General features: G+C 43.8%; 3 protein-coding genes and 1 long non-coding RNA gene across 15 annotated transcripts; 2 read left to right on the top strand and 2 right to left on the bottom strand.

The window, feature by feature from the left end:
- Nucleotides 1–8,196: 8,196 nt before the first annotated feature.
- On the bottom strand, nucleotides 8,197–24,674 carry IL4R (interleukin 4 receptor). 4 transcript variants are annotated; one of them, XM_075165644.1, is made up of 11 exons: nucleotides 24,444–24,673; nucleotides 23,771–23,959; nucleotides 19,304–19,412; nucleotides 15,392–15,533; nucleotides 14,352–14,506; nucleotides 13,154–13,308; nucleotides 12,381–12,537; nucleotides 11,491–11,590; nucleotides 10,801–10,870; nucleotides 10,585–10,661; nucleotides 8,197–10,484 (listed from the first exon to the last, which is right to left on the bottom strand). In XM_075165644.1, the coding sequence occupies exons 3-11, from the start codon at nucleotides 19,374–19,376 to the stop codon at nucleotides 8,258–8,260; spliced, it is 3,156 nt and encodes a 1,051-aa protein (XP_075021745.1). In that variant the 5' UTR covers nucleotides 19,377–19,412; nucleotides 23,771–23,959; nucleotides 24,444–24,673; the 3' UTR covers nucleotides 8,197–8,257. The 4 variants fall into 4 exon arrangements, with proteins under 4 accessions (XP_075021745.1, XP_075021746.1, XP_075021747.1 ...); XM_075165645.1 differs by having other exon boundaries at nucleotides 24,449–24,673; XM_075165646.1 differs by lacking the exon at nucleotides 23,771–23,959 and having other exon boundaries at nucleotides 24,444–24,674.
- Nucleotides 24,675–25,083: 409 nt separating this feature from the next.
- Nucleotides 25,084–39,775, top strand: NSMCE1 (NSE1 component of SMC5/6 complex). Of its 3 annotated transcripts, none has more exons than XM_075165639.1 (8): nucleotides 25,084–25,212; nucleotides 26,274–26,417; nucleotides 34,042–34,163; nucleotides 35,344–35,421; nucleotides 36,777–36,923; nucleotides 37,917–38,033; nucleotides 38,954–39,074; nucleotides 39,553–39,775. In XM_075165639.1, exons 1-8 carry the CDS (start codon nucleotides 25,146–25,148, stop codon nucleotides 39,633–39,635), a joined length of 879 nt encoding a protein of 292 aa, XP_075021740.1. In that variant the 5' UTR covers nucleotides 25,084–25,145; the 3' UTR covers nucleotides 39,636–39,775. The 3 variants fall into 3 exon arrangements, with proteins under 3 accessions (XP_075021740.1, XP_075021741.1, XP_075021742.1); XM_075165640.1 differs by lacking the exon at nucleotides 39,553–39,775 and adding an exon at nucleotides 39,212–39,280; XM_075165641.1 differs by lacking the exon at nucleotides 35,344–35,421.
- KDM8 (lysine demethylase 8) lies at nucleotides 32,312–48,461 on the bottom strand. 7 transcript variants are annotated; one of them, XM_075165635.1, is made up of 10 exons: nucleotides 47,918–48,461; nucleotides 47,404–47,570; nucleotides 45,918–46,050; nucleotides 44,969–45,010; nucleotides 44,046–44,195; nucleotides 41,263–41,355; nucleotides 39,772–41,164; nucleotides 38,994–39,086; nucleotides 38,081–38,361; nucleotides 32,312–37,501 (listed from the first exon to the last, which is right to left on the bottom strand). In XM_075165635.1, the coding sequence occupies exons 1-7, from the start codon at nucleotides 48,422–48,424 to the stop codon at nucleotides 41,000–41,002; spliced, it is 1,257 nt and encodes a 418-aa protein (XP_075021736.1). In that variant the 5' UTR covers nucleotides 48,425–48,461; the 3' UTR covers nucleotides 32,312–37,501; nucleotides 38,081–38,361; nucleotides 38,994–39,086; nucleotides 39,772–40,999. The 7 variants fall into 7 exon arrangements, with proteins under 7 accessions (XP_075021736.1, XP_075021732.1, XP_075021734.1 ...); XM_075165631.1 differs by having other exon boundaries at nucleotides 38,994–41,164; XM_075165633.1 differs by lacking the exon at nucleotides 38,081–38,361 and having other exon boundaries at nucleotides 32,312–37,504; nucleotides 38,994–41,164.
- LOC142089314 (uncharacterized) lies at nucleotides 48,007–89,959 on the top strand. The gene is made up of 4 exons (XR_012676160.1): nucleotides 48,007–48,317; nucleotides 77,830–77,961; nucleotides 83,124–83,271; nucleotides 89,882–89,959. It is a non-coding gene; the product is annotated as an uncharacterized LOC142089314 (long non-coding RNA).
- The last annotated feature ends 11,334 nt before the right edge of the window (nucleotides 89,960–101,293 follow it).

The raw sequence follows: 101,293 nt of genomic DNA, 5'->3' as shown, positions 1-101,293 counted from the left end.
ACACACATGCAGGATCTCCAGGAGCCCTGATACCTGTTGCCACCTAGAGCACAGTACATGGATGCAACTCCTGCATGGAACAAAGCAAGTCAGTGGGCTCAGTGTGCAGTGACCATCTCCAAGAGCACACAGCTCTAGAGCTACTCTGTGCTGTGTGGGCACTGACTCCTCTACATGTGAGGTTCCATGGCACTTCATGGCAGCTGAATCCAGCCTCCAAGGTAAAGCACTTGGCGACCTGAAGCAGTTCAATTGCCATGGATTTATGTTGATTCAAGATAAGAGGCAACTACTTTCATCCAGCTGTAATCTCAGCCCAGCCTGTAGTGGCAATATTCACCAAGAAGCAAGCATGAAGGGCACACCGGGAAAGGCTTGGTAGATTCTACTAAAGTTATTGATGACTCAAAAGCATTTTGCCATGACTGGAAGAAGGGCAACTTCTGTATGATTTATCAGCAGGAATAAATACACACAGAGGAAATAACAATCAAAGCTGACAATTCCTTTCTCTAGAAGAGAGAATTAGTGACACTTGCAATTATCAAATTCATGATGTGGGGAAAAACCCCCACACAAACAGTACTACCTCTGTATTTTCTTCCTGTCACAATGGAATTAAAACAATATCCTCAGCATCGTCAAACATACAGACCTGGTATAACTCTAGGGTCAAAGGCACCTTTACTTGCTAGCGACATTTAGGAGGAAGATAATCACACATTACGATAAGTAATGAGTAAAAAATGGCAGGAGAACAGCTGAGACATGAGTAACAGTGTTCTACTGGAAGGGAAAGCAATAGAAGAAACCACCTCAAAGCTCAGGAAATGGGGTAAAATATGAATGAGCCAGGCAGAAAGCGTAGGTGTTAGTCAGCAAAGCAGCAGGTTGAAAAACAACAAAGCCCCCCAGCTGGCAGCCTGTGAGCTGATGCAGGATGCTGCACAGAGGAGGGAGGAGTGCATTGCTTTCAGTCTGGGGAGTACTGAGTGCCACCTACAGAGACCCCAGCACCCTGCCCTCCTGCCTCCCTTTTGCCATTGCCAGTTGTCTCTTTGTAGCCACCAACATTGGGCTCAGCCTCTTGTTTTCCCCAATATACATCAAGTCTGAACCCATTCTGCATGAAGGCTGTAGTAGGAGGACATCACTTTGGCTCCTGCCAGAGGAAAAGGGCTTACCTTCACAGAGCTGTGACTGTGTACGTCTTGCTTACACAGAGGGGATCGCACAGAGACTTGTGTCTTCTCTTAGGAAATCACCAGACACATGCTGGTAAACAGAAACAGGAATGACTGCGCCTGTGAACTCACCCTGACCATCTGGAACAGAAACCTACAGTCTGCTCAGGCTCAAACCCACCACCCTTATCTGCACCATGCAAAAATGGGCCCAGAGCATCTCCCCAGATGCCTCACTGCACTGCATAGATTCAGCCCAGAGGAAAGCATACTCTCCCCAAGACAGCCTCCACACCACCATCATCTGAGAGCCTAGACTCCTTTGGATAGCCCACAGGCAGTACTCTCCCTCCATATATTTGTCAGAGCCCTATTCCACAGCTGGGTTCCTGCAGCTTCACAAACTAAGCATTAGCCTTTTCTTGTCTGTTCAGCTGATGTGTCCCATCTTATCCACCCTCCCCTATCACAGCCATTCTCAGACCGGTCCCAGGTCACACCTTCTGCGTTTGTGCTTCTAAAGAGCACCGACTCTGCATGAGGTCAGCAAGTCTGTCACACATTCCCACAGTACTAAACTGAGTCAGGAGTGCTGGCAGAACTCAGTGTTCCTTTCATGCAGGTTGGCAGAAACTGACCCATTTAGAGCCAACATCTATCAGCTTATCCCCAGATCTTTGCTCACAGGGGTGCACCAAGACCAGAACTCTGCTGCTGGCATACAGCTATTTATGGCAAGAGCTTCACCTGAGCCTCTTGGATCTTTGTTTTACCACAGCTGTCAAAAATCAACATGCCCCACCCATGCTGCCTGGCCACAAGCTTTTACAGCAGGCCTTCCACACCTGGTGCTGGGTACAGCAATTGAGTGTGCCTTGGACAGCTTCTGGCATCTCTAATAGGGTTTTGTTTTTTCAGCCTATTAGCTATTTCAACCTCTGACTGTGGAAGCACTTTCAAAGCAAAAGCTAATGGCTCACATTGCATGCTGCCTCCACGTGGCAAGGAGTGAGCTGCAGGGGATGATAGCATGGCAGACCACAGACTCCAGCAGCATTGCTGGCTCCATCCCAAACCCACAGAACATGCAGTCCTAACACAATTAGTGGCTTCTCATGTCACTGGCAGGGATGTACCGTGTCTTTGGGAGAAAAGGTGGGATGGGGATGGAGGATGGACAAACAGGCAGAGTTAAGAGAAGCACCTTGCAATACCTTGGGGCATATTAACAACATTGTAGATAAACAGGATTTTCACGGAAACAGATTGTTCCAAAGTAACCAATGTTTCCAAAAATTCAAAATACATTTCTGCACAGAGAAGCCAAAAAGCTTCATGAGACTTTCTTGGGGCAGTCCAAGTTTTGCAAAGCTGTGGCTTTGCTATGATGCTGGTAGGAGTTCATTGTAAGGTGGCAGAGGCAGGAGCTTGTTTTGTTTGAGGCTAAAAAGGCCAAAACATGGGGTTATTGGCTCCACTAGAGCACAAGGACTAATGCGATGAAATTGTGTCACATCAGTGTATCTGCATCCAAATCAGCAATAGTAAACATTTACAGTGCTCAGCAAGAAGAGGAGTCTGAAGGTTGTTCCTACAAAGTGTAGGCCTGGGGGGATTCCATGCTCCACAGTGGCTTTGGTTGTGGTGTGAGGCTCTTGCTCGAACAAGGAAGCTGCTTGGATCCCCTCGTTGCTGTCCTGTGACCAGCTCTGCATAGCCTAGTTTCCATACTCCTTAGCCTGCCATTGTGCATGTGCAGAAATTGGAAAGTGATGTGCTAGGAGCAGCAAGAAGCTAAAACAATGGCAGATAACATGCAAAATAGAGACAGTATGGACAGCAGTTGAATATGTTGGTCTTTCACACTGGGGAGCACAGCTGGAGGTTTTTAAGACAAGTCATAAGAACAGCAAAGGTGGCCTGACCAGAAGTGGGAAAAATCGCTGATGCTTCTGGACGACAGTGTGTGTTGCAGGGGCTCAGCACAGCTCAGAATGAGGCCATGGAATAGGTAGCACATGCTGAACTATGCTAAACATCCCAATTCCTGCCCCTGTGGAGGAAACAAGGCACTTGATGGCTCTGTTGCCTCCCTCATGTTGTGGAGGAGCATACTGTGTGCTTCTGGAGCCCCTCAGCTAGGCAGTGGGAGAGCAGACCACCCAGCAATGAACTGCCCTGCATAACCTTCAAGCCCAGAGCCTGTCAGACACATGCACTGGTTAGTGAATGCAGCACAGGATGAGCCTGCCAGCGCCAGCTCCTCAAGACCTCTGCTGGCTGCTCACCAAGGGCCAAGAGCGCTGACTTCAGGGCCAACCACGGCCAGTGCAGACCTGGTTCTCACAGCAACTCTCTAGACCATCAAGACAAGAACTGGGGACTGGTTACAGCCCTGAGCCAGATGTGGAAATTCTACCCCAGAACGCAGTCCAGTGCTTTCTCACCCTGTTAGAATTCTTGTTGCTGTGTGGGTGGCTCAAGTGAAACCAGCAGTGGCTGAGCTGGGGAGAAGCAGCCAACCTCAAGCTCTTCAGCTTATGGCAAATTCCCCCATGTCTAAGAGCTGGGGAAACAGCAGCAAGTAGGAAAGTCCCACTGATATGTTAGTCACCGACTCGGTAACCTTCAAGCAGAGGACAAACACCACACCACTGTGAATACCCTGCTCTTATACAATAGAGCACAGACAGGACCATGGAAGCGGCTGATCCATCACTGAACTGGAACAAGAGCTCCTGGGTCTAGTGCAGTCATCCTTCTATCAAAGACAGGCTGTGGGTCACAGGCTGGTACTATACCAACTCTTGCCATTAAAATTCCCTCTCTGCATTCAGAATACAGAATTTTCGGTCTCCTGCACAGATAGTCAGAGATTTACAGAAATTATTCTCGCTGAGAACAAAAAAAGAATAAAACAGCTGCTCCTCCCACCCTATGCAGCTAAATGTGCCACAGCAGTCAGTTCCCTACTCTGTTCACCTAGGGCTGCAGCCAGTTTTTCTTCTCTTTTATCTTGCGGTCTTGATGGAGGGGTAGAAGGTGGCTGTGTGGAAATTTCCGTGTTGTAGAAAGCCACAGAAGGAACAGGATGGAAGCACGACAGTACAAGGGACAGAGCAAAGCACCTTTAGCCGGCGTACAGCAGCTATGTAAAGTTCCTCTCAACGTTGCTTTCTCAGCTTGTCAAAGGAATAAGAATAGTCAGGACTTAGCGGTGCTGCTGATGGCTGTTATTAGGTACTCTGGGAAAACACACCAAGGTATGGCAATTTAGTAAACTTTACCTTTGATTAAGTGTGTTAGTGAGGTACCTGGAAAGTGCCCTCTTCCTCACTCAGCTGTTTTTTTTCCTTTGCTTTGGAGCAATCTGCCTTGAGAGACAATAGTCCTGCAGCTAAAAACCAGACCGGTTCATTGGTCTCATTGCTCTGATTGTCAGAAAGTTCATGCTGAGCTGTTGCTTGACTTCTGACCTCATCACCGCAGTTTAGTCAGAGGGGACCTTGAGGGCTGTGTGCCGTGGCTGCAACATCTGATGAAAAGTTGACGGCATGACATGCCTGCCTCAGGCATAGCAGCATGGTGAAAAAAATTAAAATTCCAGTAATGTGTAATCATGATACATCACCATGTGGGAGCCCGGGGCAGACCTTGTACTCAGCAATCTGCAGAGGGGGGGGCAAATGATCTGTGTGTGTGTCTCTGCATTGCACGGGCACAGTTCCCCTTAGTCAAAAACACCTATTCTTTGTGAAAGCAACTGTATGCAAAATCACACTCTTTGGAAGCACCTCTGTCAGAGTTGCAAGCTGCACAAATCATGCTCCCTAATGAGTTTTCTATGGAAAAAACAGGGCTAGGAGAAAGCAAACTGTCCTCCCAGTCTCTATTCACTAAGGAGTTTTGTCACATAATTCCACAGTCAGAGGTAAACATTAGGGAGCAGGGTTTTGGAAGTCACAACCCCCTCATTTGGTTTTCTTACCCTTTGTTCCTTTGGCCATGTCACTGCTAGAATGCAACACCTAAAAGAACTTGTTTTCTTCAACAAAGTTTGTAGCTCATGATGGATAAGCGCTTGGACATCCTTGCGCCCTGCCTGAACAATGCAAGATACAGAGACAAGTTTTTTAAAAAGCTGATCCCTCCCTCACCCTAAATTAACTTGTCCGTACACCCAAGAACTTGACCCCACATCCTCAAGCTCCTCCTCCATACTAGTCTCACCCTCGTCTTGTGGTTATTTTTAGTTTTCCACAGGCAATGGCAAACCTTGTGATTGACAGAAATTTACCAACAGCTCTTCTGTACAGGTGCATATTTCCAAGGAGCTAGCACTGTTCAGAAAGAAGAGAAAGACAAAAAGGCAGGGCTGTGGCATTCTCTGCAAAGGAAAAGCAGTGTATCAGAACCAGTTTCTCTTGAACTGGGAATACACCTGCTTTTCTCAGGAACTCATTTCACTCATGGTGAGTCAGGTTGCTAACACTTGGTAGGCAGCCAGGTGAGAATGACGTGGAGGTGGAGTGATTGTGAGCGAGTAATAAATGGCATTATAACTAGGCTAAAACTTGGCACAAGCCTCCACTTGCACTGCAGTCTTACAAAAAAACCTGAAAAACACTGAAAATACACTTACTATGATCAGTAATTCTCTATCCTGGTAGGAGCCCTCCACTAGCTAAAAAAGACATGCTTGGGCGGTCCCACCCTTCAGGAATGAAGTTCCTCTCTCGTGAGGGTAAGCTGCCTTTGCAAGCATAGGCTGGTCCCCGGGAGGTGTGGCTCAGGCCAGTAGACCTCGCTGGCAGTCCTGGGAGGCAGCCCGAAGTCAGAACTCCCACACACTCTGGGCAGATCATCATCTTAGGCCAGAAACCTGTCACTTGAAACCTACCTGCATTTTATAGCCCTGCAATAGCTCCGGATGGCAGAAGCAGAGGCAGTGGAGGATGGAACATGAACTTAGCTCCCACTACAGTCATGCACTGTGCCTATCACAGGACACGGGTTGAGCTGGCCAGCTGCCCGGCCAGCCCCGGTGTTTATCACCAGTTCTGGGTTATGCAAAGGCATAGGAATGGGGCTCCCCCTTCTCGAAGAGTTAGTTTGATTTCACCAAAGAAATACTGAAGGGAGAGAAGGGGAAGAATACCCATGCACAGAAAGCCATCCAACAGAAATGAGCAGACAGGAGGGCATAACTATGCAGAAGAAAAATCAACCCAGGGAAAGGCAGACAGAACGTGGGGCTCAGCAGAGAAGTGCTGCAGCAAACAGCTTTTCAACCCTGGCCTGAGCAGACTTCTCCTGGCTGCTCCAGCCCAGTGCAAGCCTTCCAGGAGGATTTCACAAAGAGGACAAGGGAGAGTGCAGGAGCAGAAGGGGAAGAAAACACCACTGCCCCTCCCTTAACAGCCCCGTGCTACTACAGTAAACAGTGAGTAACCCATTCCAGGTAGCTGCAACAACTAGCTGTGGGTTTTTGCTTAAACTTGATTTGCTTGGATTTAGGGAAGTGAGCCGGCTTGCTCAGGAGGCAGACCATGGCCTCTATGCATCTTCCTGTTCCACCATTTCAGTGCGGGTTTTGTTGATGGTCCTGGAAAGCCTCTTCATCTGTCTGCCTCACAGCCCTCCCACTTCACAGAATTTGTGCTGATGTTAACAGCAGTGACTGCCCTCATGCAAAGAAAGAGTATTTCGATAGAATTAAACCTGAGTGAAAATAAAATTCAACCTGGTATTTTCAGTAAAAACAAATAAATAACATGTTCATCAGCACCTTAGCTACAAGCAGCAAGATCTTTCACTAACCACCACCTTAGTGAAAGTGAGCTACAAACCAGTGCCTATACAAATATTAACTGTCATATCTAAATACAGACACTTCACTGCGAGTCTCCTTCTAGGGCTTACATACCCTTTTTTACCCCTGCAAAACTGATGCATGGATACCTCTGCTACTTGCCCAACCTGAACTTTGAAGAGAGATTTGCAGTACAAAAATCTTACTTACAGAACACATTAAACCAGTTTCTGTGCTTAGCATTAGTTTCCTTCCTTATGAATGGCAATGCAAATAGGGTTTTCTAAATAATGAGAATACACATATGTATTTTAATACACATAACAGTTCTTAACTATTTTGGGCCACTGCCAGCATATTAGGGTGGAATTTACCATACCAAAATACATGACAATGCCCTAAAAAAGTTCAGAGTGGTGAGTAAAACTTTTGGAACAATTATCCAAAAAGAAGTATATGCTGCCTTAAAGCTGCAGGCATAATTCTCATTCTGACTGGACAAGAACAAGAAGCCAAAAAAATGCTCCATCAATTTAGGGAGTATGACCAGAAACTGGGTAAACTTTCTGGGAAAACACTGCTTAGAAATGTTTGATTCCATTTACAGCTGTAGAAATAACTCTGCTTGCTTCTACAGAATAAGAAACTAATCACCGATAATAACATTGCTTAAGCCCAAATGACAGCAATCTTTATTTCAGGTCTTGATTGAGCAAGTACAGAAACATATACCTCATGCTGGGACTAGGCACACAGGACCTCCCTCCTCCCCCCCGCCTCCAATAAATAAATTTTGGAAGTTGTGTGATGCTGTCAGTGCAAGTCAGTCACTTCCCCTTTGACCTGCACCTATGTCCCACTTCCAGGTGGGTCAGCACCTTCCACATCAACTTTGTGTGCTTCCCAAGCAACATACAGAGCCAGGGCAATAACCACAGGAGCTGTACTAAGAACTCCTACTTTATGCAGCTGCTGCTCACTTTTAGAGAATAATCACGGCCAGAGAAACTTTAGCTCTGGCTTCGCCCCCTGAAAAAGCTGTAGCTGCAATTGTTGGGTGCTAACCCCTACTGTTTCCCGGGGGCCTGCATCACACACCGGTTGCCAGCCCTGCAGCAGGCATGAGTGTTACAACCCACTGAATTCATGTCTGAACTGTAGCAACCCTCACTTCAGGCAAGATTGGAAGAACAAGCAACATTTCAGTTTGCCATATAGTTTATTTCCAAAGACTGGTTTGGTTCAGTCTTGGCAAGAGTGGCTAGGCTACCTTCATGTAGCAGTTGTCCTCCTGTGCAAGGGCTTGTACAAGTTTCATTTTTTTCTCATTCTTCCTGTTGTTTTCCCTCAATAGTTCCACCGGTCTTTTTTTAACTGAAGGTGCCAGTCTGGAACCCCCACTATGAATGGTGTGAGAACCAGAAGGACGGGAATCATCCACAAAAAGAGAAGGTGACAACTTGTCTAAGACCAGGAGCTCCAGGGGCTCTGCAGTTTTTCTCTCTAAGTTTAGCCCAATGCTGTCCAGTGATTCTTCTGGTAAGGTAGCTGCTGAGCCACACCTCCTGCCTACCGCATGCTTTATCACCTCTTTATTTTCCTCTGTATTTCCAAATTTCCTCAGGTGGTTGTGTGTGTGGCAGTGAAAGTCAGTATTTAGTCTGTTACTGCTGCTCTCTTGCATTCCTCTACCAGTATAGTTAAAGCTGTTAGGTTTCGTCCCCGTTATAGTTTTTTCTCTGCTGTTAAAATCTTGACAGTTCAGCTCTAACAAATGCAACAGCTGTTTGTCTCTGCTGGTATTTTCATCTTTGCTATCACTAGACAGCTCATTAGAGTTGATGATCCAAAGGCTGCCATCACTGGTGTGTGTGACATTCTCACCTGGGACAATGCTGCAGTCAAAACCCTGGACAATCAAACATACATGGTCATCTGTCCTCCGGTCAGGTTCACAGATTATGGCATCTGGAGGTGTTTCTCTCAGATTGTTGTACAAAAGACGAATGAAGGGTTCATACAGTGACTTAGAGATAACGTCACTGTCATTGTCACAGTACGTACCATTACATTTAACTGCATTATCAAAAGGTTGATAACCAGACGGTCGAGGTCCAATGGGGCAAGAAATAATATTGGCTTTCTTTTGAACATTTTGATATGTTATTTGCTTATGTATTTCTTCCTCTGGTAGGAAAGCTGAAGCACTGTCATTTGCACGTGTGGAGAAAGATGGAAAATCAGTACGTTCTGAACAAGTGTTTTGAAAATCAAGCTCAGTGCAGGGAGATCCATAGTTGGTGTAACATGTCTGACTGCTAGGGGGTCGATAAATTTGATCTCTGCAGCTAGGTTCTGGTGTCTCTGAAAACTCTGTCAAAGGTGGTGAGGAGCACACATCTCCAAAACAGAGAATCAGGCTACTGTTAGCCATAGGCTGAGACATAAGGGTATCAAAGCTCTTACAGACAGAGCTACTTGGTTCCTTGAACGCAGACACAAGAATATCAAAGCTCTTGTATGCAGAACCACAGGGCTCCACAGACGGAGACATAAGGGTGTCACAGCTCTTGTAGGCAGAACCACAGGGCTCCACGGATGGAGACATGAGGGTGTCACAGCTCTTGTAGGCAGAACCACAGGACTCCATGGATGGAGAGATAAGGGTGTCAAAGCTCTTATATGCAGAGCTACACAGCCCCATGGATGGAGACACAAGGGTATCAAAACTCTGGTGTGCAGGGTTGCTTATTTTGTCTTTTTTGGTCCCAAAGGATGGTTTATTTGGAGATTCCTGGATCAGGATACACGAGTCATGCTGACTTTCAGAACTGCATGGAAAAAGGCTTTGATGAACCATACGTTGAAGATCTCTTGCATCCAGAGAAGCAGAATTTATGCTGGAGCTCTGATAGCCAGATTCAAATGATTCTTCTGATTGTTCTGACTTCTTGCTGGCTGTACTACAATTGTAGTCATCTTGAGAGGCTTTGGTGAAAAGGGAGACTGTATGAGAAATATCACATGGCTGCTGACTCTGGGCTGCGCTTTCTTTCGGATTTTGCTGTGATGGATTTCCTGACTCAAGTTTCTCAAAGGTTTTATTCTCACCTGTGATGATGTCTGGGTCTTTATTGTCTTGCATGTTGTTTTCATCTGCCAGGAGCTCAATAAACATACTAGCTAGTGCATCATTGTGTTCAGTGTGCTCTCTGAAAGCACTGACACTGCTCTCACAAGGCTCAAACATGGTGATCTGGTCACTAGTCCCTTCCTGGCTCTCAGCCTCAATGTCTGTTAAACATTCACAGATTTCTATAGACTCTTCAACCAGAATTGTCTCAGGGGTTAACACTGCACTGCTGCCTTTTGGAAACCACTCTCCAGACTTGCTGTGGCAACTGCAAGATTTCGCAACATTTCTGATGTTATCTTTTCCCTTGAAGTTTTGGCTTGACAAACTTTGAGCCAGGCAGTTCTTGCAACTTCTGTTTTCGGAAGTCAAAAGGAAAGGACAGTTAATGTTTATGTAATAGGAAACTATTTCATGCTGTAAAGCAGAGGGTTTTTTTCCTTTATCTTACTTACATTTGGTTTTCCATATGACTCTGCTTTAAGTCATGGAAAGGGAACTTAATTTCATCAATGTAGCACAAAACTGAAAACTAATAAAGATACAAATGAGATTTAGGACGCATGTGAATTGTATTTAGTATCCCCTGCACTAGCCAGACAATAGCACTTACTACATATTCTACTTCTGGTGATCAGGAAAAAGTATTTTTTGCAAAGCCTTTAAATTACCTTGACATTTTTTACGACCAAATGGCTCTTTGCTGGATTTGGGATTTGATCCCACCATTCTTTCTTCACTCTGCAAGGGAAAAATTAAAATTGTTTGCTTTGACTGCATTTTGGCTTCATCAGCATACATTTCCCTCTTCTGTTCTCTCCCTCTTAGCCATCTGCATTGCAGCAACAGGAAGTGCTTGTTCTGTGCATCTCCAAGTGCTGCTTTTCATTAAACTAGTGCAAAGTTGTTTATATGTTTGGTGCGTGAGTGCTCTGCACAACCACAGTCACATGTTCTTCTAATCATGTTTGAAACGATATGCGAAACAGATAGGATCCCACTTTCACATTACCACTACAAACATTTTAAAAGAAATACACATATTTAACCATCATTACTGGAACTCCAGCAAAGACTGGGGTCCAAAACTGACAGACCCCATAACTGCAGCCTGTGTTGGACGCTATAACAAGCCCATTCTAGTAAGATTAATAGAGAATATTCAGTTACCTATTCAGAAAATGACAGAGTGCAACTGATTCGTGTTTACAAAACATTTACTCATAGAGAGCAAGATAAAGGTGCTGAGGAAAAACAAAACATTAGATTCCTGTACTACTGGACATCCAGCTAATCAATAGCAATACTGGTATCTGTGCAAACTGCTGCTCTATAAAACCTGTGAACAGTATGATACATACTTCATAAAACAGAAGTAACAAATGACAGATACTGCCATGATCAGTATGCAGGATACGGGAACAGCCGTCTGCAGAATGTCTTCAGCTGTTACTTGGTAATCTGTTAAATAAACATATACATTTACATGTGTATGTGCATATAAATACAAGTACTGGCAATACCAAATTCATTGCTCTTCTTTTGCACCTTAAAAAAATTGCTCCTTTAGAGGATGTAAAATAAAAGCCTCCAGCAGATAAACAACAGAACATACAGAGCTACCAGTGGCAATGGTGTGTGGCATGTCTGATAGGTCAATGCAGGTACTGCAGTCAGTTACTGTGAGTGTTATGAGCTGGGAGAGCCAACATGTACTGTGAGACCATTTGTCATCTCTCAGGGACAAACCTGTCACACAGTCCCTAAAATGGCATTATCATCTCCATTGTAGTGCAGCTGTGCTTCTTGTCCTCTCTGTTGCTCTTCAGAGATTTTTGTAAGCCCTCAGCCCCCTGATGGTTAAAGTATTGCTTAATTTGCAGCCTAAATACCTCTTGTTCATTTATACCCACTTGCTCTTCCGTCAATGTTGTTCTTTAGTTTAAATATCTCTTCTCCTTCCCTGGTGTCTACTTCACGAAATATTTATAAACACATCCCCTTTCAGCCTTTTTTTCACAAGGCTAAACAATTCAACTTCCCTTGGTCTTCTCTTCCTTAGTCTCCCCAGCAGTTGCCTTTTTATATTTAGGCTCTTTGGAAGCCTTTACAGATGTATCCACAATACATTCAAAAGGAGGAAGATGATGATTCTATAACTCTCCTCAGAGGAGAGCAGCGGGGTATATATGACATGGTTTATAAAACTCTACTATACTTTTATCAAGCTGCTATTCGTTACAATACTTACCATAGTGAAATTCAACTTCTTCACTCCATTCACTCCAGTAGGCTGGGTAGTCTATATAGTTACATCTTACACTTGCAATGTAATCATAGCCTTTCCTCAATGAGCTTGCAGTAATTTCAAAGCTTTTTGCCTGGTAGTTAATTGCTTTTACAGAAACCTGGAAAGAAAGTGAGAAAGTTCACTTTGATTTCTTTATGAGGTGAAGGGTTAGTGACAGCAATTAAATACTTAACAATAGTGTTATGTGTTTCAGCGACCTTTCACAAATGAGCAAATGAATGACTGTATACCTAATCTGCTGTGTGTGATACTGCATTTTGTTGTCATGAGCAGGTGATATTTGTGACATGCCACCATGCATGTTCTTCCCCTACCAGAAGAAGCCCAGTCCTAAAGTGCTGGATTGTTCAGGAGGGCGTCTGAAATGCCTCAAGTGCGCCACAGAGTCACGAACAGCCTCCAGCTTCCTGATGTCTAAGGAGCAAATGAAGGTCAGTGAACAGAAGCACTGTATTTTCAATCTCTGCCCTGTCTACTGTGAGCAGCAGACCATTTTGGGGTGGCAGTCAGAAGAGTTCCAATCCTTTAAAGCCCAGCTGAACCACCTTGGGGCAATGTGACCTGTGGCAAGTATGTGATCAGGAACTTTGTGGGACTTGCCCTTGCTGGCCCTTACACCATTATTCATGAAATGGTTTCAAGACTTTTCAGAGGACTTTTTAAACCTGAAAGCTCCAGAGAGACAGAAAATGAAGAGACTGGCTATCTCTTACCTCTGTCGGGTGCTGCTTCCTCCAGTATTTCACTTCATAGATGACTGGCTGTCCAGAGAGCATGGATGGAGGAGAGTAGCTCTCCTCCCAGCTCAGATTGAAATTACCATTTTCAACTTTCTCAATGGCAAGATTTTTGGGGGCCCTTGGCTTAACTGTGTGTTAAAAAATACAATTAAGGAGAACATGGCAATGGGAAAGCACTGATGGAGAGAAGCAGAGAGACAAACATTCACCAGAGACCAGAATCTCATCGCAGTCAATGCATTTAGCCCTTTCACTATGCTGTAGCACAAGGTTATAGAGGCCAAAACACAGCAACTGCAAGGTATTCATTAACAAGCTGGCTGAACAAACTGCAAGTTCAAACCTGCACCGGGTGCAGCTTTCAGCCTGGAAAAATGGGAACAACCTGCACCCTCACAATAGCTGTGCCGTGCGGTAGGCACAGAGCTTCTGACAGCTTCGCAGCCAGGCTTGTCCTGGCTACCTGTCTCTCAGAAACTGATGCAGGTTCCTGCTTATTCTGCTGATAAACAGCAGCAACAATCAAGTATTCTGAAAAGAACCAGCTCATCGATGCAGCTGAATGCCTGCCTAATCTGAGTCTTTGAGGTGACAAGTGTTATGAACAAGCACACTGTTCTAAACAAACTAGGTACCTACAGAGATATAAACTATATCTACGCTCTATACTGTGAAAGAGCAGAGTCATTAACTTTTTATCACTGGTTGTTATAATCCAACAGCAATTACTGTAAAAATCTCTGTTCAGGGGGATGATTCAACTAGTATCAAAAATTAGAGTATGAGACAGGAATGGAAGAAATTTCAGAAGGGATAGCCTAATATCTTTCTAGAAAGTGGAAGGAGTACATTCCTCTTCATCCTTGAATTCTACAGCCACAAGTAAAATGCACTAAAGACACATCTAAGACCCCAAACTGCTGCTGGCTGGCAGCTGAGAGGGTACCGCTAGAGGAAGAATCACTCTCTGCTTGCCCCATTACTTATACTCTTTCCTCAAGAATCTATTCCAGAATCAGGTTTCTAAGCCAAATGGATTTTGCATTTAAGCCAGCATGGCACTTTTCACCTCTGATAAGGAAAAATTGTTCCAGTGACATGAATGAGGAGTTAGCTAGGATTGCAAAGCCTGAAACCAGATGTCCTGGTGACAAAGTAAACAGTTTCTTACCAACCAGGGCTGGTGTAACACTGTAATTCCACATATCAGTCCCATTGAACTGCAGAGCTAAAATATACGTGAGGCCTGATACAAAATAATCCGGACATATTGTGCAAGTGCACCTTAAACTGTCTTTTCCATTCTCAGGGACACACACACGATTTCTGAAAAACAGGCAGAAAATTATGTGATGTTTAGACAGTGTGGCACACTATTTCTTGAAAAGGTGAAATCAAGCTTCCCAATGTGTAGAGCTAATCAAATGTGAGACAAACGAGCTCAGTTCCTAGAAACATTTAGCCCAAACAAATCCAAACCAAAACTGAGCTCCCCCAGACTCCCAAACAACCCACCCTCCCTCAACACTCCTTGGATATCTGTATCGCACAAATGAAAAATTTGACAGAAAGGCTAAGGATTGATCCCAAGATGAAAAATTAACACCCTTCGTCACACTTCAACCTCTGAAGGAGCGGACTGACAGCTTGCTAGTATAGGAACAAGTTTACTGCAGTGTACAAAGTGAGGTTATTTGAATGTCTGTGTGGAGAAATCATATGGAGATGAACAGGAGAGCCCAGATGCATCTTCCTTTGTAGGACATGACGACTGGCCCTGCTGCAGAACAGGGACAACAGTCTGTGCTTGAACATGGAGTTAGACTGTACGCAGAGATAATTACCTGGGCTCCAGGGGAGAGTACCTTTCACAGAGGCTACAGACTGGTAAATCAGGTAAGATTTCTCCTGAACGAGGTAAAATTTCACATGAAATGAAGGTTGGGTAAACTTATGAGAGTCCTACCACTCCTACAAGTAGGACTTGATCACTCCTCTGTATTAAGAGTGCAGGGAGGTCTGCAGAAAGGTAGACCACTGAACAGAGCATGCTGTTAATTGCAGCAACCCATTTTCCTTCTGGCAAGAAGAATAATCTCGATTACATTTTTCCCAGACATCCATGGTAGAGGGAGGGAATCAAAGCTGATAGTAGCTATAGGATTTATGAAGTTCCAACAAAGATAATGTAACATCTTATTAAACACTTACGGCAGACAAAGAAATTCATTCCCGTAGTAGAGCAGGAATTCTTTGGAGCAATTCGTTTGTGCAGGCACCTTCCAGTGACAAACCAGCTCTTTGTCATAGTCGGTGAAGCATGCAAATTCCTGTACATGTCCTGCAGCCATAACTAGGGAGAAGCAGCACACAATGAGAAGCAAGAGAATCAAAAGAATAAATTGGACTAAGCAGAAACATTAACTTTTCCATCTAAAGAGAGCTACCAATCCCCTACAAATTAAGTGAAAGCATTGTTATTTTTCGTGTTCTGGGTAAGTGGAAAGGGATGCATGTCACCAAATGTCTCCACTTTTCTGGAGACAACGTCTACGGTCTTGGAGAGGAAGAAGGTCTGCAGTAGTAATACTGAAATAGAAAGGCACAACTCATCCAACACAGTCTTCCAAGCACAGAAAATCTGATTCCGATAGCTTGATCTAAAACACACCAACATTTAGTTATAAAACAGCATCATCCTATGTGTTAAAAACAAAAGATTCAAAAGCCAAAATGCAGATAATTAACAGAGTCAGACCAAGATCACTGCCTACAGGCATGTACTCGTGCTTTATCTATAATGGCTCTAAGCTTCCCAAATGCATGCCCTCTGCCTCCCCAGAGCAGTTCCCCATTGCCTAGAAGATCTTCCTGTCACAGGCTTTCTTCTAGTATACACCTTTTCTTAATTTCACTCAGTATTTCCTGTTCTGTCTTCTACTTTTCATTGTTATGATAGTGTTTGCAGACCTGGTGAGATTTAGTCACATTGTTCCGGGCATTGAGAGGGTACAGAAAAGCCCAAAGTCTCTGCACTCACAATGTTTGTGTTTACAATCTCTTTCACTGGCAGTATTTAAGAAAAAAATAGAAGACATTGGTCAAAATATCTTTGTTAGAACTGGAAAGGGAAATGGAATACACAATCCTCAGTATCCCTTCCAGCCTCATTTTCTGTCATTTCAATGCACTCCACATGTGACAATAAGGTCATGCTGTTATTAGGACTAACAGTGTGCCAAACGTGGTACTGGAATGTGATCATTTCTAAATGAAGCAGAGAATTCTTTGCTACCTTTGATGTTTGACTTCTCCATTATTGGTAAATATTAACAGTATCTCCCTTTTCTTGCACAAGTTGTACAGATCTAAATCCTTCTCTCCTGCGCTACATCTCAATTCCCCATAAAAATTTAGAATAGCTTTGGCTGGTTTTTAGAATGCTATTAATTGATATTTTTCTGATAGTTTCCTACGGGATTCTGCTAGAAGGTTTCCTGCGGCAATTATACAAGGGCCATATAAAGACATGATTTCATTTCTCTATAGTATGTAAATAATTTTGTTTACATGGCCCAGCACATTACTAACTCTCCATTCTTGTCATTTACATTGCAAATTCAAGATTAAGTTGCCAGCAATTCACATCCTGTAAGGTCCTTGTCCTTCAGCCACTGCTGCTTCACAGGCTTATTCTTTCCAATGGTACCTAAGTTTCAGATTATTCCTCCCAAGCAAAAACTTTTGTTGTCAAAAATACCCAATTTCATTTTATCCTTCCTACATTTCTACTTTTCTGTAGTCCACTTGTGTTACTTATTCTGGTATAACTTCTGCATACTCTGATACAGTACAGCATCTGCAAATGTAATAAATATGATGATCAGATGCCTTTTACCGGACATGATACATTACATACAACGGGCTCTACCACCAGACCCTCTGGTACTTCAATAAAAACCTGACTCAAAGAAACACTTAGTTGTTTAGTACTGTCAACGTATGGTCTTTAACCCTCATTAAAATCCACACATCACTTTCACTTGCCTTTCTAAAAGGCTTCCCACAACACTTGACTACCAAGCAGTCCTGGATCACTTGAGTAAGCTCAATAACCTCAGTGAGGCTCACCTACGCAAATGAGGATGTACAGCAATGTCAAGGAACCATTGAAAAATTCTATAAAAATCATCACCTAAATTGTCTGGTATATTGACTGGTTATAAACCTGTCTGCAGGTGACTGCAGCTCATGGCTTCATTAGTGTTCAAATATTTAGAAAATGTTTTGTTTTGTTTTAGTTTCTAAGACTAGATATTTATCTCATAGATAAGAACTATCACACTCATATCCTTTCTGGATGGCAGCACCATATTTAGTTCCCTTTTGTTCTGCATGGTCCACGATTCTTCAAAAAAACCCAAGAATCATCACAAGAGCAGCAAGTTAAAGATTAAACTTCTGCAATACTGTAACAGTCACATTGCTCATTTATTTTAAAGGAACCATTATTTATTTATCCTGTTGCTGTTGTTTATATTTGGTTGCCATTTGTATTTTTATTGTTAGTTTCTTTTTTTTTCCACTTTAAGATGCACTTTTAAAAGAAGTATTAACATTTTAAGCCCTTTAAAGATGAACGTCATTATTTTTCAATGTGTTAATGATCTTACACTTTCAAGAATACTTCAATTAAATGAAGCTCTTCCTGCTGTGTTAAGCTATGACGATTAGCAGCTTTACTTTATCTTGCCTTTCAGTATCCTCATGTCTTTCCAGAACTCTAAATTTTCTTCTGTATTCTTTTCCTGTGACCTTCTCCCTTTTCTATCTCTGGTACACCATATTTTTTTTAAACCTCAGATATTTGAGAATTTCCTTTTGAAACCACATACAGTACTGAGTTTGTTTGCAGTTTGTGTAGTTAAAAAAGGGAACTGAAATACTGGATTTCTTTTTTAATCCTCAACTAGAATACCACGCTGAAGAAACTTAAAACATATAGTTAACTAGGGGGAAAAAAAATTTCTGTAAAATTAAACCTTGGTAAAGATCATTTACAGAAAATGTGGGATTACCTAGATCAGACGACTCAGCCAATGCGCTCTTGCAAACCTTGATCCTTCTCATTAATTCAAATTGTACTATTTCATAGTACATAGGAAGGTAGCTAATAAACCTTCTTTTTTAGAGACAGGCTATTTTTAATTTTCTTTTAACTATTTTGGTTTTCTTTAAAAAAAAAAAGAAAACAAAAAAACTAAAAAACTGTGTACCGTGGAACTAAAACTACAGAAAGCAAAATGCAAGATTCATTTTCCAGAGAATAAAAATGCATTGCTGGAAAACATGATTTTATGTATCTAACTTGTCTTTATAATCATAAAACATACAAGGAAAAAAACATTTTCATATTCAGCCCCTGCCAGTTGAACTTCAGAAAATAACCATTAGCTAACAAGCAGCATTAAGACTTAATGCAACCGCACGTCCTGCCAGACCAAAAGAATGGTGTAGTGAAGAACACATAGGACATCACGTCAGTCATCTGCCCCTGTACAGGCACAAGTCAGAGCATGTAATGTCTCACAGCAAATGCCTGCAAAATTTGTTCAAATCCAGTCAACTAAATTTTCCAACTTAGTAACCCGGCACATTTTGGAGAACACAAACTGACACAGTAGATCTACAGGCTCCACTTCATGAGCATAGCTCCCCTCAAGGTCCCGCACAGCAAACAGTGGCAGTTAGGAAAATAAGCAAATAAGAGACTAGTGCTTTCTACTCTTACGGGATTTCTACAGAGATGTCCCTGGGTTATTGCTGAGCACCTTGTTTGCAGCAAGGTGTCCAATAGAGATTAGATAATGGGGAAGCAGGGAGATGACTTTCCAAACCTCAGCTTCTCCTTCCTGCAAATTCCTATTTTTTCTTGCCCATATGGAAAAGGTCAATAAAAAGGAAAAAAATCTAAGAATTTACTCTAGTATACGGATATTTATGACATTCGAAGTTACACATTTTGTATTAATTAATTAACGGTAATAGTGTTGCCTACTAGTCATGGGAAAATGCTGTCGATAACAAGTTTAGTATTATAATTTAAAACACTGACAAATGTACCTTCATTTGTTGTATATGAAAAGAAAAGGATCCACAGGGCATGCAGTGCAGCTCTTGGGAGTTTTGCCATCATTGGCACTGGCCAGGTTCAGCAGGACAAGCTGAAATTCTGCCAACAGAAAACATTACTATAAGTTTACATCAGTGTCCCAGTTAAGGTAAGGGTGTAGTTCTTCCTACCACTCCGTTAGATCTTATGATTCAGATCCCCTGCAGTGCCTGATCCCCCTAAAGTTAGCTCATGGAACAATGAGAAGTGTAGAAGAATAAGGATAATACAAATGAGCTAGAAGACTTTTCTGCAAAGTTTAATTAGAGGATACTAGACTGACATTGGCAGTGGACCTACTCTTTTCAGCTACTAGAAAAGCAAAGCTGCTAGTATGTGAGATATTAAAAGGGTAAGCACTAGACCAAAATCATTGACAATCAACATGTCACCAAAGCCCTATGATTCTACTCAGATAACTGAAAGAATTTAAGAATTAAGTGTCTGATCTATTGACTAAAACGTTTTCCCCAAGTCCTATCACCAGTACCCTAGATAATAAGAATATCATCCTCTTGAAAAAGATTTTAGCAAAGACCTCTGAGCCTTGCTTCAACAGGATGCAGATTCATTAAAACAGTAAATAATTAGAAGTTGTGAAACACATGCCTAATCATGATACTACCAGCACAACTTTGGAGAAGGAAAATTCTGCAGCTTTTACATATTAGAATTCTATAAACATAGGAAGCTACGTAAGTGAACTGAAAACAGATGAAATAATTTAAGACTTTCAGAAAATTTATTTCCCCAAGATTCTTTTGCTGATGCAACATAGACACTTAGTGGAAGATTATACTCTGGATTAGATATGGATACCAGCTTTCATATCACTAGAAATGTATGTGATGCATTTAAAATTTTGGTAAATTTGTAGGTAAAGTCATGCTAACTAATACGGAATAACGACGACTTTGCATTCAGTATAAAGAGGGATAAAACTTGTTCAGCAGCACATTGTGTGTTAATACACAACGCTTTTGTCCCTTCCTCTCATGCTCTTGGTATTTTCTAATCTCCCACTCTGGACGCAGTGTTCTTACTACCTGCGTGCTACAGTCCTCTGCTTACATCTGCAAAGTTCCCAGGTGGCACGTTATTTTTGATTTCAAAACCTCATGATTCTCTCTGTGTGACTGAGTAAAGAGGAGAGAACTTCTCAGAAGATCTCCTTTAGCAGAAGAGTGGTGTTGGGCTTTCTGCAAGTTTTGTCAGATTCTGAAGTAGAAGAGATCATTGAAATGTATTTGTTGATGGTCGTTCAATACCCTCTGCTCCAACTACAGTAGTAGAACAACCTTTGACGCTTCTGACAGATTTGAGTTTCACCAGCACACAAGACAAAAGGAATTGGCAAGGGATCAGCAACTCTGCTGTGGTGTAAACTTGTTAAGTGATTAGCTTAGGAAAAATTTAATGACCTTTTGGAAATATGCATGTGGGCACTGTATACATGCAAGGATGTGCAGCCTCAACGGCATGCTACCAAAGCCATACCCCCTGAAATAACTCCTCTCTAAAACTGGGAAGATTCTCAAGCACAGCTGCTGAATATTTGTTGTCAAATATTCAAATAGAATAAACACAAGTTAGGTAACAGCTGGACTCTTTCTCAGTTGAGTAAGGGACAGAAAAATCACTTTTTTTTAATAAAGATGACCACACCTTTTTTTGATAAATATATCTACATAAATCAAACTATTGTGAAATGTAGCAATAGAATCTTAATTTTTTCCAATATACTTAGAAGTGCTAGCACTTCACTTATAATCAATCTTTACTTCAGTATGTCAGATTCAGCTCCAAGGCAATTGCCTCATAATCCAGGTTTCTCCACTTGTCAGAAAAGTCACCTTTAACGATGCTGTATTTCTTATTTCTTCCATTCTCACATGCATGATTGACCACTCTTTAAAACAAGCTACTAAAGACTAAACAGGGAAAACTTCAATCTTAGAGGTTAAGGGATAAGAACATTGTTAGTGAAAATAGAAGATTAGAATGGAAACTCTTTTGTGACCTTCTCTGAGGCGGTTACTGCTCATCTAGTAATAAAGGACATACTGGAAAGACAAATTTCTCATAAATGCTCAAGAAAACTACTACTCAAGAGCTGAGCTTTTCACATTTTGGAAACAGACAAAACGTGACTAGGCACAGTAATACATTTTTGGAAAGGACACAAGTGCCTTTGCTGCTGCTCAGAAAAAAAAAGAGCAAACTGCTCCAGCATAAAAAAAAAAAAATCCTTCTTCTTTTCCTCCTTTTTCCTGGAATTCTCAAGAGAGGAAGTGTTTGCTTTCCAGTCCATTGTCGCATGACTGGAGTTCCAAGAAACTCTTAAAACTTGGGCAGAGAATCCTGTATCACATAAGCATGTATAAATCGGCAGATGGCAAAGCAAAAATATCTCCCCCATAGGAGAAAAGATCTGCACATGTTGATGAAAATTGAGTGAACCCATAGCTCTAATGAAACTGCAAACTGTTTTTATAGTAAGAATAGTGGACTATAAATCCAATGCAAAGGGAGAATATTTTAAAATGGCAATAGCTTTCCTGTCTGTCAGCTCTTAAGTTTTTCTTTATATCAGATCATGAAATACCAATCTTAAAAAAGTATGTAACACATACAGAGAATACTAAAATCACAGCAAACCTAGTAATCCTGATATAGTTAAGGAAAATAAGGTGTAAAAGACATAACTGACTTCCCCAAAACTATGAAAGAAATCTCTGTCGGGGCTAGAAGCAGGTCTACGTGATTACTGGCACAAGTTACGTGCTTTTATCATTTCTCTCTCTTGAAAGAAAATATGACGTGATTGAAAAGGTTTCATTTACTATCAAGAAAAACAATAATAACTTCTGGTCTGAGCTTCTAAATAAATTAGGGTCACATTTAATCTAGAGGCATAATTTGCAAAATTGTTACGCTCAAAGAATAACTCACGCCCAGAAGACAGGCGATCATAATTTCTATGTGAGACTGCTTAATTTATCTTCACTGCAACTGTACAGGTAAAGGACGACTCCCTGTTTTAAAAGTGGCTCTTTTTAAAATTAAAGTACATCTTGTCTTATTCTTTCTGGTTTAAAACATTGGCTGTAACTGCAGACTAAAATGAGATAAGTAGTATATAGCAAAGCAAAAGTTCATCAACTGATTTTGTATCAAAATTTGAAAAAAGTTAGGGAGTAATTTCCACTTTTTATTGCTGCTTTTAATTGATTTTTTTCTAAGTGCCTATACAAAATGGCAGACCTACAAGAACACAAATTGTAATACCTACTCTTTGACAGGCAATGTGACCGTCAGAGACAACCACACAAAGTATGTGTATGGTGAAAAGCGTAGGCGTCTCAGACAAAGTGGGTTTTCATAAGAATTTGGAAGCTGAGGAGGGAGTGCTGTATACTACATTAAGGAGGAGCTTTACATGAAAGGGTAGACTGAAAGGTATTTAGAAGCTCCAACAATTAAGGATGGCAACTTTGGTCAATGAAGGGCCAAAAGATAAAATTCAACAGTTCCCACTTTCTGTTATCTAAACTGAAAAGTAAACCATTCCCATATGCTTCTTTGCCATTCAATTAATACACCATTGTGTTAATGTTATCTCTTCTTGCTGAGAACACTGCAGTGGAAAGCGGATTCTTTAGCAGGGAGACTTTGTCCCATTTCTTATCTTAAAGGGTGTAATGCACATATTATTGCTTATCTACACAGTATTTCCTGCATCATTGTATGATCGCTAAAGAAGGAATTTTACTTCAGAATGGTAGATTTTAAAGGAGCAAGACATTCTTTTTTATTCTTTTTAAATGAGTAATTTTACTAACATTTTAATGTCATCCTTGTTCTGCAAATTCCTTCATGTAGTTTGGGATACTTACCATTAACATCATTTTCCGCAACAACATGCAACAACATACAAATGATATCTGCATTTCTGGAGCAGGACAGAGCACATTTGGATAATCCTCTCCTCATAAATATGAGAAGAGCCTCTCAAAACGAGCAGATGGGTTCTCTTTAAAAAAATCTGAAAGTGGTCAATTTTTATTCACGACTTAAGCTGAACTTTCTGCATTCCAGCATAGTTTCATATTGAGATGACAGAAGTCAGTAAAAGGCATAATAACATGTCATTTTGGGCCTTAAGGAATACAGTACTTCCACATAATTTGACAAACTGCAAATCATAGTCTGCAAGAGGCAAGATTTACTTCAGATATTTGCTAATTTAGAACTGACAGAAACTATGCAAACTGCTGAATTCGGACATGTTGAAAAAAATGCCAAAAGATGTCTAGACTAAAACGACTAGAACAGCTCACTTCTGAGACGTTTCTGAATCCCCGGTTCTGACAGTGTTGCATAAATTGGTCTTAAGTTCTCCCGGAATCCATACGCACCGGGAGTAATTTTTAAAGCCCGAAATCCGAGATTCGGGAACAGCTCTGCAGTTCAAAGCTCGTGTGGCAAGTTCTCTGACCACGGGTCCCGGCTAACACGGCTGTTACAGGTGAGGTCTCGTATTCCCTGCACCCCTCACGCGGGATGTCCAGCGGGAAGGAAATTCCTGGGAATCACACCAGTTTTGTCTGAAATTATTTCAAAAGGAGCGCCTGAGTTAAACAACCTCAAGGAAGGAAAAACACTTCTGCCAAGGACGAGGCTGTCGCTACTCGCGGGCCCCAGCCGTGCCCCGGCCGTTCCGCCCGGGAGGGGCCGGCGCTGGCAGCACCGGCCCCCGGGGGGCCCCCGGGCCCCGCGGGGCGAGCGCTCCCCGCCGCCCCCGCGCCCCGGGGAGCTCCCGTGCCCGCCCGGGGTCCCGACAAAGCCACGGGACCGGTTTCACAGCAGGGACCGGAGCTCCGCGTGGCCCGCCCGTGCCGCCGCGCCGCAGGCCGCTCCGCCGCCCGCCCGCCGCGCCGTGCGGAGCAGCCAGCTTTCTCGGCATCGCTGAGGAGAGCGGCAGGCACCGCGCGAGCCGCGAAGCGTAAACCGCGCCAATTCGCTCGGCCGGCGTTAATGGAGACCTTCCTGCGGCCAAGCGGCAGGGGAGGGAGGGGCCGCCGCAGGTACCTTGCCTGGTCCAGCTCCCGGTCGGCGCAGCGCGGCGCGGCGGGCTCCCGCGCCCGGGCTTCGGTCCGGACCGGGGCGGTCCCGGCCCCACGGCACCCGCGGGTCCGCCCCGACACGGACGCCGCGCTCCCCGGACCTGCGTCCTCCGCCCCGCGCAGCACAGCTCCCCGCCGGCGGCAGCGCGGCCCGGCCCGGCGGAAACGGCTGCCGGCCTCGCGGGCACACCGCGTCCCGCCGCTCCTACGCTGGGCGGAGGCGGCCGAGCACGCGCGACGGCCCCGCGCGGGACCGAGGCAGGCGGTCGCCCACCGCCCGCCTCGCGACGGTGCAACACACGCGGGGGACTGGGCCGCCCCGACCGCCCCCGCCAGCCTCGTCAGGGGGCGGGGTGGGGCCGCCCCCACGCCCGCGCGGCCGGCAGCCTCGTCCGGGGCGGGGCGGGGCCGCCCCCACGCCCGCGCGGCCGGCAGCCTCGTCCGGGGCGGGGCGGGGCCGCCCCCACACCCGCCCCCCCGCCAGCCTCGTCCGGGGCGGGGCGGGGCCGCCCCCACGCCCGCCCCCCCGCCAGCCTCGTTCGGGGCGGGGCGGGGCCGCCCCCACGCCCGCCCCCCCGCCAGCCTCGTCCGGGGCGGGGCGGGGCCGCCGCACTAGCGAGGGGCGGGCACTGCCGGGTCCCGGCCCCGCCTGCGGCCGAGCCGATCGATGTCAGGCGGTTGCAGTGATCACCGAGCTGTCGAGCGTGGGGGGCAGCGGTGCCACGGGCCAGCGGGTGAGGGGGGAGCGGGGGTCGGGAGGGCAGGGCGGGGGCCGTGGTGGGCCTCGGCAGGGGGGCGGAGGCTGGGGGCGGCGGGCAGTGGGGGCAGCAGGGGCGGGGATGGGGCACTTTCTCAGGCGGTTGCCCGTGGCTTCTTCGGTGGGCTGCGGCTGGCGGCAGGCCCGAGGCCGAGCGGGCGGTGAGGCGGCGGTGGCCGGGGCAGAGGCTGCCGGTCGCTCTGTGAGTCTGCTTGAGGAAGAAAGCTGCGAGGGATTAAGAAAGCTGGCGAGGAAGCCTCTTCACGTCCTCCCGTGAGCAGCTTCCAGCGCGCTCCAGCTCCGGGGGGCCGGGGTGCGCTCGGGCTTTGCCCCGGGCAGGCGGGAGCGGTCGGCAGCCGCAGCGTGCCGGCTGCTCTTGCCCCGCAGCGTGCTCGCTGACTCGGTGCTGCTGGTCGGAGACCACCCGCGCCCGGGCGGCGGGGAGTGCGAGGCTTTAACGTGCCGGCACGCACCCGCCTTTCTCAGTGTGGTCCGTTATTCGGTCCTTTGGCTTGGAGGAGGCTGGAAGTCTGGAAGCTGCTTTTTTCTTGTGAACTATTAACCATTATTTGGCTGCAGTGGTCAAGGAATTTCTTGAGATGCTTTTATTTAGTTCTGATGTTCTTCAGAACACTTAGAGGGGGATTTTCTGTCCGAAGTAAGTTACGCTCTAGTTAGACAAGTTATTAGGATATGTAGTAAGGAGAAGCATCTAACACAAAACTACGCAAGATGTTCTGTTGATTGTTACGCATACAACACTACTATTTTCGGTTTGGGGGTGTGATAGCACAATGCCCACGTCGTTTTATTCTGTAGCTAACATTAATTGGACATCATCCAAAAATTGGACTTTTGCATCCTTCTCTTAGAACCTTGGAGTTAGTCACCATCTGTATTCTGAGAACAAGCTGGAGGATCTGCTTTTTTGCCCTGATTCAATGTTAGAGAGTTTAATTGAAATCTTATGTATGCTTGGACATTGTATTTTTAATTTGCGTGAACATGTGTGTTAATTCCAGTTTACACCTCTTGCAGCATTTGAAGTCTGGTGGAATATTGCGATGGCAGCTCAGATGACTGATGCTCATCGGCGGTTCTTGCAGGTCCTGATGTCACATGGGATAATGGAAGGATCAGAGGCTAGGAAATTACACAGGCGTTGCTGTGAAATCCACAAAGGTGTGTCTCTCTTTTTGGAGAAAAAGTAGGGAAATGGAAGAACTATTTTTTTGCTGGCGCAGTTTACAAATAATTAGATTTCTGAAAAGCATACACATCTAAAAACTTTAATGATGTGAATGTTCTCTCTCTTTCCTAAAAGATAAAATAACACAATGCAATGAGGAAAGTAAGTTTTAATCAGGTCAGACTCAGACAGAGCACTTTTTATTTTAGCAAAGATGTTTTAAAAAAATAATTTTTGACACTGATAGTGCTGAAATTTCCAGAATGTTTTCCTTCATACTTATTTGGAAAGATTTCCTTTGGAATATAATGTGAAGTGTATGCTGTTATCCATCTTGAGTAAATCTGTCATATCTGACCGATACATGGTCAGTTGTTTAGTTTTAATATATGCTATACCAAGCTGAATTTTCTGGCACATGTAACAAAAATTTGGTTGTATGCTATCAAATCTGTTTGAAGTTCATGTTCAAACTTAAATAGTACAGAAATGTGTAATCAACTCGATAAGGATTTTTTTCAGAGATCTGCTTACAAATCAGAGATCTGTATTTCATCTTCACTAATTTTGAAAATGTGGTGGGCACAAACCGAAATAAAGCTGTAATGAGTAATGTGTTTAGCACTAATTAATCAGTAGGTATTAGATATGTCAGTTGCTGGTTCCCAGAAAATAGTGAAAGAATAAAATGCCTCTATTTTCATCTTTTCCTTATTTATGAACAAAATAGAAAAGGACAAGGAATGTGTAAGAACAAAAAGTGCCATTTAAAAGGAAACACTGAAATGCTGTTCAAATTAGTGATTTTAAACCACTACTATTGAAAGGCAGATAACTTCAGCAGATACTCAGATCACACATTCTGAGATCTAATATGCACTGAATATATGTCTCGGGTTACTTTCTAGTTCTCCAGTATTTACGACTTGAAAAATAAAAGCCTTCTTAACAGTTATTTGAGGGGTTTAGCCAGTTCAGGATATCTGTGTGAGTCTGTTGAGAGCTGAACCAATAACTGCAGGGCAACTGAACTATTCAGTTGCGGGTGGCTAACCAGGATGATAACTTCATCACCATTGCTAACTATTCTTTCTCTCTGTTAAGAGAGAAGAGACTGTAGTCACTGATGCACACAACCTGTTGTGAACTCCATCTTGCTTTGTTGCCATAAGTGTAGTCCTTTCTGGACGATGGCACTATTTATGCATTTTCCTTAGTTAAAAGGAGTCAAACAGACTCCGTAGGTTTTCAAACTCTCCTGAGCCACAAGAGCTTATTTCAGCATCTGCCCAAATTTCTGACTGAAAAAAATGGAAGTGTGGAAAAATAATGTTGCTTTTTACAGGCTTACTCCTGTATTTGTGAGAACCAAGCCACTGTGATTTGTAAAGGAATTTATCATAAATGCTAGAGATGGCCTAAGCCAATAGCATGGCTATAGTGAGTTTATTGTGTGATAAGAACAAAGAACCTTAAGAAAAAAAACTTTACGGCTACATCGTGTTTTCAGTGTGCAGGATCAGTGAGCTGTACTGCAATAAGAGCTGACTAGAGTTATTATTCATTAGGAAGGTTTATTTAATAGAAGGATTTAGACAAAAATGGCTCCATTGCAACTGCTGTCTACCAAGTACTTGATATTTTTTCTGCATTTTTTGGATGTGTAATGGAAAAGTTTATGAAATTACACAGAAACAGTGTGGGAGTTTTAACTGTTAAAGTTTTATTAAATGCTCTACTTAGGAAAGTGTTTTGTCACGTTGGGAGGCAAAAGAATGTTGAACTTGACTCACTGAATGGAACACTTCCCCCCACGTTTGTTTTACGAACAAAAGAACCATCGATTTGACAAACCCATCCTTGTCAGGGGCAAAGTTAACAGTATCACAATTTACAAGATGATGGTAATAGCATTTTTATGAGGAAACAGCCTGACTGGACTGTTTCTAGATGAAGTTCTGATTTTGATGTAGTTTCTTCAAATACATCTTAATACTTGCTTAGTGCAATCTGAACAATAATTTTCAAATCGGATCAAAGCTAATGTTACTAAAACTAGCTTATTTGAAATAATTCCTTTCTCCTGCAGGTTGTAAGCATTACATAACAAGGCTGTTCCTATCTATGACATTGGTTTCCTTAAATACAAAAGGATAAAAAAGCTGCGTCAAATGAAATCAAGTCATATAGTAACCAGCCTGTGCAGCCTCTGAGCAAAGTGATCTGAAAACTTTCCCTCCTGGTGTTTGGCACATTCTCTTCTTCTGGTTTATTTCAAAATCCTAAGTCTTTTGCGAGGAGACACCTTCTTACGTTTTGTGTATCACTTGCATGCTTCCTGTTAGCAGACAAGTGTCTATGCTAAAATCTGCACACAGCTCTGAAGGAAAAGCTCCAAACCTACACATCTACCAAAGTGCTGTGTAGGACCATTAGAAAGTGTAAATTCAATTAGGATACAAACTGCAGGCTTGTTGAGGAAGGTTATTATAATTGCTAATACTTTTTTACTGGAATCCCTTAATGCATGCTGTTTCTGTCTGCATTGTGTTATGGCTTCTCCAGTTATGAAACACATTATAGTAGAAACTTAAGTGCAAAGTTAAAAACATCTTGCAGATCTCTAGCATTATTTAATAGCTAAGGTACCACAACATTCTCAGTATCCTTTCTGGGGTGGCTTTGTGTGTTGTCTGTGGATGCAAGCTGGCTTTTCCTTTGTTTGTGTAGTCAGGGAAATGGTAATATCTGAGTCGGCTATTGTTGGATCCCTTTACAAGACACTGTGGGAGGAGAATACATAGAACCTTACTCTGACCCTGACCGCACCCTGTAACAGGAAACAGTAAAAATAGGAGAGTTTGTAGTTATTTTTCCTGCTGTCTTTCAAGCCAGCTGAAGTTCTTTAGTAACTGAAGCTCTGGGTTTATATGACTCTAAATACTACAGCTGGAAAGATGATGCCTCTCCCCTGGAAAACACATTTCTCTCTGTAATAGCACGACTTTTTTTTTTTTTTTTACAGATCATGGAATAAATATCGAGATTCATGTGCTCTCTATCCCTTGATAGAGGGATAGATTTCCAAGTTTATCTATTTTTTCTTGGATTCAGCACATCTTCATTTGATGAGTATTTAAATATAACAATATTAGGCATTTTCATGACCAGCATTTTATTTTCTAAAGACAAGGTCATTCACAAGCGTTTTCTTTGCCGCATTCTTCTCGGCCAGAAGTGTAACAGAAAACACAGATATATTTTCCTCTGCTCTATTTTTGATGAACCTAAGGATAATTTGGAGGGACAAAAATTAAGTTGCCTTTCAAACCAATGGCCATATTTACTGAAGGACAATATTAGGTAATATTTATACAATTATTGATAAAATGTAACTGTGTATATTAAGTTACAGTGAAGTTCATAAGAAAAATGGTCGATACAGTCCATATATGAAAGGATGTTTAGAAAAATGGAAGAATGAGAGAAAACTGTTTTTTCCCTGCCTGTAGGGTGTACAGAAGGAGCGTATTGGTTAACCATTCATTAATGTGGATTGTATCAGACCGGCTTTTGTCTAACTATGTTTTGTATTTTATTTAACTGGCTTGGTAGCTCAACTTAGAAGAAAGTAACTATTAGCGTCAACTTTAGTCTACAGTTGTACCATTTTCTTAAGCATAATATATTTCATGCTTGACTGTTGAAAGACCCACTAAATAAATTATATATGAGAAACAGGGATTCATAGAATAGACAAGCATTTTTGCTTTACATGTTTTGTATGTCTTTTAGTATTTAGTATTCTAGGAAAAGCCCTAGCAGCCGCTCCTGTGCGTGACCCAGTGTGCTCATTATGCTTATATCTTGTGTGCAAAGTTCAACTAGAGCTTAGGGGAATTTTTCTTATCTGTGGTGGAATTTCCAGATAACCATCTGTTTGAAGTCTGTGTTTTATGTTACCAGAGAAGTGTTTGCGTTGCAGAAAAGTCCACTGTACTGTTGTTTTGATTTTGCTTTATAGTGCATCAAATATGTCAAAACTAGAAAAAAAAACCGTGGCTCTTGGCTCCTCAAACTAGGCAAACTAGACAATGAAGAATATCACAAAGCACTGACAGACAAGGGACTGGGGAAGATCAGTGGGAGTATAGACAGTGAGATCACACAATTCCTCAGCAGTACTTTGCTATAGTGTAGTGAACACCTTTAACTAAATGCACTTCAGTTATTTCTCTTACGTGTTGTGAGAGAAGTGAATGCTGAGGAAACGTTTTGGTGAGGATGAGATGAGGTTTTCTGGTCGATGGCTGTACTTTCTCCCATCTCACCTGCATCATATTGCCCATTACTAGTTCTGGAAGCCATGCTCCTGCCAGCCTTAGTAGTATTCTTGTATCTTGTCACAGTGCTGCCCACTCTACAGGGGCTCTTCTGTTTTTACTGTGGATTTGCATCTACTTACCTATAGAATTCAAGGTTAGAACGAAGTAATCTTTTATGTCTCGTGTAACGCAGGTACGTGTTTTCTGCTAAATATTTTTTGCTGTGTATCAGATACCTTGTAGCTGGATTAAAACATAAAATGTAGAGAAGTTTATCAATTACTAATTGAGATGTTCTGGTAATGAAGACTGACTATATCCCTTGGGTCAAAATTCAATACTCCCTGTGTTAAGAAGACTGAACAAAGATTGCATGTGTCAGTCTCAAGTTGTATTGAACCAGCACTGTAGCAGAGTGTAGGTGTTAGTCATCACTCAGGTAGTGGGTTAGTGGTTGCTGCAAAAATGAAGTCTTGGCTATGAGTCTTCATTAGAACTTTTAAAGTGCATCAACATTGCAGTGCTGGTGAAAATCCATCTGCGCAGTTTGAATAACTGAGTATTTTCCCTCCCTGAACTCCTTTGCAGTCTGATTGTTTTTGTTCTAGATTGTTGTGTTGCAGTACGCTACTAGAAGCAGCAACTTGTTCTTCCCAGTGATTCTATCTTTCATGGGAAGGCTGAAACACGTATCTTAGATGTATGTGTAGAAAGAGGTTTAATGTGAATGGTTTCGTATGAATTTAAAATAATCTAAAGCAGGATATATGTAAAAAAATTAACAGTGTATGACGTAGGCTAGTCCATAGTTCAAATGTCATTAAGCTCTCCGAGGCAGGGATTGCCTGATTTTATGTATTTATGTATAATACCTTGTGCTATTACAAAGAAGTGTTCTGGCTTGTTTTTGATGTTAAACAGAATAAAGAAAAAAAAGGTATTGTACAACATGTTGCTGTGAAGTGTAATTAAGAATGTTTTGTTTTTAAAGAACTTTGTAAATAAGCTTTTAGATTCCTTTACTGGTAATGGTCCTGTTGCTTCAGTTTTTTCTAGCTATAATAAAGTTAGATGGCAGCATTTTCAAATCCTGATAGGGAGCTTCTTATTATATTAATCATCTTAGTACTAAGAGAGTAACCGAAGGAAATGGGAAAAAAAACCCAAACTCCACCACATTTTTTTCCTCAAAGAAATTCACTTTTCTGAATGTTTTATTCTTCTTTTATTCTTCTGTGAAATGAAAACTGAGCATCAGTGACTTAAAATCCAAAGTAATTTGTCATGTTATTCTTTATGGTTTGTTCTAGTTTTTTGTTTAATTTTAAAGTTTGCAAGATGATAAACTCTATGCCAACTTTATTGTGTTCATAATTGGGTACTGGAATAGCAATTTGCTTTAATTTTATTTGACTGAAGACAGATTACAATAAATACATCTGTGATATGGTATTAGTTGAGATTGCATTTTATGCCCTAGAGAAGGAAATAATTTATTTCTGTTACAAAAAATACTTTACAGCAATTGTAACTAAGTCTTAGATTTTTTTTTTTTTTTAAGGTACTACATTTTATAGGGGGAGTTACTGGAAATTAAGACTTTTCAAACAGTTTAATCCAGTATTTGGAAGTAGGGTAGTCCTGGCTCTAGTATGCATCTAACATACTCATGTTACAATAAAGGTCTTCTTAAATACAGTCTTTCAAAGTAGTATTGACACCTCTGAGATAGTTTACCCGAAGAAAAAAGGAAAAAGACATTCCTGTACACACACAGTCAGAATACAAAGATTGTGGATACTTACTGAATGAAGATCACATTAGTTTGTTTAATTGCTCATCAAATCTGTTGACAGTAAATAACTTGTTTTCAGTAGTAATGTATTTGAATAAACAGTTTCTATCCAATCAGTTGCTATGGCTGCCTGTACAAAAGGTAATTTATAAGCTTTTGTAAATAGTAAAGGGCATTTATCATTTCTCCTGAGTCTGGAATTGTAAATTGACCAACTGTTTAGATGTTAAAATTGTTAAGTGCAGCTCTTGGTGTGATCTGTCCCCCATTCATTTTTATGGAGAGTTTATATCCCTTTTTTTCACAGAAGATCTACTAGAGGCCGCCATTCATCTCACATTAAAATGTTACAGCTGTTGTGTAAAAGAATATTCTTCTGTTATCTTTCATCTTACCCTCTGTTAGATCTGTCACTAACGCTCCCTGGCTTTGATGTATGCAGAGAGTTTCTTGCTGACAGGTGCCAGGCAGGTGGCACGACAATTTGACAAAATTATACTTACTTTAATATTATACTTACTTTATTATTGTTCTTGCTGTTTGTTGGTTTTGTTCACTTAAGGAGTCTTATATATCAGAATCATGAACTTTCTGGGCAGGAACATCCTGTGACTGATGTTTTTGCATTGCACTACGCTATAAAGTATAGTGGGGTTTTGAGAGTGGGACCTCCATCTGATGCTGCTACATAAGTGGTTGACTCTTATAACTGGGAATAGTATTGTTAGTGATAACTGGTAGTATTTTTGAGATATCAATCATTTTTCTAAAATTATGAGCTGTTACTTAACGCTGTTTTTTAAACCCTAGCCCGCTGAAGTCAACAGGAGTTTTGCCACTGACATAATTTTGTTTTGGATGGAAATTCTTGAGGGCATGTGCTGTTGCTGTGCAAGCAAAAGCCGTAGCACGTGCTTCTACAGAATGAGTCCAAATCCATCTTAATTATGTCTATGATAGAACTTCTGCTAATGTTCAATTTGTTTGTAAAACATGACACAAGATATTACCTGTATTTCTACAACGCTAGAATTTTAAGTTTTCTGGTATATAACTTGGTCATTTACATGTCATTAATGTGTGACAGAACACAAAGAAACAAGGAATCCCTTGTGTGTAAAGGAAAGAAAGCAAGTATATTTTTGTATGGTGCATAATAATTTTTCCTGGTCATGTTTTATTTTCAATTCAGCTTAGTTCAAGTAACTGTAATTAATGGATTAATGCGGTGCGTTCCATAGAGCAAGGCAGAATGTCTGGACTCTTTCTCTAAACTCTGACTTTCAAGGAGCTGAGCTGCTCTGAAGGCTAGTAGTCAGCAGCACAAGAAAATAATATGTCTGCTGAATATAACAGAACTGTTTGAATTCTGCCTCACTAACTTTTAGCTTTTTTACGTAGGAAAAAAATGTTTCAGCAGATAAAACATAAAAAGATCTGCCCGATGTGTAGTTGTTTGGGTTTTTTATGTATGTGCTTTTTCTTATTTATTTTCAGCATACTACGCACATGATAAACTGGATGATTTCATCAGTACTATTAACGGCCATCTACAGCCTTTGTTTATGCAGATCCGGAAAGGAATGTCGGAAGGTGATGGGAGAGCACATTATGCTTTAGTAAGTATGTGATGTGCTGCCATCGCGTGGTTTGGCTTCTCATGAGTAGTGCATGGATAGCAGAGGGAGCCTCCCATGTCTCCCAGCTTAAAATTAACCCTTGAATAACATGCCAATAAAAGGTCTCCACACCTTCCAACTGTAAAGGGGCAAAAAAACCTAGCTGTATCTGTGCATAATAAACGTAAGGCTGCCCAAAGTCCCATCTTTGGATGTTAGAAAGATTGAGTTACCTAGGGTCCTTTTCCTACAGTATATCTATAATAGAACTGCTATTTGGAGAAAACAGAGAATCTAGAACTGAAGGCTGCATGTGCCAGCAGGCTTCTTACTCTTAGCAGTGTCGTGTGGTTTATGCGGGGCTGTTCCACTGTAATGCTGGCACTGCTATAGAAGCTACTTGTAGAACAGGGAAGGGGGAGGATAAATTGCCAACAGCCTAGGTGCGTGGAAATGGAACATGGCAGCAAGGACTACAGCAGTGTCTGATTTATTTAGCATAAATATTGCTTAAGTGCTAAAGTGAGATTTCTTTTTCACTTTCTCAAGAGGAATTTTTGAGCAAGAAAACATGGAGAGCCCTCCAACTTTAGTTTTCTTTTTCTCTTAATCAAAAATCAACCTAGCATAAATGGGTTGCTAAGGAATGGCCTATAAAATGTTTCCCTAGATGCTCTGCAATGTGCATGTCAGAGAGGGAAGATTATATAGTAAATTCAAAAGACTATACAGGAGGTATTCTAACATTAGCTGCTGCTTTTAACCTTTCTGGGTCATTTTGCCAGTTCAGTTGAGCTAATAATAAATAGCAGTCGCATGTGCAATAACAGTATGAAATATCAATAACTGTTTTTCACAGTGAAACAAAAATGTGTATTATAACATAGTTACTGCCACTAATACTCTATATTAGTTCTATGGGGGGAGGTGGCGTTGTTTTAAGAGCTTGGATTGGGCAGAGGCAGCTGTGGAGGACATGTGGCTGGAAGATCAGGGGTTGTAAAGAAAGGACTCGAGTACCATCGAGTGCCATCTTTAAGGAACAGCCTCTTTCATGCCACTTAAATAAATTAGATTTCTGTTAATTGTAAGACGATGTATTCTTTACCCCAGAGGATCTTTTGCAATTTATGGTGTAGAAATACAAAGGCACTTAGATTTCAGTTTATTTTTTTTGTAGGTGAATTTGGCAGAAACTGAAATAACTAAAATGGCATCTGACTATACAGAAAATGAATTAGAATTGTTCAGAAAAACAGTAAGTATTAATAACAGTAAGTTATTAATTAGTAAATCACATTATTTGTGAAGGTACGATCTTAAAATGAATGGAAATGGAAATGAATGGAGATGTGGTTCAGGAACTAGTTGCCATCTTACCTAAGTTTATCCCAAATCGAATGGGGGGTGGAGATGGGAGTATATGCAAGTAATGATTCCCTGCTGAAAGTCAGTTACCGGTATACTGAAATCAGCAATAGGGGAGTGCACCTTGGAGTTAGTGTCTTGACATACCTGCTTTTAGTTAAACAAACAACTTCCGTCAGGATTTTCAGTTGTGATTGCTGAATTTTTCACTGGCTTCAGTAGTCTAGTAATATGCAGTAGATTTTAATGCTAATAACATACAAGTTGGATTTGCTGATTTGAACAGAAACATTTGTCTATTGTTATTGCTTAGCCAATTAATTCTGTGTTTAATAAACTAGTCAGAATGCTGCTTTTTAAACAAGAACACATGCACTTGAGAAGTTCCAAATATAACTATTGGGCTGAGATTCCAGAACATTTGATGTCTAATTTCTTATCAACAACCATTAATGTGAGTTGTGATCATAGCTATGTATCCTGCATGTTTTAGTGATTTGTTCTCATAGTGCCTTCAACTTTGAGGACTTAATTTCTCCAGCCATAGACTTTTTAATTTTTTTTTTGCACACACGTTAAAATAAAATTTTCTTATAAACTGGAAAGAGAGGTGTATTGACTATTCTATGACAGCTGCAAAAGTCTAATCTACATGGATAGTACTCGGAGATTTCCTTGCTCTCCCCATTATTGGTGAAGCACCTATACAGCCATCTCAGCAGTGCAGAGGTGGCATTGTCATGGTACATATTACTACTGGCATAAAAACTCTGCATGCTGCTCTGAGATAATGAGCAGCAAGAGTGTTTCCAATGAGGGAGATTCTCTGAAGATTGGTAATACTGCTAAAACCTTCAAGTGCCAGGTAGGTTAAGCAGTACTAATGACTCCAGAGTGGACAAACTTCCTTTAGTAGCAAGAGATTTTTCCTCAAAAGAGCCTTGACAAAGAGCAGATAAAGAAACAGATCTGCCACCCCTGAGTATGCTCAGGGGTCCCTGAATGCAGCTTCATTTAGGCAGCACTGTACAGGCCTATTTGTGGAAATATTTTCTTGGCAAAGATTAAAACTGTCAAGGTAACAATGATTGTTTCAGCTTTTGGCCTTTGTTTTACCGTTCTGGTTCAAGCCATATACGGTAGTATACCTCATATGTATGGATGCTAAAAAAGCTGCGCATTACTATAAGGTGTGTCTATCTGATTGCATCGTTTTTTAATGGTTGAAAATGTTTCTTTCTGTAGATGGACCTAATCATTTTGTCAGAAAATGGCTTTGCCTCTTCTACAGATATTTTAAACTTGGCAGACCAACTTAAGACAAAGAAAATGAAGAAAAAGGAAGCGGAACAAGTGCTGAAAGTTTTTGTGGAGGATAAGTGGCTCTCTGAGGTAACTGCTGTATCTTTTCAAGTGTTTGTATTTTAATAGGTCCAGGTATTATTTTCTTATGGATGCGATGGCTGAAACTGAAGCTGTTCTTTAATGAGTGATGGCTAAAATGGTTTTGTGAGGCCTGTGCTTATTGCTGCTCCAGTGATTTTTGCAGAAAAGGTAGTACATTTACAAGGAAAAAGTCCTTGGGTAGATCTATACAGAACAACACGGTTTCTGTTTCTTGCACCTGAGCTAGGTGGGTATGTGTGTACAGCCTTGCATTGCGACATACAGACATCCTTTGTACACAACAGCACTGCATACTTAAAACTTGGAACAAGAGCTGGGGAAAGCTCTTCAGGATGATCAGTGCTGTTAGTTACGTTTAGAATGTCCTGAAAAGCAGTGAGGCCAAACATGTTGAAAACTCCGGTACCAGAAATGTATGGGCCACTGTGCACATTTTTAAATCTCCTTTACTTCATGAGGAGAAATTGAGATTCACTTACCATGTGGACGCTGCAGTTGCTTGCCAAGACAAGTGAGACCTCAATCCCTTTTCTCCTGGATTCATTGCATCATAGATCTCCAACCTGCTGCCACAGGTTTACTTATGTTAGAGTGACTTAGCAGAGCTTTTCAAAGATACCTCAAGCAGTAAATGCCTAGATTTTGCTGAAGGCCAGCAGAATTTCCACTGATGTGCAAATGGAGGGTCCCAAAACTGCATGCCTGCAGTTAACTCTGTTAAGGAGAGCATGCTTGCTCATCTGTACCTTCCAAGGACTAGATCTCTGTTAAAGGTGTGAGATCTTTATTCTGATCCTCTGAACAAATTAATTCTGCTACTTCAGAAGTATTTTGGCTTTGCATTGTATCAGTGTCAGCACGTTAGTTTCACAGCAGAAAAAAAGTGGATGTCAAATGCTTGCTAGCAGGTGGTTAGAAAAGTCAAAAAAGATAAAAGGAATTAAAAGAAATTCCTCATCTTGCCACTTATTTCCTTAGAGGAATGGAGAATATACTCTGCATACTCGCTGCATAATTGAGATGGAACAATACATTCTCAACAACTACCAAGATGTGGCAAGGAAGTGTAACATCTGTCACAGCCTTGCCATCCAGGTAACATTTGTTTTATCACCTCAGTAGGCATCTGCCGATGTACTTACATGGTTATAGCTAAAGTTTGTGATACTTTTCCTTCGACTATTAGGCAGGCACTGAAAAATTGTCTTGTAATCTGGTAATGGTGCCCATGCATATAAAGAAAATCCCTTTTTTTTTTTTCTTCTTCACTGTTAAGTATTTTATCTTCTGTCTTTGGAAAATAACTTGTCTTGGAGCAGTATCTCCAAGTATGAACTTGGAGAAAGCGAACTCACCCAATGAGGGAACATTATTGTGCTGTCTTGCTTTCCAAAGCCAGCAGGCTAGAGATGAACCCCTTATTCTTAAATAGGCATAACAGTTAAGTGTTAGCTATCTTATCTTTGGACCTTACAAATAGCAGTCTTCATGTGACACACGTTCATCTTTGGTCCTGGGATTTTGGTCCAGGAATTGCTTGTGTCTTGGACTTCAGAATGAACATGTATGCTTATATATAGCATGCTAAAGCACTATACTTTGATAGCTGGTAAGTTACCAGTTTAGTCTTGCATAAGTGGTTACAGCCTGAACTCCTATTCCAAAACTACTGCATTCCCTTGCTCCTTGACCCTGCATCTTCTCATCTTCCCAACTAACGTGCTTCCATGTTACTTTTTCCATCCCAGTAGGTCTCCTTTATTGCAACCAAATAGCTCAATGTTGTTTGTCTTTCAAGCTATATTTTCTTCATATAGGGAAATGGTATTTCCTAGTTTCCAGAAAAATACCTCCTCTTATCATGTACCAACTTTGACTTTTGGGTATCCACCAACTGTACTGTGTGAACCATTCTTTGGAATAAAGCATTGCATATCTGCTGCCCTTTGTAACAACTTTATGTTAAACTGAAGGACAGGTTAGAAAGACTTTTTTATCAACACTTCTGATTTCAGAGCCAAGTATGTGAATCCTGTGGAATTGGAATGCATTTACCTTGTGTCAGAAAGTACTTTAGAGCTCAGACTGAACCACGCTGTCCGCAGTGTAATGATTTCTGGTCTTGTGACATTCCAGGTACCAAGCAACCTATTTTTAAAAAAATTGAGGGTAATAATACTAGAGAATGGACTGTGACATTCAGTGGCACTGCCTATATTATTTATAGTTGTAGTTGAATATCAGTTATTTCTGACTTCAGTTCTACATTTCAGACAGTAAACCATACATGAGCAACACTGAGCCCTGAAAGTGCAAGGATTATGCCTTATGGTCACTAGCAGGTCCTGTGCATATTGTTTCTAACAACATTAAAGTGTGGAGGGGTGGGACGGGGAGTAGGGGGCAGACACAACACATGACACTAAAACTTCTGGAAATACTGAGTTTCTAAGAAGAGCACAGTCTCTTCAGAATTCCTCTGTTTAGCCAGGGAAATCGGACATTCTGAACAGGAACACAGGAATATATAAAGCATTTTAAAGATCTGGAGGTTATACAATATCATCCTTTTTTTGTGTGTCATTCATTAACCTTCCTTTTGTTTTCTTTACAGGTATGAGTCGGATAGACGCCCAGTCACCATCAAAAACAGGGAGAGCAGAGAAGAGCTTCATTCTCAGCACTGGACGACGCTAGTAAAACTTGCTTTCAGTGAAATCTTTTTTCCCCGCTCTTGCAGAATAGCCAGAATGTATTGTATTCATTAGTAACAGTGCATTGTACTTATTTTCTCCTGAACTGTTAAGAATCTTAAAATAAAACTATCATTGACCTTCCTCTTCTCCTTCTTCACAGTTATGCCTGCACAGCTTTCTCGGAGGCTCTTTTGTGTATGTAGTTCTCCACAGTCTTGGGTTGGGACTCTCAGTGCATGTTTGGGAATGAAAGATGCAGATGTTTTCAGTCAGTCCTGCAAGCTGAGCTATGCAGATGAACTATTAGAAGAAGCCTTTCTCAGCAACAGTGTTCCCTATTTGTACAGTTTCAGTTGCACAACTGAAAATGGAACCTGTTACTAGCACCACAGGGCTTCAAGCGGGTGAAAAATCAATGCAGCACTTTTGGTCTCCTCACGAAGGAGCTGGCTGAATATCTGATCTAGGGCTAGAGTTTGAACACTTTCAGTTGGCATTGTTGCTTGGTTTTTGTCCCTTCTTTAGACACCAAAGAGTTCATCTGACATATGGCCAGGTCACGAGCAGCTATGCTCAATAAGAGAGGGAATATTCCCACAGTCAAAACGATTGGGAAGGAGAAGGACAAGACTTTTGGGGCAATGCCAGCTTATGTCTGTGAAGTGTTAAAAAATTATCATATTAAGATTCTTTTAGTTTTTAGTATTAGCACTTCACTCTCCAGTTTTATGTAAGGGTGCTTCTTCCTTTAAGAGTGACTTGAAAAAAAGACAAGGACTAGATATTTATTTAACTGCAATTAAACTATGGATTAACTACAATTAATTATGTTCCTAGGCCTTAACACTAGTAACTTTTTCTGTATAGGAGATTGGTATCTTGCATCGTGTTAGCTTTTTTTTTTTTAAACATATTGAACCTTTGGGTCGCACCATCCCTCATTGTTTATGTAACTCCAATTTTTACTGTTACTAAATGCAAGTAGAAGATAACACTAACCTGATATTCCAAATACAGTTTGAAGCAGAGTCCTGACTGTGCCCATATATAGAGCTGTTTCAGATGTACACACGCATACAATATGATGACCTAACATGCTTTTTATGAGGAGTTCATATTAGAAACATCCATAAAAATAAAGTGGCCGTAGCGTCTTTTTTTCCATTTACCCATCCAGACTTTTTTACCATGCTGAAGCAAGAGTTTGTTGGTTTTTGTTTTTTTTTTAATCCACCTCTAACCTCTGGATAGGGAAGAACATTCTCATGCTTAAAAATAATTCTCTTGGGAGAAGATGCCAGATGCTACTCTTTCTGATTTTTAATTCCTATAACAATGCTAACAGACTTTATGCATGCTTCAGAGCTATGACCACCAGAAACTGACAGAGAAGCTGATATCAAGCGATCGTACATAGTGCCAATATTTAACTGGAATAAACAGAACCTGTCCAGGCATCAGAATACAGGACTGAAATGCAGCCTTTCTGAAATCAGGAAACTTAACTAAGTCAGGATCTTCCACATCAACCTATAAAAAAAGAAAACAATCATCAGTAGAATGTCTTTACTCAAATACAATTTGATGAAGTAACATTACTGATACTAAAATTTCAGGCAACTATTTACCTGACTAGTGTTGTGAAGAATTTGGCTCTCATGTGGGTACAGGTTTTCTGAATCTTGAGGTGAATATAGACGGATATACTTTCTTCCAAATACCTGTATATATTACAACAAATGTTTTCCATCTGTCATTAACCTGCACATTACTGGAAACTGTGGGCCATAGCTGGCATTTAACAGTAAAATATACCTGATTACAAGAAACATCATTATCTTTGTTAGTAATAAACAGACACTGCTATCATAAAAAGTTAAAACAAATCAGACTATTGGAATTCAAGTACCTGTTCCCTTGGAGCAGATAAGAATTTGAAATACCAGGAAATGCGTTTAACCAAATTACTTTAAATTCAAAGTTTAAGGCACCCAATTTATACAATGATGTTATTTGGGCTCTACGTAGCACGAAAGTGATTAGAAAAAGAACTGAGTATAAGGAGGTCGAGTCTCCAGTGCAGTTCACATCAGCAGGCAGAGGTACCCACACAGAGCGACTGCTAAGCTTCCATATACTCCTTCAGCTCTTATTTCTGTGTCTTCATTAAATCAGTTCTTTCATTGGAATGCTTAATTGAAAGACTAGAACTCATAAGGCAAGTGGACTGACTGACCTGAACACTACACTGAATTGCAAGTTGTTGATGCCTAAAATGAAGTGGCAGAATAAAAAAGTCAAAGCCGATTCCTGCACTGATACCAGTGGAATGCCCACAGAAGGCACAGGGTGAATATACATGCTGCTTGTGCCAGGATTCAAGATTTCTTCAAGGGCCAGGCATGATCATATTTGTTTGGAACTATCACATTAAAGGATAAGTCAGTACTCTGACTAACCACAGCACCCTGGACTGGCATTATGCTACCAAACTATTCCTAACCAAGCTGCTTTTCCTCTGTCTTAACATCCCTTCCCATGTAATAGAACATGATTTCTTGAAATCTTACCAACACCCAAGTTGTAATGCTAGATGTTTAGAGTTTTTTGCTTCAAGGACAGCACATAAATGTATTCTAAAGGCTGGACAAGAATCAGTGTATTCCTGCCCTGTCCTACTCTTCACTATCACTGGTTAAACTACTAGAGCATTGATCTGAATAACTACAGCTGTCACGTGTTTTTAGGATGCCTTCCATACCCCAAAGGTATTATGGATATTAATTAGCTCTCTAAAGAACCAAGTGTTAAGTGATATTTTTGGTGATGTATGAAGGTAAAGAAAATGTTGGTTATGGCTCCAATAGCACATTTTCTGAATCCCTGAATTTTTTTTGAGGGGTGGGTGTTACCTGGACTGCTGTGAGCTATTAACAGCTTCTTCCTTCACTTGCCTCGCTGGGTTAAGGCCTTCTATATTGCAAGGTTGAACACACAAGTTAATGGGCAACAGTCTGCATCTCCAGGTACTGGTTTCCTCATTAATGGAAATACTACGATCTCTGCAGCAGCTACCACCCAGCCAGTAGAGTTCACTCCACTTTGTTACTTGTACTTGTGCCTTCCTGGACTCCACAGCCACAGTTTAAATGGCATCAAGAGGCAGCACCGTTTTAACTGAAAATTGAAAACTGCCAGATCACCTGCTGTTCAAATTACAAAGACTCTTTTACAGCACTGGCAGATAATCTCCCATTCTTCAGGCAGAAGAATACAAGTTCTCAAGTTTGTAAGGGAAGTATCTTTTCCCAGTCCAACAACTCCTATGACAGACTTCCACCCAAAAAAATTCCCCTCAAGCTTTACATAGTGTGTATAGTAGGATACTTTGCTTTCAGAATGCATGGGGGTGGGGAGGGGGGCGCGGGGAGGCGGGGGGGTAGAGAGGGAGAGAGAGGCAGGTTAGCGGGGAAGAGAAATACAATATACATACATAGAGAAACAATACATGTATATAATTGCACAGCAGTTGTAAAAACCCACTTTAGGAAGGCCTGAATTAAGCCTCAGTTCCAAGTGAAAACACAGGTTAGCAGGATGCAACTGTTTGGGACAGAGGAACTAAGGCTCAATCCATAAATAAGCACAAGTAGAAAGTATTCAATATCGTGATCCTGCTGGAGAATGTTTGAAAGTGCAAGCCATATTTTTTTTTAGAGTCTGATGGGATGGACGAAGAAACGGCAATCTCCTTCCAGTAAGCAAAAAAACCCTCAGTGTTTGAAGATGTACAGTTGTCAACTGCTTAGCCCAGGAATACGTCTTTGGGCTTGTATAGCGCTTACGACAAAGGGCCCCAGTACTTCACTGTATTACTCTGCACTAAAAGTCATCATCAAGAAGCTTACCAACAGTAACTCACTTAGCAGCAATGAGGTCACAGAGCAAATATTACTTCATCTGACTCTCAATGCATGCACTAATGGATATTTTACTGGGTAACCTGGAGTGGATTAAAGTATGCACCTAAGTCCACCCCAAATCTTGCTGTTCCAGAAAAGGAAGTTCTTTGGTACACTATGACAGGATCCAGGTTCTTCCCAACTCTGTTACCAAATTCCTTGTGTGACCTTGGAAAAGCTGCTGCTTATGATTTCCATTTATCATCTGTAAAATGAGGGTGAGTAATGGCCTATCTCGATGAGGAGCACTTGTGGCCTATAAGGTTACATTAAGTATTAAGTTGCAGTAGTAACACATGCAACAGAATAGCAAAACAATATCTGCATATTCTCTATCCTTCAATCGTTCATCAAGTTGTCTGCTACCCTTGCTTCTAACTCTTACATACCATAGGCATTTTTTCTAGCTATAGCATTAATGGCATGTGTAGAGTAAGTAGAGTACAGACCTGGGCTAAAAAATTTTGCTGGGGATCCTGATGAAGAGGTGAGATAGTGCCTTCTGGACCAAACCAAGCGTTAATGGTGATGTCATCTTCTTCCCCTTCCCCCAGGCAGCAGTAGTCAGGGATACTGATATCCTCTTTCAATTCTGGGATCTACTCCCATAAAGAAATAAACATTAAGAAGGGTATGTGCTGACTTGCCAAATGCATGTAATTTGAGGAACAGAGGAACAAGGCTTGGCACACAGAAAACAAATGACCTGCTTGTCCAGCAAGGACAGGCCAGGAGAGAAGTAGCTGAACTGCTAGGAATCTGCAGGAAATGCCCTCACACTTTCTGTCCTAGCAAGCAGATTCTGTTGGAAGGAGAGGTGGGAGAAAGAAAGGGGTTTCTCATTCTTCAGAGACCCTTTGCTTTAGCAGAAACCAGAGAAACCCAAGAATGAGTAGATTTGCTGTTCGTGGAAAAGGAGCAGCTGATCTTTTATACACTAAGCTTGCTTCTCCGTGAGATTCCTTTTTATGTCTCCCACCAACCCAATCTCTGGTAAACTGGAATGACATTTCAAAATATGGTGAACATATCAGCACTGAAGACTGTCTCCTGTCCAAATCTCTTCCCTGACTTACACATTCATTGGGGAAATGCTGCTTTCCAGGTGATATCCCTGTAAGTATATGCTACATTGTACCGAAACAGCACTAAGATTGAATATCTTCACCCCTGAAAGAGTTTTGTTTCCACGCCTTTCAGCCAAATGGAACAAACCCCTCCCTCTGTTCCTTCAAATTGTGGGAATAGAAACTTAAACAATACTGTGAATTCTCCGTATGCCCTTCCATCTAGTAGAGTTGACATCCTCAGAGATGTCTTGTGCTACAAAGGGAACATTTGACTGCAGAAAGATAGAAACATTCAGTTTTACCTGATCAAAAAGCTGGTGCTGGGCAAGGTATCCTACACTGTTCTGAAATTACAGCAGAGAAAGAAAAAAATGCATAGTGACATATAGGGTAAGACTTCTCAGTCGGTTAATTTACTTACAGGTGAGTAGAATTTACTTATAGATAGCATCCATTTCCAATGTCCTATTTCAGAGTACTAGAATTGTTTCAACAGTTGACTGGTATAAGGGGTCTTCTGAAATAGTAACTTACAGCTACACTGAAATTGTAAGAGTGTAGATATATCCCCACAATCGACAAAATATCTAGCTCGAGTTACTGGAAGAAGCCTACCTACAGTCCCTACGGAGTCTCAACAACAGTTCTGTTGTCAACCCTGTGACAACACTCTGCATCTTTATAGCTAGACCCCGCGGGTACACAGACTAGTTCACCCTCACTCCCTGTAAGTATCTTGATATTCTATTCCAGCCTGCACCACAAACCAATTTGCAATGGCACATGGTCCTTCCTGCCAGAAGACTACGAAACAGAAATGAAGGCTTCAGGTCCTCAGCTGTGAAAGTACAAGGACATTCAATTGCTAATCAACTTTTTATTTGTGAATTTGGATCTCGATCCTAGATGTCAGTAAGCAGGTTAATGACCAAGAGGAACAAAACTGCTGGCTGAGGATCCCTTATCCTTAGACTCCACCATTCAGGCTTTTGCTGCTGAAGGTATCTATCTATTCTTCCAATTCCAGCTGCTGTCCATTTGATTACATATAAAAATCAAACCTAGCTATTGTTACAATAACTATGTGTAGTTTCAGATCTTGAAAATATGTCAAACTTTTTAATTCAGAGTTGTGCTTATAGCATACCCCCTCCCTTGACATCATCTCTAAGCATGTTCGTTCTAAGCAGAAATTCTGTACCACTAACACACTGCTGTATTTGGAGATGAAACAAAATGAGAGTAACAAACCTCATTCACAATATACTGGTTGATGAAGTCACTGACAGTCATGAGCTTCTGAGACCATTCCTCATCTGTGTATCGGGTACCCAGTTCCACGGGGACTGTGCGGCACCCTGCGACTTGACAAAAATAGTCCACGCTGAAATAAAGAAAGTTCCATTACCCTTTTATACCGCTCTTCCTACTAATTTTGAACGTAAGGCAATCAATCAAAATCAATCTTTTAGAGTAATAAAACTCTACCACCATAAGTTTCTTCTCTCTAAAACCAACAACCAGAGACAAAAGGCAGCAGAAAAGGATGCAAGCAGCAAGGCAACAAGCAGTGAAGTTTGTATGTACATTATGCCACAATTGTCTGTTTTGCTTCATTTTAAAACCTTGTTTACCTCAGTTAACTATTGTTTCCTTACGAGCTAAGGAGATTTAAGCTGTTAGTCTCTCTTGACTAGGGATGGCTAATCTTTTTGCTGCCTGCTGCCATGTTTGCTAAATAGTATGTTGTATCTTTTTATTATTAACGCTAGATCAACTCTCTGTCAGTGCCAAATTCCATATACAGGTGCCAATAATATCCACCCTGGCTAAAGTCAGAGGAATTACTTTGATGGGTGGTATACATCTCTCCATTGACAATGATATTAACTAAATGGAGAAGTTCATCTTTTTAAGTGTCTGAAGTTAAGCAGTGGAATACCTTTCCTCAAAATAGAATAAAACCCCTATGAAATAACAAGTGTGTTCAGTTAATGTCAATTTTACCCTTGGCTGTGGAACGAAAGCAGTTTGTGAGTGTTTTCTCCCCTTTTCTAAGGAATCGTGAGCTCTCACAAATGTTCGATTCTCAGTATTGGAGATGTTGGCTCCATTGCTTACATTACACAAGCAGCACAACGTTATTACTCACTCCTGAATGGTGGTGTCTGGAAACTCAACACTCAAACATGACACTGAACAAACATCAATGCTTGTACATGTGAAGGAAAAAGCCAACCATGTTTACTCACACATCTCTTCCACAAATTCACTTTCCATTGCACTAATTATCAGCAAGTTCTGAGATGTAAAAATCATTGATTTGTGTCTGACACAGACCCACTTAGGATGTGAGCAGCTCACTGGAACAGTTAGCAATGCATGCTCATCGCTAGTTTCCAGCCAAGCAACACACAGTGTCAGCAATTCGCCAGAGCGCTCCCCGGCACAGCCTGGGGAGGCAGGGCTGAGGGCTGCCTTCAGCGCCGTCCCGGCCAGGACTGGGTTTCCCCAGCACACCGGAGCACTTACCGTGCAATGCTCTGGATGGTTTGATGCGCTTGCCTCATCTATGAAGCAACTTCTACAGAGCAAAGACAACATCGCAGCAGGAAGGTCATGCTCAGTGGCACCTATCTTCTGTGAAGGTCTCTATGCTCCACCGAGCATCAAGATACCTGACACAGAAAACGATCCTCACCCTTACTAGGACAGGGAAGAAACTCTTATTTCTCACCTCCACTTCTTCATACACGGCCAGTGGTCAATAATCCCCTCTAAGACCACAGGCTTCTGTGGAATTAGGTAGTTGTCTCTGAAATGCTCCAGCGAAGGGCAGTGAAGGTGTGGAAGCGCATCTTCTGGCTGCACAACAGGGGCTGGAGGGGGGCCAATCCGGATCCTCTGGAACAGAGGCGTCCTCCTCCAACAGCTGCCAGCCAAGGCCTCCGCGGCCTCCCCGCCGACCGGCCCGGCCCGCCCTGGGACCGCGCGCTGCCGGAGGGGCCCCGGGGCCGGCGGGGGGGGGACAGACGACAGGGGGGCAGCCCGAGGATGCCCGGGCTCGCCCCGGCGGCGAGAGGGGCCCGCGGGGGGAAAGCGGGGGGGGAGAACGAGGGGAGGGGGCGCCGAGAGGGAGGTCGCGGGGACCCCACGGGGCGGGGCCGCGAGGGCAAGGGGGGCCGGGGGGGGAGCGCGGGGGGGCGCGGGGCCAGGTCGCCTCAGGGCGGCGGGCCGCGGGCGGGCGGTACCTTGGCGCTCCCCTCGGCCGCGGCGCGCCGCTTCCCGCGGGGCAGGTGCGCCTGCAGGACGCGGACGAGGCGGGCGAGGACGTTGTCCAGGACGGAGGCGCCCATGAGCAGCCCCATGTCGCAGAGGCGGACGGCAGGCGCCAGCGGGCGGCCGGCGGCGACCTCGGCTAGCGCCCCGAAGAGGCAGCCATAGGCGTAGACCTGCCGCCAGGCCTTGCTGACCTCCCGCCACGGCCCCGCGTTCAGCTTCTCCCAGGAGTAGTCGCGCAGGACGTCGCCCAGGCGCCGCAGCGCCGCCGCCGCCGCCCCGCAGGGCCGGCCCGCCGCGCCGTAGAGCAGCCCGCGGGCCCGCCGCAGCAGCGTCAGGACGCAGTCCTCCACCTCGCCGCTCAGCGCCAAGGTCAGTCCCTCCTCGGCGCCGGGCAGCAGCGCCCGCACCTCTACCCAGAGCGCGCCGCCCGCCGCGGGGCCGGCGGCAGGGCCCTCCGCGCCGCCGGGCGCCGCCATAGCAGCGCGCCTCCGCCGGCTGCCGGCCTCCGCGGCGCAGTTCGGCGCTGCCGGGCCTGCGCCGGCCTCGGGGGCGGGCCGCGGCGGGGGGGCGGGGTGCGGGGGGCAGGCCGCGGCGGGGCGGCCCGCCCGGCGCGGGTCAGGTCTGCGGCGCGGCGCCGCCCGCCTCGGGGGCCTATCCCGCCCGCGGCTCCGCCCCGCTCCGGGCTGCCAGTGCGCCAGCCGGGCCGGTGGCCTGGCGGGGGCCGGGCCGCTGCTGCCGGGCGTCTGCGCCCCAGCGGCTGCGGCAGTAGCGTTGGCGTCGCGTAGCGAGAGGGGAGCTGCCACGGGAACCACGGCAGAGTGCCGCCGCGGCGAGCCCCGCGCAGCCCGTGGAGCCCCCGCCGCCCGTCCTCGTCCGCTGCGGGTGGGCCCGGCGAGGCGGCCGCTGGCTTCGGCCGCTGCCGCGGCGGGGCCCCTGGGGGGTCCTGGCTGCCCGGCAGAGGGGCCAGCAGCCGGCTAGCGGGGGCGTGCGGGCGTCAGGTGTAGTTACCTCCTCCTCGCCGCACCTCCTCGGTTGCCGCCGGCAGCTGATGCGGGGGCAGATGCAGGCTGTTCTTTGCACGCCTCTTCATGGTATTTTTCGAATGCGTTTTCGTAATTGAGAGTTCCTCGGCTGCTCTGAGCCGGCGCTCCGGGGTGCCGCTGGCGGAAGGAGCAGTCCCGCTCCTGCGCGGCCGCCTGCCCTTGGTTTGTGCCCTTACACTGCTGCGAGTGTTCATGCAGCCCCGGAACGAGCGGGAATGGAAACCTCTTCTAGATTAAAAGATACTCGTTTTCTTAGGTTAGTTTTAGCCCAGATCAGTCTCATGATCAGTTCATCACGTAACTGTATGCTTTTACAGATGTAAAGAAGGGAGCGATAGGGGCTTTAAGTGGGTGAAGAAAGTGGAGCCATTCCTTTCGGTGGCACTGCAGTTTTTTTGCTGGGTTAAAGGCTCTGTGAAACTGTAGCCCGGGTCTCCATAAGCAGTGAAATATCACCAAAACTCTGTCTCGAAACTGTCATTTCGGCTCTTGACCAGCAAGTCTATTGGAATTTAGTAATTGTATGATTGATGTAGCTGGCTGCATTGAAGGGGAACGTATAAATCCAATCTAGTTTTCTTTCTACTGTAGCTTACATGTTAACCATACAGTGACGGTATGAGGAAGATAGCTGTTTCACTTCAGGAATCTCTCTGTTCCAGAAGTGGGACAGCTATTAACAAGTAGATGACTCCTGGAAGACTGGGAGATACTCTAATCAATGTTGATCTTAAATATTAGAAAGAAAGCCTATCTGGGACCTTGCGTGCTGATCTGAGTAACATGAGAGGAGCCTAGAAGCGTCGGGGTGAACGCTGCTGAGAGGCAATGTCCTTTTGGTAGTTTATGCTGCATGCTTTTAATCTGTGCTTAAGCCGTGCTTTCTATATGGAATATGCACCTCAATCTTCTAACACACTTTGCATGGCACCTCAATCTTCTAACACACTTTGCATGGCACCAACTTGCTTTGATAATGTGCCCTGAATGTGTTCTCAGGACTTAATACTTGACTACAAAGAAAATATTATTTTACTTAAAATTCAGCAACTCTGAGGAATGTCTTAACATCACGAACCAAAATCTAAAGCAACATAACAAGAAATGAGGAATTTGTAACTCATGATAAATTTTAAAAGTGTTGCTTGTCTGGGGTTGAAATCTTCAGACTTGATGCAAAATCTCACATTTACAGAAAAAGTTAAAATCATCACCTTTCGTACTGAGAGAACACTCGTCGTTCTTTCTGCCATGCTCGGTCACTAGTGCTTTCAAAAAAAAAGAGTTGGTTTGAGTCCTCCTATTGCTGCTGCTGCTTGTGGCTCTCCTCTACCCCGTTCCCCAGCTGTCTTGTTTGAATGACTTCCTCTTCTTCTGTCACACTTTAGACTTGCTGCATTGGCTTGTCATGCTGGCCCATCTATTCTCTGTCTTCTAACTGCCTTTCTCTTGGCACCTTAAATTCCTCCTGTGACTGTGTGATTTTAGCACCCTCATCTAGAAGTTTCTCCTCCTTGATTGCTAAATGTTAATATATGCTGCTATAGGAGAAAGTATTTAACTGGCAAGGAAAGCTTCTTGTTAGACCTTGTGTTCAACACTTGTAATTTATGATGCTAGGAAGGGTTGCTAGTCTTATGCTTATGGACTGTCCAATTTTTATTGCCATTTATATTAACTTTTATTCCTCTTTAAGTTGGTTAATACACTTCTTGCCAAACCATAGTTTTCCTAGTTTAAATATTAGGAATTTTTTCACAAATCACATTTTGAAGATTTGGATTTTCTTTCTGGTATTTTAAATAACACCAAGTTCTGAACACGTAATCTCTAGCGCAATGGTGGGGCATTAAGGCCATGATAAGCTTTATCAGTTTTACTGTAGGTGAAGAACCAAGAAATAGAGTTTAGTTTTTGGGTATTCAGGGAGGTTCACTGTTTCTCTTTGAGCGTACACTGGAAGGCAATTATTTCTAGTCAGTCGTATTTTGGTACAATGGTTTGAATGCTGATACAGCATCAATGGTCTTGAAAGGACTGAGCTGTATATCTGCTAAGCTAATAAAGATAGGTTTTCAGGTGTGTATTAAGTCTTGTTGTAGTGTGTTTGGCCTTTAGTCTAGGAGGAAAATCCACTAAAATTTCATAATATCATACTGCATCTTAGCAATTTGGTTGAAATTGTCTTTATTGGGAAAAAACCAACAGATTTGCAAAAGCTGAATTGGGAAATTTTGCTATCAGAGTAATTAAGCTTGCAGCACGTGCGTACTAGTTTTGAAACGTCTGTAAACTAATGCAGATATTTTTTGTTGTGAGCTGTCTGACCAAGGAAGTGGGTGACTTCAGTGCTAGACATTTCCCTTCTAAGTCAACAAGAGGTAATTTAATTCCTGCTGCCAGTGAACAAAGATTATTGTCATCTGTGTGATGTCATAAATAAATAATAAATCGTCATATTGTGCCGGGTCCTGCACTTCGGCCACAACAACCCCATGCAATGCTACAGGCTTGGGGAAGAGTGGCTGGAAAGCTGCCTGGAGGAAAAGGACTTGGGGGTGCTGGTTGACAGCCGGCTGAACATGAGCCGGCAGTGTGCTCAGGTGGCCAAGAAGGCCAACGGCATCCTGGCCTGTATCAGAACTGGTGTGGCCAGCAGGAGCAGGGAGGTGATCGTGCCCCTGTACTCGGCACTGGTGAGGCTGCACCTCGAACACTGTGTTCAGTTTTGGGCCCCTCACTACAAGAAGGACATTGAACGTGTCCAGAGAAGGACAACAAAGCTGGTGAAGGGCCTGGAGCACAAGCCTTATGAGGAGCGGCTGAGGGAACTGGGGTTGTTTAGTCTGGAGAAGAGGAGGCTGAGGGAAGACCTCATCGCGCTCTACAACTACCTGAAGGGAGGTTGTAGCGAGGTGGGGGTCGGTCTCTTCTGCCAAGTAACAAGTGACAGGACGAGAGGAAATGGCCTCAAGTTGCGCCAAGAGAGGTTTAGATTGGACAACTTCTTTACTGAAAGAGTGAAGTTTCAGGAACAGGCTGCCCAGGGAAGTGGTTGAGTCACCAACCCTGGAAGTATTTAAAAGACGTGTAGATGAGGCCCTTAGGGACATGGTTTAGTGGGCATGGTAGCATTGGGTTGACGGTTGGACTCGATGATCTTAGAGGTCTTTTCCAACCTTAATGATTCTATGATTCTATGATCTGTGTAACCTGCAGAAATTGATCTGAAAAAGAGTCATTTCCCTGTGGATTATGCCACCATACCGAAACTTGTGCTGCTTTCATCAGAAGTGAATTTTTAAAAGATTCTGGCAGCCAAACTGCCTAACCTTGCAGAAAGATGTCCCTTTTAAAACATGGAGGAAAAGTTGGTACCAAGGTCTTTTCTCTGCTGCTTCCTGCGGTATAGTCTGCAAAGCACTTTTTGTTCTCTTTTGTGTTCTGTGTATTTTTTAAATATGCTCCAGGCAGCTCACTTTCTCCTAACACTGACATTCAGAAAGAAATTACTTGTTTAAAAAAAAAACAAACAGGCCCGCAATTAAGAGAGATAATAAAGTCTGATAAACCATATGTATTTCTCTCTTCTGTTTACAGTCATAGATTTCAGGACCCACGGTTACTTGATGTTACCTTGTCTGCCACTGGTGGAAAAGTGATTAATTATACCAAATATAAAAAAAAATGCACTGTATTTTATCTTGCCTTTGTCTTCATTGGAAAGAGCAGGTGTCTGTCCTGTTCAGAAGTTAATTATTTATTTGTAGTAATATTCTCTTTTATAACACTATTTCTTCATTTACTAATTTGAATTAATGAACAAAGTCCTGCGATTGTTTTTGGATTTTATTAAAAGTGACATCAAAACACATGCTTAGTGATTCACCACTTGAGTCCTAAGTAGGACATTTTTACTAGGTGGATCGATTTTTAAAATGACAGCATCTGCTTGCTTGTACAATTTATTTATGATTCTTCCCCAGGCGAGTATAGCAGGAGTCTGGTGAGTAATAACCAGCTGTTGGAATTAGCAAATAGGGAAAGCAGTTATTTGATATGTGAAGGAGTGTGGGAGCCAAGGCCAGAAGTAATAAAAACTAAACAGATGCCCCAAATATACAAACCCAAGTAGGGACTTGTAAATTACTTGCGCTGCTGATGGGCAAAATTGTGTCAGATGGGTTGACTTTGTCTGGAATTTTTATTAAAGATGAAACCCTCTCCACCACTGCGTCACATACAGCCATGCAAGGGAGCTTCTGGAGAGCATCCTGGGTCTAATTCTAGCACTTCTGCTGTGCTTGGCCAGCGTGAGCAATAGCGTGCAAAGCATGGCAGCTCTCTCTGGTGGCTTCCGTCAGTTGCCTCTCCGATATATTAGCAGAATGGGCAAAAAGGAATCCGAGTGTGAGGAAACTCTGCTGTTGGACCTCCTTGTCTCAAATCCCAGGTGCGCTGTGATTCAGGTCCTTTCTGGTGTTCTTTTGAGGTGTGTTCTTATACTGAGTAATTTCTTGGACAATCACTGCAGGAGCACAACAGCAGCATCAGAGGTTTTCCATCTCCTCAGGAGACTTCAGCTGCCCCTCAGCTCCTCAGGAACTCCATGTCCCTTTTGGCAGCCTAGCACTCTGCAATTACCAAGGGAGGTGGTCTGTTTCGTCATTACCTGTGCTTTGCAAAAGACTCATCGGAAAATGCTTTCTGTGGGACTTCTGCCTTTATCCTGACAGTTGATGACACCAGCCCTGAAGTGACTGTTGCAGCTTGATGGGGAAAGCCTGTCCTGAGAATTAGCGTTTCCTTCCACTGTGATTTTTGGTGATGATGGTTTCCTAAGCTGGAATTTACATTGTGCTTGTCAGAGTTACTGCAGTTGCTCTTAAATAAAAACAAATTTATGACAACAAATGAAAAATTTACATTCTTGATATATCCTTCCCATTTTTTAAAGAAGAAGATAAACCAAGGTGAAACTATGGAAGTTACATTGAAACTTTCATAACATTTTGATGGCTGTCACAATATTTTATAAATCCTGTATCTTCAGAAATATTAATTTTATATACATCTTATTAAGCTTACACTCTAGCTTGCCATTAGGCTGGCATAAATTGTGTCACAATGGTATGTAAAGGTGGGACCCTAAAATACATTAGCCTCTAAATGGTATTATTTGGCCAATTATTTGTACAAAGGAAAGAGAGTCTAGCAGTAACTGTAGTGGGCTATTAAAGAAAAGGACTCTGTAATCGTGTCAGGTGAGCATAGATCCAGAATTTCATGATGCCTTTGCAAGTGGAAAGCATAAAAGTTCAAAAACAACCTGCAAGATGAAGCCTATCTAGTTCAGGGCATGGGGAGTATGGTGGACCTTGCAGAGATCCAAGGTTTGCAGCCATGTTTTTAACAGCCAGGTATATTTTTAGAATGAATAATAATTGCAGTTGTGAGTTGGAGTTAGGGGCTGTCAGGCTTCTGGTATAAATTAACTTCTCTACTTCTCAAACCATCATAGGATTAATTCCCTTCGTGTATTAGTATAGGCAGTTGTATTTAAGATCAGTGTTGCCACCTTCCATGGGAAGTGCGAAGTTCTGAGTGCTGCAGGAGTGAGATGGGGCAGCTGAATAGTATCTTCTGATAATTTATATCTTATAACCATCTTTTGGGGTTCCATCTCTTGTCAGCTCTACTCTCTTTATTAGCCTTGTATACTGTTACATAAAACGAACTAGTTAGATGCCAGTTTTTTAACTATTTGTTTCCTAAACTAACTCAAATTTTTGAAGTTGTATCAGGATATAATGTGTGTTTGCACAGTAAACCACACAATATTTAAATGTAATAGTGTAGCCAATCTTCTATATATAAGAATTGCAAGTAGAATATCTTAACAGGTTATTATCAGGCTTACTATCTTTTGTTCTAGTAGAAGCAAAATGAGTGACAGATATGAGCACTGTTTTCCTAGGAAAGCAGCTCTTTCTCTGACTATACAAAGGTTTAAAACCTGCTAATCTTTATTCCTAACTATTTCAATTATATATGCATTTAGCTGTATCTATTTGTCGTGTATCAGCCATGTTATATTTTATCATGTTAATTACCAGTACATTAGTCTTACCTTGGATATCATTAATTATTGTGTTGTTAGAGATTAATTTTTGTTTCTCTTGGACAATACAAGTGGTTTCCAGTAACGTCTTGTCAGAACATATAAAGTGCTAAAAACACTCTTATTGTTTATTTTACAGACATTTCAAAACTAGTACACATGTACTGCAAGGTTAATTACTCTGATTACTTAACAAGCAAGGATGGAATCAACATTAAAAAAGTATCATGGTTGGAGGTCATATATTAAACTAATCATTATATATGATTTTATGTTTGTGCCCCAGGTCTAGATTCTCTGTTACAAAAGCTAACAGATTTTCAGCTAGAACTTAAAATTCTAGTTGATTTTATTAGTTTGCCCATTTAAAAAGAAAGCCTTACTATAACCAAGTGTCTTAATGGAGTTAACAGGCTATGAATATTGTTTAGCATCCTTGTTCTCTGAATCAGTATTTCCAGCGGTTGGAACTGGCATCTGTAGATTCTTCATTCTGCAATGTGGGAGGAAGATGTTTAGTGTGATGTTGATGCTCTTACGGTCTCCCTGCAGGACTGATGTCCTGCCACGGTGCTGCTGAGGGCACCTGAAGATCTGCCAAGTCAGGGTTACTGGCTCCATGCTGGTAGTGGCTGCTGCTTATGATTGGGGTGCTTCTATGAGATGACAGCAATCAATTCCCCTCCAGCCATCTGCATCAGGAAGTGGTGGATGCCTTTACTGGCCGTTGCAGCAGAGAAGCACCTGTCAGTGTTAGCAATGGCCCTCTCTGTCTGGGGCAGGGATAAAGGGGAGGAAAGGCTGGTACTGCTGCTGCCCTGCAGTGTGTGCCTTGGGGTAAGCAGACTGTTTCTGCTTCCAGGAGTGGTTGGCTGGTACCTTCCATAAGCATTATACTGAACTAACGCCCGCCTGCCCGCCCTCCCCCCGCCCCTGCCCCCCCCCCCCTAAAAAAAGTAAAAAAAAAAGTGAAAATGGGAGGTAACATGCCCTCTGGTCCTTAGATGGGAGTGTAAATTGACGATTGCCATGAGAGTGTTTGTTACCATGGCTGACTCTGATTTTTCATTACAGGGGATGAATGGTTGTCTCTCCCTCTGCAAGAACAAATGTATGAACACAAAAGACTTTAAAGACTTTGGGTGTCTTTCCTGGCTGCTTTTTCTGCTCCTGTGGACAGGAGATGAATGATTATGATTAATTATATGTACAGAATTAATTGCTACACAGTTATTTTCCTCAGATAAGCAAGGTCTTCCTCCTCGAGAGTGAAACAGCCATGCATTTCGATTGTATCTTGGAGTTGAGTGTAATTGTAGAGTGGAAGTGTAATGACGGATATGTCTTTATCAACCTGTTCCCTGCATTGTGTTTTTATCACTGCCATCTGCTCTGCCGAGAGTGGCAGCTGCCAGGTCTCACAAATAGCACTGTCATGTACTTTCATGTAGAACAACATATTGTCATAATTTCTCTGTTATTACTAGATGGAATAACTTCAAGCGAGATAAGGTTACATTTTGCATGACACTTTAGAATGCATTTCACTGCAGTGTGTATAGGACACACAATGTTCTTTCTGGAGCAGGCTATAACAGCACACCCAGTTCTACTTTCAGAAATCACTGGAAAATGCTTATTTTTCCAAAAACATTATGTAACATCCATCTGGGACATATGTGTCAGTGCTGAGATGAAACTGCGACATAGTCAGTATTAGTATTGCTTACATATGTAGCCTTAGTTACCTTTGCCGGATGGAAATTATGTAAGTTAGACTATTTTTAAAATTAGTTACTTCTTTTTTTTGCTTATATAAACTTGAAGCTCCTTCATATTTACAAACATGTTCAGACAGCTCCTTCAACATTAAAAGAAACAAAAAATCAACAAAAAAGAAACAAATCTTTAAAAAAATCTTTATAGCAGTTGGTACTCTTTCTGTTGTCTCAGCTGGACCCTAGGTAGAAGATTTAATTTTAGACTAGGCCAGATTTCACTAGGTGTCCAGCCTAAGCCGATCCTCTGGGCTCTCTTGAGTTGTGTGAGAGAGACGGATCCATCCCAGCTTGAGATGGGATACTTAGGGTAGGCAAGCAAGAATAAATTGCTCTCTGTGAGTGTCTGTTTCTTTCCTCAGGCTACAAAAGGAAGCTAAAAGACTAGCTTAGATGACCTTCTTGCCTTGTCGGTAGATAAATGTAGATGAGGTGAACCACATACTGAATATATGCCAACACGTCCTTTTGTTCTGAGTGCCTGTCAAAATCTTGCTTGTGCACTAAGTGTAGGAAAATATTTGGTGTAATCCACCTTCACGGAGATGATGCTTCTTAAAAGTAATGAGGTACATCCTCTTTTACATGTTCATCTCATTCTTTTGGATATGTACTTAGTGTAGTTTTTACTATGCAGATAGTCCCAGTGATTTCTAGAGCAAGTGGTTGGCTAATCTCTTCTTTCTGTCATAGTCCCTATTGCTGCTTGCAAGGGATGAACAGCAAGGAAGGAAGGAAAATGGTGTGTAACCCAGAGAATATACCTGTCTGTTGAAATATACCTGTCTCATAAAGGTGTGTTGTAAAACTGTGGCACCAAATCTGTCTGCCTATTGGAAAGATTTACAAGGAAAATTCATTTGGGATATTTCTTCTTGCTAATGAGCATTGATGAGAAACAGCCTTTCTGATATGGCAAAAAACCAAGTTGTGATAAAGAAGGTGGAATATTTATTCTTGATTCTTGCGTCATTTTCTTTTTCAAGTGTGATAGGATGTAAAATGCTGAACAGCTGATCAACAATATAAAGGATGGAGGCAAAGAGACAGCTTGCTTGCTAGTCGACCTGTTTGGAACGATGCGGTAGGTGGAAAGCTTTTCTGACAGAAGTGTGAAAGAAAGCCAGGGCATGGCTCCTTTACATTTCTCTGCCTCATCTAAATGGATGTGTAGCTTTGGCATTTCATTGCTAGCCAAGCAGAGGCCATTTGAATTGTGAATAATGTTCTCCCAGTGGCAAACAGGAGATCAGGCCAGAAAAAAGTCTCTTGGCATTTAAATGAAGTCGTACACTCTAGAAATGTAAGTCTTGCCTGTTGTTCCAGTAGTGCATTTCAAGAGCTGATAAAGGCTCCCGGGATTGTACTGATATTGAGCGCACACCAGATCACCTTTTTATCCTAAGGGTAGGGAAGTGTCATTTTCATTACCACACTTTATATATATGTATGTACCTTAAGAGGAAGAATGTGTATATAAACATTTTTTTTTCTTCCTCCCAAGATTTACAAATCTCATTTGAAACTTCTGTTTGATTTATCCCCCAGACTAGGGCTATAAATGCTGCATGAATTTGTTTTTGTGCTCTGTTTTAAGTATATTTAGAAGTGTACACAGTTATTTGTGTTCATACATCACATTCTTATTAATGAGCACAGTATAATTGTTGGTTGTATTGACTTTTGTTTCTGTGGATGTTTTTAAAAGATATTTTTAAAGGCTTTGCTGGAGTTTGCATGTGCTTCAGAAATTAAATTTAGTCTGTGATTTTATTACCCTTTTTATTTAATTTATCTTAACTGTTGCTTTCAAGCTGTGAACCAGCTGTTGACTTTGAAAAAACATTGTTCAATTTGAAAGGAGCATTTTAAAGCTTAATGTAATGGCTGTAAGTAATCACTACAGCAATTATATTCTCTGGGTTGTGCGTCACTATAATAATATTGGAGGTTGTGAGAACACGCAGGAGAGAAACACATCAAGCTCGGACTTCTCAGTTTTGCCTGTGAAGCATCTCTCTGTTTTGTATATAGCTTGGTGTCACTGCTTGAATCGTGGTAGAAAAACTGAAGCTCCGTTCTGTTATGGCTCTGTGTGTGCCCAGCAGGAAACAGGGGCTGCTTCTGAGCATTGTTCTCTGTTGTTCTTCTCAGACTGGACAGGTTTTTTTCTTTCTCCATACAGGCAGATTGTAGATGGATGCTTGCTGCAGTGGCAGAAGCCCCTGCTGCTCTGCTGCCTCCTCCTGACTAGTTCCAAGTTGTTGCACTTGATATAGAGTAGAATTTTGGGTTTGACTTTTCTTGAGCAGCTGTATACCCACCTTGTATGGTGCCGGTGGTAGCAAAGCTCTTTACAGAGCATTCACAGAGGCTGGCCAGGGCGGGAGTGCTTGGCATCCTGCAAAGTCAGGTCATGCTCCCTTTGTGCTCTGCAAATGAGCAGGTACTTGCCATGGTGAGGAGAATTAATAGAAAAGGGCGTGTTTTCATCCACATTCTGAGAAGGAACATCCTCCGTTTATTTGTGCGCGACTCTAGTTCAAGCAGGCTGGAGCTCTTGGGGAAGAGAACTTTCTGGGTCACTGCATTGAAGATAAGAGCAGCAGCATGCGCTCTGGATCCCTTCATGTTGTAACAAACCATGAAAATGCTGTGCAGCTTCCTCTGCCCTGGAAATTCTCTCCATAACGATTTTAAAAGGAATGTGATATCGTGGGAGTGGGCTACGTTTCACAATGAGACACCTAGCTATGCTTTACGCACAGCTTGTGTTTGGAAGCTGTGGACTGTAGTGGTGCTCTAAAAAGGTAGTCCACCAGATCGCACAGCTGTGAAGGACCTAGCCCCTTCTCTGCTTTCGCAGAGTTGCACAGCAGGTTCAAACCACCTACCAAGCTAAACCATCAGTTCCCGTTAACGGCTTTGTGAAGCAGTAATGCAGCTGGGGAAGACCAGCTAGGAAGCTTAGATTCAGCAATATACTAAGCCTTCCCCAAATTTACTCTGTAGCAAGATTCTTCACATCTAATCACAGCAAGATCTGAGACAATGCAATATAGTGAAATAACAGGAAGGGCAAGCGTGCAGGGAGCTAGAGGCATTGAGAGCTTGGGACAGATGGGAGACCAGGTTACTACTGAGGCAAAATTGCTGGTGTTTGGTTGCTGTGGTTTTAAAGGAAGGCTAGATGATGCATTTCGGAAGTGGGTTTTGTGATGGCACTTGTCATGGATGGTAGTCATGGTGATACAATTGGGATAATCCTCTACTAAGAGGTAATCCTGCTTTGGCATGGTAACACTCATCTAGAATGACCTGTACTTTACCTGAAAAGAAAAAAGTAAGATTAACATGAGAGTGAAAGCATATGCATGTGTATCAGTGTGTGCAGTATGCACCCGTATGACATCTGCAGCAAAATGAACTTTGATGTAGTTTCCCATTTCTCCACCTCTGTGTAGTGCACAGGAAAGCAAAAGCACTTATACAGATCTAACCATGCTTCAGAGATCAGGTGTATCCCTTCCAGACAAGCATGGTAGAAGCTGGGCTGCTGACCATGGATTTGACACAACGGGATATAGACAGAATCCTCATTGTGGCAGAGGCAATATGACATGTGAATTACATTATATACGTACATGTATGTAAATTAGACATTCAAAGAAGGTAACTGCTGCGATGGAGACAGACATGGAACAGCATGTTCTGGAAAGTTAAAAGCTTAGCCAGTGTCCCAAGGTATTTTTTAATGTAGCAGAATGAAATCCCTTTTGGTGCAGCAAATGAGACACATAAAGTGTAATGCCCTGTGAAATCGCAAAGAGCCACTTTCAACAGATGGAAAAAACAACTTTAATACAAAACCAAAAATTGATAGACTCTGCCTTTGATAATCCAAATACCAGGTTACACTTTAACAGTATCCATTACTGTCTATAAAGTATGTTTCAGTTGTTAAATGCACTTGCTGGTTTGTCACTATATAGAATTTAAAGTGACGAATCCTATATTATTCTGTCTTCTTCACTCTAAGAAATTAAACAAAGTCAGTGACAAATGGCTCCCAAGTTACACATGCTCTTTCAGTCTGCTGTCTGCTGCACCTGTGCCGCTCTTCTGAGTGTGGAACCGAACCCCTTGTTTTGAAGCTGGTTTTAGGAGTCCCTGTGGCAGGGCACGTTAAGAGCTCTGAGTGGACACAGATGTACAGCCCATTGCCAATGGCAGAGCTGCGGACTGGCACCCCAGAGCCAGGGAGCTTTCCTGTGCCCCTGGAGAAGGAGCACTGTCATGCAAATGGGATGAGAGTGCTCGCCTTCCCCTCCTTGCACCACCTCTGACCTCTCTGATACACACCTCCGCAGTGGGGCCACCTCTCCCAGCTGTCCTGTGCTGCTCAGTGCAGCTTCAGGCAGGATTTCATGGCTGAATATTCCCAGGGTACATCAATGCTACCACTTGCGAAAACTCACTGTGCACCAGTCATTGTAATCTTATCAGGGAAAACTTGGAGACAGCATGGGGTGTGGGAGGAATCAGTGTCTTGTTCTTTTAGGAATGCATGAAGTCAGTAGCACGTGAGTAAATGTGACACACTGAAGACTTAGGACTCCCAAGTGTCTCCATGCAGAGAAAGACATGTCTCACAAATCTCTTGGAGTTCTCTGGAGGAGGCAGCAAACTTGGGACAGAAGAACTGGATTTATATATTCCGCTTGGATTTCCAAAAAGAATTCAGCAAGGTCCCTTGTGAAAGACTTGTAAATAAAGCAAGCAGCTATGGGATGAGAGGAGAGGTCCCCAGATGGACACATAACTTAAAAAGCTTATAGGAGTAAATGGCCAGTTTTCACAGTGAAGGGAGATCACCAGAGGAATCCTGTGGGGATCCACGCTTCAGCTGTTCAACATACTCATACACGGTCTGGAGAAAAGGACGAACGATGACTATGTTTGCTGACAATTCTCAGCTATTCAAGGTAATAAAAATAGGAGTTCACTGCAGAGTGCTGTGGAAACTTCTATATATGAGTGACTGACCTGATGTAATGCAGTGCAGAGAAATAGAAAGTGATGAGCAGAAGGAGGAACAATCCTAATTTTGTGTATACAGTGATGAGTGCAGAGGTGATTGTTAAGTTATGAATGAGACCTGGGATTGTAATAAATACTTACATGGAAATGCTGGCATAGCACTCAGTCATAAAAGTAAATAACGTTAGGAGTTCTTAGAGGAGGAACAAAACAGGTAACAGGATTATGTCCTTGCATAAATTCCTGGTATTGTGCACTTTGAATACTCCATGCAGTGCTCTTCCCCCATTTCAGAAAGCAAAGAATTGAACTAGAAAAAGTTAGGCAAGAGAGACAAAGATGATCAGAGATCTGCAATGTCTTCTTTATGAGGAGAGATTTGGCTTGGAAAAGAGGCAATTAAATGGAATATATGTGTATAAAATAATGTGGAATCAGAAGGATGAGGAAGGAATGATTGTTCACTGCCTCTGTTCATGAAGGAGCTGGGGGTGGAGGGAAGGACATATGACAATACATATGTCAAACTCAAAGCAAAAGAAAAAAAAAAGGAGATATTTTTTCACACTGCGCGTACTGGAGCTGTGGAAATCCTTGCGCCAGGATGTTGTAGGTGCTAAAAGTTTAAAAAAATGAAAGCATAAAATTGTGGAAGAAAAATCCATCTGTGAATATTAAATACCAAAGACCCACCCCACTCTGACTCAGAAAGTTTCCAAACTATATGCACATCACTAGAGGTTGGGGACGTGCTGCTACGTGCTTTCCTAATTCTTACATTCTTCCCTAGCCATTCTTCTCCTATCTGTTGCCAAAAGCAGGATCTTGGGCTGAATGGACTTCAGGTCTGAACTCATGTGGCCACTCTTACATGTCTATGTTATCCTAAATTTGACCCTAATATTTATCCTAAGTATCCTAATTCTTTTTAGGTAAGAAATTGCATATGATATAGGTTTACACTTAGGGCCAATATTTTTTACTGTTGTTTTATTTACCTCTAAAATTTCCCTCTGGCTCGTCAGAGATAACTGCAACCTTAGGCTGCAACGTGTTTGGTTCTTGCAGTGACAGTTGTATTGCCAGCAGTGGAAGTCAGATCTAAAGACAGGAGAGAAGTGCCTTGTTGCATGGATGTCGGATTCCACTGGAGATTGGTAGGCAAGACCCTGACCTGGTGATGTTTTGCTGATTGATTGGTGTGGAGGAAGAAAGGGGACGAAGAGGTTCAGTCAGCATCTAGGATCCATTCTGCGTTCTCTGTGAGACAGTCAGTGAGGCCCTGGGAATGTTTATGGAGGCTTCTGTGCAGTGGATGGTGATCTAAGTCTATGCACTTTTTGGTGAGTGTTCTTAATGCCTGTGCGAGGAGATAGCAGCCTGCTAGCGCGGAGGAACGCAGATGGTCAGGAGGTTGTGGCCTTTCTAGATGGAAATTTTGAATGGGTTAAGCAGACACTGACTCCAGTCCCCACCATTCCCATTCCTTTGCACGCTTTGCTGCTCACCGTGTAGCACAAGAGTCATGGGGGTAAATTCACGGCTTCCTCTAACTCCACGGCTGTGTTGGTGTCAGGATGGAGCCAGCTCCCCAGCTTTTCCTCTGCAGGAATCTTCCCATTTACATGCCTCAGAAATAATTCCTGTGAATTTAATTAATCACAGTTTACATGGTAATAACCCTTGGAATATTTTTTATGGGTAAATAATGTGTATCCCCTGCTGGGGGGAGGGTCTGCTGCTTCCAACATTCAATTATTGCATAATCTACTTCCCATTAAATGATCAGAGAGTGAGACCAAAGGAAACTAACAGCTGCGGGAATAATTAGCAGCTACTTTGTGTCTGGGGCATGGATGTACCTTCTTAATGCTTGTTCATAAGCCCGTACAGTTAAGGAGAATGCAGTTTTTTGGTGCTGCCAAAGGAAGTGCCGCAGAAGGAGTGTCTGGTTGGCAGCGTGGTGCTGTGCACAGGGACCTGGCTAGTTCTCCGCACCAGGAGCGTTATTTTCAGAGAAGTTCCATGCGAATGAGGCTACTCGGCCCCTGGTACCTGACCGAGTCCAGTCCCTTTCCTCGCTGCATGTCTGGCTGCGAGCTGTATTGCGAGGGGGCCTGGGAATGCCTGGCTGCAAGATTTTGTTCGGTCCCTCTTCTCCTGTCAGGCGGGCTTAAAGCAGCTCCAGATGGTCACAAGTATATAACTTTCTTGTGAGACAATGAGAAGGGGACTGTCACTGTCACCCAGCACCTTTGACAGAAGAGAAGGTGAAGAGGCTTGCCCAGGGCTGCACAGTATGTCTGCAACAGAGCAGAGTCAGGCAGAGTCAGGAATTCACGTGTCTGTTGCTGGGAGTTACCAGCCCCATGCTCCGCTGCAGCCAGACAAGCCCTTCTGCTGAACGGTGGTCCAGGAGCCATCCTGTCAGTGCAGGCCTGGCTGATAGCCTTTGGAAAGGTGACATGCCAGCCCGGCTACCAGCCACATACAGGATCACAACATGCACGGGGAGAGCTATTCTGAAGTGAGGTGATGTCTGGCTGGGAAGTGCTTGCTCAGGAGCATGCTCCAGTCCCTGCACTGTGATTATCCTAAGCGCCAGTGTATTTTTCCCAATTTACGTTTCCTTTTCCTCCCTGGTCTTTGCTATTTTTGCTTTTATTTAATGTTGTATTCTCTGTTGTAATTACTTCTTTAATCTGTAACGTTGCCGCCTGCCTGACTCCCCCAGCTCCTGGCCGCCTTCAGGACCAGTGCTGTAAACAAGTCATGGTGTCTCTCAACAGCAAGGTTCCTGCTGAAATAGCTCCCTAAATAAATAAAAGGCAAATTGGATATTGGAAAAGAACTTTAAATAACATCTGAATTCCTAGGGACCAACATCTTATATCTCTGTTAGGGACAAATGTGTTCAACCTAAGTAATAATCCTCTGGAATGAAAAATAAAGAAATACTGTTCACTAGCCTCTGTGGGCTGGAATGAGAATAGACTTTGGTGATAAGTAAAAGCAAAATGCAAAGATGTCCCTGGGTGGCAGATGGGAACAAAAGATTTAAACATCATTGGAGTATAAACACACTATCTCCGAAACGTGCATAGCTTGCCTCCAGATAGCTGCTTTGGATATGATGGGTCTAGCTTTTTCCTCTTGTGTAATGGGAAGAAGTTAAAAGCCCTTTACTGAGACAGCATTACTGGCAGGCCTTTGCAGCACATGCTAGACCATGACCTTCCCAGATGGAGTTGCACCTTTCAAACACAGCCTCATTGTGCTGAATTCTAGCTCTTTAATGAAACATAACCCGTTGAAATTCTCTCAAGGACTTTCTTTCTGGTCTTTTCTTATACTGATGTAATGCTAAAATCCTCCGTTGTTCCCACTTCATGTGATCTATTAATGTTTGCATTTTGATTGCTATGTCCCTGTTGTTTGATACTCACCCCTTCTCCACGCCTACTTCAGGAGGTTATGACTGGACAAGCCCCAAAGAAGTCTGCACATCGGCTCCTGGCATTCTTCCTCTCCTGTGCGTGACATGCCCATCCTTCTAGTTCTGGGGCAAGATATTCCTGTCAGTGGGTGGACCAACTGCTTTGTCACTGGATGCTTTGCTTCCTGAGCTATAAAGTCCTCTGTCAAAGTAGGACAGTGCCAGTGTTTCAAGTCTGTGACTGTGATCAAGCAGCCGAGCTCACGGTGGTGGGGTGTGATGGCATGTGCCATCAGGGAATCCCCATGCGTGTCCTATCCACTGCATCAGAACGTGAAGCTGGGAGTGTAGCTTTTGCTACCCTTCATCTCCTTCCACCTGTTTGCTTCCCCAGTTACAGACAGTGGGTATAGCTACTGCCACTACTGCCCTACTCTTCATCTTCCTTTGCATCTCCTGGGTGCATGTTCTTCCTGAAGGAAAGCTGATTCTTGCTCCTATGAGCCTGAGCCGAAGTTGAGTGCGTTTAGTGCCGTAGAAAAAGCCCTTCCTTTTGAGAAGTACTTTATCTTTGCTAAAATGAAGTTCTTGGTATGCCTATTTATGAAAACCAGTCCAAATTATTCCCTGCCCAGCAGGGTTGTGCCGCACCCTGGTAATGATTTAATGGCAGCTCCTGAAGAGGGCAGCATGGGTTAGCTGATGGTCCTTCACGTGGCATTATACTTTATATTCCAGCCATGTCTAAGAGCTAGTGAAATGTAAGAGAGCATTGAAGGAATTGGTAGTAAAACTCTTGGCTCTGTGATAAGATGCCTGGGCTGAGCAGACAGTTATCCCCGTTCCTGTTACTACAGGAGAATATGCCTCTCACCAGCAGTTGTGCTACCTGCCACGGGCTGACATGAAATGCCTGGTGCCTGTGGGACCTGCCTGCAGGCTGGTCCCACTCCGCTGTCCAGGGGAGAGCACAGACACGGAAGAGCGCATGTAGGAAACCCCAGCTGCTCCCCTCTCTTTAAAAGACTGGCCCTACATATCGGTTGGATTTTGAGACTCCAGAGTTGTGGACAGGTGGTTGTTAATTGTTGAGCACTGATGTTACACTCAGCTCTGTGGAATGTACACAAAATAACAAAATTAAAATGCAAATCCCCTACACCAAGGATCTTGCACAATGGCGGGGTATGAAGTACTTTCTTCACCAAGAGGAAGACACTGGGAGACTTAAGGGCAGGGATCAGCTTAGTTAATGAATCCTGGGACTTTGGTGCCTGACTGTCTTACAGGTGATAAATGAACAGCTTTTTTCCTCGAAGCAGAAACCAGGATGTTCTTAAGCACACAACAAGCCTGGAAAATCACGTGGAAGTACTTGTGACATCCACATTAATACCAGATGAACTAATCAGGATTAATGTTAGTGGGAGTAATACCAGTGGATATCACAATGATTAGACTATTATAATAATGAGTTTTCCAGGGAGGATGATGACAGGTGATTTATATACTGTACAGGTATTTCTTCTGTGTATCCAGATGATAAGCACTCTGGCACTTTGCTGCAAGAAGTTGGGACTTTTCCTTATTCCTGAAGTTGCTCAGAATGTAACTCTCTTCTAACTAGTTAGTTGGCCAAAAAGATCCCGGACAGGAAGGGAGGGAGGGCTGAATAGAGGAAAAGGATGCTGGTGTTTCATTCCTTATCTGCTTGGAGAGAGCTGTTGTGAACCTAGCCCTAAGGCATTTTCTGGCCTCACTGGGAAAAATGAGGAAAACTCTCTCTGGAGATGTGATGCAGGGGCAGTTTTACAAGCTCCAAAAGTACTCACAGGCAGTAAAGTGATGAAGGTCGGACTGCTGTTTTATTTACCTTTCTGCAATACAGGCATCACCTGCTGTTTTCTGTTCTGGTATTCAGAAGATATATATCCAGTGGAATATAAACCTCAGTGGTAAAGACAGTTTCACACAGTGTATATGTGTACAGTGTTTGGCCACAGAAGGCCATGATCTAACTGTGCTAGGAGTCACTGTCATGTAATAGTGATTGCGCAGAAAAAATGAGGAACCTAAGGTAGTAAGAAAAGGTAGTTGCAATTTTCCATGCATGGCATTTCATCCTTCACCATTTTTTCTGTGTCTTTGCTAAGCACTGACTGCAATTGTTGCCGTCTAGGATACACAGTTGCTTCTCTGTAGACTTTCCACCATCTCTGTAGGCTGGCAAGAGATAAGGAGTTATGGTATTCTTGTGCAAAGCCTATTCTGCCAATGTCTTGTCAAATTGTTTGGAAGAAATTTCTTTGGAACTGCAACAGAGGACAGGGAAGCTACCCAGTAGCTTGTTGAGGATGCAGAAATGATGCAGCATTAGAAGCTCTCATGGTAGATATTGAAGCTCTTTTATTGATTTGTTGACAGAGTGACCAGGGCAGCAACAGCTGAAATTATTTTTTCTTCTCTGTCCTCTTGAGTTGAGGGATACCTGGATCCTTTCCAGAGTCCCATTTTGGACTTTAGAAGCTATGTGGGTACCTGCGTCCCATCTGCAGCCTCATTAGTTAAATACACAACTTTCTAGCTTTGATGCCCACCTTGGGAAAAGTAACACAATATCACCATTATTCTCAGTTTTATAATCACTTTTAAAAATTAAATCAAGTGTTTGGTAATAATAATTATTATTTTCAATGTAAGCCTGAAAAAATGAAAATAAGTTCAGAGCATTTTCAACATTGAATTTTCATTATGGGTATTTCAGCTGCTTCCCTCTCAGCGAGGATTGTTCATTTGTTCCTACTGCTGTGTGCTTTGCACACTAAGATCTGGGCAGCTAATAAGTGGGAGAGTGCCACAGACAGTGAGCAACCCTTGTTCATTGTGACTCCTGCAGCAAGTTGAGGTGGAATAGTGAGTTAAAAAGCCAAGGCTGACACTGCTGCCTAAAAATTAAGTGTCATATGTTTCAACTGTACTTGTTTTGGGACGGAATGAGATCCAAGGCAGCATCTTTCAGGTGATAAAGTCCTGTGTGTCCTTTTGTTTTCACATTGAGAAATGACTTTGGGACAAGTTTCCAGATGAAATTCCTGGGATTTTTCTGTCGTTTTTGTGATTCCTAAGCAGGGACAGCACCTTCTGCCACAGGAAAGAGCTCTGTGCTCTGCAGCAGGTTAATAGGCTCTTTTTTCTTTGGAAATGCTGTAATTCCTTTCCTGTCGCCATAATCCTCAACCCTCAAGTGACAATGTGGGCTTGTTAGAACCCTGTCCAGAAGAGATGCTGTGTTCAGATTGTAACCTGGCAGAGAAGTAGTGTCCTGAGCCAGAGCTGCTTGCCCACCCACCCTTCCATCCGGGAACTGATGATACATGCACGAGGACTGAGCATGAGGGGATGGGACTGAGCATGATGGGTATGACCTTGTGCTGGCTGTGCTTCTTATTTCGGTGAATTTAAAGCAATCTACATGAAGTGTTGGTTTAGAAGTGTTAGTTTGGAAATGTATGTAACCTTAGGCAGATACACCTAGGGTTAATGTGTTATCAGTGTCACACCAGAGAACTTTATTACATGCCGTTGAGATACACAAACATATTTTTATGAAAAGTGTCCCCCATTGGTACTTCTGTTTTATTTTAAACAACCGACTCATGAAGGGCAGCTAGTAATTTACATTAAAGCAAGACTGTGTTGTGCTACGTTGCCACTTGAATGCTTAAATACCCCAGAGGTTCTTTTGCAGATTTTCTCAGGTGATTGTGTCATCTTTACGTGCATCTCTGAGGGTCTCTTGGCCAGGTCCAGAATGGGAGGGAATGCAGGCCAGACTTGATTACTAATTACCTGCATTCTGAACTTACTCTATTTGAGGCTTGAATTCATCTGTTTTTAAAACTGTGATTAGACTTTGCAGATATCTCACTGATAGGCAAGTATCAGGCTGGGAAGTAGACTCACGCCCAAGGGGAGCTTCTGTGAGGTGGTTGTTCCCAGCTGAAGCAGGCCTGCTGTGACCACAGGGTGTTCTGAATAGGCAACACTTGGTCTTGACGGGCCTGGGCCTTGATATTGCCCTTTCAGAGAGATTCTGTCTTTGCTTAACCTCCTTCTAGTGCTTTCTTATCTGTGTTGCTGTATTGCAGAATGAAATGCCTGAATGAAATGAAATGATTCAGTTCTAGATTAACTTGGTCTCTCCTTCACAATATAGATTTACCAAGGATCTCTGCTGGGGAAGTCAAATGGAGTGCCCTGGTGGGTGATAAAGACATCTGGGAACGTTTTGTGTCGTGCTGAAGCATGTTAGGTCTCTTGTCACCAGCTAAAGATCAAGATGCTGCATTCAGGTCATTTGTTTTGGAAGTAAAATAGGAATACATGAACACTGCCAAGGCCTTTTCATGGTGCTGGGCTAGCTCCACAGTTAGCAACCCCACAGACAAGCGTGGAGTTAGTATGATTTACATCAGCTGTGAATCTAGTTCCCTGCACTCACTTTTTTTATGCTCTGTACACTGATAAGATGAGCAGTTGAGCTTTTGCTAGGGAGTATGTCAAACTTGCTAATTTTGCTCAATTTTGGATCAAGAGAATAGCAGTACTGCCCATTAACTAGAAAGGGGATAGAGACATCTGTAAAGCAAGCTCTTGTTATGTCTGTCTTCTGCGCTGTTAGTTTGTCAGGCATGGACATTAGACAGTGTTCATACAGGAATAAGTCACACTTGTCCCTCCCTGGTTTGTGCCCCTGGGTTGAAATGACAATACAGCACAGCATGTCTAACCGTGACACTGACAATCTTTCCAGTTTGGTAGATTAAAGGAAGGGCATGTACAGTGATCATCTTAAAAGCAGTTGAGAAGGAGGTGATGGATACTGGGAGCACCAGGGTGTCCACCGGGTCTCTAGGAGCTATGCAGAGTTCTGCCTTTGGAGGCCGAGAAAGGAATTTCTGCCAGCCAGGGAAGAGGCTTGCCTCGGTCAGGACCTGCATAGAGTTCTGGTTCCACTTCTCTGCATGGATTCACTTTTTCTTCTAGATAGTTGACTGCATCCAATGTCTTTGGGAGCAATTTTTGTAACCTGTTTGCATAGCAGGGCTCAGCTGCTGAATTACCAGCAGCTGCCTAAGTCACCAGGGGCCTAGGGAGGAGAGGTTCTGCAGCCAGCAGAGCAGGTCAGGACCACATGAGCAGGGCAACCACATGCACCTCCTAAGAGCCAGAGGTAGTAAAGGCCATGGCTCTGATCATAATGGCTGAGTAAGGCTGGGACGCAAGATGAGGCCAGCCAGCCAGTGAACAGTGAATGTCTTTGCTATGTGTAATTGGCTTGTGGCTCCAAAGAGCTTCTCTTCCCTAACTGCTGATGCTCTTGTCTGCCCTCGACTCCTGATCCTTCCATCTTGCCCTTGCTGGCCTTCTGCTTTTGTTCTCTTTTTCAGCTAATCACTCTCTGTCTTCTGTCTCTTGATCCTGCTATGTAAAACACTGGCTGTACGTAATAAAATCAATGAAATTTCTACTCAGACATGACGTGTCAGACCAACCGGTGCAGTCTGAGCAAGGCAAAGGCAGCCTATAATTAACACGTTTTACGGAAGTGCAGAAAGGTTGTCTCACTGCACAGAGGCACCAGGGCATGCCCTGTCCAGACAGGCTGTCTCCCTGGCACTTGGCCTGGTCTGCAGGAGCCAGAGTTTTGTTGGTTGCACATCTTTCTTTGTAAGGAGATACAGGGTAACAACTTTAGCTTGGTGTCCGCTGGCTGTTTTAAGCCAGACTGCACTGCAGGCTGCTTCCAGATGTCCTTGGGAAGAGGCTGAGTTCAGCAGCTTAAGCCACCCACCTTTCAGAATCAAACTGATCTTGTCCTATGTGCTCCAAGCAGACTCTTCCCAGTGTATTCAGACCCATGTGACTTTTTAGGCCGAAGACTATGGTCTATTTTCTGTCTGTTGTTATTTTCTAATAAGTTTTTCTGTAGATACAGAATACATTATTCTAAGATAATTAAAGCAAATATTGGTTCTTGATACAAAAATGAGTCTTTGCACACCAAAATTATTCTGATACAGAAGCTCTGAGAATTTATTAACCATTAACATTCATGTGCAATCAAAACAACTTTTTTCCTACTAGTTAGATGTTCAGAGTTGTTAAATTTGACTTTCCAGAAATGGTTGCCAGTAGCATAATTGAACAGTTAACTAAATATATTAATGCAGTTTGCTTTGGTGTAATTAGAGACCTATAAAGTACATTTTAGCAAGTTGAAAGTGCTAATACAGGCCCACACATTTTCAGCTTTGTAACATTACCTTGGCTGCTGGAGTATGGAGACCAGAGCTAAACCTCCCGGTGCTCTAGAGCAAACCAAGGAATCACACCTGTTTTGCAGAGGTTGGTGGGTCAAGTTGTGCTTTAACAGAGCAAATAAAGTACCAAATGATTTAAGCTGTGCAGGTTCCAACCACTTTGTAATCCATGTTGGAGAACGGTTGATTGGTTTAGAAGATGAACCCACCCATGGGCCAAACTCGTGGTTGGTGCAAGCACTGCGTGCTCCCAGAGCGCAGAGTTGGCTGAAGTTGTGCCTGGCTGTGGCAGTGATGCAGAGCCAGTTTTGCATTGGAAGTAATTAGGCAGCAAGTTGCATGGCTGCCTCACATGTGTTCCCCCAACAGGGACTCACCTTCCCCAGTCTGGGGTAGTGCCATGTGAGCTGTGGTGTTTTCCTGCGGCCTGTTAAATGTGTTTGCTTTACATTGCATTTCCTCTGCAAGAACAGAAGAGCTCTAGATATGTTCTAATGATAAACATACGTTCAGGCTACTGCAGCAAATAAGACCACACGAACTGTGAGCATTGTTAGTTTTCCTTACCTTGTAATTCAGCTGAAACTTGAAAAAAGTGTTAGTGTTCATTATGGGGCTGGGTCTGCCTGCACAGTCAGCGTTCTGTGGAACCTCAGACATGGCACATCCACTCAGTGTCTGTGTGTGTGGGATGCGAGGGCCAGTTAGTTAGTGGGCCAGTTAGTTAGCTGGTTGGCCCTGACTGGTTGTTACTGTCTCAGGGGTAAGAAATACTCCCAGACTTGTGAGCAGACCAGCACTTCTATTATGAGATTGTGTAGGAGAGGCAGAGAATAACAGGACTGAGGCTGAAGAGGTGGCTGCACTTCTGCTTTTCAGACTCAGCCTGCTAAAACTGGCCAACTTTTACATGAGATGCGTTTACAGCAGCAGGGGCTTGCCCTGAGACATCAGGCTGAGGAATGTGTCTGCTTCTGCAGCAAGTGTCTGCCTGACGGGGCTGGAGATCCCTCTCCAGAAGATGTTTCAGCACAGCCAGGGACTCTAGGCTATGCACAGGAGTCTGGTGGGGGAGGCTCTCTGTTTTTCCCTCTGCAGGTATGCCAGTAACTGCTTCTCAAAGTGTAGTTTTATCTTCATCTCCATGAAAAACATCCACTCCTGTCACAACTTGCATGGAAGAGCAAACCATCCTCAGGGCATCTGTGGGAGATTGGCCATGCACCCACAACTGCACAGTAGGCGTCAAGGCTGCCAGTGTACCCTACCTGTGCCCACTGGTGTAGCAGCACACATCTCTGCAGGCCATAGTTCTGCACAGTCTAATCAAGGTACTGGAGAAGGTGTTCATTAAAGCGTCCCTTTCTCTGTGCAATGCGAATCTGTCAGACTGCTCCCTACCTAGAGATGTTCATGCTTGGAAATGCAGCTTTCTGCACTGTGTGGTATTGGCCTGACAAACTGTCCTGAATTCCTCTGCTATGGATGCATCACAGTCTTTTGGGACTCCAACTTTCTCCCTCTCTCTCCTGCACCAGAAAGATTCTCCGGGATCTGTTTCCTTTGTCGTAATCCAGTGGCTGCTTCTTTCTCTCCACTGATCCCCAAGGCATCACAGGCTGCTGCCATTGACCATTTTGGCTTTTGTTTTTGCAAAAATGGCCCCCAAAAAGCTGAAGAAGCAGACAAAGAGTAAGAGGAGTTTCCAGGAGAACAGAAGTGAACTTTTTGATGAAATTCATGAGAAACCTTGACTCCACTGCAGCATATCAAAGCCAGGTCAAGGCATCTTTTAAACTTTACAAACATGACATTTGTTCCTCCAAGGCTAAACCCAAAATTTATGCACAAGTAGCAAACTTGTCTGGGGATTTTCACTTTCTCCCCATGCCCATGTTCCTGTGCATCTGTGCAGGACAGGCAGTTCTGATGAAATGTCAAAGTGTGAAAGCAACTAGACCAAGAGAGATGCTGTTTGACCCACACTGCTTTGCAGCTCTCATGAAGAACCCTCATGACAACGCCCCAATTATCCAGCCCCAGGTTTCATGACAGGGCAGTGAAGAGCTCTGGGGAACTTCCAGCTGTTCTGCTTAGCCAGGTCTGAAAACCATGGTTTGAATGAACACCAGGCTCCTGAATGCCAGTGACACGCTGCACAGCTAAAATTACTCAGAGCCCTAGGTGCAGAAGTTGCCTGAAACATGCCATATGGCTGAGTTCAGGGTCAAGCATCGAGAGCAGATTGTCAGAATGTGGCATCTGGAGGCCTCAGGGCTCAGTTTCCTAGAGCTGTTCTCCATACACACATTGCATCACCTTCCTGCTCTCTGAGCCCTTGCATTCATCATAGTCAGTGCCTCACTGAAGGTTATAAGATGTCACTGTTTCAGAGATTTACTCTTTACCAACAGGAAATTTCCAGCCTTGGTGTGGACTGGTTGCCTCCCTCTTCTGTTAGCTGTAGACTTACAAAAAGATGTTCATATTTTAAATATGGTGCAATGACATCAATAGTAATAATTACTGCATGCATCAAAGCTTTGGAGATTAGCCACGGATCATGCATCTAAATGGCAAATGGTTATAATAGCTCCATACGTGAAACATCAAAGTCTGAGGAAACGTTGCTCTGTTATAAAAAATATATCAGGATGATCATTCAACTCCAAGCAAAGTGCAGAACTGTAGACGTGCATGGAACAAATGCAACACATTTCATACTCATTTGGGTGTTTCAAGTATGGGAAAAATTGATTCCACAGCTCCAATTACCAATCCACATCAAGTGAAGACGGTATTGAAATTATGAGATTTCACACAATATTAGGCTTAAGCTGAGTCCTCCTTGTGAAAATGTATTTATAATTAGGGCCTAGAAAAGCAAGAAGCAGTATTTGGCGTTTTAATTTTTTATATGCTCCTTGGCAGAGAGAGAAGTGGCTGAGATTGCATAAAATTCTTAAAACCATGATGTTTTAAGTATCCTTTTGCTGAATTGAAATGGCTTTCTCATAGATTAAAGGAACTGCATTGTTGTTTTCTTTGTTAGGAGAAAAGTATTCCAAACCGAGAAAAGCACAGGCTTTCTCTACTGAGCCTGGGGACAGCTGCTGGAATATGAAAATGCCAAACAGTCACTACAACAACAGAACCTTTGAACTCAGCAACTGAAATTCCCAATTACAGACGTGCTGCTGTTTCTCCTGCCTCATCACAGCTGTTTAGCTTGATCACTCCCTCAGCCCCAGTGGGACAAACAATGAGAAGGATGTAGTGCCATGCATGCTCCGACAGCCAAATCAAAGGCCCGGCCAAGTCTGTGCCTCAGCTATGAGTCTGGAGGAAAGCAGAGACCCTCATTAAAGTTTCAGAAAAACCTAACTGGTATGAGGACAGCATTCAAAAATGTATTTGGGGAAAACAAATATTGTTTTAACTCAATTAATAATTGATGCGTTGCCAGCAGAGATCCTTATAGCATTAAGGGAATTGAAAATTAAAGACACAAAGACACTACTTTAAGAAAACATCTTGATAAATAATTAATATGGCATAGGTCTACTGGAAACTGAAGAGTGTAGATTTTAGCTTGTCTTGTCAAACCTATGCTTTCTAATACCACAGTTTCTGCCAGAATGAGAGCATGGTCATTTTCATTTTATATCGACAAAAGCTCTAGTTCTTTATGCTGCTCAGCTGGAATCATTTACTGGCTTCTCTGTCAGTTGCTTGTACTGAGCCCCTAGGATCCTAAGTAGCACATACCCAAAAATCATAGCGTTCTTAAATCAAGAGGGAAAAAAGATTGATGATTATTTAGAAAACAGAAGAGAACATGTCTGTTTCAGGGAAACTACTGTTTGTCAGGGTCAAACTGGATCGGAAGAAGAAACCCTGGCAATGCCTGTTTAGCAATATGATGTATAAATAATTGGGAGAGGTGTCCTGGGATGTGTAACGCCCAGGCACAGCTACTGCTTTAGTTTGTGTGTCTCTAGAGAGGTCCATTTTCAATGGTGAGGTTAATCTTGGGGACTACACCGAATAATTCAGGGGCTGGCACTTCCCCTGTGCGTTCCATCTAATGGGGATCAAGATGAAGAAGGACAAGAAAAGAGCAACCCAGCATTCCACAGAATACAAGTCCATTAGCATGGCTAAAGAAAGGCTGGACACAGAATGTGCTAAAGGAAGTAAATATGGAATTTCTGCATTTGCCTCCAAAGCAGCTCTCTACCACCGCTGTGAGCAGAGCCTGTGAGAAGCAGCGTTCAGAGACATGGCTGAAGAGTTCGGCCGAGGCACAGTTCCTGACATGGAGAGATATCGTAGTTTCAAAACAGAATACTGAGCACCGTGTTAACTAACTAGCTTCTGCCATCTCTGAAAACCTGTGTGTTGCTGAAGGGTGTATGAGCTCTTTAAAGTCCCAATTTATTCCAGTCCACGCCTATCTTTTAGGTTGTTATAATGAAGCAGCTAGTAAGTCAGGCATAATTGCTGGCAGGCATTCGAATTTAAGAAACTACACAAGAGCATCCACAGAACTATATTTATCATTTCATTCCTTTAAATAAAGCAAAAATGAATGCTGCTTCTTCATTACAAATGTCTCAGTGCTTTACATGCAAAAGGTTTGTGGAGATTGATGGAATTCATAAACACCCTTTATTTACTACAGCAAAGTTAATAATTAAGCAGAAGAGAGAATATCCATGAATGCTGTTACAAAAATAATTCTTGCCCTAGTTCCAAGCAAAAAGCCCATGTAAATTAGTGATTGAGAACATAAGGGTGATCCACTAGAACTATAAAGGGGGGTTCATTTTTTCCATTCTGGGTAAAGTAAATACAGTGGTCAGACATTGGTGAGTGCAAAATTATCCAGATTGCAGCCGAGTGTGTTCTGTCTCAGGTAGATGCCCCTTTCACCATCCCCTGGTACATGGACCGCATTCATTGCATCTGCCCCATGCTGGGAGAGAGCTCACCATTCCTGCTTGCTGCTGTGACCACCGCAGCAAAGGCAGGCCCTTGCTGAAACTGGAATGTAAAGCGTGTGGGCTGGCACCCACTGGGAAGGTCGGTCCCGACATGCCAGAGAAAGGGTTGTGGAAAATCACCTCTTGCCCACAGTCCAAAGAAGTGGATTCCCTTGACGAACAATCCTTTGCTTTCAGTGCCGTTACTTCCTCTTGTCTGCATTGCCGTTCCCCTCTCCAATATGGCTCCTCAGGCCCTGTTGGGGCTCAGCTGGGAAAATGGGCAGCGCAATGGTTAGAGCACAGCAACAGGGAGGCCACAGGGAAGAGCCATGCGGTGCTCAGGATGGGGTGTGAGTGCTGTGCGGGAGGGCTGCTACGTGGGCAGCCTTGGGAGCTCTTCTGTCTGAGCACCTTGAAGGCCAGAGCTGATGGCCTGCAGGGAGGGGCTGGCTGCAAGACGGTACCTTCCCATAGCCGTTCCTCCCTGTCCCGCTGCTGCAGCTGCAGCGGTTCCTCAGTTCTTCGATGTGTCCTTGCTTATGGCTCTCTGTACTTCTGCTTCCACTCCTGCCCTGCTCTGTGCTCTCTGCCCTGCATTCCTCCACCTCTCTCCATGCTTCTGCCTGGTGCTGCCTGCCCCACCTCCCAGCCTTGCTTCTGCTGTGTCCCTCCCTCTTGCTGCTTTGCTTTCCTGGTGTAGAGGCCTTCTACCTGTCCTGCTGCTGGCTGGCAGGATGAGCTTCCATGCCTGCCAGACAGCCCTATTGTTACTTAAAGATGCTGACTCTGGGAGCTTCATCCCCATCAGGCAAAGCTGAGAGTCTGTCTGATTTAACAAAGCAGGGAAACATGCCAGTCAGAGTTATCTCGATCTGAAGCATATTCTAGGAGTGATTAGCTGCCTAAACTTACACTGTAATTATCTGTGCTGAGTGGCTGCTGCACATCATTGCCCATTTTTCTGAGTGTTTTTATTTAAATTGATAATGGAAAACGAATAAAGCCTTAGTTCCACTCTGATTTTGACACGTGCCAGAAAATATCTGAAGATGAACATTTTTGTGTTCACAATACTTAGATTAATATTTAATTTGCTGGCATCCAGCAAGCTGATTAGTTTTGCTCTGATATGGCTCAACTTTGGAATTACAGGAACTGGCTCTTCCTGGTTTGTGCCTGGGGTAAGAGGCTCAGAGATCGTCCTGACATCACTGTGACCACGATTTCACCAGGATGATGCACTGCGAGGTTATCGTCATCCAAAATCTCTGCTCCTGGAAAGAGGTACAGACTGGGACCTGCTCCATATCTTCTGAGGACAGAGAAAACCTGTTCTTGATTGCATTTAAACTGAAGGGAAAGAGAGTGGAAACAAGATGCAGCCATGTCAAGTCTCAAGGAATGCGTGGTATTTGCCTGTTGCTGCAAGCCAAGCCTTCCTTGGTGACACAGCCTACAGGCGTAGGGGTGATCCTGCAGCACTACAGTTTGTCTTACACTGGGGATGGGCAGAGCTAACCGAGACACAGGAGATCCCCCCTTGATAGTGATCCTCTGCTGAGCCTGGGGAATGCTGCAGGCCGGTGGTGCCAGTGACAAGCCATTGAAAGACCTCCAGCACCACCATGGAGGCAATCTGAGAGAATGCTCAGTGTGGCATGGAGGGCTGGCTAGCTGGAGGCCTCTCTTTGGCCACAGCTGTTAGCAGATGCTTGTGAAAAGCCTATAGCAGGCAGAACGTGGATTACATGATTATTTGCTCGCAGTCCTCGGAGATCCTGCTCACAGTCCTTCTGGAATAGTGGTTGTGTTTGACCATCGCACTGAACTAGCAGGTGGGGCTGTGCTCCAGGAGTGTCTCTGAAGCCTCTTGAAACCTATGAATACGTCTGGGCTCCACAGCGTTCTGGGCAAAGAGCACATGCGATTCTGGGGTCATACTGCCCTTCCTCTTTCAGCCTGATATCGAATAATTTCACTGGCACTTGCTTTGTGAAAACAGGGGCTAGTGCACATTTGGTGTGCTCTGGTGATCCCTCCTGCTAGGGACAGTCCCGCCTTCCTGACTGCATTTGTAGGCGAGTTGTCTGCCTGAGTTTTGCTGGACCCTCCCTCTGCCTGCTCTCAGGGAGGCAGAGGCAACAGGCAATCCCGCATCCTTTGTTCCCAGGACCACGCTGCCAATGCTTCCTTCGCAAATGGGACTACCACCTGCGACTTGATCGTCCAAGTGATTAAGCCTTCCCTATTTGCTTAGAGAGCAACTATGGCTCAGAATCAAATTCAGCCTTTAGAATTAACTCATCTCTAATGTCCGTTAAGTCTGGATTCCCCTGACCAGTCATGCAAAGTAACATCTCGTCTTAGTGCTATATTCATCTTGCACTGTCAGTTTTACCCAACTCCTAAGCACTCAGTAACAGCAAGACTGTCAGGGTGTTAGTTGTTCATTAGTTTTCACTCGCTTGAAGAATATATCGTTGTCATAATATGGCACATTGCACTGGGAACAAACTCCCCATGCAGACAGGGATTAGGGCCATTTTTCAAATGCTGCTGACTGTTAATTTGTACATTGTTTGAAGGGAAAAATGCTTGTTAGAACTCCATTTTGAACATTACTTTGACAGAGCTTAGTGGGCAGTTTTTGCATCCTCTCTGATAGCTAGGGGACAGGTGGGTGCTGGTGACAGGGATGCAGAGCGCTAACCCCTATGGCAGTATGTGCCCAGCCCTGCAGACGCAGTTCTCATTCATGCACCCAAAGCTAATCAGGTGAACCTCATCAAAATCCACTTGTTCAGCAGCTGACTGTACAATAGCTGCTGGCTGCTCAGCCTCCATCCCTCATCACTGTCCTCCAGAACTGTCTGCCAAAACTTGATCAATGAGGAGTTCAGATATTTTGTTTAGCTGCAGTACAATCCTGGCCAGGTGAGAAAAGCACCAGGCTAGTGCCACAATGAACCAAGCACTGGTAGTAGCAAGTCCATGGGCAGCTGGTCTGCTCAGGAGAGGGATGGGAGATAAGAGGGATAAGTCTGGTAAAACTGGGAAGGAAAAGTTGATCTTCTTATATGGAAAAGGTGAAGATAGCCACAAGTGTGCAGGCTGGTGTGGAGGGAACATGTCTGTGGTGAGAAGGGGAGACAATTTCATGCCAGGTATAAGGTTCCTGTTGTGTCCCCACCACTGAGGAGTGCTGGGAGAAGGACCTTCTGCAGTAGTATTCTTGCTGAGACGCAGTGCACCTCAGTTCCACGTGTGCAAAGGGCAAAGCGGGAGGTGTGCCGTGCCCGTGCAGAGCTGGCTTCTTGTGGAGCTCGGGGAGGCAGAGGCAGAGGCGACAGGCAAACTCACACCCTCAGGTCTGTCACCTCATGTCTCCTCTGGCCAGAGAACTGTTGGGTTCAAGGGCAGCTTAATGATGGAAAGGAGAATTGATTAATGTTCAGAACTGCCCCATTATTGAACAGCTAGAGCAGATCTTCTTTGTATTAAAGCTGGATAATCTGGGGAGAGGGGAAGGAGTAGGGCTGTATGTCTGAGCCAGGGCACTTGCTATTCTCAGCTCTTCTGAGTTACTTTTCATCGTCTGAACAGCTGGCCCTAGAGAGCTCTGGGAAGGAGGGATGGCAAATACTATAGAGCTCATGGTTCAGCCACTAGCTCCCACAAACCGAGTGTCCTGTTTGCTTCTAGACCAAAGCAGCAAGTGGAACAGCCGCTGCTGATGGGGTGTTCTGAGCTGCAACGAGTCTCTGGACTTCCTTCACACAAGGCAGAAAAATAAAAAAGGAAAATAAACAGGGGCAAACAAATCAAACCAGCAATGTCTGCTACAGCTCGTAGCCTGCTTAAACACAGGACTGGACTAGAACATATGTTGCAACCATTTAGTGACCCATGCTCTTCCCAGATTCATCTTATGAACTGGAAAAAGCAATTTGTCTGCCCATGTGCCCTGAAGTACTGATATTTGTTAAATCCACATGCTTCGAAAGCCCTAGAATTGAACTACTGTATATGTAGAGAGAAAAGCAAATAAAGCCAGACATGATATGTGCGTTTCATCTAGATAATATTCTGATAAGGCTTGATTTATTACGTTTATGTCTTAAGGCCAGGCAAGCCTCATGGGGTCTCACCTTCATCCCAGTCATAAAGTACAATGAGGCAGAAGGAGGAGAGTTTGAGAAAGGAGAGCCAGAAATTCTGTTTGCCTGTGGAGGTGTCCAAGTGCTTCCTTTCCAAGCTTTCCAGTTCACACAGTGCTGTCTAGTTCATCAGTTAGCTGGCACATCTGCTGTCCCTCTCTGTCTTGGTGCCAGGCTCATGCACACTGCCTTTGGCACGGCTGCAGTGAGCCCTGCTGCCTTCGCTCTGGGGTGCCAGCTTCTCCAGGGCGTGGTGCCCATGGCTGCCCAGGGTGGCTGTAGCACTTGCCTTTGTGCTCTGTTCTCCTTTGCAGAATTTGACCTTCCTTCTTTGAAAAAGTATTACGGTAAGCCCAGGCTGAAACCAAGTTATCAATAACAAGAACAATATGAATATCAACTGTGAACGGGGGATAAATAATAAGGCAAGACAAACACAAGGCACACAGAGGGTAATTAAAACCAAAATACCTAGGGATATTTCTAAATGAAAAAGATAATCTTCACACTGAAATTGCAAAATGATGCATCTCAGTGTATTAATTCTGCCCAAATTAGCAGTGCCTAAAGAACTGCTGACATTATCTGCTAGCTTCGGGGCGTGTGATGGGATGAGCAGAGCAACAGAACTTTGGTCTCCCCCTTCAGCGTGGCTTGGTCTTTGGGACCACGGGTGGGGAGAAGGCGGTGCATTTCTGTGTCTGGCTTCCCTGCTGGCCTGCAGCTCCCTGCAGTGGGACCTGAGAGACAGCACATGGCCTGAGCTCTCTGCAGGTAGGAAGGGAGCAGGCGGACGCAGGATTTCCCCAGCAAAGTGCCTGCTCTTTCAGCCAGCTGCTGCTGCTGTGGCTGCCATTTTGTCACACTATTCCTTCATGTTTTGAAGTGGGGGAAAAACCTGGAGCAGATGAGGATCAAAATCTTTGTGGTGTCCAGCACCTTTTGTGGGGAACTTGGAGCAAAATCACAGAAATCTTCCAGGAGATTGGTTCATTTTTAATGATATAGGATTATAGTTTGTCTGTTTAATTCAACCTGAGTGACATAATATCTTTCATTTGGACTTATTACCAGCAGAGCAGTTAGTCAGTTGGAAGCAGACCTAGGGCAGGGCATTTTGTCATTATTTTAAATTTTCTCTATCTGACAAAATTGAAGGCCTTGAAAAGACTAGAGCCATTGTAAAGGATAGAGCATCAGAGAATAGGTCACACAGTGTATTAAAGAATGAAAATTGATTCATTCTTTCCTCTGTTGAATAAGCAGCTGTACTTTGGTCCCTGTGATCCATGAAATAACCTGTCAGGGAAATAGGAAATGTGCCACATTTGAACTTCACTCATTGATTCCGTTCTGATCCAAGGTGCAGTATTAAAATGCATTACAGTGGGTGCAAAGTCTGCAGCAGTGACAGCAGCTAGGCCTAGCTTGCTAGTCAGTTGTCTGGGCTATTTGTTATTAAATTAATCAGTGCTTTACAATGCTGGGACTCATTTACTTAGGTCATCTGGTCAGAGCCAGCTAACAGGAGGAATTTCACAAAAGCGACATTTGTTAGTTTTAAATAAAATCAAAGGCTAAAGAGGAGGCTCGGGAGGAGTGGTTCTAACAAGATCTATTGGCCCTTTTATCTGGAGAAGCAATTTTCAGGCAATTCAGAGATTCTCACAGTAATCAATGTAAGAAGGGGTAGCAGAGACTTCTAGAATATGGGATTACTAGCTGGAGCACGTTAGGCCAATTAATGCCTGCAACTCTGATAGACTGTTTAGCTGCAAAATTAAATGGAGTACATTCCCATTGTTGCATAAAAACCATACCCGGTTTCATTTTTTATAATAGAACACACCTTCTTCATTTACATACCTTTTCCCAAGTAAAAAATTAACCTTGTGTGCTGTCCTTAAGTAGTGTACAGAGGACTGCCTGCAACTATTATTTGCTATAGTAAGTCTATTTTATCCATACTGAAGTGTCTTTTGCTTCTTTTGTGAGTTCTTACAAGTTTTATTAAATAAAACATCATTTTTGCTGCCTTTGCTTTATTTGCCTCAGAATTGTGATTCATAAAGATGGATTTTTATAATTAAGGTAGAAATGAGAAATAACCCCCTATATATAATTTAAAATGTTGAAATTATAGACACTATCTAACTTCTGCTTTAAATCACAGGAACAAACTGTTCCCCATTAGCAGCCCTAATTAAATCCATTTTTCTATGAGTCTTTGGCAAATTCCATTTTAGTAAAGCTGTATTAAGCTCTCTTTTATTTCCTCTTGCTTTGCAGAACTCTCTGTTTGAGATGAATAATAGGTCGAATATGGTATGTGACAGCTCTGTAGACTCCGAAGATATAGGATGAACTAATATATTGTTCTGGAAAGCTGGCATAAGAACGCTACTGAGGATTTAGAAGCATCTTGACTACCATACAGGTAGGAGCACTACCATTCTGGCCCTGGGAGTTTATATGTGGTGCAAGAATTGGCAAACATCATGTAGCAAAGAGGCTGTGGAAGGGTGGAGGAGGCTTGGAAAAGGGGAAGAGAGGGAAGGTACTGAAGCAAGCAGTGTGCTGTTCCCGCTCTACGCAGCATGTTCAGGTGTTGCACTCCTGAGTTCCGGTCTACCCTCTGCTGTGCCCTGCTGGTGTTGTCCTAGGCCGTTTGTGAGGAATGAGCAGTTGCAGAGGAGTGGAGAGGCGAAAACTTTCTGAGGATAGCCAGCTCTGCTTTTCTTCAGTATGTGCAGTCACATGGAGATGTGTTTTCTGCAAGGCTGTGCCGAGTTGCCTGTAGTGTCTATCTGAGTCTTTGTGTCAAGCCCGTCTAGCAGGGGCCATGCTGCTGCTGAACTCAGACCTGTTTCTGCACGTAGATCAAAACCTGGCCTAGGTCACTGGTCCTGTGCACAGACAGCTTTGTTAGGGTGATGCTTACTGATGACTGGACTGAGGAAGCAGTGTACAGACCAGAGAACCCACCTGAAACAGCCTCTTATTTTGCAGTCCTTGTGTGTGAAGATTAACTTACTCCCAATAACCTGCAACAGTCCCAGAGCGGCAGGCTCACTCTGATCCTCAAGCGGCTCCATCATTCATTTACTGTAACGATTGGCTTCAGCCTTCGATTTCCTCTATGGAGCGTATTGGAAAGAGAGGCTGAGCTGTGAACATTAATAACAATGAATAATAACAGTACGAGTTCCACAAGCTTTAACAATCAAATGAATCAACAATCAGGAGAGTTTCATTAATAAATACTTGCTGGGGTTAGATGACAAGGGAGCTAGTGCCAGATATGTATATCAGTTAAAGGCACTTATGCTGTGTGATCAACCTCTCAGCCCCTTTGCTTTCCTGGTGGGTCCCATATTCTCCTCCATGATGTGCTGTGGAGGGAGCAGGGGCCAGAAGGAGCAAAGGAGCAGATGGCTTGGGCTCTGTTGGTATCTGTGTTGGGTTTATGTGGCAAGGTTTTGGTAGCAGGGGGGCTGTGAGGGTGGCTTCTGTGAGAAGATGCCAGAAGCTGCCCCCATGTTGGACAGAGGCAGTTCCAGCTGGCTCCAAGATGGACCCGCTGCTGGCCAAAGCTGAGCCCATCAGTGATGGTGGTAGCGCCTCTGTGATAACATATTTAAGAAGGGGTAAAAACTGCTGCACAACAGCAGCCAGGAGAGAGGAGTGAGAAAATGTGAGAAAGACAATTCTGCAGACACTGAGGTCTGCTCCAAGGCGCTGGAGCAGAGATTCCCCTGCAGCCCATGGTGAAGACCATGGTGAAGCAGGCTGTCTCCCTGCAGCTCATAGAGGTTCACAGTGGAGCAGATTCCACCCTGTAGCCTATGGAGGACCCCATGCTGGAGCAGGGGGATGTGCCTGAAGGAAGCTGTGACCCCGTGGAGAGCCTGCACGGGAGCAGGCTCCTGGCAGGACTTGTGGCCCTGTGGAGAGGAGCCCACGCTGGAGCAGGTTTGCTGGCAGGACCTGTGGCCCCGCGGGGGACCCACGCTGGAGCAGTCCATTCCTGAAGGACTGCACCATGTGGAAGGGACCCATGCTGGAGCCGTTTGTGAAGAACTGCAGCCTGTGGGAAGGACCCACACTGGAGAAGTTCGGGGAGAACTGTCTCCCTTGGGTGGGACCCCCACGCTGGAGCAGGGGAAGAGCATGAGGAGGAAGGAGCAGCAAAGACAATGTGTGATGAACTGACCGCAACCCCTATTCCCCATCCCCTTGCGCCTCTTGCGGGAGAGGAAGTAGAGAAATTGGAAGTGAAGTTGAGCCCGGGAAGAAGGGAGGGGTGGGGGGAAGGTTTTTTTAGATTTGTTCTTATTTCTCATTATCCTGTTCTATTTTGATTGGCAATAAATTAAATTAATTTCCCCAAGTCGAATCTGTTTTGCCTGTGACAGTAATTGCTGAGTGATCTCCCTGTTCTTATCTCGATCCATGGGTCTTTTGTTGTATTTTCTCCCCCTGCTTCTGTTGAGAAGGGGAGTGATGGAGCAGCTGGGTGGGCACCTGGCGGCCAGCCAAGGTCAACCCACCACAATGTCATGCTGCAGGAAGGCATATGCCCTTCAGTGCCTGGGAGGCGTGTGCTGCTCCTCGCGGCCTCTGGCTCCCATGCAGAAATCCCTGCTGGGTGCAGCCAGTCCGAGTGCCACCCCTGGTTCACTGCCCTTGTCTTCGCATGGTGCTGTAGGGAGCTTGTTACACTGCAAAGGCAGTGACTTGTATTCCCCCAAAACACAGGCAGGAGTGGGTAAACAGAAGTTGGTATAATGTTCTGCCATTTTACTTACAGAAATGGAGCAGGAGGGTAAAATATTCCCTTTCTAAAGCCACCAAAGTAAAAGCTGGGAAAGACCTCTTAGGTTACCGTATATTCCCCTCAGGACAGCGTGAGAGGTGCATGGTAGGGCTGTCTAGCTTATCTTTTGCTGCTTTCTCTTTGGGTGAGCTGAACCTAGGCTGGTTTAAAACCTTTTATACAGAGCAATTTCCTGTGCCAAGAGGAGCAGCCCTGGTCATTAGGCTTTTACTATAGCAACCACAAAAGGAAACGCAGGCTTTGTTCAGTCTGGTTTGAAATCCAGTATAGAGCAATTGTAATGCAGATAAGGAGGGTTTGAGGGCCAACTACCAATGTGTTCATTCATTTCAGGAAAAGAGAATGATATCTTCTGTAATCATGACTAAAGGAGCTGTTAATGTCTTTTTCAGGTTTTCCTGTTAGCATAAAAGCAAGAGATGTGGTTTTCTCTCTTTGGAATTTGTAGCAAATATGTCATCTGCCTTTTTTGTCTGGGCTGTGTGAAGTCAATTTTGTGAACTTCCATGTTTTAAATAACACAAACTATTTTCTACTAGAAGCCCTGCCCCGAGGCACATGGTACAAACAGAAAGGACAATTGGTTTCAAGAGAAACCACAGGGTTCAGGGGTAAAACAGAGCTCTCCACAGTTACAAGGGGTAAAACTGAGAGCTGTTGTGCTGAGGATCTGTGCAAGAGTTAGGCTGTTAATGTTAATCTTAATCAACATTAATCTTCAAAGTGTTATCATCCTGTGTATAGCCCTCACCCAGAACTGGGTTAAAAGACCAGTTAATAAGAAACCAGAATGATGAAACTAGTGAGTGGGGTTTTGATTGGAGGAGATCAAGATGTATGTGTTCTAATTTAAAAGCACTATGGTGATGGATGGCTTGGTTTGTTGTGGATTCTATGTTGCTCGCTTCTGTAACTTTAAACAATGAAGACTTGTTGCTTAGAAGTTAGGTAACTAACAGGGGTGTGTTTTAGAAGTAGTGATAATTAATTCTGGCTATGGAAACTATAAACAGACGTGGTCCAAGCATGGCTCAGGGACAAATTGCAACCCTATAAGGTAAAGAGGAAATAAGTTCATGAAGAGTTCACTACCCTGCCGACCACCAGAGACCACCCGAGACCCCCAAGAAGACCCTAAAGGCTTTAGTGCGCATGATGATGTAATATTATAATTCGTTCTCGGAAATGTAATGAATATGTAACAAGGAAATTCAAAATATGTATGAGAAGCATGGATATTAACAGAAAGGCGATTAGACCAGGTGTGCTTGATTTGTGGCAAGTCCACCGAGCACCCAGGCCTGAATAAAACAATCTCTCTCCTGAGCGTGTGGAATTGGTTACTTGCACGCCGGGCACGAATCCGCTTTTCGGACAACAAGGCTGCCTGCCAGGAAAAGATGCCTCCCTTATAAAGGCATGGGGCTTCACCTTGAAGACAGGGATGTGAACGCTTTTATGCGTTTAAGTGACTCTGCTCCAATCTCTGAACCTCCTCCACCCTGCCATGCCTGGCATGTAGGAGCTTTCATCAGGCTCCACACCACAGGCTAATTATACAGCACACTGCAGATGCTTGTGGTAAGCATGCTTTAGCACGGCTTTTTTGGCCAGGGCAAGCGTGTTATGCTGCTGGGCTAGCAGACCTGGGCTACCTCTGGGTGAAAATATCTCACAGCCCTAGTAACAGACCTAAACCCTTTGCATACGTGTGCCCATGATGAATTGTGTGCACATCTGGCCCCTGCATGGCAGTAGTGGAAGTGGTGCTGGCTCAGATGAATCTTCACAGTGAAGGAAGAGTGAAGATTGGCACTTGATTTCTGAGAGCTTGGTGCCCTCTTTTCCTGCTCCAAAAGCAGTGTCTCTGTGCTTGTCTCCTGGTATGTCCTCTGTGACCAATGATTTTGGAGAGCAGAGGTGCTATCAGGTCACAATGTGTGCGTGCCCAGTGATGAGGCTTCAGGCTCTTGATGGTTTTTAAGTCCCTTTTCTTTTTGATGGCATCTGTCGGTTTGGCCACCCAGCACCTGGGCAGGTTCAGCATTGCTGAGCACATCTGCTGACACTCAGTGCAGTCCATACTTTTGACCTCTAAGTGTTGTCCAAAAAGCGGATTCCACAAATTGCCACAAATGAAGCACATCTGGTCTAATCACTTTTCTGTTTATATCCATGCATCTCATATATATTTTAAGTTTCTCTTTTACATGTTCATTAAATTTCCAAGAACTAATTATATTACATCATCCTAGACACATGCGCACTAAAGCCTTTAGGGTCTTCTTGAGGGTCTCGAGTGGTCTCTGGTGGTCGGCAGGGTAGTGAACTCTTCAGGAACCTGTTCCTTTCTTTCCTTAGAAGGTCGAGGTTTGTCTCTGAGCCACGTCTGGACCATGTTTGTTTATGGTTGTTAATTTCAAGGTTAATCGTTACTAGGGTCTAACAATGCTACACACCTGCAAACACAACACCTGCTAGTTACCTAACTCCTAAGCAACAAGTCTTCATTGTTTAGAATTAAAGAAGTGAGCAGTATGGAATAAGAGGTACTGTAACAAACTGTACCTACTGCATCATAAGGTTTGGTCACTCCTTTGGGCTTCATTCCCAGACTGCTCTCTTCTCACAGGCCTAACAGGGCTTGTAGTGGTAACATACAAAAACACAAGACTGACTTGCAAAATGAACAAAGAGATCACGAGAGAAAGCAGTCTGGATTCTGGTGGCTCCTTGTGCTATTGATATGTGCATGCAACGTGGCCAGAATTGTCACTGGGGAAACCCCCAAAGCCAGTAGAGTGAGTGACCCCACAGACATGTATTGAGTCCTGTGGCTACTGTAGTTTTTGCCTTCAAACTAATTAGTGCTATGCAGCTGTTGAAGCTATTTTCTCTTGGTGCTGTTGCTTTTCATCTTTTATCTGTGCTTTGGTATGCTTGTTGCTTAATTCCACTGAATCCTCCTCTTGGTATCAGGAACCTCTTCGTCAAATGGATAGGGTGCTTGGCAGCCTCAGAGCTCTCCATCTTGTTCCTCTGTAGCCTTTGGGCCTCTGCCTTTCTGGGTTGCAGAGACTATGGGGAGGTGCTGAAGAAGAACTTGCAAAGTACCATGTGATGGTTTGTCTTTGTGGAAGTGCTATTCCTGAGATGCAAACGACACGCAGTGCTCTCATTTTTGTCCTTGATCATACATGGGTGTCCTTATTTCTTGAGGACCATTGGGACCCCTTTGAATTGTTCCTTTAAGTCAAGTCCACATGACAGTTGATATCCAAACTTCTCATACATGATTAAAGTGCTTCTTCTTCCATGATAATGCTTTGGCCATTGCTATTTCAGTGCCATGCTGGCATATGCTCTCAGCACGGGCAAGGGCACTGTCTCTACAGCACTGGCAGCTTGGGGCTTTGTTGCCTTAACTCTGCAATTGCTCTGACTTCACAAGCTGGACAGCTGGGTACACTTACCCAGTGGAGATCTGTGATCAGAAATCCCATGAGTGCTCCTTGTGTGTGCACTGCAGCAGCAGAAGCTCCAGGCTCTGGATGGAGCGGATATGCAAAATGCTGACCAGTCACAGCCATTAGGGCTTCTTGGTCCACTTCCTAGACGAGTCAGGCTGTGAGTTGCGGTGTCCGGGCTGGGTGCCAAGACAGTGCTTTACATTCTGTCTTAAGCTCTACTGCAGTTTTGATGGATAGGATATCCCTTCTCAGTGCCTCCCTAATCTACTAGCTGCATACAGCTGCTTCGTCCTGTTTCAGATGTGGGTAAAGTGATCCCGCACCAACAGTAATGCTGTAAAGGCTGACAGACTTGCAGAAAATGTCATATAAATTAAATAATAGTAATGATTTAATAAAGATGCTGTTAACGATTATGAACTCAGCCAGAAATACAGTCTTTTCTGAAGGTGGGACTTGCATTTGCTTCTTCTCCTGCTGTGACTAGCTACTCTCAGGATTACCATTGTTTTTTCAGCAGAAGGCCTGCAGTGTGCCATGCTGGACATTTTTAAGGACTCAGCAGATGCGTCATAGCCACGCTGCTCGGGCAGAGCATTGTCTGTGCGCTTTATTGCTTGATTGTGTTTGTAGGTCTGTTACACCTTGCTTTAGCAGTCTGTTGGACTTCACTCTTTACCTACAGTCTATTTTCTAATGTTCTCAACATCAGTGTAAGGAGATCTTCACTCTTTTTCCAGGCCATATTTGGAGTTCTTGGTCTTGACAGATGCGGTCCCTGTGTGTTGGTAATGCAACGGGAGATCACTGGGGAAGGCCACAGCTGTTACTGGCTCACAAGAACATAGAGTCATGAAGCAGCCCTGGAATGTGTAATACCAGTTAAAAGTGACCAATGCAGATATGAATTATTAAATCTATTAGCATGGAGCTGCCATAATGAAGTGTCAAATTCTTCACAAAACCAATTCCTATTAAAAAGACCTAAGATTAAAAGCAGAGTAGATTCTAAAATGATGGGAACTGAGAGGAATGAGAGAACACAGTATTGATCATCCACACTAGTCATGTCTGTTTCTATTTAGAAATATGAAAAACAGATTAATGAATTAATGATTCAGTGTCAAAAAGGAGCCCAGAGAGAGCAAGTCTATTTAAGTCATGTGACTGTGACTGTAAAAACCTCGGCACCGTTGGGAGCTGGTAAGAAGTCAGCAATGGGAGAAGGGCTGAGTGGCAGTGATTACACAGACAGGACAGGGAAGGGATGTATCAGATTTCAACTCCATGACAGCGAATGGGCATTGAAGGTCTGGGTTCCCGGGGCACGCAACAGGCAGCACAGAGGTAAGAGATAACCAGCTATATCATCCACTGGGCTGAGGTTCAAGTTTTCCAGCTCAGCTGTTAACAGGTGTGGTTAGCCCTGGCTGGCTGCCAGACGCCCACCAAGCCGCTCTCTCACTCCCCTCCTCTCAGCAGGACAGAGAGAGAAAATAAGATGAAAAAGCTGTGTCGAGATAAGTACAGGAAGATCACTCACCAGTTACCATCACAGGCAAAACAGGCTCGACTTGGGGAAGGTTAATTTAGTATATTGCTAATTAAAAATAGAATAGGATAGTGAGAAAGAAAAACAACACTTAAGAACACCTTCCCCCCACCGTCCCTTCCCAGTCTCAACTTCACTCCTTCACTCCCAACTCCTCTCCCTCCTCCCTCTGAGCGGCGCAGGGAGACAGGGAAGGGGAGTTGCGGTCAGTTCATTACGCTTTTGTGCTGCTCCTTCCCCCTCACGCTCTTCCACTGCTCCAGCGTGGGGTCCCTCCCACAGGAGACAGTCCTTCAGGAACAGACTGCTCCAGCATGGGTCCCCCATGGCTGCAGGTTCTGCCAGGACCCTGCTCTGGCGTGGGCTCTACACAAGTCACAGCTTTCTTCAGGCACATCCACCTGCTCTGGCGTGGGGTCCTCCACGGGCTGCAGGTGCATGTCTGCTCCACCGTGGACCTCCATGGGCTGCAGGGGGACAACCTGCATCACCATGGTCTTCACCATGAGCTGCAGCGGAATCCCTGCTCCGATGCCTGGCGCACCTTCTCCCCCTCCTTCTCTTCTGGTCTTGGTGTCTGCAGGGCTTTTTGTCTCATATTTTCTCACTCCTCTCTCCCCAGCTTCTGTGCAGCATTTTTTCCCCTTTCTTAAATATGTTATCACAGAGGCACCACTGGTATTGCTGGTGGGCTCAGCTTTGGGCAGCTGGGGTCCGTTTCAGAGCCGGTTGGAAGTGGCTCCGTTCAACACAGGGGCAGCTCCTGGTCTCTTCTCACCGAGGCCACCTCTGCAGCACCCCCGCTACCAAAACCTTGCCATGTAAACCCAATATAACAGTGACAGCAAGTCATAAAGAAGGAACTGCACAGTCATTGCCACATCTGGAAAGAACTTGTGTTTGCCCTGAAACCTGGGCACGTGTTCTGGCTTTTCCTTACTGAAGCTGAGCAGCTTTTCCTTGCTTCAGCCTGAATCCGTGTCCAGGAAATCAGAAAGTGCGTTGCAGAAGACTAGAAAAATTAAAGATGTAAGGCAGAAACTTACACCCCAAATTCGCCTTTTGAGACTGAGGCTTATGATAGGAACTGGTAAAAGATGTAGAAACAAGATTAAAGTGAGACTTTGATGGAATGTTTTGTTTCCAGGGATAACAGTTCTCAGCATTTCTTAGCATAGAGTATAAATTGGCATGTCTTGACTTTGTTGATCAACTTATTTTTATCAATTCATATTTATACGTGTGAGGATCTGTGGGTTTGTGCTCCTGAATAGAGGGCCAGAAGTCGGGGGAGACCCACACTCCAGTTCAAGCCGTTTCTCCAGTTACCAGCTGATTTGAGAGAATGTCCCACAGTCATACAGCTCTTGGGAAATGTATTTCAGTTGCCCATAAATTCATGTCTAAAGCTTCAGAAATGCCTTTTCCTTTAACCTTTTCAGTCTTCCAAAATGCAACATGTGTGATCTGTGAAGAAGGGGATGCTTTCTGTCCCTACAAAGGCAGACATAATCGTGTTTGAGAACATCTGAGCTTATTCATTATTCATTTAGGCATATGCATGTGTAATTCTGGCAATACCTGCGTAACTTTCCCTGGTATTGTTGCCTAGGGGCATGCATTGTGAGGCAGAGAGCTTAGGTTTTATTCCGTTGCCTGGTGCTGATTGAATGCATGGCCTTGGGAAAGTTATTTGACTTCTTTGTGGATCATTTTCTCAAAAAACAAAATAGGCACAAGGAAAATTGTCCACTTACACATCCACTAGAAATCTAAATTCAAGTAGAAAGGCAGTCAAGAGATTCTGAGAGGAAATGTAGAAAATATTTGAGAATTTGGTGTCCGAATCATGGGGAAGCATTTGGAAAAATTCCCGTTAAAAATCCCCTGTATGGCATAGAACCGCAGCAGTTGTTTGCTACCGGCATTAATGTATCGAGTGTATAAAAGGTCCTTCTCCATCAGCTGCATGTATTGCTTTCGTGTGGGGTATTGGTACATCTTCCATGTCGCCTTTGCCATGGGGTGATAGAACAATCTCATAGATTCTACTTGTTTTAGGGTGATAATGCTTTGTTTTGTGTGTGCACACACACATTTCTCTAATTGCTGTGCAATATTCTACATAAAGCTCCTTGAAATAGTTTCAGTGAGATCAAGTAACTTGTAAAAGCATGATTTACTCAAGTAGGATTCTTGTCTACATGTAGCTGTTCATTTGTTGCACCTCCTCTTTTCAACTTGTGTCAGGTTGGTGTAATTTTTACTGGCATGTATTTTGCACGCATGGCCTCTTTCTGGTTGTGCATGAGCTAATGGTGCTGCTGTTCACATCTTCCTGTGTATGTATTGCAACACCTTCCCAAACATATGATTAAAAGGCAAAACTTAATTTTGCAGAAATTAATTGTGTTAGCAAAATGGTTTTTAAAACACTCCGGAGAATGTTCTGTCAACTTGACAGATGAAGGTAATGCTACAAAATGAATTTTGTTGACAAAATAATTTCAGGGTGTTGATAAAATGCGTTTTGGCTTCAGAGTGAAAAGTACCAAACTGACAAATACTATTGTCCTTAGAAGTGTTTTTTCAGCTGTCAGTCAATTATTCCCTTTTTAAGGCAGCCAATGATAGTTCTTCATATCTGAGAAAGCTTTCGTAAAAGATAGCATAAGGCTCTGAAGGACAAAATAATTAAACTTTGATTTGTTGCTTTCAAATTGAAAACAGCTTTGTTACTTTGATGAACAAGGATTGGTCGCCTGCGAAGTGGAAACAGGTGGCAAGCAGTTGATGGAGATTTGACACGCATTGTGGAGAAGAGAGGGTGGATTCGGAGCTGGGTTTCTTGAAACAGCTGTTTGTTTGAAAACTTACTGCTAGACTATTTGAATACGTTGCAAGCTTTTAAAATGGGTTTCCTGCAGATTTCACAAGTCATTTGCATGCACTTAGAAGTCTCATTTCTTCTTTCCGTTATGTTGCACTTCTTGAGCGTGAGAGAAGGGACGTGCAGCCAGTTTTCTCCCTGCCCGCGCGCGGCGTTGGCTGGGGGCGGCTGGCGGCAGCGCGCTCGAGGTGGGGCACGGGCTGGTATCGCCCGCCCGCCCGGTGAGGGGCCCAGGGCCGGGGGCTCTGCCGCCTCTGCACCTCCCCGCTCGGGCCGGCCGTGGCGCTCGAGCCCGGGGGTCGCCTGGCCTGAGGGCTGCTGGGCAGCGGGTGCACCGCAGAGGGGCGCGGCGGGGGGCAGCAGACGGGGCCAGCGGCCAGTGGCAGCACACAGGCAATGGCAGGAGGGCCTGGGGCGCAGGGGGCCGGCTCCTGGGCGGCCGCGCTCCTTGCCGGTGGCTCTGTTCCGCTCCAGCAGCGGCTTCCCGCGGTTCCTGCCTGCGGGGCTGGGCTGCCTCACCCCCGGTGATGTGCTGCCTGCCACTTGGCACCCTGCCTTACAAGACCGACTCTTCCCACTGCGGCCAGAAGGCCCTGGGCTTTCGTCTGGCCCATTTTTAACATGGAAAGCCTTTCCAGGGAGACGGCCCAGAGGCCACGGGCTCTGTGCAGACCAGGGCAGGATAGGCAGAGGCTTGCTAGCTCTCTGCTGCTCAAGGTGCTACTGCAAGGCAGAGGCTGAGAAGCGCAGAGAGCACGCTGTAGGGGAGGCAGTGCTTGGGCGCTGCCTGGTTGCACGGTCTGCAGATGTTGAGACTTTGCATCAGTATTTCCTATGGTGACCTGGTGACATCAAGAAAAACGTGCCTCTGGAGCATAGGCAGCTGGCACGGCTTACAAACACTGATACCAGCACCAGGCTTCTGGTTCAACCTTAATAATAATAATAATAATATGTACATAGAAAAAACCCTCTGTGTCCTTTCAGCAGCTCACAGGAACACTAGGCCTCTTATCATGACAGCTGTATCAGATCAAGCCCAGAAAATCGGTGCCGAATCTGATGAGATTTTATTTTTTAGTTACTGGACCAAAGTCCTGCCTGGTGCAGCCCAAGGAAAAGTTAACCAAGTTACAGTAGGGGTAATTGGAGTCAATAGAATTTCAGTCACTAAGTGCATGGAGCTGTTTCTCCTAGATGCTGTTTTGGGTAGGGATCTTTCGGGCTCTCTAGCCATTATGCTGCTTCCCAGGAGGGTGGTGTGCCAGCATTTTTTCTGAAACCCTCTGGTTTCTTATTGGGATCTTGAGTTCAACAGACATATCCCTTTTGTCCTGCAGCATAGAAAAGGAAGGAATAAAATCTTGTGTTATGTATGAACTGGACTCTACTTGGATTTTTGAGGAAGCTTGAACTCAAGGAGATAGTCTTGTGATGAGGTAATGATGCTTCATTGCCAGGTTGTGGTTTTTTTTCTTCTTTATCAATACTGGCATAACTAATTACATTAAAGCATAAATGACCTTGTTGGAATAGCTCATCTTAGTCAAATGAGTGTGCCACTCCCACAAGTCACTGGAATGACACTTAGCATAATAGCTCCTTAATATGTGGAACATCTGTTCTTCGTTTTTGAAATAATCAGTGACTCTTCCTCATTACCTTCACTTACCAGTGCCAAAGTGAGCCAGCCATCCCTGGCATAACATTCAAACTTTTTCACTTCACTTTCACTTTTCAGACAACCCTGTTCTCTTTGCTTTCTCCACAGTGAGAACACAGTCTTGGCACAATGACAAACCTGGAATAGTGAGCAGGGTGTGTAAACGAGCTGCTCTGCTGCACTGGTGCCCTCCTCAGCGCCCTCCTGCTTTCAGTGCCCTCCTCCACTCCGTGCAGATGCACCCAGAAATTCTAGGCTCCAAAGTCCCATTTTTGCAGCTGCTCTTGGCCCTAAAAGGAGCCGTAGAAAGTTTTTTAATTTCTCTGTAGTGATTAGGAACGCAGTGCTTCCTTCGTGACATACTATCTGTACTTCTGAGGCTCCTGCACACTGAGCCCTTTGTATTTCTCTCTTCACAGTGCGAGTCCCACGATGCTGCATTTAATGGATGTTATTTAGGTTGAAAGGTAAGCAGCTTAAATGCTTTGCTTTCTAGCATCTGTGTCCTGTTAGAGCCATCTCTCACTCACTCTCAATTGCTCATTTTGTTACATGAACATGTTTAGATAGAACAAGGATTTTTCTCTCCTTCAAATATTTATAGTGACGGCTTATGATGTAATCAATAGGGTTTGCAGAATCTCACCCTACACCATTGCATCTTTCTTCTTCACAATGATGCTTGCTGCAATACTATAGCTAGGACTGACAAGATAAAGCTGAGTTAAAACAAATTGTACATTATCTGCTTCCATCCTGCTGTTGAGATTGTAAAAGAGAACAAATGAAATTCTATCAAAACAAAGCTCTTCTCCCTCCTGCCGATCAGAGGAATGGCAGCTACTGAGGCTGACCGAGAGCAGCTCTGACAGAAGCTGTGCTGAGATGGGGCTCCAATTCCATCATCCCTAGCAGATGACCAAAGTGCTCTAGGCTCTAAGATCTGCATGCATCTTTACTCCATGCTAGATCCTGAGCACATCTTTCCCAACCCCTCTTCAGTCTTTGCTTAGTCAGCTCCTGGGGGATCTCCAGAATTCAGCATGTCATTACAGGCCATGCAGGAGTATGGTCTGAGCTCTCCTCCTGCAGCATACCCCAGGAAATGTAGCAATAGCTCACACCCGCTGTTGCCTGGTCTTCTTGCCTCCTTCCCCCAAGAACCACTGCAAGGAGAAACACTTTCAGGGAGCTGTGATCGTAAGACAGTTTTTTCCTCCCTGTCACAGCCAGCAGTGAACCAGTTTTCATGGGCCCAAAGAACGCTGATGTCCCACACAGCCCCAGCAAGAGATGCTGGCAGGATCCCTTCATGGGCCAGTCTGAATGCTGGCCATCTGCTCTACCAGGCCTGCATCATGAAGTCCGAGTATTTGACACTGCAGACCTGCTGAGAACCTGTCTCTTGCCAGCACAAGCTGGAAGCATTTTTTGAAGGACTTTGGGAAAGCAGCCAGGCTGTGGGGAGGTTTGGCTGATGTAACATTTGAGCAAAGTGCTGTTCAATATAGGTATGTGTACTCTGTGCTAAACTAAGAGATAACAGGAGCTCTTCATGTAGTGATGAATGAAATGCAGCCTTTTCAGGAAGCCACATGTTCCTGTAGTTGATGAGGAGTTGAGAGCATCTTGCCAGAGAGCTGCCCAACTAGGGGACTCAGCATAAAGTCATTGGGCAGCGTTTAATAACATCCACGTGGCTCCTTTGTGCTGTGGAAGTAACCGATTTTGTCTCAGTCAGTGAGAGTGGGATGCTCTTTTGGGCACAGAAACTGCATTAAAGAACATTATGCTATCATTGCTCTGGATGGAGCTGCCAGGAATTGCTGCTTCTTGCTTTTGGCTGGAAGGTGGCTTCACTCTTTTTGTTGTACAAGGTAGGTATATTTAAGTTCGCTTGACAGGAAGCCTCTTGACTTCAGCAAGAAGGCACTGCAGACAACTCTGGCTTAGAGGCCAAAGAACTTCCCACTCTTGTTGCTGCTCCTATGAAAAAGAAAAAAAGAATTTCTCAAAAATAAACCACATTTGACCTGTAAGCGGAGAGTGTAGCTTGGCAGATGGCAGGGGAGGAAATGAGAGATCAGGCACTGGGAAAGATACAGGCAAAATACCATCTGATTTCTGTCTACTTAAAAGCCAGTTCTTAGTGGGAAAAGTCACAGACTCTGCCTCTGCAGAGCTCCCTGCTTCAGTCTGTGAGTGCTGAACCAGGGACTCCTCCAGTCTGAGACTGAGCGCGCTGCAGAGGAATGCTTAATGACGTGACTGCTGCCCCAAAGGATAATTACTGATCTGAACTACCTGCAATGCCCCTGGAAAGCTGTTTCTCATCAAAGATATTATTTAGCTAGCCAATAGCAAAGAGTAATCTTCAAATACTCTAGGCAATAAATTTCTACAGATTTTGAAGATACTAAAAGGGATAGATCATTATTACCTGGTATTAGGAGTTATTTTTCCGTGTAGAAGAGTCAGGCACATGCTGGTAGGTGGAAGGAGCAGCAACCCTATGAAGCCTTAGTGCCTTAGTTCAGAATATCCAGGGCAAATTAGAGTCAGGAAAGACTCTTCTTCCTTCTTTTTAGGGACACAGAGGGATTATCTCCAAGCCCATCATTCCTGAAATGTCTTTTAATTGCTGCAGGGCCAGTTCTGTCTGGGACAAGTCCCTGAGCAGTGTCCTCCTGGGCACTGGACCGTGATGAGCCCTGGGCAGCCCCAGGCTCTACCCGGCGGCTTGGTCAGGACCTCAGTGGCAGTAGTCCACGGTTCCATGGCTGGGGAGGCTTTAATGGCCACACCAGCCAGCCACCTGCTTTTACACAAAGAACACGAAGTGTGTATCATCCTTGACACTGGACCGTCCTGCCATGGGATATGTGTCTGGCACAGCACTTGGGCTGCCCTTGGCTTTGCAGTCCAACACCAGTTAATGCAACTCAGCAGGGAGTGCACCACATGCACATACAGCAAGTGCAAGATGTGGCATTTATGCAAAGACGTGTCAATGCCATGCCAGTGTGCTTGCCTGGCTGTGGCCATGGTCATCTTTGCCTTATTGTCTATAGAGATTAACTAGTATTTTATAGCATATATGTGGTGGGCCACCCCCTATTTCTGTGTTAAGGGAACATAGCTAACCCCCCTGCGTCAGCTGCTGGTGCACACCCTGGCACTCATTCTGCCCGTGACTGCCCAGTGAACAGAGGTCCACAGCAGTGGAGCCAGGTGCATGTGTCCCTCTCCTGGCCTCCTTCAGATGCACACAGAACCTTGTGAAGAGCAGATTCAGCCAGCTTCGTTGTTGATCCTGGGAGTGTCTTGCACCTGCAGTACTATCCCATTCTAGTAAGGATGCTATTAATAAATGTAGGGCTTGAAAGTGCCAGTCAGGACCAAAACAGTAATGAAATTACATCATAAATGCAGCAGCAAAGCTGATGTGGTTCCCTGTTAAACAACTCAGCTGTATATTCCATTTCACAGAGCTCTGAAGAGGCACCGCAGATTCCCTCCCCCATCCCATTCAAAGGAGCCCTGTCTGCTTTGAAAGCCTGTATTTTTTCCAGAATATCAAGGGTTTGGTTTCTTTGGACCTGACTGCAAATCCAGGAGGCCTTTGTGTGTATTTCACAGGGCTCTGTCCCTGCCAACAGACTCCTTTGGTTTTCAAGCTAGTCAGGCCCAGGACCTGCTGTGTTCTCTCCCTTTATATTTGTATCACTGTTCTATTGCAGCAAGGTGCTGTAGAGAGGAGATGAAAAGAAGCTTGGAAGTCTGTTTCTGTGAAAGTGTGAATTTATTTTTAAATCTCTTGAATTATTTACTTTGTCTGCCTTTTTTTAATGACAGGTGAATACTTTTATGAGTTGTTCTCTTTCCCAAGGTAGCACTTGGCATGAAGGGAATTAATTACATGCAGAGTAAATGCAGCTGATGTTAATTTTCAAGTCAAGTTTCAGCTTTGCTGAAATTTCAGAAAGAAAGTAGTGTTTTATAAATTAAACTCTGCTTTGTGTGCTTTCTTTTTAAAGAAGGCTTGGCATTTGGAAAGGCAGCAGAAACAGAAACAGATGAGGGAAACTTGTCTTTAACTAGATGAGGGAAACTGATGTACTTTGTCAGCCATCAGTAGACAGCTGTGGGAGATCGGTGTGGCAGCCCATCAGCTGTATGTGGAGAGTGTAATAGACACTAGCAGCATACCAACACCTTTGGCAGGAATTGGTTTCAGTGGCAAATTGCTGGTCTGTGGCACAAGCTGCTGCTTTGAATTGACAGGGTGATTAAACTAGTCGCTCCTTTCTGTGAGAGAGCGCGTGCCCTGTGCACTACCAGGGAAACCTCGTTCTGCTTCAAAGCAGTTTAGATACTGATACCACCAGCGCTTAACTGAAAAGGATCTTGTACTGCCATGTCTGTACTGTCTGTGCAGGTGCACTACCAGCAGGACAGGCGAGGCTCTAGTTCCCGGGAAAATCAAACTACTGTAAGCACACATTGGCAAACTGGTCCCCATTGTTGTTCCACCTGAGGCTATTGTTAGCATTTCAGTTCCTCCCTCCAGAAGGTTGGAATGGTCTTACATTACATTAACTCTTGTGGTAGGCGAAGTCTCCAGAGCACAACCCCAGAGCTGGATAGGTGCGGTGGGCTGGAGCAGTGGCGCTGGGTCTGACTGGACTGAGTGCAGGAAATGCTGTGCTGCTCTCCAGCAGGCAGGCTGGGAGTCAGAGCAGTGACCCTGGCAGCTGCTTGCCAGCCCTCAGTAACTTAGCGCTGCAGGCAGCTGACGTGGAAAGGGTCGTAATTAATTTAACTCTCCATCTGTCAAGCCCAGTTTCCGTCCCTGGAATGACAACTCATACATGATGCTTTGGAAGAGAGCAGCTCCTTCCAGCCTCCAGTGCTGCTTATAGGCAGGGTTGCCCTGTGCAGCTTAGCAGAGAGCAGATCTGTTTTAAATGTGATCTTCTGATTTTTATGTGCTGTAGTATTTACTGTCCAAGTTCCTATGTCCCAGATTTCCAGCTGTTGTTTTTAAATCGATGGAGATGACCCTGGGAGCAGAGGGAGAATCTCTGCTGGGCTTGTTGTCCGAAAAGCGGATTTATGCCCGGCGTGCAAGTAACCAATTCCACACGCTCAGGAGAGAGATTGTTTTATTCAGGCCTGGGTGCTCGGTGGACTTGCCACAAATCAAGCACACCTGGTCTAATCGCCTTTCTGTTAATATCCATGCTTCTCATACATATTTTAAGTTTCTCTTTTACATGTTCATTAAAGTTCCAAGAACTAATTATAATATTACATCATCCTAGACACATGCGCACTAAAGCCTTTAGGGTCTCCTTGGGGGTCTCGGGTGGTCTCTGGTGGTTGGCAGGGTAGTGAACTCTTCATGAGCCTGTTCCTTTCTTTCCTTCTAAGGTCGAGGTTTGTCTCTGAGCCACCTCTGGACCACGTTTGTTTAAGGTTCTCGTTTCCAAGGTTACTCTTCACTAGAACCTAACAATGCTTCCAGGATACACGATTTATACAAGTTACAATTCTACACACCTGCAAACACAACACCTGCTAGTTACCTAACTTCTAAGCAACAAGTCTTCATTGTTTAGAATTACAGAAGTGAGCAGTAGAATTACAGAAGCGAGCAGGATGGAATAGTAGATACTGTACCTACGGCATCAATTCCCCCCTTTGAGACTTACGATGTTGAGCATCATGAGTCTCACATCATTTACTTATAAGCATTTGGTCTACAAAAAGACGTACATTAAATCATACAACAAGTAATTATCACTAAGATGATGATCAGTATTGCAAATAAACACAACTGTCTGAGCCAATTTAAATTTGGAAGCCACGAAAATAACCAAGAAAGATCTTATCCTTCTTGTTCCTTAAATCCAGATGCTAAGTCCTTTAATTGTTGAATTTTCTTCTCAACTAATTGTGAATTATCACTTAGGTTCTGCAATACAAAAAGGAGACATGTTGGTTACTTCTTGGGCTGAAGGTTCAGATATTTCGACTTCTATCCT

Source organism: Calonectris borealis, chromosome 16, assembly GCF_964195595.1.
Source record: "Calonectris borealis chromosome 16, bCalBor7.hap1.2, whole genome shotgun sequence".
NCBI lineage: Eukaryota > Metazoa > Chordata > Aves > Procellariiformes > Procellariidae > Calonectris > Calonectris borealis.
This window is presented reverse-complemented; position numbering and strand designations above follow the sequence as displayed.

Coding starts and splice junctions, on each gene's coding strand:
- KDM8 (XM_075165631.1), bottom strand. CDS start 48,424: ATGGCGGCGCCCGGCGGCGCGGAGGGCCCTGCCGCCGGCCCCGCGGCG. Junction 46,051..47,403: donor CCGTGTATGAAGAAGTGGAG/GTGAGAAATAAG, acceptor TCTTTATTTCAG/CGTGGACTATTTTTGTCAAG. Junction 41,356..44,045: donor AGCAAAATTTTTTAGCCCAG/GTCTGTACTCTA, acceptor TAATATATACAG/GTATTTGGAAGAAAGTATAT.
- NSMCE1 (XM_075165639.1), top strand. CDS start 25,146: ATGTCAGGCGGTTGCAGTGATCACCGAGCTGTCGAGCGTGGGGGGCAG. Junction 26,418..34,041: donor TTGCTGTGAAATCCACAAAG/GTGTGTCTCTCT, acceptor ATTTATTTTCAG/CATACTACGCACATGATAAA. Junction 35,422..36,776: donor TAGAATTGTTCAGAAAAACA/GTAAGTATTAAT, acceptor TTCTTTCTGTAG/ATGGACCTAATCATTTTGTC.
- IL4R (XM_075165646.1), bottom strand. CDS start 19,376: ATGATGGCAAAACTCCCAAGAGCTGCACTGCATGCCCTGTGGATCCTT. Junction 13,309..14,351: donor TGTTACACCAGCCCTGGTTG/GTAAGAAACTGT, acceptor TTTAACACACAG/TTAAGCCAAGGGCCCCCAAA. Junction 10,662..10,800: donor TGGTCGTAAAAAATGTCAAG/GTAATTTAAAGG, acceptor TATCTTTATTAG/TTTTCAGTTTTGTGCTACAT.